General features: G+C 48.5%; 11 protein-coding genes, 2 non-coding genes and 1 pseudogene across 15 annotated transcripts; 9 read left to right on the top strand and 5 right to left on the bottom strand.

Moving 5' to 3' along the window:
• Positions 1–16,383, bottom strand: part of LOC142594705 (uncharacterized) — a 22,009-nt pseudogene extending 5,626 nt beyond the window's left edge.
• Positions 2,271–8,703, top strand: LOC142594696 (E3 ubiquitin-protein ligase PHF7-like). The gene is made up of 12 exons (XM_075720091.1): positions 2,271–2,409; positions 2,590–2,684; positions 2,789–2,890; positions 3,160–3,284; positions 3,381–3,543; positions 3,630–3,736; positions 3,851–3,967; positions 4,221–4,339; positions 6,739–6,855; positions 7,708–7,799; positions 7,941–8,024; positions 8,443–8,703. Exons 1-12 carry the CDS (start codon positions 2,271–2,273, stop codon positions 8,701–8,703), a joined length of 1,521 nt encoding a protein of 506 aa, XP_075576206.1.
• A 1,234-nt stretch (positions 16,384–17,617) lies between the features above and the next one.
• Positions 17,618–24,025, top strand: LOC142594704 (E3 ubiquitin-protein ligase PHF7-like). The gene is made up of 11 exons (XM_075720109.1): positions 17,618–17,756; positions 17,937–18,031; positions 18,136–18,237; positions 18,507–18,631; positions 18,728–18,890; positions 18,977–19,083; positions 19,198–19,314; positions 19,568–19,686; positions 22,078–22,109; positions 23,266–23,349; positions 23,831–24,025. Exons 1-11 carry the CDS (start codon positions 17,618–17,620, stop codon positions 24,023–24,025), a joined length of 1,278 nt encoding a protein of 425 aa, XP_075576224.1.
• Positions 24,026–32,939: 8,914 nt separating this feature from the next.
• On the top strand, positions 32,940–35,331 carry LOC142594703 (E3 ubiquitin-protein ligase PHF7-like). Its single transcript, XM_075720108.1, has 9 exons — positions 32,940–33,078; positions 33,259–33,353; positions 33,458–33,559; positions 33,829–33,953; positions 34,050–34,212; positions 34,299–34,405; positions 34,520–34,636; positions 34,890–35,008; positions 35,192–35,331. The coding sequence occupies exons 1-9, from the start codon at positions 32,940–32,942 to the stop codon at positions 35,329–35,331; spliced, it is 1,107 nt and encodes a 368-aa protein (XP_075576223.1).
• A 198-nt stretch (positions 35,332–35,529) lies between these two features.
• Positions 35,530–36,300, bottom strand: LOC142594722 (C-C motif chemokine 3-like). Its single transcript, XM_075720158.1, has 3 exons — positions 36,228–36,300; positions 35,799–35,907; positions 35,530–35,623 (listed from the first exon to the last, which is right to left on the bottom strand). Exons 1-3 carry the CDS (start codon positions 36,298–36,300, stop codon positions 35,530–35,532), a joined length of 276 nt encoding a protein of 91 aa, XP_075576273.1.
• Positions 36,301–50,570: 14,270 nt separating this feature from the next.
• LOC104033942 (merlin) lies at positions 50,571–69,882 on the bottom strand. Its single transcript, XM_075719477.1, has 18 exons — positions 69,851–69,882; positions 68,343–68,460; positions 66,430–66,555; positions 65,943–66,065; positions 62,156–62,239; positions 61,445–61,513; positions 61,142–61,224; positions 59,792–59,867; positions 59,215–59,352; positions 57,362–57,436; positions 56,483–56,596; positions 55,918–56,040; positions 55,110–55,327; positions 54,125–54,227; positions 53,266–53,393; positions 52,515–52,665; positions 51,633–51,842; positions 50,571–50,606 (listed from the first exon to the last, which is right to left on the bottom strand). Exons 1-18 carry the CDS (start codon positions 69,856–69,858, stop codon positions 50,571–50,573), a joined length of 1,983 nt encoding a protein of 660 aa, XP_075575592.1. The 5' UTR covers positions 69,859–69,882.
• A 5,117-nt stretch (positions 69,883–74,999) lies between these two features.
• Positions 75,000–80,480, top strand: MRPS17 (mitochondrial ribosomal protein S17). The gene is made up of 3 exons (XM_009486750.2): positions 75,000–75,115; positions 76,206–76,352; positions 77,668–80,480. Exons 2-3 carry the CDS (start codon positions 76,230–76,232, stop codon positions 77,956–77,958), a joined length of 414 nt encoding a protein of 137 aa, XP_009485025.1. The 5' UTR covers positions 75,000–75,115; positions 76,206–76,229; the 3' UTR covers positions 77,959–80,480.
• A 230-nt stretch (positions 80,481–80,710) lies between these two features.
• NIPSNAP2 (nipsnap homolog 2) lies at positions 80,711–95,756 on the top strand. Its single transcript, XM_075719650.1, has 10 exons — positions 80,711–80,796; positions 85,187–85,326; positions 85,405–85,450; positions 88,307–88,401; positions 90,369–90,439; positions 90,847–90,987; positions 91,407–91,438; positions 92,722–92,816; positions 93,663–93,746; positions 94,553–95,756. Exons 1-10 carry the CDS (start codon positions 80,711–80,713, stop codon positions 94,615–94,617), a joined length of 855 nt encoding a protein of 284 aa, XP_075575765.1. The 3' UTR covers positions 94,618–95,756.
• Positions 95,757–99,736: 3,980 nt separating this feature from the next.
• On the bottom strand, positions 99,737–104,927 carry PSPH (phosphoserine phosphatase). The gene is made up of 5 exons (XM_009491092.2): positions 104,645–104,927; positions 103,826–103,960; positions 102,071–102,216; positions 101,156–101,304; positions 99,737–99,844 (listed from the first exon to the last, which is right to left on the bottom strand). The coding sequence occupies exons 1-5, from the start codon at positions 104,863–104,865 to the stop codon at positions 99,737–99,739; spliced, it is 759 nt and encodes a 252-aa protein (XP_009489367.1). The 5' UTR covers positions 104,866–104,927.
• Positions 104,928–115,180: 10,253 nt separating this feature from the next.
• Positions 115,181–122,949, top strand: CCT6A (chaperonin containing TCP1 subunit 6A). Its single transcript, XM_075719504.1, has 14 exons — positions 115,181–115,314; positions 115,583–115,646; positions 117,165–117,299; positions 117,929–118,102; positions 118,266–118,369; positions 119,079–119,189; positions 119,751–119,910; positions 120,171–120,253; positions 120,657–120,753; positions 121,166–121,313; positions 121,637–121,770; positions 121,881–121,983; positions 122,308–122,380; positions 122,565–122,949. The coding sequence occupies exons 1-14, from the start codon at positions 115,181–115,183 to the stop codon at positions 122,635–122,637; spliced, it is 1,593 nt and encodes a 530-aa protein (XP_075575619.1). The 3' UTR covers positions 122,638–122,949.
• Positions 117,665–117,796, top strand: LOC142594770 (small nucleolar RNA SNORA22). Its single transcript, XR_012831577.1, has one exon. It is a non-coding gene; the product is annotated as a small nucleolar RNA SNORA22 (small nucleolar RNA).
• On the top strand, positions 118,797–118,932 carry LOC142594768 (small nucleolar RNA SNORA15). Its single transcript, XR_012831575.1, has one exon. It is a non-coding gene; the product is annotated as a small nucleolar RNA SNORA15 (small nucleolar RNA).
• A 1,412-nt stretch (positions 122,950–124,361) lies between the features above and the next one.
• On the top strand, positions 124,362–129,052 carry SUMF2 (sulfatase modifying factor 2). 2 transcript variants are annotated; one of them, XM_009482811.2, is made up of 8 exons: positions 124,362–124,524; positions 125,457–125,571; positions 126,180–126,224; positions 126,441–126,591; positions 127,134–127,189; positions 127,642–127,726; positions 128,269–128,434; positions 128,767–129,052. In XM_009482811.2, exons 1-8 carry the CDS (start codon positions 124,388–124,390, stop codon positions 128,870–128,872), a joined length of 861 nt encoding a protein of 286 aa, XP_009481086.1. In that variant the 5' UTR covers positions 124,362–124,387; the 3' UTR covers positions 128,873–129,052. The 2 variants fall into 2 exon arrangements, with proteins under 2 accessions (XP_009481086.1, XP_075575799.1); XM_075719684.1 differs by having other exon boundaries at positions 124,362–124,525; positions 125,449–125,571.
• A 787-nt stretch (positions 129,053–129,839) lies between these two features.
• On the bottom strand, positions 129,840–134,869 carry PHKG1 (phosphorylase kinase catalytic subunit gamma 1). 2 transcript variants are annotated; one of them, XM_009482809.2, is made up of 9 exons: positions 134,692–134,869; positions 134,206–134,381; positions 133,819–133,873; positions 133,125–133,190; positions 132,739–132,902; positions 132,055–132,145; positions 130,951–131,104; positions 130,739–130,864; positions 129,840–130,125 (listed from the first exon to the last, which is right to left on the bottom strand). In XM_009482809.2, exons 1-9 carry the CDS (start codon positions 134,772–134,774, stop codon positions 129,874–129,876), a joined length of 1,167 nt encoding a protein of 388 aa, XP_009481084.1. In that variant the 5' UTR covers positions 134,775–134,869; the 3' UTR covers positions 129,840–129,873. The 2 variants fall into 2 exon arrangements, with proteins under 2 accessions (XP_009481084.1, XP_009481085.1); XM_009482810.2 differs by having other exon boundaries at positions 133,819–133,868; positions 134,228–134,381.
• Between the last annotated feature and the right edge of the window lie 1,447 nt (positions 134,870–136,316).

Raw genomic sequence — 136,316 nt, 5'->3', positions numbered from 1 at the left:
CCTTTCGTTGTGAAAGTATTTACAGAAACAGTTCTTATTGTCTTTCACGGCAGTGGCCAGATGAAGTTCTAGCTGGGCTTCGGCCCTTCTAATTTGCTCCCTCCATAACCTCACGATATCCTTGTAGTCCTCCTGCGTCACCTGCCCCTTCTTGCAAAGGTCACGAACTCTCTTTTTTCCCCTGAGTTCCAGGCAAAGCTCTCTGTTCAGCCAGGCTGGCCGTCTTCCCCGCCGGCCCGTCTTTCGGCCCACGGGGACGGCCTGCTCCTGCGCCTTTAAGATTTCCTTCTTGAAGAACGTCCAGCCCTCCTGGACTCCTTTGCCCTTCAGGACTGCCTCCCAAGGGACCCTGTCAACCAGGCCCCTAAGCAGGCCAAAGTCTGCCCTGCGGAAGTCCAAGGCGGCAGTTCCGCTAACGCCCCTCCTTACTTCTCTGAGAATCAAAAACTCTATCCTTTTGTGATCGCTGTGCCCAAGACGGCCTCCAACCATCCCATCACCCACCAGTCCTTCTCTGTTTGCAAACAGCAGCTCTAGCGGGGTGCCTTCCCTAGTGGGCTGTGTCAGGAAGTTCTCTTCCGCACGCTCCAGGAACCTCCTAGATCGTTTCCTCTCTGCTGTTTCGCATTTCCAGCAGGCATCTGGCGGAGTTGAAGTCCCCCATGAGAACAAGGGCTAGCGATGGTGAGGCTTCTCCCAGCTGCTCATAGACTACTTCATCTGTCTCTTCATCCTGGTTGCTCTATAACAGGCTCCCGCCATGATACCTGCCTTGTTGGCCTTTCCCCGGACTCTTACCCATAAGGGCTCGACCCTTTCATCACCGTCGGTCAAGCTCTAGACAGTCAAAACACTCCCTAACATACAGGGCTACCCCACCGCCTCTCCTTCCTTGCCCATCCCTTCTGAAGAGTTTATAGGCGTCCATTGCAGCACTCCAGCGGCGCGAGTCATCCCGCCGCATTTCCGCGATTGCAACTACATCATAGTTTTCCAGCTGCGCAAAGGCTTCCACCTCCTCCTGTTTGTCGCCCATGCTGCGTGCATTGGTGGAGGTGCACTTTGGTCGGGCTATTGATCCGCCGCCACCTTTTTTGCGGGGGAAGCCCTAATTCCTATGTGACTGTTCTCAGGCGCTTCTGTGCATTCTAACACATCAACAACCCTTGCGTCTTTGGTGCCGTGTGGCTCTCCGTCCCATCCCCTACCTCCACTGAGGTGGCTAGGGTGCTGTGCGCATCAGTACAGGGACATTTCAGATGCGCTCCAGTGTACTCGGTGTACCCAGTCTTTCCGTGAGCCCTGCTCGCTCCTGTGCAAAGATCCTTTTCCCCCTTTGCGACAGGTGTAGCCCATGTGTCGCTAGCAGGCCTGGTGTCGTGTAGACCGACCCAGGATGAAAAAAGCCAAAACGTTGCCGGTGACAGCAGTCTCAGAGCCAGTTATTGCTCTGCTGGGTCTTCCTGTTTCTCCCCTCGTCGTTCGTTCCCTGCAACTGGAGGGGTAGAGGAGAACACTGCTTGCGCTCCTGATCCCTTCGCCAGTCGTCCCAAGGCCCTGAAGTCTCTCTTGCTTGCCCTTGGACGACTTCTTGCAACGTCATCGCTGCCTACGTGAAAAAGCAATAACGGATAATAATCCGAGGGCTGTACCACGGTGCCAACAGGAGGGTCAGGGCCAGTGCGGAGGCTCTTGCCCTGCAGCAGCGCTCAGGCGTGTCGGCAAAGCCACGTGCGAAGTTCCAACTTGTATTAGCGAGGACCTGCAGGTTTCTGGGACAGGGGCTGGGAAGGCAGTTGGGCGTCAGGGTGTCCCGCGAGGATCCTGGCCTCTTCTTCCTCAGCCAAAGCGCCAGGAGCCGGGGCGCTGTGCGAGGGTCCCTGCGCCGGGGGGCTGGAGTCTGGGCCAGCTGCAACGGGGGGCACTGCAAGGGGCAGGGAGATGGTGAGCACAAACAAGCCCATGCCACACTCCCTCCCTCCCTCCCCCGATCACAGCCCTGTGCCTGTGCCCAGGTCCCAGATGCAGGGAAGGAGATGACTGGGCGTGGGGACATTTGTGACCCGGCTTCACGCATGCGGGACCGTGTTTGTGACCGTACGTGCGTGCGGAGCCCGTGTCACAAACCCCCCGGGCTGGATAAACACCCCCGCGCAACCGCCCCCAGCTCAGTGGCGCGTTGGCCACGGACGCTAGAGGATCAGGACGGTCTTTGACCGCACCGACGTCCCGACGCCCAGCCGTCTCCTTCGCTGCAGCCACTGGCGGAGATGGAGCCGAGGTCCCGGCGCCGCAAAAGGCCCCAGCCCCCCGCTGCCCACTGTCCCGCAGAGCTGCAGGGGGAGCAGGCGGGACCCTCCAGTGCACCTCCCCTGCCCATAAGAAAGGGTCAGGTCCCCGAGGAGGAAGGTGAGCGCAGAGCATCCCCACGGGCACCTGCCAGAGGGGATTTTGGCTGGCGCCCGGCTGTGTGTGCAGAGATCCCGTGCTCTGGGAAGCTGCTCCGGCCTGCCCCCAGCCCCGCTCCCGGCGTTAGCCCTGCCGGAACCCTGGCGCGGTGCTGGGGGTGACGGTGCCATCGTCCTCCAGCACTGTGCGGGCTGTGCCAGCGGGCAGACTGTGACGCCGAGGTCGTTGGGGAGCTGTGCCGTCAGGACGGACTGTGTGTCCACGAGAACTGCCTGGTGAGTCCCCGGGGCTCAAAAATTCCCGGTCCCTGACAACCACCGGTCCCCAGCCCCGCACCGCCGGCAGCCCCTGGCACGTGCCCTCTTATCCCCTCTTGCAGTACCACGCCAGCGGGCTGAGCCAGAGAGGGGCCGATGAAGAGGGCTTCTTCGGCTTCCTCCTCCCCGACATCCGGCAGGAGCTGGCGCGGGTGTCGCAGAAGGTGAGGCCGGGGGGCACGCGTCCCCACCGCGGTCCCCACGCCCCGTGCCCGGTGCTGCACAGGTCAGCAACCCTCCACATCCTCCTTCATCCACAAAGGCCCATTGCTGCGGAAACTGGGGATGTGGAGAAGGTAGGTGTCTTTCTGAGTGGCCCGGTGTCACCGGCCAGGCGGCCCACCAAAACGTGGCGGGGCTGTGCTGGGCGAGGGCGAACCGGGCTCCCCGGGAACACGCGGCGCTGACGCCGAGCGTCTCCGTGCCCCCCCAGAGGTGCTGCATCTGCCGGCTGCGGGGCGCCTCGGTCACCTGCCGGGGCCGGCGCTGCCCCCGAATATTCCACTTCCCCTGCGGTAGCGAGCGAGGGTGCATCTCCCAATTCTTCGGGGAGTTCAAGTGAGTGTAGCCGCCCTGCGGGGCAAGCTCCGGGTCCAGGGCCAGGTGCAGGGCGGAGGAGCGGGCCGAGGCTGAGCTGTCACCTCCGTCCCGCAGGTCATTCTGCTGGAGGCACCGGCCGGTGCAGCGGGTGCGGGCGGTGCAGCAGGACCAGACGGCCTGCCTCATCTGCCAGGAGGTAGTGGCACGGCGGCCATGCTATGACACCTTGGTCTGTCCTACCTGCACCAGTGCCTGGTTCCACCGCCGCTGCATCCAGGTAGGCGTCGTTGCCCCCGGCCCCCTGATGTGGCCCCCCTGCCGCCACCGCTGATGCTGATGCCGTTGATGCCATCCGTGCCCCAGGGCCAGGCGCTGCGCTCCGCCCTGCACCATTTCCGATGCCCGCTGTGCCAGGACGTAAATGCCTTCCAAGAGGAGATGTTTCGCCTGGGCATCAAAATCCCTGACAGGTCGGTGCCCTCCACCCTGCCTCCCTCCCCCTCTGAGACGCTCCATGCAGTGTCCTCCTGCCTCGCGGGGTGTCCCCCACGCCCCCGGGGCTGAGCGCTGCCCGGCTCCCGCAGGGACGCTGCCTGGGAGGAGGAGGAGGGGGCCTTTGCGGACCATTATCGGCGGCACAGCTGCTGCGACGCCAGGCAGTGCCTGTGCCCGGCGGGACGGGAGGAGGCAGAGGTGAACGGGTAAGCGCGGGTGGCTGCGGTGCCCAGAGTCCCAGCGAGGAGACGATGCCTTTGTGTCCTCCTTTGGGCAGGGCCGGAGGCGCCCTGAGATGCCGAGGCGGGCATGGCGCAGGGTGCGTGCGTGCGGGCAGCTGAGCCGCGGCTGCCTGTGGCGGGGGGGAGCGGGGCGGAGGTGGGCTCAGCAGAGCGCCCGGGCTGGGCACCCGCAGCTCGGGGGGGCCTTTGGTGGCAGTGGGTGCCGTTGCTCCCGCAGGCCCTGGAGACTGGTGCTCTGCAGCTCCTGTGGCTCCCGCGGGACCCACCAGCGCTGCTCCGCTGTGCGGGAAGATGCCGAGTCCTGGGAGTGTGGCGACTGCAGCCACACGGGCACAGGTGAGGGGTGCAGCTGTGGGGACAGGGGCCCCGGGGCCACGTGGCCACCACAGCTGTGCGAGAGGTGGGGACAGGCGCGGCGCTGCGGTGCGGTGCGGTGCGGTGCGGTGCAGGGAGGGAGGGAGGGAGGGAGTGTGGCGTGGGCTTGTTGCGCTCATCCTCTGCCTGCCCCTTGCAGAGCCCCCCGTTGCAGGCGACGCAGGCTCCAGCCCCCCGGCGCAGGGGCAGTCTCCCAGCGCCCCAGCTCCTGGCAGTTCCGCTGCGGAAGAAGAGGCCAGGATGCTCGCAGGACCCCCCGGCACCCAACGGCCCTCCTAGCCCCTGTCCAACAAACCTGCCGATCCTCCCTAATAAAAGCGTACTTCTGTATTTCCCCTTTTCTTAGCAGAAAATATTCAGTTTAACTCCAACAAGTTAAATCGGCAAAGTTAAAATTCAGCAAAGCCTTTGACGCCGTCTCCCATAGCATTCTCCTTAGGAAGCTGGCAGTTCATGGCTTGGACGGGCATACTCTTCCTTGGGTAAAAAAGTGGTTGGGTGGCCGAGCCCAGAGAGTTGTGGTGAATGGAGTCAAGTCCAGTTGGCGGCCAGTCAGGAGCGCTGTTCCCCAGGGCTCTGTTTTGGGGCCACTCTTGTTTAAGATCTTTATCAACGATCTGACTGAGGGGATTGAGAGTGCCCTCAGGAACTTTGCAGATGACACCAAACTGGGTGGGAGTGTCGATCTGCTCGAGGGTGGGATGGCCCTGCACAGGGACCTGGACAGGCTGAACCCATGGGCCGAGGCCAACTGCTTGAGGTTTAACAAGGCCAAGTGCCGGCTCCTGCACTTGGCTCGCAACAACCCCACGCAATGCTGCGGCCTTGGGCAAGAGCGGCTGGAAAGCTGCCTGGCCAAAAAGGACCTGAGGGTGTTGGTTGACAGCCGGCTGAACATGAGCCAGCAGCGTGCCCAGGTGGCCAAGAAGGCCAACAGCATCCTGGCTTGGATCAGGAATAGCGTGGCCAGCAGGAGCAGGGAGGTGATTGTGCCCCTGTACTCGGCACTGGTGAGGCCGCACCTGGAATACTGTGTCCAGGTTTAGGCCTCTCAATACAAGAAAGACATCGAGGTGCTGGAACGTGTCCAGACAAGGGCAACGAAGCTGGGGAAGGGTCTGGAGCACAGGCCTTGTGAGGAGCGGCTGAGGGAACCGGGGTTGTTTAGCCTGGAGAAGAGGAGGCTGAGGGGAGGGAGACCTTATCGCTCTCTGCAGCTACCTGACAGGAGGGTGTAGTGAGGTGGGCGTTGGTCTCTTCTCCCAAGTAGTTAGCGATAGGACGAGAGGAAATGGGCTCAAGCTGCGCCAGGGGAGGTTTAGGTTGGGTATTAGGAGACATTTCTTCACGGAAAGGCTAGTCAAGCGTTGGAACAGGCTGCCCAGAGAGGTGGGGGAGACACCATCCCTGGAAGTGTTCAAAAAACGGGTAGATGTGGCACTCTGGGACACGGTTTAGCGGGCATGGTGGTGTTGGCTTGATGATTGGACTGATGATCTCAGAGGTCCTTTCCCATCTTAATCATAGAATCATAGAATCGTTTAGGTTGGAAAAGACCTTTAACATCATCCAGTCCAACCATTAACCTACACTACCAAGTCCACACTAAACCAATCAAGGGTAGGCTAGACTACACCATGTCCGTCCTCTCCCCTGCCGCCGCCCCCTCCACACTACTCTACGTCCCTCGACGCGTTTAATAAAACACCCTCCTCCGACCTGCAGCTCGAGTGAGCCAAGGGGAATCCAGTGGGAGAAAATACGGGTCGCATCAGGGCTCGGCATCCCCGCGGGTCACAGGAAGAGTCCTGGAAGCCCCTGGGAGGGCAGGGAAACACAGAGTACTGAGGCTGAACGCCTTATCTCCCCCCCAGCATGAAGCAGCCCCTGCCTGGGCGTGGCGTTTAAGGATGCTGGGCTGGGCGCGCTGTCTGCAGCCCCCCCCCGACACAGTGATGCTGCTGGGGCTGTTGCAGAGCAAATGCCTGCCTGGAGCTTGCTTCACGGCTGCCTGCTTGCCATTGCCATTGGGGGCTCTGGCTACAGAGCTTCGTGCCCCAGCCCGGCTCACGGCCCCTTGGGGTCCTTGCAGCGGCGGCAGGGTCCGTGTCATGGGGGTTTGCGCTCCGGACGGTCCCTGCCAGGCAACCAAATGGAATCTCAAAGTCGCAGCCCCGTGGCAGGCACTTCCCCTGCTGCCGTTTCCTTGCCTTCTCCAGCTCAGCAAAAACTGGGCGACCCCAACATCATTTCCTTGGTGCGATGCAGTCATTTTCCTTCCCTGAAACCCTGCGCCCACCCAGCAGCCGGGGAGAAAAGGAGGGCAGCGCCACAGGGGCCCAGCACCGTGCAGAGGAGAGCCCCATCCCTGTCAGCGGGGACCCCTCGCGGCTGTGGGGAGGGCTGGGAGCAGGAGACCACCACCAATGCTGGGACTCAGCCTTGGGGCCAGGGGTCTCCTGGGGGGCCACCGCCAGGCAATAGGACACAAGGGGAGGGACGGGAGATGGCAAATCCCTGCGGAACCCCAAGCCTCTGCTGGAGCCTGGGGGCTCACCAGGGCAGGCTGGCTGCCTCTCTGCCCTCACAGAGGGCATCCCCACTGCCTGCTGCTTCAGCTACCAGCAACACCCCATCCTGCAGGGCCTCATCACCTCCACCTGCATCACCAGCTGCACCCAGGCAGGGGTGATGGGAGCACCCACTGCTGCATGGGGCTCAGGCTGCAAGGGCCACGGCAGTGCCCCAAGGGTGGCCCGGGATGGGGGCCGGGGACACCCAGGGTGCTGCTGCCAAGAAACAGCACAGGCCCCCCGCTGCCCAGACATCATACAAATCAATACAAATCATCATACATCAATACAAATGATTCTATTTATTTACATTACACTAACTATTTTCTGCTAAGAAAACAGAAAATACAAAAATAAACTTTTATTGGGGAGCAGCAGCAGGTTTGGAGGGGCTAGGAGGGCGGTTGGGTGCCAGAGTGTCCTGCGAGCATCCTAGCCTCTTCTTCTGCAGCACAACTGCCAGGAGCTGGGGCCCTGGGAGCCTGGAATCTCTGGCCTCTCCCCCATCCCGCTCCCAGCATTACCCCACTGGCATCCCAGCACGGTGCTGGGGGTGACGGTGCCACTGTCCTCCAGCCTTGTGCAGGCTGTGACAGCAGCAGCTGGGTCTCCAGCATGGGCTCTGAATCCATGAGAGCTGCCTAGACAGGCCCCGGGCCTCGACACTGCCCGGTCCCCGACAAGCCCACTCCCCAGCCCTGCACCGCTGGCAGACCCGGGCACACCTCCTTTCCCCCTCTTGCATTATCCTGCCAGCGGGCTGGGCCAGAGAGGGGCTGATGAAAAGGGCTTCTACAGCTTCTTCCCCCCCCAACACCCTGCGGGAGATGGAACAGGTGGCACAGAAGGTGAGGCTGGCGCGCACGCGTGCCCACCCCGGTCCCAGTGCCCCGGCTGGGGCAGAGCTGTTGCCTCCCTCCCGCAGGGCAGCTCCTGCTGCTGCAAGCACCGGCCGCTGCAGCGCGACCAGGCCCCTGCCTCACCTCCAGGAAGTGGTTGTGGGGCAGCCCTGCTACAACACCCTGGTCTGCCCCGCCTGTGTCAGCGCCTGGCTTCACCACCACTGCATCCAGGTAGGCGGCATTGCCCCCAGCCCCTCACATCACCACCCCTTTGCCCAGCTCCAGGGGCGGGGGGGGGAAGGGGCAGGGCAAGTGGGACACTCCCCACCATGCATGCTGAGGCCAGCTCTGACCCAGGGCCGGGTCCTGCACTCTGCCCTGCACCATTTCTGCTGCCAGCTCTGCCAGGATGCAGACACCTTCAAGGAGAAGATCTTTCACCTGGGCATCAAAATCCCCAACATGTCCGCACATCCCCCGGTCTGTGCTCCGCAGCCGGGGCACCGTGCAACGGTCCCTGTGCCAGGGGCTGGAGTCTGCGTCGCCTGCAACCGGGGGCTTGTGCAAAGGGCAGGCAGAGGAGCTCGGTTCACCCTCGCCCAGCACAGCCCCGCCACATTTCAGCGGGCCGCCTCGCCTGTGACACCAGGCCACTCAGAAAGCCACCTGCCTTCTTCACATCCACAAGTTCATCCAAAAAGGCCTATTTCTGCAGAACAACAACATCGACAACAAGAGGGGAGAGGGCAGCTGCTCGCAGACGGCTGACAGAGCATCCCCAGCGGTCAGCGATGCACAGCTCAGCAACACGAGGCACGGGGAACACAGCGACGACACGTTTGCACCGGCCTCACCTTCTGGGCTACCTGCTCTGGTTCCTGATGCGTTAGCAGGGACGAGGAAGCCATAGAAGCCCTTCTCATCAGCCACTCTCTGACTCAGCCTGCTGGCGTGCTACTGCAACAGGGGGAAAAGAGGGCATGTGCCACGGCCTGCCGCAGCTGCGGGGCTCACGACAGGGGGGGCGTCACAGAACGCCGGGGTGTCACGGACCGGGGACTCACCAGGCTGCTCTCAGGGATTCAGAGCCCATCCTGGTGGCACAGCTGCCCAGGCACCTCGCGGGCACAGCCGGCACGCTGCCGGGCGACAGCACCAACGGCACCTCCTTCACCGCACTGGGCTGCCGCTGGGGGTGACACCAGGAGCGGCACGGGGCAGAGGCCGGAGCACCCGCTCACAGTGCGGGCGCCTCTGCTGCACAGCCGGGCACCAGCCAAAATCTCCTCCGGACAGGGGGCTAGACTCTGGGCCAGCTACAACCGGCGGCACTGCAAAGGGCAGGCACAACATGAGCGCAACAAGCCCATGCCACAAGCCCTCCCGCCCGCCCTCCCCGCACCACAGCCCTGTGCCTGTCCCCACCTCCCACGTGGCCCTGGGGCCCCTGTCCCAACAGATGCACCCCTCACCCGTCACCATGTCGCCGCACTCGCCACACTCCCGGCAACTCGGCATCTTCCCCCACGGTGCAGCAGCGCTGCTGGGTCCCGCGGGAGCCCACGCAGGAGCCACACAGCACCAGTCTCCAGGGCCTGCAGGAGCAACGGCACCCACTGACACCAAAGGCCCCCCCGAGCTGTGGGTGCCCAGCCCGGGCGCTCTGCTGAGCCCACCTCCGCCCCGCTACCCCCCATCACAGGCGGCTGCGGCTCAGCTGCCCGCACGCACGCACCCTGCGCCATGCCCGCCTCGGCATCTCAGGGCGCCTCCGGCCCTGCCCAAAGGAGGACACAAAGGCATCGTCTCCTTGCTGGGACTCTGGGCACCGCAGCCACCCACGCTCACCCCAGCACCTCCACCTCCTCCCGTCCCGCCGGGCACAGGCACTGCCTGGCGTCGCAGTAGCTGTGCCACCAATAATGGTCCGCAAAAGCCCCCTCCTCCTCCCAGGCAGCGTCCCTGCAGGAGCCGGGCAGCGCTCAGCCCCGGGGGTGTGGGGGACACCCCACCAGGCAGGAGGACACTGCATGGAGCATCTCAGAGGGGGAGGGAGGCAGGGTGGAGGACACTGACCTGTCAGGGATTTTCACGCCCAGGTAAAACATCTCCTCCCGGAGTGCAACTACGTCCTGGCACGGCAGGCAGCCAAAGTGGTGCACGGCAGAGCACAGCGCCTGGCCCTGGGGCACAGATGGCATCAATGGCATCAGCAGTGGCCATCACATCAGGGGCTGCGGACGATGACACCTACCTGGAGGCAGCGGTGCTGGGAGCAGGCGTCATAGCAGGGCCACCCCACCACTACCTCCTGGCAGATGAGGCAGGCCGGCTAGTCCTGCTGCACCGCCCGCACCCGCTGCACCGGACGGTGCCTCCAGCAGAATGACCTGCGGGACGGAGGTGACAGCTCAGCCTCAGCCCGCTCCTCCGCCCTGCACCTGGCCCTGCAAGGCGGCTACACTCACTTCAACTCCACGAAGAACAGGGAGACGCAGCCTCGCTCGCTGCCACGGGGAAAGAGAAGACTCGGGGGCAGCACCGACCCCAGCCTGTGACCCGGACGCCACGCCGCCGGCAGATGCAGCACCTCTGGGGGGCACAGAGGCACACGGCGTCAGCGCCACATGCTGCTGAGGAGCTCGGTTCACCCTTGCCCAGCACAGCCCCGCCACGTTTCGGCGGGCCGCCTCGCCCATGACACCAGGCCACTCAGAAAGCCACCTACCTTCTTCACATCCACAAGTTCCACAGAAATAGGCCTTTTTGGATGAACAACAACGTCGTCGACAAGAAGAGAGAGGGCAGTTGCTTGCGGACAGCTGACAGAGCACCCCCAGCGGTCAGCGATGCACAGCTCAGCAACAGAGCCACGGGGAACACAGCGACGACACGTTTGCACCGGCCTCACCTTCTGGGCTACCTGCTCTGGTTCCTGATGCGTTAGCAGGGACGAGGAAGCCATAGAAGCCCTTCTCATCAGCCACTCTCTGCCTTAGCCTGCTGGCGTGCTACTGCAAGAGGGGAAAAGAGGGCATGTGCCACGGCCTGCCGCAGCTGCGGGGCTCACGACAGGGGGGGCGTCACAGAACGCCGGGGTGTCACGGACCGGGGACTCACCAGGCTGCTCTCAGGGATTCAGAGCCCATCCTGGTGGCACAGCTGCCCAGGCACCTCGCGGGCACAGCCGGCACGCTGCCGGGCGACAGCACCAACGGCACCTCCTTCACCGCACTGGGCTGCCGCTGGGGGTGACACCAGGAGCGGCACGGGGCAGAGGCCGGAGCACCCGCTCACAGTGCGGGCGCCTCTGCTGCACAGCCGGGCACCAGCCAAAATCTCCTCCGGACAGGGGGCTAGACTCTGGGCCAGCTACAACCGGCGGCACTGCAAAGGGCAGGCACAACATGAGCGCAACAAGCCCATGCCACAAGCCCTCCCGCCCTCCCTCCCTCCCCGCACCACAGCCCCGCGCCTGTCCCCACCTCCCACGTGGCCCTGGGGCCCCTGTCCCAACAGATGCACCCCTCACCCGTCACCATGTCGCCGCACTCGCCACACTCCCGGCACTCGGCATCTTCCCTCACGGCGCAGCAGCGCTGCCGGGTCCCGCGGGAGCCCACGCAGGAGCCACACAGCACCAGTCTCCAGGGCCTGCGGGAGCAACGGCACCCACTGACACCAAAGGCCCCCCCGAGCTGTGGGTGCCCAGCCCGGGCGCTCTGCTGAGCCCACCTCCGCCCCGCTCCCCCCCGCCACAGGCAGCCGCGGCTCAGCTGCCCGCACGCACGCACCCTGCGCCATGCCCGCCTCGCCATGCCAGGGAATCACGCAGGGAATCTTCCAAACACCCTGAAGCTCATCAAGGCGCGCGCGCGCGCGCGCACGCACGCGCACACACACACTCTCAAGGGGGAAATCTCTCTCGCGCGGGCACCCAGAACATCTGATCACTCACCCGGGCCAGGAGCGAGGCCTCACTCAGGGACGCAGCCACAAGAAAGCACCCACCAAAAGGAGGGCAGGGCACGCACTCCCAACCCACGGGCACAGCTCCCACTCACCCACACCCTCCTCACCACACCACACCCCACCCCACGACACGCCAAGGCCGCCTCCGCCCGCCCCCCTTTTATACCCCGGCTGGCAGCTGGGCGCTGGCCGGCACTCGGCGTGTTCCAGAAGCTTCTCTCCGCCGAGGCACCTCATTGGCTGCGGGCCCTGTCTCTTCACCGAGGGGTCCGGCTGCTCCTGCTCCCCCTGCCGAGGGCTGGGCGGGCCTGGCGGCGGGGCGAGCGGTGGCTGCGGGGTGGTGGGCGCTGGGCGAGGGCTGCACCTGCCGGCAGGCCCGGCAGCGCAGCAGAGGCGCGACAATGAGGCGCCAGGAGCCGGCCATGGCCACGAGAAAAGGCGCGACCTTCGCCGGGGCCGGGCCTGGGCCTGGGCCTGTCAGAGGGGGGTCCCGATCGGCCCCCCCGGAGCTGGGCGACGGGGTGATGGCGGGGGGGGCACGTCGGGGGCCGGGGGCGACGCCGCCCGCCTGGCTGCCGCGGCGGTGGAAGCAGGCGCTGGCGCAGGCGGGGCGGGGCGGGGCAGGGCAGGGCAGGGCAGGGAGTCGCGGCAGGGCCGCCCCGCCACCGCCTCCTGGAGATGAGGCGGGGGCCTGGTCCCGCCGCCGCGGCCGGTGCTTGCGGCAGCAGGAGCTGCCCTGCGGGACGGGGGCGGCAGCTCCGGCCCAGCCCTGCTCCGCCGCGGCCCCGGGGGGCGGCTGCGCTCACTCGAACTGCCCGAAGAGCGGGGAGACGCAGCCTCGCTCGCTCGCTCGCTGCCGCAGGGGAAGGGGAAGATTCGGGGGCAGCGCCGGCCCCGGGCGGTGACCGAGGCGCCCCGCAGCCGGCAGATGCAGCACCTCGGGGGGGGGCACGGAGGCGCACGGCGCCAGCGCCGCGTGTTCCCGGGGAGCCCGGTTCGCCCTCGCCCGGCGCAGCGCCGCCACGTTTCGTCGGGCCGCCTGGCCGGAGACGCTGGCCCGCTGAGAAAGACGCCTGCCCTCTCCACATCCCCAGTTTCCGCAGCAATGGGCCTTTGTGGATGCAGGAAGAAGCCCTCCTCCAGATCGTTGATAAAGCTATTAAACAGATCTGGCCCCAATAGTGGGCCCTGGGGCACACCACTTGTGGCCGGCCGCCAACTGGATTGAACTCCATTCACCACGACTCTTTGGGCCCGCCCATCCAGCCAGTTTTCCGCCGTGCAAAGAGTATCGTAGAGTCATAGAATCGCAGAACGCTTTGGGTTGGAAGGGGCCTTTAGAGACCATCTAGCCCAACCCCCCTGCGGTGAGCAGGGACATCTTTAACCGGATCAGGGTGCTCAGAGCCCCATCCAACCTGACCTTGAATGTGTCTAGGGATGGGGCCTCCACCACCTACCTCTCTGGGCAACCTGTTCCAGTGCCTCACCACCCTCACTGTAGGAAAGTCCTTCCTTATATCCAGTCGTCGTGGTTTAGCCCCAGCCAGCAACTAAGCACCATGCAGCCGCTGCTCGCTCACTCCCCCTACCCCGATGGGATGGGGGAGAGAATGGGAGGAGTAAGAGTGAGAAACACTCCTGGGTTGAGATAAGAACAGTTTAATAATTGAAATAAAGTAAAATAGTAATGATAACAATATAATAATGATGATGATAACAACAACAACAACAACAATGATAATAATAATATACAAAGCAAGGGATGCACAATGCAATTGCTCACCACCCGCTGACCTAGATAATACCCAGCCAGTTCCCGAGCAGCGATCGCTGCTCCCCGGCCAACCCCCCCCCAGTTTATATACTGCGCGTGACGTCATACGGTATGGAATAGCCCTTTGGTCAGTTTGGATCAACTATTCTGGCTGTGCCCCCTCCCAGTTTCTTGTGCACCTGGCAGAGCATGGGAAGCTGAAAAGTCCTTGACTAGCATAAGCAGTACTTAGCAATAACTAAAACACCAGTGTGTTATCAACATTCTTCTCCTACTAAATCCAAAACACAGCGCTATGCCTGCTACTAGGAAGAAAAATTAACTCTATTCCAGCTGAAACCAGGACACCGGTCTAAATCTATCCTCCTTTAGTTTAAAACCATTACTCCTTGTCATGTCACAACAGGCCTTGCTAAAAAGGTTGTCCCCATCCTTCCTACAGGCCCCCTTTAAGTAGTGAAAGGCCGCAGTAAGGTCTCCCCGCAGCCTTCTCTTCTCCAGGCTGAACGACCCCAGCTCCCTAAGCCTGTCCTCATAGGAGAGGAGAGGTGCTCCAGCCCTCGCATCGTTTTTGTGGCCCTCCTCTGGACCCGCTCCAACGGTTCCATGTCCTTGTGGCGCTGAGGGCTCCAGAGCTGGACGCGGTACTCCAGGTGAGGTGCCACCAGAGCAGAGCAGAGCAGAGCAGAGGGGCAGAATCCCCTCCCTCGACCTGCTGGCCACGCTTCTGTTGATGCAGCCCAGGATACGGTTGGCCGCCTGGGCTGCAAGCGCACACTGTTGGCTCGTGTCCTGCTTTTCATCCACCAGTACCCCCAAGTCCTTCTCCGCAGGGCTGCTCTCAGTCCCTTCATCCCCCAGCCTGCACCGATGTCGGGGGTTGCCCCGTCCCAGGCGCAGGACCTTGCCCTTGGCCTTGTTGAACCTCACGAGGTTCACACAGGCCCACCTCTCCAGCTTGTCCGGGTCCCTTTGGATGACGTCTCGTCCTTCTGGCGTGTCAACCGCGCCACTCAGCTTGGTGTCGTCTGCAAACTTGCTGAGGGTGCGCTCGATCCCACTGTCCGTGTCATTGATGAAGATATTAAAGAGTAGGCCCGTCCAAGCCACGAGCAGCCAGTTTCTCCAGGAGAACGCTGTGGGAAACGGTGTCAAAGGCTCTGCTAAAGTCCAGGTAGACAACATCCACAGCCTTTCCCTCATCCACTGAGCGGGTCACCTTGTCACAGAAGGAGATCAGGTTAGTCAAGCAGGACCTGCCTTTCATAAACCCATGCTGACTGGGCCCGATCACCTCGTTGTCCCGGTCGTGCCGCGTGATGGCACTCAAGATGAGCTGCTCCGTAACCTACGCCGGCACCGAGGTCAGGCTGGCAGGCCCGTAGTTCCCCGGACCCTCCCTCCGGCCCTTCTTGTAGACAGGCGTCACATTTGCTAACCTCCAGTCAACCGAGACCTTCCCGGTTACCAGGACTGCTGGCTGATAAAGGATGGAAGGTGGCTCGGTGGGCACTTCTGCCAGCTCCCTCAGTACCCTCGCGGGTGGATCCCAGCCGGCCCCATGCACGTCCGTGTGTCTAAGTGCTGTAGCGGGTCACCAACCCTTTCCCCTTGGATTAAGGGGGCTTCATTCTGCTCCCCGTCCCTGTCTTCCAGCTCAGGGGGCTGGGTACCCGCGAGAACAACTGGTCTTACTGTTAAAGACTGAGGCAGAGAAGGCGTTAAGTACCTCAGCCTTTTCCTCATCCTTTTTTAACTATGTTTCCCCCTGCATCCAGGAAAGGAGGGAGAGTCTCCTTAGGCCTCCTTTCGTTGTGAAAGTATTTACAGAAACAGTTCTTATTGTCTTTCACGGCAGTGGCCAGATGAAGTTCTAGCTGGGCTTCGGCCCTTCTAATTTGCTCCCTCCATAACCTCACGATATCCTTGTAGTCCTCCTGCGTCACCTGCCCCTTCTTGCAAAGGTCACGAACTCTCTTTTTTCCCCTGAGTTCCAGGCAAAGCTCTCTGTTCAGCCAGGCTGGCCGTCTTCCCCGCCGGCCCGTCTTTTGGCCCACGGGGACGGCCTGCTCCTGCGCCTTTAAGATTTCCTTCTTGAAGAACGTCCAGCCCTCCTGGACTCCTTTGCCCTTCAGGACTGCCTCCCAAGGGACCCTGTCAACCAGGCCCCTAAGCAGGCCAAAGTCTGCCCTGCGGAAGTCCAAGGCGGCAGTTCCGCTAACGCCCCTCCTTACTTCTCTGAGAATCAAAAACTCTATCCTTTTGTGATCGCTGTGCCCAAGACGGCCTCCAACCATCCCATCACCCACCAGTCCTTCTCTGTTTGCAAACAGCAGCTCTAGCGGGGTGCCTTCCCTAGTGGGCTGTGTCAGGAAGTTCTCTTCCGCACGCTCCAGGAACCTCCTAGATCGTTTCCTCTCTGCTGTTTCGCATTTCCAGCAGGCATCTGGCGGAGTTGAAGTCCCCCATGAGAACAAGGGCTAGCGATGGTGAGGCTTCTCCCAGCTGCTCATAGACTACTTCATCTGTCTCTTCATCCTGGTTGCTCTATAACAGGCTCCCGCCATGATACCTGCCTTGTTGGCCTTTCCCCGGACTCTTACCCATAAGGGCTCGACCCTTTCATCACCGTCGGTCAAGCTCTAGACAGTCAAAACACTCCCTAACATACAGGGCTACCCCACCGCCTCTCCTTCCTTGCCCATCCCTTCTGAAGAGTTTATAGGCGTCCATTGCAGCACTCCAGCGGCGCGAGTCATCCCGCCGCATTTCCGCGATTGCAACTACATCATAGTTTTCCAGCTGCGCAAAGGCTTCCACCTCCTCCTGTTTGTCGCCCATGCTGCGTGCATTGGTGGAGGTGCACTTTGGTCGGGCTATTGATCCGCCGCCACCTTTTTTGCGGGGGAAGCCCTAATTCCTATGTGACTGTTCTCAGGCGCTTCCGTGCATTCTAACACATCAACAACCCTTGCGTCTTTGGTGCCGTGTGGCTCTCCGTCCCATCCCCTACCTCCACTGAGGTGGCTAGGGTGCTGTGCGCATCAGTACAGGGACATTTCAGATGCGCTCCAGTGTACTCGGTGTACCCAGTCTTTCCGTGAGCCCTGCTCGCTCCTGTGCAAAGATCCTTTTCCCCCTTTGCGACAGGTGTAGCCCATGTGTCGCTAGCAGGCCTGGTGTCGTGTAGACCGACCCAGGATGAAAAAAGCCAAAACGTTGCCGGTGACAGCAGTCTCAGAGCCAGTTATTGCTCTGCTGGGTCTTCCTGTTTCTCCCCTCGTCGTTCGTTCCCTGCAACTGGAGGGGTAGAGGAGAACACTGCTTGCGCTCCTGATCCCTTCGCCAGTCGTCCCAAGGCCCTGAAGTCTCTCTTGCTTGCCCTTGGACGACTTCTTGCAACGTCATCGCTGCCTACGTGAAAAAGCAATAACGGATAATAATCCGAGGGCTGTACCACGGTGCCAACAGGAGGGTCAGGGCCAGTGCGGAGGCTCTTGCCCTGCAGCAGCGCTCAGGCGTGTCGGCAAAGCCACGTGCGAAGTTCCAACTTGTATTAGCGAGGACCTGCAGGTTTCTGGGACAGGGGCTGGGAAGGCAGTTGGGCGTCAGGGTGTCCCGCGAGGATCCTGGCCTCTTCTTCCTCAGCCAAAGCGCCAGGAGCCGGGGCGCTGTGCGAGGGTCCCTGCGCCGGGGGGCTGGAGTCTGGGCCAGCTGCAACGGGGGGCACTGCAAGGGGCAGGGAGATGGTGAGCACAAACAAGCCCATGCCACACTCCCTCCCTCCCTCCCCCGATCACAGCCCTGTGCCTGTGCCCAGGTCCCAGATGCAGGGAAGGAGATGACTGGGCGTGGGGACATTTGTGACCCGGCTTCACGCATGCGGGACCGTGTTTGTGACCGTACGTGCGTGCGGAGCCCGTGTCACAAACCCCCCGGGCTGGATAAACACCCCCGCGCAACCGCCCCCAGCTCAGTGGCGCGTTGGCCACGGACGCTAGAGGATCAGGACGGTCTTTGACCGCACCGACGTCCCGACGCCCAGCCGTCTCCTTCGCTGCAGCCACTGGCGGAGATGGAGCCGAGGTCCCGGCGCCGCAAAAGGCCCCAGCCCCCCGCTGCCCACTGTCCCGCAGAGCTGCAGGGGGAGCAGGCGGGACCCTCCAGTGCACCTCCCCTGCCCATAAGAAAGGGTCAGGTCCCCGAGGAGGAAGGTGAGCGCAGAGCATCCCCACGGGCACCTGCCAGAGGGGATTTTGGCTGGCGCCCGGCTGTGTGTGCAGAGATCCCGTGCTCTGGGAAGCTGCTCCGGCCTGCCCCCAGCCCCGCTCCCGGCGTTAGCCCTGCCGGAACCCTGGCGCGGTGCTGGGGGTGACGGTGCCATCGTCCTCCAGCACTGTGCGGGCTGTGCCAGCGGGCAGACTGTGACGCCGAGGTCGTTGGGGAGCTGTGCCGTCAGGACGGACTGTGTGTCCACGAGAACTGCCTGGTGAGTCCCCGGGGCTCAAAAATTCCCGGTCCCTGACAACCACCGGTCCCCAGCCCCGCACCGCCGGCAGCCCCTGGCACGTGCCCTCTTATCCCCTCTTGCAGTACCACGCCAGCGGGCTGAGCCAGAGAGGGGCCGATGAAGAGGGCTTCTTCGGCTTCCTCCTCCCCGACATCCGGCAGGAGCTGGCGCGGGTGTCGCAGAAGGTGAGGCCGGGGGGCACGCGTCCCCACCGCGGTCCCCACGCCCCGTGCCCGGTGCTGCACAGGTCAGCAACCCTCCACATCCTCCTTCATCCACAAAGGCCCATTGCTGCGGAAACTGGGGATGTGGAGAAGGTAGGTGTCTTTCTGAGTGGCCCGGTGTCACCGGCCAGGCGGCCCACCAAAACGTGGCGGGGCTGTGCTGGGCGAGGGCGAACCGGGCTCCCCGGGAACACGCGGCGCTGACGCCGAGCGTCTCCGTGCCCCCCCAGAGGTGCTGCATCTGCCGGCTGCGGGGCGCCTCGGTCACCTGCCGGGGCCGGCGCTGCCCCCGAATATTCCACTTCCCCTGCGGTAGCGAGCGAGGGTGCATCTCCCAATTCTTCGGGGAGTTCAAGTGAGTGTAGCCGCCCTGCGGGGCAAGCTCCGGGTCCAGGGCCAGGTGCAGGGCGGAGGAGCGGGCCGAGGCTGAGCTGTCACCTCCGTCCCGCAGGTCCTTCTGCTGGAGGCACCGGCCGGTGCAGCGGGTGCGGGCGGTGCAGCAGGACCAGACGGCCTGCCTCATCTGCCAGGAGGTAGTGGCACGGCGGCCATGCTATGACACCTTGGTCTGTCCTACCTGCACCAGTGCCTGGTTCCACCGCCGCTGCATCCAGGTAGGCGTCGTTGCCCCCGGCCCCCTGATGTGGCCCCCCTGCCGCCACCGCTGATGCTGATGCCGTTGATGCCATCCGTGCCCCAGGGCCAGGCGCTGCGCTCCGCCCTGCACCATTTCCGATGCCCGCTGTGCCAGGACGTAAATGCCTTCCAAGAGGAGATGTTTCGCCTGGGCATCAAAATCCCTGACAGGTCGGTGCCCTCCACCCTGCCTCCCTCCCCCTCTGAGACGCTCCATGCAGTGTCCTCCTGCCTCGCGGGGTGTCCCCCACGCCCCCGGGGCTGAGCGCTGCCCGGCTCCCGCAGGGACGCTGCCTGGGAGGAGGAGGAGGGGGCCTTTGCGGACCATTATCGGCGGCACAGCTGCTGCGACGCCAGGCAGTGCCTGTGCCCGGCGGGACGGGAGGAGGCAGAGGTGAACGGGTAAGCGCGGGTGGCTGCGGTGCCCAGAGTCCCAGCGAGGAGACGATGCCTTTGTGTCCTCCTTTGGGCAGGGCCGGAGGCGCCCTGAGATGCCGAGGCGGGCATGGCGCAGGGTGCGTGCGTGCGGGCAGCTGAGCCGCGGCTGCCTGTGGCGGGGGGGAGCGGGGCGGAGGTGGGCTCAGCAGAGCGCCCGGGCTGGGCACCCGCAGCTCGGGGGGGCCTTTGGTGGCAGTGGGTGCCGTTGCTCCCGCAGGCCCTGGAGACTGGTGCTCTGCAGCTCCTGTGGCTCCCGCGGGACCCACCAGCGCTGCTCCGCTGTGCGGGAAGATGCCGAGTCCTGGGAGTGTGGCGACTGCAGCCACACGGGCACAGGTGAGGGGTGCAGCTGTGGGGACAGGGGCCCCGGGGCCACGTGGCCACCACAGCTGTGCGAGAGGTGGGGACAGGCGCGGCGCTGCGGTGCGGTGCGGTGCGGTGCAGGGAGGGAGGGAGGGAGGGAGTGTGGCGTGGGCTTGTTGCGCTCATCCTCTGCCTGCCCCTTGCAGAGCCCCCCGTTGCAGGCGACGCAGGCTCCAGCCCCCCGGCGCAGGGGCAGTCTCCCAGCGCCCCAGCTCCTGGCAGTTCCGCTGCGGAAGAAGAGGCCAGGATGCTCGCAGGACCCCCCGGCACCCAACGGCCCTCCTAGCCCCTGTCCAACAAACCTGCCGATCCTCCCTAATAAAAGCGTACTTCTGTATTTCCCCTTTTCTTAGCAGAAAATATTCAGTTTAACTCCAACAAGTTAAATCGGCAAAGTTAAAATTCAGCAAAGCCTTTGACGCCGTCTCCCATAGCATTCTCCTTAGGAAGCTGGCAGTTCATGGCTTGGACGGGCATACTCTTCCTTGGGTAAAAAAGTGGTTGGGTGGCCGAGCCCAGAGAGTTGTGGTGAATGGAGTCAAGTCCAGTTGGCGGCCAGTCAGGAGCGCTGTTCCCCAGGGCTCTGTTTTGGGGCCACTCTTGTTTAAGATCTTTATCAACGATCTGACTGAGGGGATTGAGAGTGCCCTCAGGAACTTTGCAGATGACACCAAACTGGGTGGGAGTGTCGATCTGCTCGAGGGTGGGATGGCCCTGCACAGGGACCTGGACAGGCTGAACCCATGGGCCGAGGCCAACTGCTTGAGGTTTAACAAGGCCAAGTGCCGGCTCCTGCACTTGGCTCGCAACAACCCCACGCAATGCTGCGGCCTTGGGCAAGAGCGGCTGGAAAGCTGCCTGGCCAAAAAGGACCTGAGGGTGTTGGTTGACAGCCGGCTGAACATGAGCCAGCAGCGTGCCCAGGTGGCCAAGAAGGCCAACAGCATCCTGGCTTGGATCAGGAATAGCGTGGCCAGCAGGAGCAGGGAGGTGATTGTGCCCCTGTACTCGGCACTGGTGAGGCCGCACCTGGAATACTGTGTCCAGGTTTAGGCCTCTCAATACAAGAAAGACATCGAGGTGCTGGAACGTGTCCAGACAAGGGCAACGAAGCTGGGGAAGGGTCTGGAGCACAGGCCTTGTGAGGAGCGGCTGAGGGAACCGGGGTTGTTTAGCCTGGAGAAGAGGAGGCTGAGGGGAGGGAGACCTTATCGCTCTCTGCAGCTACCTGACAGGAGGGTGTAGTGAGGTGGGCGTTGGTCTCTTCTCCCAAGTAGTTAGCGATAGGACGAGAGGAAATGGGCTCAAGCTGCGCCAGGGGAGGTTTAGGTTGGGTATTAGGAGACATTTCTTCACGGAAAGGCTAGTCAAGCGTTGGAACAGGCTGCCCAGAGAGGTGGGGGAGACACCATCCCTGGAAGTGTTCAAAAAACGGGTAGATGTGGCACTCTGGGACACGGTTTAGCGGGCATGGTGGTGTTGGCTTGATGATTGGACTGATGATCTCAGAGGTCCTTTCCCATCTTAATCATAGAATCATAGAATCGTTTAGGTTGGAAAAGACCTTTAACATCATCCAGTCCAACCATTAACCTACACTACCAAGTCCACACTAAACCAATCAAGGGTAGGCTAGACTACACCATGTCCGTCCTCTCCCCTGCCGCCGCCCCCTCCACACTACTCTACGTCCCTCGACGCGTTTAATAAAACACCCTCCTCCGACCTGCAGCTCGAGTGAGCCAAGGGGAATCCAGTGGGAGAAAATACGGGTCGCATCAGGGCTCGGCATCCCCGCGGGTCGCAGGAAGAGTCCTGGAAGCCCCTGGGAGGGCAGGGAAACACAGAGTACTGAGGCTGAACGCCTTATCTCCCCCCCAGCATGAAGCAGCCCCTGCCTGGGCGTGGCGTTTAAGGATGCTGGGCTGGGCGCGCTGTCTGCAGCCCCCCCCGACACAGTGATGCTGCTGGGGCTGTTGCAGAGCAAATGCCTGCCTGGAGCTTGCTTCACGGCTGCCTGCTTGCCATTGCCATTGGGGCTCTGGCTACAGAGCTTCGTGCCCCAGCCCGGCTCACGGCCCCTTGGGGTCCTTGCAGCGGCGGCAGGGTCCGTGTCATGGGGGTTTGCGCTCCGGACGGTCCCTGCCAGGCAACCAAATGGAATCTCAAAGTCGCAGCCCCGTGGCAGGCACTTCCCCTGCTGCCGTTTCCTTGCCTTCTCCAGCTCAGCAAAACTGGGCGACCCCAACATCATTTCCTTGGCGCGATGCAGTCATTTTCCTTCCCTGAAACCCTGCGCCTACCCAGCAGCCGGGGAGAAAAGGAGGGCAGCGCCACAGGGGCCCAGCACCGTGCAGAGGAGAGCCCCATCCCTGTCAGCAGGGACCCTCGCGGCTGTGGGGAGGGCTGGGAGCAGGAGACCACCACCAATGCTGGGACTCAGCCTTGGGGCCAGGGGTCTCCTGGGGGGCCACCGCCAGGCAATAGGACACAAGGGGAGGGACGGGAGATGGCAAATCCCTGCGGAACCCCAAGCCTCTGCTGGAGCCTGGGGGCTCACCAGGGCAGGCTGGCTGCCTCTCTGCCCTCACAGAGGGCATCCCCACTGCCTGCTGCTTCAGCTACCAGCAACACCCCATCCTGCAGGGCCTCATCACCTCCACCTGCATCACCAGCTGCACCCAGGCAGGGGTGATGGGAGCACCCACTGCTGCATGGGGCTCAGGCTGCAAGGGCCACGGCAGTGCCCCAAGGGTGGCCGGGATGGGGGGCGGGGACACCCAGGGTGCTGCTGCCAAGAAACAGCACAGGCCCCCCGCTGCCCAGACATCATACAAATCAATACAAATCATCATACATCAATACAAATGATTCTATTTATTTACATTACACTAACTATTTTCTGCTAAGAAAACAGAAAATACAAAAATAAACTTTTATTGGGGAGCAGCAGCAGGTTTGGTGGACAGGGGCTAGGAGGGCGGTTGGGTGCCAGAGTGTCCTGCGAGCATCCTGGCCTCTTCTTCTGCAGCACAACTGCCAGGAGCTGGGGCCCTGGGAGCCTGGAATCTCTGGCCTCTCCCCCATCCCGCTCCCAGCATTACCCCACTGGCATCCCAGCACAGTGCTGGGGGTGACGGTGCCACTGTCCTCCAGCCTTGTGCAGGCTGTGACAGCAGCAGCTGGGTCTCCAGCATGGGCTCTGAATCCATGAGAGCTGCCTAGACAGGCCCCGGTCCCCGACAAGCCCACTCCCCAGCCCTGCACCGCTGGCAGACCCGGGCACACCTCCTTTCCCCCTCTTGCATTATCCTGCCAGCGGGCTGGGCCAGAGAGGGGCTGATGAAAAGGGCTTCTACAGCTTCTTCCCCCCCCAACACCCTGCGGGAGATGGAACAGGTGGCACAGAAGGTGAGGCTGGTGCGCACGCGTGCCCACCCCGGTCCCAGTGCCCCGGCTGGGGCAGAGCTGTCGCCTCCCTCACACAGGGCAGCTCCTGCTGCTGCAAGCACCGGCCGCTGCAGCGCGACCAGGCCCCCGCCTCACCTCCAGGAAGTGGTTGTGGGGCAGCCCTGCTACAACACCCTGGTCTGCCCCGCCTGTGTCAGCGCCTGGCTTCACCACCACTGCATCCAGGTAGGCGGCATTGCCCCCAGCCCCTCACATCACCACCCCTTTGCCCAGCTCCAGGGGCAGGGGGGGAAGGGGCAGGGCAAGTGGGACACTCCCCACCATGCATGCTGAGGCCAGCTCTGACCCAGGGCCGGGTCCTGCACTCTGCCCTGCACCATTTCTGCTGCCAGCTCTGCCAGGATGCAGACACCTTCAAGGAGAAGATCTTTCACCTGGGCATCAAAATCCCCAACATGTCCGCACATCCCCCGGTCTGTGCTCCGCAGCCGGGGCACCGTGCAACGGTCCCTGTACCAGGGGCTGGAGTCTGCGTCGCCTGCAACCGGGGGCTTGTGCAAAGGGCAGGCAGAGGAGCTCGGTTCACCCTTGCCCAGCACAGCCCCGCCACATTTCAGCGGGCCGCCTCGCCTGTGACACCAGGCCACTCAAAGCCACCTGCCTTCTTCACATCCACAAGTTCATCCAAAAAGGCCTATTTCTGCAGAACAACAACATCGACAACAAGAGGGGAGAGGGCAGCTGCTCGCAGACGGCTGACAGAGCATCCCCAGCGGTCAGCGATGCACAGCTCAGCAACACGAGGCACGGGGAACACAGCGACGACACGTTTGCACCGGCCTCACCTTCTGGGCTACCTGCTCTGGTTCCTGATGCGTTAGCAGGGACGAGGAAGCCATAGAAGCCCTTCTCATCAGCCACTCTCTGACTCAGCCTGCTGGCGTGCTACTGCAACAGGGGGAAAAGAGGGCATGTGCCACGGCCTGCCGCAGCTGCGGGGCTCACGACAGGGGGGGCGTCACAGAACGCCGGGGTGTCACGGACCGGGGACTCACCAGGCTGCTCTCAGGGATTCAGAGCCCATCCTGGTGGCACAGCTGCCCAGGCACCTCGCGGGCACAGCCGGCACGCTGCCGGGCGACAGCACCAACGGCACCTCCTTCACCGCACTGGGCTGCCGCTGGGGGTGACACCAGGAGCGGCACGGGGCAGAGGCCGGAGCACCCGCTCACAGTGCGGGCGCCTCTGCTGCACAGCCGGGCACCAGCCAAAATCTCCTCCGGACAGGGGGCTAGACTCTGGGCCAGCTACAACCGGCGGCACTGCAAAGGGCAGGCACAACATGAGCGCAACAAGCCCATGCCACAAGCCCTCCCGCCCGCCCTCCCCGCACCACAGCCCTGTGCCTGTCCCCACCTCCCACGTGGCCCTGGGGCCCCTGTCCCAACAGATGCACCCCTCACCCGTCACCATGTCGCCGCACTCGCCACACTCCCGGCAACTCGGCATCTTCCCCCACGGTGCAGCAGCGCTGCTGGGTCCCGCGGGAGCCCACGCAGGAGCCACACAGCACCAGTCTCCAGGGCCTGCAGGAGCAACGGCACCCACTGACACCAAAGGCCCCCCCGAGCTGTGGGTGCCCAGCCCGGGCGCTCTGCTGAGCCCACCTCCGCCCCGCTACCCCCCATCACAGGCGGCTGCGGCTCAGCTGCCCGCACGCACGCACCCTGCGCCATGCCCGCCTCGGCATCTCAGGGCGCCTCCGGCCCTGCCCAAAGGAGGACACAAAGGCATCGTCTCCTTGCTGGGACTCTGGGCACCGCAGCCACCCACGCTCACCCCAGCACCTCCACCTCCTCCCGTCCCGCCGGGCACAGGCACTGCCTGGCGTCGCAGTAGCTGTGCCACCAATAATGGTCCGCAAAAGCCCCCTCCTCCTCCCAGGCAGCGTCCCTGCAGGAGCCGGGCAGCGCTCAGCCCCGGGGGTGTGGGGGACACCCCACCAGGCAGGAGGACACTGCATGGAGCATCTCAGAGGGGGAGGGAGGCAGGGTGGAGGACACTGACCTGTCAGGGATTTTCACGCCCAGGTAAAACATCTCCTCCCGGAGTGCAACTACGTCCTGGCACGGCAGGCAGCCAAAGTGGTGCACGGCAGAGCACAGCGCCTGGCCCTGGGGCACAGATGGCATCAATGGCATCAGCAGTGGCCATCACATCAGGGGCTGCGGACGATGACACCTACCTGGAGGCAGCGGTGCTGGGAGCAGGCGTCATAGCAGGGCCACCCCACCACTACCTCCTGGCAGATGAGGCAGGCCGGCTAGTCCTGCTGCACCGCCCGCACCCGCTGCACCGGACGGTGCCTCCAGCAGAATGACCTGCGGGACGGAGGTGACAGCTCAGCCTCAGCCCGCTCCTCCGCCCTGCACCTGGCCCTGCAAGGCGGCTACACTCACTTCAACTCCACGAAGAACAGGGAGACGCAGCCTCGCTCGCTGCCACGGGGAAAGAGAAGACTCGGGGGCAGCACCGACCCCAGCCTGTGACCCGGACGCCACGCCGCCGGCAGATGCAGCACCTCTGGGGGGCACAGAGGCACACGGCGTCAGCGCCACATGCTGCTGAGGAGCTCGGTTCACCCTTGCCCAGCACAGCCCCGCCACGTTTCGGCGGGCCGCCTCGCCCATGACACCAGGCCACTCAGAAAGCCACCTACCTTCTTCACATCCACAAGTTCCACAGAAATAGGCCTTTTTGGATGAACAACAACGTCGTCGACAAGAAGAGAGAGGGCAGTTGCTTGCGGACAGCTGACAGAGCACCCCCAGCGGTCAGCGATGCACAGCTCAGCAACAGAGCCACGGGGAACACAGCGACGACACGTTTGCACCGGCCTCACCTTCTGGGCTACCTGCTCTGGTTCCTGATGCGTTAGCAGGGACGAGGAAGCCATAGAAGCCCTTCTCATCAGCCACTCTCTGCCTTAGCCTGCTGGCGTGCTACTGCAAGAGGGGAAAAGAGGGCATGTGCCACGGCCTGCCGCAGCTGCGGGGCTCACGACAGGGGGGGCGTCACAGAACGCCGGGGTGTCACGGACCGGGGACTCACCAGGCTGCTCTCAGGGATTCAGAGCCCATCCTGGTGGCACAGCTGCCCAGGCACCTCGCGGGCACAGCCGGCACGCTGCCGGGCGACAGCACCAACGGCACCTCCTTCACCGCACTGGGCTGCCGCTGGGGGTGACACCAGGAGCGGCACGGGGCAGAGGCCGGAGCACCCGCTCACAGTGCGGGCGCCTCTGCTGCACAGCCGGGCACCAGCCAAAATCTCCTCCGGACAGGGGGCTAGACTCTGGGCCAGCTACAACCGGCGGCACTGCAAAGGGCAGGCACAACATGAGCGCAACAAGCCCATGCCACAAGCCCTCCCGCCCTCCCTCCCTCCCCGCACCACAGCCCCGCGCCTGTCCCCACCTCCCACGTGGCCCTGGGGCCCCTGTCCCAACAGATGCACCCCTCACCCGTCACCATGTCGCCGCACTCGCCACACTCCCGGCACTCGGCATCTTCCCTCACGGCGCAGCAGCGCTGCCGGGTCCCGCGGGAGCCCACGCAGGAGCCACACAGCACCAGTCTCCAGGGCCTGCGGGAGCAACGGCACCCACTGACACCAAAGGCCCCCCCGAGCTGTGGGTGCCCAGCCCGGGCGCTCTGCTGAGCCCACCTCCGCCCCGCTCCCCCCCGCCACAGGCAGCCGCGGCTCAGCTGCCCGCACGCACGCACCCTGCGCCATGCCCGCCTCGCCATGCCAGGGAATCACGCAGGGAATCTTCCAAACACCCTGAAGCTCATCAAGGCGCGCGCGCGCGCGCGCACGCACGCGCACACACACACTCTCAAGGGGGAAATCTCTCTCGCGCGGGCACCCAGAACATCTGATCACTCACCCGGGCCAGGAGCGAGGCCTCACTCAGGGACGCAGCCACAAGAAAGCACCCACCAAAAGGAGGGCAGGGCACGCACTCCCAACCCACGGGCACAGCTCCCACTCACCCACACCCTCCTCACCACACCACACCCCACCCCACGACACGCCAAGGCCGCCTCCGCCCGCCCCCCTTTTATACCCCGGCTGGCAGCTGGGCGCTGGCCGGCACTCGGCGTGTTCCAGAAGCTTCTCTCCGCCGAGGCACCTCATTGGCTGCGGGCCCTGTCTCTTCACCGAGGGGTCCGGCTGCTCCTGCTCCCCCTGCCGAGGGCTGGGCGGGCCTGGCGGCGGGGCGAGCGGTGGCTGCGGGGTGGTGGGCGCTGGGCGAGGGCTGCACCTGCCGGCAGGCCCGGCAGCGCAGCAGAGGCGCGACAATGAGGCGCCAGGAGCCGGCCATGGCCACGAGAAAAGGCGCGACCTTCGCCGGGGCCGGGCCTGGGCCTGGGCCTGTCAGAGGGGGGTCCCGATCGGCCCCCCCGGAGCTGGGCGACGGGGTGATGGCGGGGGGGGCACGTCGGGGGCCGGGGGCGACGCCGCCCGCCTGGCTGCCGCGGCGGTGGAAGCAGGCGCTGGCGCAGGCGGGGCGGGGCGGGGCAGGGCAGGGCAGGGCAGGGAGTCGCGGCAGGGCCGCCCCGCCACCGCCTCCTGGAGATGAGGCGGGGGCCTGGTCCCGCCGCCGCGGCCGGTGCTTGCGGCAGCAGGAGCTGCCCTGCGGGACGGGGGCGGCAGCTCCGGCCCAGCCCTGCTCCGCCGCGGCCCCGGGGGGCGGCTGCGCTCACTCGAACTGCCCGAAGAGCGGGGAGACGCAGCCTCGCTCGCTCGCTCGCTGCCGCAGGGGAAGGGGAAGATTCGGGGGCAGCGCCGGCCCCGGGCGGTGACCGAGGCGCCCCGCAGCCGGCAGATGCAGCACCTCGGGGGGGGGCACGGAGGCGCACGGCGCCAGCGCCGCGTGTTCCCGGGGAGCCCGGTTCGCCCTCGCCCGGCGCAGCGCCGCCACGTTTCGTCGGGCCGCCTGGCCGGAGACGCTGGCCCGCTGAGAAAGACGCCTGCCCTCTCCACATCCCCAGTTTCCGCAGCAATGGGCCTTTGTGGATGCAGGAAGAAGCCCTCCTCCAGATCGTTGATAAAGCTATTAAACAGATCTGGCCCCAATAGTGGGCCCTGGGGCACACCACTTGTGGCCGGCCGCCAACTGGATTGAACTCCATTCACCACGACTCTTTGGGCCCGCCCATCCAGCCAGTTTTCCGCCGTGCAAAGAGTATCGTAGAGTCATAGAATCGCAGAACGCTTTGGGTTGGAAGGGGCCTTTAGAGACCATCTAGCCCAACCCCCCTGCGGTGAGCAGGGACATCTTTAACCGGATCAGGGTGCTCAGAGCCCCATCCAACCTGACCTTGAATGTGTCTAGGGATGGGGCCTCCACCACCTACCTCTCTGGGCAACCTGTTCCAGTGCCTCACCACCCTCACTGTAGGAAAGTCCTTCCTTATATCCAGTCGTCGTGGTTTAGCCCCAGCCAGCAACTAAGCACCATGCAGCCGCTGCTCGCTCACTCCCCCTACCCCGATGGGATGGGGGAGAGAATGGGAGGAGTAAGAGTGAGAAACACTCCTGGGTTGAGATAAGAACAGTTTAATAATTGAAATAAAGTAAAATAGTAATGATAACAATATAATAATGATGATGATAACAACAACAACAACAACAATGATAATAATAATATACAAAGCAAGGGATGCACAATGCAATTGCTCACCACCCGCTGACCTAGATAATACCCAGCCAGTTCCCGAGCAGCGATCGCTGCTCCCCGGCCAACCCCCCCCCAGTTTATATACTGCGCGTGACGTCATACGGTATGGAATAGCCCTTTGGTCAGTTTGGATCAACTATTCTGGCTGTGCCCCCTCCCAGTTTCTTGTGCACCTGGCAGAGCATGGGAAGCTGAAAAGTCCTTGACTAGCATAAGCAGTACTTAGCAATAACTAAAACACCAGTGTGTTATCAACATTCTTCTCCTACTAAATCCAAAACACAGCGCTATGCCTGCTACTAGGAAGAAAAATTAACTCTATTCCAGCTGAAACCAGGACACCGGTCTAAATCTATCCTCCTTTAGTTTAAAACCATTACTCCTTGTCATGTCACAACAGGCCTTGCTAAAAAGGTTGTCCCCATCCTTCCTACAGGCCCCCTTTAAGTAGTGAAAGGCCGCAGTAAGGTCTCCCCGCAGCCTTCTCTTCTCCAGGCTGAACGACCCCAGCTCCCTAAGCCTGTCCTCATAGGAGAGGAGAGGTGCTCCAGCCCTCGCATCGTTTTTGTGGCCCTCCTCTGGACCCGCTCCAACGGTTCCATGTCCTTGTGGCGCTGAGGGCTCCAGAGCTGGACGCGGTACTCCAGGTGAGGTGCCACCAGAGCAGAGCAGAGCAGAGCAGAGGGGCAGAATCCCCTCCCTCGACCTGCTGGCCACGCTTCTGTTGATGCAGCCCAGGATACGGTTGGCCGCCTGGGCTGCAAGCGCACACTGTTGGCTCGTGTCCTGCTTTTCATCCACCAGTACCCCCAAGTCCTTCTCCGCAGGGCTGCTCTCAGTCCCTTCATCCCCCAGCCTGCACCGATGTCGGGGGTTGCCCCGTCCCAGGCGCAGGACCTTGCCCTTGGCCTTGTTGAACCTCACGAGGTTCACACAGGCCCACCTCTCCAGCTTGTCCGGGTCCCTTTGGATGACGTCTCGTCCTTCTGGCGTGTCAACCGCGCCACTCAGCTTGGTGTCGTCTGCAAACTTGCTGAGGGTGCGCTCGATCCCACTGTCCGTGTCATTGATGAAGATATTAAAGAGTAGGCCCGTCCAAGCCACGAGCAGCCAGTTTCTCCAGGAGAACGCTGTGGGAAACGGTGTCAAAGGCTCTGCTAAAGTCCAGGTAGACAACATCCACAGCCTTTCCCTCATCCACTGAGCGGGTCACCTTGTCACAGAAGGAGATCAGGTTAGTCAAGCAGGACCTGCCTTTCATAAACCCATGCTGACTGGGCCCGATCACCTCGTTGTCCCGGTCGTGCCGCGTGATGGCACTCAAGATGAGCTGCTCCGTAACCTACGCCGGCACCGAGGTCAGGCTGGCAGGCCCGTAGTTCCCCGGACCCTCCCTCCGGCCCTTCTTGTAGACAGGCGTCACATTTGCTAACCTCCAGTCAACCGAGACCTTCCCGGTTACCAGGACTGCTGGCTGATAAAGGATGGAAGGTGGCTCGGTGGGCACTTCTGCCAGCTCCCTCAGTACCCTCGCGGGTGGATCCCAGCCGGCCCCATGCACGTCCGTGTGTCTAAGTGCTGTAGCGGGTCACCAACCCTTTCCCCTTGGATTAAGGGGGCTTCATTCTGCTCCCCGTCCCTGTCTTCCAGCTCAGGGGGCTGGGTACCCGCGAGAACAACTGGTCTTACTGTTAAAGACTGAGGCAGAGAAGGCGTTAAGTACCTCAGCCTTTTCCTCATCCTTTTTTAACTATGTTTCCCCCTGCATCCAGGAAAGGAGGGAGAGTCTCCTTAGGCCTCCTTTCGTTGTGAAAGTATTTACAGAAACAGTTCTTATTGTCTTTCACGGCAGTGGCCAGATGAAGTTCTAGCTGGGCTTCGGCCCTTCTAATTTGCTCCCTCCATAACCTCACGATATCCTTGTAGTCCTCCTGCGTCACCTGCCCCTTCTTGCAAAGGTCACGAACTCTCTTTTTTCCCCTGAGTTCCAGGCAAAGCTCTCTGTTCAGCCAGGCTGGCCGTCTTCCCCGCCGGCCCGTCTTTTGGCCCACGGGGACGGCCTGCTCCTGCGCCTTTAAGATTTCCTTCTTGAAGAACGTCCAGCCCTCCTGGACTCCTTTGCCCTTCAGGACTGCCTCCCAAGGGACCCTGTCAACCAGGCCCCTAAGCAGGCCAAAGTCTGCCCTGCGGAAGTCCAAGGCGGCAGTTCCGCTAACGCCCCTCCTTACTTCTCTGAGAATCAAAAACTCTATCCTTTTGTGATCGCTGTGCCCAAGACGGCCTCCAACCATCCCATCACCCACCAGTCCTTCTCTGTTTGCAAACAGCAGCTCTAGCGGGGTGCCTTCCCTAGTGGGCTGTGTCAGGAAGTTCTCTTCCGCACGCTCCAGGAACCTCCTAGATCGTTTCCTCTCTGCTGTTTCGCATTTCCAGCAGGCATCTGGCGGAGTTGAAGTCCCCCATGAGAACAAGGGCTAGCGATGGTGAGGCTTCTCCCAGCTGCTCATAGACTACTTCATCTGTCTCTTCATCCTGGTTGCTCTATAACAGGCTCCCGCCATGATACCTGCCTTGTTGGCCTTTCCCCGGACTCTTACCCATAAGGGCTCGACCCTTTCATCACCGTCGGTCAAGCTCTAGACAGTCAAAACACTCCCTAACATACAGGGCTACCCCACCGCCTCTCCTTCCTTGCCCATCCCTTCTGAAGAGTTTATAGGCGTCCATTGCAGCACTCCAGCGGCGCGAGTCATCCCGCCGCATTTCCGCGATTGCAACTACATCATAGTTTTCCAGCTGCGCAAAGGCTTCCACCTCCTCCTGTTTGTCGCCCATGCTGCGTGCATTGGTGGAGGTGCACTTTGGTCGGGCTATTGATCCGCCGCCACCTTTTTTGCGGGGGAAGCCCTAATTCCTATGTGACTGTTCTCAGGCGCTTCCGTGCATTCTAACACATCAACAACCCTTGCGTCTTTGGTGCCGTGTGGCTCTCCGTCCCATCCCCTACCTCCACTGAGGTGGCTAGGGTGCTGTGCGCATCAGTACAGGGACATTTCAGATGCGCTCCAGTGTACTCGGTGTACCCAGTCTTTCCGTGAGCCCTGCTCGCTCCTGTGCAAAGATCCTTTTCCCCCTTTGCGACAGGTGTAGCCCATGTGTCGCTAGCAGGCCTGGTGTCGTGTAGACCGACCCAGGATGAAAAAAGCCAAAACGTTGCCGGTGACAGCAGTCTCAGAGCCAGTTATTGCTCTGCTGGGTCTTCCTGTTTCTCCCCTCGTCGTTCGTTCCCTGCAACTGGAGGGGTAGAGGAGAACACTGCTTGCGCTCCTGATCCCTTCGCCAGTCGTCCCAAGGCCCTGAAGTCTCTCTTGCTTGCCCTTGGACGACTTCTTGCAACGTCATCGCTGCCTACGTGAAAAAGCAATAACGGATAATAATCCGAGGGCTGTACCACGGTGCCAACAGGAGGGTCAGGGCCAGTGCGGAGGCTCTTGCCCTGCAGCAGCGCTCAGGCGTGTCGGCAAAGCCACGTGCGAAGTTCCAACTTGTATTAGCGAGGACCTGCAGGTTTCTGGGACAGGGGCTGGGAAGGCAGTTGGGCGTCAGGGTGTCCCGCGAGGATCCTGGCCTCTTCTTCCTCAGCCAAAGCGCCAGGAGCCGGGGCGCTGTGCGAGGGTCCCTGCGCCGGGGGGCTGGAGTCTGGGCCAGCTGCAACGGGGGGCACTGCAAGGGGCAGGGAGATGGTGAGCACAAACAAGCCCATGCCACACTCCCTCCCTCCCTCCCCCGATCACAGCCCTGTGCCTGTGCCCAGGTCCCAGATGCAGGGAAGGAGATGACTGGGCGTGGGGACATTTGTGACCCGGCTTCACGCATGCGGGACCGTGTTTGTGACCGTACGTGCGTGCGGAGCCCGTGTCACAAACCCCCCGGGCTGGATAAACACCCCCGCGCAACCGCCCCCAGCTCAGTGGCGCGTTGGCCACGGACGCTAGAGGATCAGGACGGTCTTTGACCGCACCGACGTCCCGACGCCCAGCCGTCTCCTTCGCTGCAGCCACTGGCGGAGATGGAGCCGAGGTCCCGGCGCCGCAAAAGGCCCCAGCCCCCCGCTGCCCACTGTCCCGCAGAGCTGCAGGGGGAGCAGGCGGGACCCTCCAGTGCACCTCCCCTGCCCATAAGAAAGGGTCAGGTCCCCGAGGAGGAAGGTGAGCGCAGAGCATCCCCACGGGCACCTGCCAGAGGGGATTTTGGCTGGCGCCCGGCTGTGTGTGCAGAGATCCCGTGCTCTGGGAAGCTGCTCCGGCCTGCCCCCAGCCCCGCTCCCGGCGTTAGCCCTGCCGGAACCCTGGCGCGGTGCTGGGGGTGACGGTGCCATCGTCCTCCAGCACTGTGCGGGCTGTGCCAGCGGGCAGACTGTGACGCCGAGGTCGTTGGGGAGCTGTGCCGTCAGGACGGACTGTGTGTCCACGAGAACTGCCTGGTGAGTCCCCGGGGCTCAAAAATTCCCGGTCCCTGACAACCACCGGTCCCCAGCCCCGCACCGCCGGCAGCCCCTGGCACGTGCCCTCTTATCCCCTCTTGCAGTACCACGCCAGCGGGCTGAGCCAGAGAGGGGCCGATGAAGAGGGCTTCTTCGGCTTCCTCCTCCCCGACATCCGGCAGGAGCTGGCGCGGGTGTCGCAGAAGGTGAGGCCGGGGGGCACGCGTCCCCACCGCGGTCCCCACGCCCCGTGCCCGGTGCTGCACAGGTCAGCAACCCTCCACATCCTCCTTCATCCACAAAGGCCCATTGCTGCGGAAACTGGGGATGTGGAGAAGGTAGGTGTCTTTCTGAGTGGCCCGGTGTCACCGGCCAGGCGGCCCACCAAAACGTGGCGGGGCTGTGCTGGGCGAGGGCGAACCGGGCTCCCCGGGAACACGCGGCGCTGACGCCGAGCGTCTCCGTGCCCCCCCAGAGGTGCTGCATCTGCCGGCTGCGGGGCGCCTCGGTCACCTGCCGGGGCCGGCGCTGCCCCCGAATATTCCACTTCCCCTGCGGCAGCGAGCGAGGGTGCATCTCCCAATTCTTCGGGGAGTTCAAGTGAGTGTAGCCGCCCTGCGGGGCAAGCTCCGGGTCCAGGGCCAGGTGCAGGGCGGAGGAGCGGGCCGAGGCTGAGCTGTCACCTCCGTCCCGCAGGTCCTTCTGCTGGAGGCACCGGCCGGTGCAGCGGGTGCGGGCGGTGCAGCAGGACCAGACGGCCTGCCTCATCTGCCAGGAGGTAGTGGCACGGCGGCCATGCTATGACACCTTGGTCTGTCCTACCTGCACCAGTGCCTGGTTCCACCGCCGCTGCATCCAGGTAGGCGTCGTTGCCCCCGGCCCCCTGATGTGGCCCCCCTGCCGCCACCGCTGATGCTGATGCCGTTGATGCCATCCGTGCCCCAGGGCCAGGCGCTGCGCTCCGCCCTGCACCATTTCCGATGCCCGCTGTGCCAGGACGTAAATGCCTTCCAAGAGGAGATGTTTCGCCTGGGCATCAAAATCCCTGACAGGTCGGTGCCCTCCACCCTGCCTCCCTCCCCCTCTGAGACGCTCCATGCAGTGTCCTCCTGCCTCGCGGGGTGTCCCCCACACCCCCGGGGCTGAGCGCTGCCCGGCTCCCGCAGGGACGCTGCCTGGGAGGAGGAGGAGGGGGCCTTTGCGGACCATTATCGGCGGCACAGCTGCTGCGACGCCAGGCAGTGCCTGTGCCCGGCGGGACGGGAGGAGGCAGAGGTGAACGGGTAAGCGCGGGTGGCTGCGGTGCCCAGAGTCCCAGCGAGGAGACGATGCCTTTGTGTCCTCCTTTGGGCAGGGCCGGAGGCGCCCTGAGATGCCGAGGCGGGCATGGCGCAGGGTGCGTGCGTGCGGGCAGCTGAGCCGCGGCTGCCTGTGGCGGGGGGGAGCGGGGCGGAGGTGGGCTCAGCAGAGCGCCCGGGCTGGGCACCCGCAGCTCGGGGGGGCCTTTGGTGGCAGTGGGTGCCGTTGCTCCCGCAGGCCCTGGAGACTGGTGCTGTGTGGCTCCTGTGGCTCCCGCGGGACCCACCAGCGCTGCTCCGCTGTGCGGGAAGATGCCGAGTCCTGGGAGTGTGGCGACTGCAGCCACACGGGCACAGGTGAGGGGTGCAGCTGTGGGGACAGGGGCCCCGGGGCCATGTGGCCACCACAGCTGTGCGAGAGGTGGGGACAGGCGCGGCTCTGCGGTGCGGTGCGGTGCGGTGCGGTGCGGTGCAGGGAGGGAGGGAGGGAGGGAGTGTGGCATGGGCTTGTTGCGCTCATCCTCTGCCTGCCCCTTGCAGAGCCCCCCGTTGCAGGCGACGCAGGCTCCAGCCCCCCGGCGCAGGGGCAGTCTCCCAGCGCCCCAGCTCCTGGCAGTTCCGCTGCGGAAGAAGAGGCCAGGATGCTCGCAGGACCCCCCGGCACCCAACTGCCCTCCTAGCCCATGTCCAACAAACCTGCCAATCTCCGTAATAAAAGTTTATTTTTGTATTTTCCCTTTTCTTAGCAAAAAATACTTAGTTTAACTTAAATAAATTAAATATAATAATTTTCCCCCTTGAAGAAGGCTGGAGTTCAAGTACGCTCTTGCGTGCCTGGGCGTAGCACTGGGGCCATCGCAGGTGGTAGCAGGGAAGGGTCAGTTCTTCAGGGTCTGGAAGTGCTTCAGGTGCGCCTGCACCCAGGGCGCCTGGGGGTCCGCGCACAGCTCCTTCTTTTTCTTGGTGACCAGGCTGCCAGGAAAAAACCCGTGTTGGGTCGCTTGGCCAGGGCAGCGGCGTGCCTTCGCTGGTTCTCGCCAGCAGCACCCTGGGTGTCCCTGGCCATGTCCCCGTTCCCCTCCCGGCCACCCTCGGGGCACTGCCCCGGCCATCGCACCCCAAGCCCCCTGCAGCAGTTGGTACTCACATCACCCCCGGCTGGGTGCAGCTGCTGCTGGTGATGTAGACAGAGGTGATGAGGCCCCGCGGGACGGGGCGTTGCTGGTAGCTGAAGCAGCAGGCAGTGGGGACGCTGTCTGTGAGGGCAGAGAGACAGACAGCCCTGGTGAGACCCCAGGCTACAGTACAGGATCTGGCCCCACCGGCGCTTGGGGTTCCCCAAAGTTTTGCCATCTCCCATCCCTCCCCTTGTGTCATATTCTCTGGCGATGGCCCCCCAGGAGACCCCTGGCCCCAAGGCTGAGTCCCAGCATTGGCAGTGGTCTCCTGCTCCCAGCCCTCCCCACAGCCATGAGGGTCCCCGCTGACGGGGATGGGGCTCTCCCGCTGCCCCCACAGCTCCCGTGGAGCGGTGGCACACCCAGCCCCGGGGAGGACGCAGCGATGCCGGACTCACCGAGATGGGCCTCAGACAGGGAGCAGGTGGCCACGAGGAGGAGAGCGAGCAGGGCGGCTGCAGAGAACTTCATGGTGCTGCGGGGGCCGAGGGATCTGCAAGCAGGGCTGGAGCTGGGGGGGCTGCAGGGCTCTCCTCTGCACGATGCTCAGCCCCTGTGGCGCTGCCCTCCTTTTATCCCCAGCTTCTGGGTGGGCGCAGGGTTTCAAGGAAGGAAAATGACTGCATCACACCAAGGAAATTATGTCAGGATTGCCCATTTTTGCTGAGCTGGAGAAGGCAAGGAAACCACAGAAGGGGAAGCGCCTGCCACGGGGCTGCGACTTTCAGATTCCATTTGGTTGCCTGGCAGGGACCGTCCAGAGCCCAAACCCCCACGACACGGACCCTGCCGCTGCTGCAAGGACCCCAAGGGGCCGTGAGCCGGGCTGGGGCACAAAGCTCTGTGGCCAGAGCCCCAATGGCAATGGCAAGCAGGCAGCCGTGAAGCAAGCTCCAGGCAGGCATTTGCTCTGCAACAGCCCCAGCAGCATCACTGTGTCGGGGGGGCTGCAGACAGACCGCCCAGCCCAGCCCAGCTCAGGTGCCGTGGCATGGACACCCCCAGCCACTGCCACTGTTGCTGGCAGAAAGCCACTGCCAGGCGTCAAATCCCAGCTTATCCCCAGTTTTGCCACAAATAACACTTCTCACCCGGCTCCACTGGTCACAGCAGGGATACAGATTTATCTCAGTAACGATGCACTGCACATACACTCATCTCCACTGATAGCACTGATTCTTGGTTGGACATGTAAGAAACAAAAGATCATGTAGGAACACAGTTGTGTTGAGCTAGAATTCACTGGGGATCTCAGAGTTTTCCCTTTTTGCTAGTAATATGGTCAAAAGCAGTATTGTCAGGCTGGAAAGGTTGCAGCGCTATGGAGGACTATATGACCTGGAGGGACTTGACTCTGTTGCCCTGCTCCAGGGCTGGAGCAGTGAGCTCAGGCTGCAGCCTGGCCTGCCACCCTCCCTGTCCCCAGGGTGAACAGAAGATTTACACCTCTCTAAGGATTTTAGTTTTGGGGGCAGCCTGCAGTCTCTTGACAGTCAAGTTGTTGCAATTACTGCTTGCTCACTTCTTCCCAAGGAGGATAATTTCATCCAATTTAACGTCTCTCTACTGAATTAGGCCCCAAAAACCAAATACATCTGTGTCAGGAGACAGATAGGGCATTAAGCTTGAGGGACGAGAGGACTCTGCTGGTGCCCACTGAGATCAGCTCACTGCAGCCTTGCAAATGAAACCTCGAGGAGATCGTAGCATGACTGAAAAGCAGCAGCATTTGCAATCCCAGAGGGTAATTCCCAAATGCCCCCACTGATGCACACCCAGAATGAAAGAGCTGCCAAACCTGATACTTCCTCCTTTTTTTTTTCTTTTTCTGGCCTTGCCCCGATGGTGCCCCATGGTGCCACAAAAGGTTTGCTGCCCGGCTGCCCAGCTACCATGCAAACCCTCAGCCTCCCACTGCCTTGCTTGGGCATGACTAATTCCTGCTGCCCTGATTCAAGGGAAAAGTCTAACCCACTGAGATGCTGAGTAATGGCTGTGCCGGTCCTCCCATCCCCATCACGTGGAAGGGGCAATGCTCCCCATTCACACGCAGGGATAAACCCCATGGTGGCTGCAATGGCCTTTTGCCCAGAAAACCTTCTCCTGCCAACAGGTCCCTGTCTGAAGGATGCATCCCGCCGAGCTAGCACTTGTTGGACAGAAGGTGTAGGATTAGGAGCAAAGGTCATGATTGTTTCTTTTAGAAAAGATAGGACAGAGCTGAGAACGGGTGTAAATCATCTCACTGGAGACTTCAGGAGGAGCTAGGCAGCCCTGATCTGTCCTCAGGGCAGTCACAGGAACAGAAACCTCTCCAGCTCCCTTCTCCAACTGCCTGTTTCAGCTATTTCCGTTTAAGCCGCTCTGTGCCTGGGGCTACAAATAAATAAATCCTTTGTAATTAATGGTGATCTGGGGCATTTGAGATGGGCTTGGAGGAGAGGTAGTACCTGTTGTAAATGTTCCTGCTTGTCAAATGTCACTAGATACACAAAAGCAGAAGGAAAAGCCTCAATTCCTCAGAGGACTGAAGATCTGCATGAGTTTTTCTGTTAACACCATTGCACAGTCACTAAGAGGTTACTTTTAACCTCAAAGCGGTCTCTGTGTGCAGAGGAACCCCAAGTTCAGGGGTCAGCCAGCATAAGCCTTTTGCTTTTATGAACCTCTCTGCCTGTAAACCCCCACGTCTCCCACAAAGACCTGCCCCAGACCTCTGCCCTCCAACCACCCCATTCTGGCATCTCTCCTGCCCTCCCCAGAGCCCACTTTGCTTTGTTTAACAAGGAGAAGCGTGAGGGAGGACATCAGCATGCAACAGGCTGTTATAATGAAGGCAACCAGCAAATTGCTCTCTGGGTCAACTGTAGAAACAAGATGCTGAGCTACCTGAACCCCAGGGTGGGATGCTTCTGGGGAGAGCAGCCCCGAGCCAGGGCTGAGCTGGGCTTGGGCAGGAGAACCGAGTCACGGGGCCCACAGCCAGGGATAAGCAATGGCAGTGGGCAACGCTAGCTTGGTGAGAGCCCCTTTGCCTGCCCAAGCAGAGAGAAAAGGGGTGGAATAGGCAAGAGAATAGCAACGGGAAACAACAAATGCCAGGATGGTGGCAAGGAATATCCCACACCCAGCAAATATTAGAAACTGAGATCATTGCTATGACAAGTAGAAGCGTGATGATCTGTGGGCATTGGCTTTAGCAGTTACCAGAGGAAAGTTTGTCATCCTGTAGGAACCACAGAAAATCTCACAATTGCAAAGATTATTTCTGATGGAAATGGCGAAAATATTTCCTCTTTGCTGCAGAAGTGGTTGGCCAAGCTTTCAGTTCTCCATTTAGATGAGAGCCGGATGGGACTTCTTACTGGATGCTGATGAAATACTTTCCATTCTAACTGGAATCGAGGATATTTCAACGAATTGCACAAAACTGCAGCTCGGCAAAAGTAGATCGTTTGTGTTTAAGTGTGTTTAAGGAATTAAATATAAGGAACTGATGTAAAGGGAGAGTGAAGAAATGACTTATGGTTTTATGTCTCCTGCCATGGAGACCTCTGTAAGCAGATGACTTTCTAATCCAACAGAGAAACACAAGAGAAATTCAAGGGGAGGGACACGCACACACAGAGGAGACCAGAAAACCAAGCTTTACAAATAGAAATTTGAAAAACAAAAGACAGTAAAAGCCCGTTAGTTAGGAAGAGGAGCAAGTTGCCAGAGATGCCACCTCTTTTGGGCTTGTCTTTGCATAAACAAGAGGTTACGATCAAGTACTCAACACAATCAAAACTTAGTGCACACAGGTGAGAAAAGGGAAAAGAGAACAAATAAGCAAGGAAGAGGTAGGTAAGGCAGGTGTAGTCAAACAAAAAAGCCCAAAGATTCCCCCAACTTCCTCCCCAGCCAGGCTGTGGCTATCTCTGAATCATTGGTCATTAGCAGGACAAACTCACATGGAGTGGGAGAGGTACCAGAAAGCCAGTGATGAGCAAACATGACACTAGTCTTGCATTATCAGATGCTTTTGGCACTGCCTTGCATGTGTGTCCTTAAGAAAAAAAAGGAATTAAAGTCTAAAAAACACATTACCCCCAGGGGCTGTGAGCAGGTTAAAAGAGCAGAGGGATCATCTTTACTGACCTGATGGCAGGCAGCTGGCAAGGCAGAGGGGACAAGTTGAGGCATGGTGACATGTGAAGAGCTGCACTGAGATAGCAGCCAGAAACAGCAAGGACAGTGTGCGGTCAGAGTAGACCCCCAGATTTGCTCAGTATTGGGGTGACTGCTGCTGGTGAGGAACTTGCCCCTTAGGACCTTGCATTTCAAGAAATAAGTGATAGGAGAAGAGCAAGAAAAGAGCAGCAAGAGAGTCCCATGTCCAGACAGGGCAGCCAGCCAATGTCATGGATTCATTTAGACTAGAAGAGAAGACGAGGGATGATCTCAGTCATTGTAAGAGGACAGCATTGCTTCTGGTCCCCAAGCCTGCTAAGGAAAGCTGAGATACAACTACCTCAGTCTGCAGCTGACTTTAGGAAAGCCTCCCCAATTCTGCAGAGAGCTTACCCTGAGGACAAACCCCTGCTAGCTGGCAGAAGCAGGCTGTATTTCTGACCGAGTCAGGGCAGAGGGATGCTGTCTGCACCTCTTTCAGGAGAGGCTGCCAGACACGTGGGGCTCTGCGCTTCACAGCACTAAAGGGATCACATCAGCCCTTCTGCCTTCACCATGCTAAGACAGAAGGAAACCACAAGCAGAAAGAAATTAAAGAAACTGCCAACACCACAATCCCATCCAAGGGTAAAGAAAACCACACAGCATTATGCAACATCCATCTGGGAAGCGACACTCATCATTGATAAAAATTATGCAAAGGAGTCCCGTGGCTAGAGGTTAGAAGGAAAACACAGATCAGCCGTCAGTCTCACCCTGCAGTGAGCTGTCGCTGACCCTTGCGTATATTGTTTAATGAGAGTAATTCAGCATTCGAAGTGGAATTCCTAAACCAGTCCTCACTGATACCTTTTTAATTCAAATTCCTGAATCTCCCTTCCCCCTCAGAGGATCCTGTGCTATGCCCTGCACAAAGACTCACAACCCAGGACAGGGATTTTTCTATGGTCCTGGATCAAAGATAGACCTCTTCTCCTCCCAGCTTGACGTACTTCTACACTGACTGAAAGGAGAGTGGTAAGAGCAAAAATAATCTCTCCCCAGGCAGGCTGCAGCACACCCCTGTGTGCGCACATTACAGAACAACACCAGGGCATTTGTAAGGTCCAGCAAAAGGAGGGTAATTTGAACACTGCGGGCAGATACGCCTGACACCCTCTGGCCACGCAGCACAGCTCCACCAAACCACAGGGACACTCTGAGCTGGTTACCCTCAGGTCTATGTCTGAGAGCTTAGAAACCACCCCAGGAGATATATTTCACCCAGAGAGGGCTGCAGCCTCAGCTTCTCTCACCCTCTCTCCCAATCTCCCCATATTGACCCAAGTCCCCAGCCTCAAGCACCCCCTGCTCCTTAAGGCAAGCAGATACATTTCTTTAAACAAAACCAGGGAAGAGAAATGCTGTGTGAGCAGAGCAAGCATTTACATGAGAAAGAAGTACCCTGCTTCACCTAAATGTAAATACATCCCTCTGTATGTAGCATGATTCAGAGCACAAGGCACAGCGGAACACCCAGGTTAGCTCACTTGCCAGCCCACGTGTTACCTCAAGTGTGTTTATTTTGTTCATTTAGATAGAATAAAAATAATACAGGACAAATTAGTAACTAAGAAAGAGGTTATAGTTTAAGGATAGAAACTAACACATGAGAATTGCAGTATGCATTATATTCAAGGCAAGAGATAATGAAACAATACATGCCTTGCTAACAACTATACCCGCAAAGAAGAACTTCAAGGATGGAAACATCCTGCTACAAGGAAGGTTGTGAAGATAACACGAATGCCACAAACATGAAGTCAGCAGAAGTCACAGTAACTAGGGGAAAGGTAAAGACAGCAGGGGGAGATTGCGACCACCAACTCAACTGGAGACTAAAAGGACTACCCCCCCACTCTCCTTGAGCATGTGCAATAAATTAAAATCACACTGGAGCTTTAAATTGAAGCAAGGAAAATATAGACTAATGAGAGGCTAGTTACTAATAAGAGTTTAGAAAATGAATATGTATAATCAAATTGTATAAGTGCTGTATCTGCCTGACTGAGCAGTGTGCTTGGTTTGTGGAAATATTCCACCTTGCACCCTGCGCAGAATAAAGCAATGTCTCCTCTCTAAACATACTTTACGTGTTTTGGGAGTTATTTTGTAATACAGGTAACACACATGCACCTTCTTGCCACACTGCAAACCCAGCTTCACTCTGCCCTAGCTCCCCCAAACAGCACCCACAGCCGCCTCCTCTGCACAGTGCTTACCCCCACCCCAGGCCCCCATCCTGCTACTTGTCTCCTGTGCCTCATGATTTGCACCTGCAGCTCCGTCCCCCACCCCTGTGCTGAAGTGGAGAAAAAACCCTGGGGCTAATTCTCACGGACTCTGGTCTCCCAGATGTGCTGACCTACAACTCTTCTGTGCAATTTGGCAGAGCCAGTGGCTCTCTGCTACTGCCTCTGCAGACATCTGTGCCTGCTCATGTGAATACATCGTTGGGACTTTAAAAAGAAGTTGTCTGACTGCAAGAAGTGATTTCAGTTTTGAGTTTGCAGACACCAGCTATCATTACCTCCTGCACCCAGACGGCAGATTGCATAAGCCCCATTTCCATGAAAACAGGCTAAAAATAAAATATATCTAAACTTTACATAGCTGAGGTTATCTCATAGCAATTGCTTCTGTCTTCTCCACTTTTTGCCCTTGTTGAGACATTCTGGCAGAGACTTCCACATGTTCATTATGCCTTGTGTCAAAATATTTCTCTCTAGTGCATGGTTTCTCTCTTTAAATGGTTTTAACCACATAGATGTCCCTTTCTTCTTCTGCATGAAAGGGCAAATAATCAATATTGAATGTTCATTTTTAATCTCCCTTCATCTATTTGCCCCACTCTTTTCAATCTTTCATCTCCAAGTCGCTAAACGCTTTCATCACTTGGCTCAAAGTCTTCTGTGTCAGCTCTATCCATCTCTGAGTCAAAATGATCAGAGCTGAACGTGGCATTCGGAGATCATGCTGCTGTTTTCTACAACAACATTATGGCATTTGGAGAATTAGTTTCTGTCCCATCCTTCATGCACTCCAATATTCTGCTTAATCCTTGGACTTGCAGCACCAGAGATCAACTCTAGAAAATAAGGAGATGTTAAGTCTCATTTTCTAAAGAAAATGGCATTTAGGGGACCTGAATGTCATTGAAGAGGAATGGAACAGAGACTTCTAAGTCACATGGGCCAAATACTCAGGACCCAAATACCTTTAAAATCTGGCCATAAACTCAAAAATGTTACCACAGGCCTTTTTCTTCCCCAAGTAGCTGTAGTTCATTTGACCTTAGAAACAGAAATTAGTATTTCAAATGACTCCTGAGTGAATGTCATTTGCTAGCATGTTGCTCCATCAGCTAACTCTGTTAGACCCCAGTCTTCTCCAATGCTGATTAATGTAAATAATCTTGTATTTTGCAGACATACGCCTCCCACTGAACTCCCCTCTCCAGATCCTCAGGCATCATACAAGATACAACATATTCGCAGTATATCACGCAGTATTGGTCCTGACACACACCAGCACTAACCTAATAGCTTCCTTTTATAAGTTTACAGATATTTGCAACAAAGGGAATGCAGTAGATCTCACTTGTCTGGGCTTCAGTAAGACATTTGAAATGGTGCCACAGAGTAAATTGTTAGCTAAGCTAGAGAAGAGGTGACTAGCATATGAAATGTAAAGTGGGTAAAGACCTGCCTGAATGGGGCATGGTAATTGCTTCAGCTGAAAGGGGATGTGTTAGACTGACGGGGGTTTACCAGTACAGTTCCTTGAGTTTCTGCCTCAAAAATTATTCTACTTAACATTTGCATTAATGATCTTGGCACAAAAAGCAGAAGAATGCAAATGAAATTTGCTGATGAGGCAAAATGAGATGCTATCATCAATCTAGAAGAGGCCAGGGTATCACACAGAAAGATTACAATGACCTTGAGGACTGGAGTAATGGAGAAGGGATTTGATTCAGCAGTGCAGACTGTACAATCATGCTGTTGGGGACAAGGGGTAACAGTAGCATCTGTTGCAGTTTGGGAGGCTGTCAGCTGGAAATGTCTGGGGCAGGGAAAGACCCATGCTACAAATCACAAGACTATGACAAGACCCTGGTGTTATACAACACGAGAAGAGTCAAATACAAAGAGCTTGGGCTGAGGGGTTAGGAAAATGAGGGACTAATCTGTGTGAATGCATCAGAGTCAACACCAGGGGTGGAAAAGAGGCATAGCAGACCTTGCTGGTATAAGGACATATGGCTAGAAGGTGGCTGGGAATATAAATCAATGGGAAATTAGATTTCCACATGAAAGTAATAAGTTTCTCATGCAGGTTTCTGACCCAAGCAGGGCAGATAAAAACCAAGCACCACTCAGATGGGTATCAGTCCTACTGTGCAACCAGCATGCTTGAGAAGCCAGCCATATTAGAGGTGTGATCTTCCTTCTGAATTTGAACTGGTTTGTCTTTACAAGGGCCTATTCACAGAGGCATTTTAGAGTCCTATTTTAAAAGGTGTCACTAGCCGCATTGTTGTTTTGGAATCAAATGTTCTACAAGGCTGTACAAACGCTGTCAGCCCCAGCAGACGGTAGCTACCTGCTCTCTTATTCCCAGGACAAATGCTAGATTCACTTGTTTCCCTCCAGGACTGTGTTACCTGGAAATAAAGCTCCCGAAACCAAAAATGGTTTTGAAAGGAGATATTGCTTTATTCTGCGCAGGGTGCAAGGTGGAAGAATTCCACAAATCAACCACACCAAGTTCGGATTCTATTCCCTTATTTATACATTGAATATACAATCTCCACACCTTTCTAATACATAATCATTAACTTGTCTTCGTACACTCATCTTCATTGGTTAACAGTTTACTCGCATAGTCTTTAAACCTATAGTGTCTTTTTAATTCACTGCGCTTGTGCAGGAGGAGTGTGGGGGGTACTTGCTTCAGTCCTTAATCGGGTTGGTGGTTGTGATCTCCCGCTGCCCGAATTACCTCTTACCCAGTTCCTCCTATTATGTGCGTGCCCCTTTTGTTCTGCCATCCCCTTATCTTTGAAGGTCAGCAACCAGCTGCTTAGCCATCTTCCCTTCCTTCTTACATTTTATCAATGTAGCAAAATATGCATTACTTCACTGCTACTCAAGGACTATATTTCATTAGTACAACAAGATCTACTACTTAAAGGCATAGGACCATATTTCATTAGTATAACAAAACCTACTACCAAAATCTACTACTTAAAGGCAACAACTGCAGGTGGTTTCAATGGTTGTGGTTTTTTGGTATGTGATTAATTGCTTCACTGTGAAACCTCTCTGGCCTGCTCAGCTCAGCCATGCAGTCTGGAATCACTGAATAATAGCACTTCTTACAAATTGCCCCTGAGTATCCTTTTTGGACACTCCCATCTCTAACAGCTCCTCTTTCTCTGCCCTGAAGGAGCAAGGCTGAGGCAGAGTCTCTTGTAATGCAGACACCCTCACGTCCTGACCACTTGCTGCTTCGTTCCCCAGGAGTGAATTCAGTTTTGCAGTTGCAACCTTTTACTCTTCACATGCTGTGTATTTACACATCTGAGCTTGCTGTCCTTGCTGCCACATCCTCAGGAACAGAGTCACCTTCACTGCAGTACCTAAGCACACCAAATCTCCTTTGGGATCATCAGGGGTTTCTATTTCTCTCTTTTCAGTTTCCTCTGCATACTTGGCTCTGATCATCTCCTGCAAGTCCCTCAGAGGTTCCTGGGCTGCCTCACTGCTGAGTCAAAAGATTTTTATAACACTATTTTAAATTTTCAAGCTTTTTCTATTGACTTCCTGTTTCTCTGGAATCTCCCTTTTGAATTTACTGGCACAACACTATTTCTGGGGTCAGCTTGTATCCTTTTCCTCTTGCTGCTTTCGACCACAGGATGTAGGACTGAATCACGCTGTAGGCAGGATTATTTAATGGTCCCTCCAGGTCTCTCCCTTCTATCCCCCCCAGACTGTTGAACCCTAGCACCCACAGCATCCCCCCACTCCCATGGCCCAGCCACAAAGCTGTCTCTTGGGACAGGCTCTTCCACTTTTCAGCTGAAGGGGACTGATTTTTCCTTCTGTGAATTCCCCAGTGAGAGCACAGAGGTTTTGTGGCCCAGCAGGTAACAAGCTATCACATCTTGGCTTTGCTTTTAGGACCAAGCCTGGAGTAATGGCAACCATTAGCCCTTTCCTATCCTTTTAAGAGACAGCTCCTTCCTGCAGAGTCCACACCCTAACCCTGCTGGGTGTAATTCAGCATGACAAAGCCTTCTCCTCCCAGGAGAGGTATTGCTGGTGATTCAAAGTGCTCTTTGGTGTGAAAACTATGTTCTACCCCAGTCTAGATGCCTCAACGCAGTCCCAGGGGTAGGCTCCCCTGTGTGCCCAGAGCCCCTCAAAAAAGCTGACCCTGCTACCCTTAAAATGCCTTGCAGGAAGATGGAAAGGAGTCCAAAAAGTGCAGAGAACCAGAAATAACAATGCATAGCTGAGTCTTGCATCTGGGCCTGTCTTTTGCCCATAGAGCTGTGTGAAAACAGTTTGACCTGTGATTTTTGCCACCAAGGACTCATCACAGCTGTCCCCATGCCAGGACTGTATCCCCAACATACTCCCCATCACCAAGAGCAGCAGGCTGGGAGGACACGTGAAAATGGCAAATCAAGGGTGCTAGCCTAGTGCCCCATACACCCTCCTGAGGTTTGAGCGCAAGTGCCAGGTATGCTCTGGGAAGGACACAAGAAATTGGCAGCTGCTTCCAGCAACAGAGAACAAATATCCTGGGCACAAGAGGTAACAGCAGACCTTGCTGGCTCAGAGCGCACGAGGCTAGAGAGAAGTGAGGTAGCAACACAGTGAAATGCAGGAATGACAACCTATTTGCAAGGAAGAAGAGGAAGCAGCCTGCTTGTGCGTAATTCTGCAACAGCAATCCATGAAGGCAGGATGTAAACTCATCATGCTGCTGGTGACTGGACTCCTTAACAGCAGCAGTGCAGGGAGGAAAAGGTCAAGAGCAGATGACTCAGGGGTCAGCCACATGCACTGTGATGCCCACCTTCCAGGGCCAGGTTAACCCTGGATCCAGGCTAGGTGAATATGAACTGGCTGGTCTTTAAGAGACAGGTCCCTGCAGAGGACTTGCTGTCTCTAAGGTCTAAATGACATTTGCTCACTCCCACAGCTCACATCAGGAGCACCCTGCTGAGCAAGAATCCAGAGTTTCCCATCTAAGGTTTTTATGAGGGCAGGGAGAGCCCCCCTCCTTGGGGTTAGAGCAAGTGGGTTTCCAGAGAGAAACAGAAAATAGGGCTGGGGAGAGTCATCAACTTCCACACAGAAGGTCAGCACACACTGTGTCACTCCAGGTACAGACTTCCTTGCTCTCCAGGTGATCTACTAGCACTTTCTTGCTGCTGCAATATTTTTTCTTCCATTTTTTTGCTGTAATTTGAGACCAGAACATCCTGTCTTATCCAGCATGAAAACAAAAGGATGAATTTGTTCTTTCCTCCTTGCAGTGACCCTTGCAGACTGTTGTCAGGCCTCTCCCACCCTCTTTAACCGCACACCACAATTCTTCCACACACTGCAAGTTTAACAAGCCTATGCTTGTTTCAGATACATTAATGAAAATATCACATAGCCACATAGCAGTCATGGATGAAATCCCCTCAAAAGGTCATTTTCACAGTCTGATGATGACAATCATGTGTCAGAACTATTACAGGATTTTTTTTGTAATATGGGGAGCTAGCTCATACCCATAGGACTAAGCTGTTTGTGCAATAATCACTTCTCAGAGTACAGTACATGCACATTTTGAATTCCCTTCAAAAATTATATCAGGTTAAACTCCAGGAAAAGAATACAAGAAAGTTGAGGCTAGTGTGGGAACATACAAATTGGGAGATATTCCCAAGGAGCAATGCAGGGTTTCCAAGCCAGGTCTTTCTGAGCTGTTGTAGGGCAAGTCTAAGCTGTGCGGCAGAGCAGCATTGCAGCACCATCTGCTGCCTGCAGGTCCACAGGTCTTCACCATTGTCAGCTGTACTTTGGGCCTCGAATGCTCAAAGATGATAACAGCATCATCAGATAAATACCTTGCTCTTTAGGGTGATAAATCTTGCAATTACCAATTAGAACAAGATATCTGTGTTCTCTTCCCTGCTTTGGGAGAAACCAGGGCTCATGCTTCTCATACTTTCTTTGACTGAAAGACAATCTCACATCCTCCTCAACACATCTGTAGCTGCCTGTTTTAAGAAGTGGTCAATACTGCAAATGAGTATGAGCATCAGAAGCACCAACATACAAAGTTTAATCACTGAAAATATTTATTTAGGTTTTAAGCAAACTAATGCCTGAGTGGCACTTCTCTTCACAGTGCCCTCCCAGCAACAGCCCTAGTACATCTGACTTCATCTGTGGTCATGCAAGCATTTCTCCAGCAGATCCCAGCTCCTCTTGTCCCATCTAATCTTTCAAACACCCATACAAGGTATGCAGGAACATGGTGCTGCACATGAACAATGCACAGCAAGAATACCTGTGAGCCAGCAGGCTGAGAACAGCTTGTGCAAATAAGCTTCATTTTTAAGCTGGCAGCAGTGTGACCCTGTCCTTTTCTTCATTGTGATACACAGGACCAAGTCCAAAGAAATCAATCAATCATGCATGTGGAGCAGTTCTCTTCCTCTATGCCCTATACCACGATGCAATTCAGACACAACAGCAAAAGGAAGCCCCAGCACATGTGGCAGAATGAGGGTACAAGCTTAGTTATCTGTGGCAAGACACACACACACAAAAAAAGAGGAAACAGGAAAAGAAGAACCAGGGAAATCCCAGCACTCCTCCCTACCCCCAAATCCGAGAATGCCATGTTCAGAGTTGTTTTGTACTGTTTTCCTCTAGAACCATTTCCTATCTCACCACTGTCCAACACCACCTACCCAACCTTGGGACCTTGACAGCATCTGCCTCTTCAGTCTGACACCTCTGACAGCTTCTCCATCTCACACACAAGGCTTTTCCCAGACAGATCAGAAACGATGCATGTAATAGCCAGTAGTCTGCAAACATCTCTTCACAGCTCTGTCTGATATGAGAATTAACACATGCACACACACCCCCCTGCCAGCCGAAGGCAGCAACTACTCTCAAGGCTGAGAGGACAACAGGACACCACTGCAGATCACTGTTACATGCATCATGCCATGTAACTGTCAGGACTGGTAAAAGTCTGAGAACAGAGCTGGCTACAGATTTTATCCCCCACTGCGCTCTCAGTCTCTTGCAGAGGTGTACAGAGGAGGTTTGCATGTTTGTTCTTAGAACTTGCCTTGTTAATGTTGTTGTAATACTGACACAACATTCAGTTCAAAGCTGTTACTATCAAGTGGAAATTGAAGCTTTTTATTGAATGTATTTTTTTTAATTTTAGCTTTTAGAACAAGATATTTAACAACATTAACATTCAATTTTACATCACATCACACGCTCAACTGTGCTACTGCTTTAGCTACAGCTGCATATTGTCTGCTTCCCCAGAAGTCCTCAGACTGAAGTTTTATGGTGAAACACACAAAAATCAGAAAATGTAAGTAGGTTTTACTAATGAGGCAGACATTGTGCTGCATGCACCTCTCCATCAGAAGCAAGTCCAACTTTAGCAGACGCCAATAGCATCTTTTGTCTTTGTCTAATTTGGAAGCTGTGTTACACAGAACTGGGAAACAAGTTAATGTATGCAAAGTTTGCTGCAGTGGCAAAAGCAACAGAAAGTGCTTGATGTAGTGAGAAACTGGGAAGAGAGCAGAAGCTTTGCATTCCAGACAAAGGATTCCCCCAGGAATAAGAGGTATTTGAGGATGTCCACTTCTACATCTGGAATTAAAAGCTGGGATTTCTCACAGAGAAATGCAAATCAATTAAGCAAACCAAGAAATGTTTGGGGAGGAAAAGGAAAACATTTGGCAGGCAAACACTAAAATGTTGAGCAGCTCTGTGGGAGTCATGTCCCATGGACCAAACCAAAAACATAATTAGTCTATTGTGTAGGTAAACACCAAGCTCATACAATTTTTTTCTCATCCCAAACATCTCCTGGGCACTTACTGCCTAGCATCCTTTCTACAAAAGTAGAGTACCATACTGATAAGTCAGTGTGTAAAAAACACCTGGGGGAGGAAGGTTTAGTGAAATATAAAGTGTTTCTTCAAAAGTGCATAAGTAGTAAACAACAATCCTCTGGGTTTGTATGTTTACCATTGTACCCAAAGACACTAGCCATTTTACACTGGCAGTTTTAGTGCTCCCAGCTTGTTACCTGCTTGGAAGTTGAATGGCACCGCTCTAACTATAGTACCATGTCTCTTATGCCGATGCCTGTCAGCAGACAGAGCTGCGCAAGTGTCCTTGTATAGGTGCATTTTGCAGCAGCCAAAAAGATGGCCACCAGGTTCTACCAGTCTGGTAAGGAAATGAGAGGCTTCAAATGTAGATCACGTCCGAGTCATGCTGCTGAACCTACAGGTAAATCAAATAGGAAAAATTAGTTCCACCCTGAACTCCTACTTAAAACAAAGTAACTCCCTTTGGTCCAGTTCTTCCTTTACCTCCAACTCTAGAGCCTTTGCAAGATACCCTGCAATACATTTTTCTCCCTTCTTGAAACAAGCATATTTGCCTCACCCCTGCTAGTTGAATTAGATTAGTCTTAAAAGCTGCTTCTGTTACTTGCATTAGAAGAGCTGCTTCCTCATCTGTTGCCACACTCAGCTGTGTCCCTTCTAGATCTAAGCACACAATCCTGAAGATTCGGGTCTTGAATGTTATCTACTAGAGCCTCTAACTGATCCTAAAACCCCTCAGTTTTGTTCAAATAAAAGAGCAGCAAACACATCAAGCTTTCTTTGTTCCCAATACTTTGCACAATTAGCATTGCCTAGAGAAAGCCAATCTCCTTCCCACTGTTCAAGACCGCATGCCCTTACAGTTCTTCTTGAATGCATACTAGATTCTCCATTCTAGTGAAATAAAGCAGGTTGTTTTTTCATAAGACCCAGCTCATTAGCTCTTCAGACTCTTTGACAGGGATCACATTAGAAGAGAACTGAACTGTTGGAAGTCTAGGCATTTACTGGTATCTTACTTCCTGCCCGTTAAAACCAGAAGACAGGCACAGTATGTTTTAAGCTCTCTATACCTGGGAGCACATTCTTATTTCCAAGCCTGGCTGATACAAATAAAATTTAACACAGATCCTCCTACTGCATACAGGCATCTGTTTCATTTACCAAGGCTTACAGCTTTGCATTCCAGCTTAGATCATAAGTGAAAAAAAAAAAAAAACCCAGGTGGCCTCAAGTTATAAACAGTCCCGAATGGTGCACCAATGCAGGGTCTCCAAACTCATGCAACAGCCATGCATTGACTCATCATTTGAGAGGCTGTGACAGAGCTGGACAAAACAGGCCCCTAAAGCCAGCCATTCTTTAACTCTGAGCTCTACTTTTAGTCAACATTTGTGTATTTACTTACAAATCTGATTACCTTTATAATCTGTTTTCTGGTTCCTGTGCCCACACTGTTGGCAACCAAGGAATTTGCTTGAAAAGATGACTTTTCCACTGGCACTGTGTGTTGAATTTTGTTGGTACAAGGCCAGCTACTTGTAGTATTTAACGAGTAAGCAGGGAAAGGTCTTTGAAGATTTATATCCAATGAATCTCCAGTTTCGAAGGTTTTCATCCATGATGGGGTCTTTAAAAGAATACATGGAAATTTAATGCCTTCTCTATATCACTCATTAAGCCAAAAAGAACATCAGATGCATAGTCAGAAAATAAAGGCCATCTTCCCTCATAATTTTTCCAAGCCTCCCTTCTCTAAAACTGTTGCCTTGGAGCCATTTTTGCTACATGTGGAATAACCTGGAAAGACAAAGCCAGCCCTGTTCTTGCACTGGTTCAGGAAGAGGCTGGAGTGTTTATATAAATAACAAGAAACTTACAACAAAAATCTGGGTTTAGTTCCTCACTGCCTTAAAAAAAAATACACCAAGACTTTCATGACTTTTAGCAACCACAAAGCATGTGAATGAGAGTGTGATGCAAACTATGAGAAACCACGTTTAAATGTGTTAAGTTACAATTTAGCTTGCTCCAAGACCTTAAACCTTTACTGTGATTTCATAACCTGTAAAATAAGATGATTGTTTTTTGCTTATGGTACAGGTATCCCACCCAGGAAAAACTTTGTAGATTTTGTTTTGACATGAATTTTCTTGTCTGTGTTCACACTTTTAGTATTTTACTATCAACGGTACTAAGGCACATGCCTTGAACTGAAATACAGCAGCTACCTTTGGCACACCTACACTATTCTGTTTTATGGTTCATGCTGAAAAAAGTGGCAGGTATTTAGGGTACATACATTTCCTAAGGAGCGATCCAAGGATCCCAGTACTTCATTCCAATGAGAGTAAAGCCCAGACTGTTTTTCTTCTAGTTTCAAAGCATGAATTTCAGACTTCAGTTCTTTCAGTCTATCTTCAAATTTTCTGCTCTTTTCTAAGTAGTCTAGCCTGTAGTCCACACATTGGAGACAAAAAGCTTTTTGGCATGACATAGCTCAAGAACGGGGGTGGGGGGGTGGAAGGAGGAGAGAGGAAGCTCTTTGTTTTGGTTTTTTCATAGGCAAAATGAAGTCTGGCACATGTCAGCCTGACTCCCCTGGCCCAGTCAGACGGGGGTTCACCCTTCAGCATTCACACATTTACTAATTTTTTACCAAGCATTTCCTCCCAGACCAAGAGAGGAAAAGCCTCTCGATGTCTTAGATCAAAGCAATACCATACTTCAACACTAGAGGGAAACTTCTGTCCTCTAACATGCTGTTACTCCAGCAAAGTACCTTGCCCCTGACATAATGCTCTTCAAGACAGAAGGGTTCTGGGCTTGTCATAGCTTGATGCCACCACAACACTCTTCCTCTGTGTAAATAGCTAGTCTTACACAGACATAATCCACACCAGCTCAGTAAAAGGCCTCCAGCCCTATGTACAAGCAGGAGGCCATCCTGAGTAGTTACATGGATGAACTGTGATTCCCAGATATTTTTTTTTTCTTTCTGTACTTTCCATTATTAACATTCACATTTATTTACACCATAAGAACACTGATACCTCTCTCTCTCTATCTCAAAGGATAGTCTCTTGAGGTCAATGTCCTTCAAATCCAGCTTTATGGATCCTTTGTCAAAGTTGGTATCTCTGGTGTCAGTTGGCAAGTACTGTGGGTAATTGACCATGTGCTGAAAGAGGTAACAAGCACTGTCAGTAAGATCTGATTGTTTGATTTTGGGTTTATCTCCCCAGCTTCTGCAAGAATGCCACGCTGAACCGTTTCATAAGTTACACATGGATTCTGAGACACACAGATGCTACTGCAGCCCTTCCCCTCTACCTGAGTGGCCCCAGATGAACTGCTGAAGTCCGCAACCCACAGATCCAAGGGCAGAGTAGTATCCTGGATGCAATGTTTCTATCTATTTTAGCAGAGAATGGAAATCCATTCTCAACAAGACTAGAGCAGAAGAGGGAGTTGGGGCACAAAGCCTTAGTGCTGCCTTCTTGCTGGCAACAGCTTCATCTACTTTGCCTAAAGACACTCATGAGCAATTCATACGCCAGGACAACACAGCTGGCTCAGTACAAGCACCTCCACAAAGCATTGCCAACTAAAATGGCACAGAATCAGTATTAGGCATGAATGCAGGCAAGACAATCTCTGCTCCCTAAGTCCCAACTCCAGTCCTGTTTTTTACTTTTGTCTTGCCTTTCTTGTCATCCTGACTCACTGTCCTGAACAAATACAGCTTCCATGCTAGCTACACTGTGTTTAAGCACCAGTGGGTCCTATAGGTGTTTGTCCCCCAGCTGGATGCAGACATGCCACTACTCAGCTTGATGAGGACTATAAAAATGCAGTCAACATCTGACTATCTCTGAAGATGAAGTGGTGCCTAGTAGAGCAGAAACTTACAGGACAATTAAGCCTGGTTATGTCTAAGAGTTTCTGTTTCGCTTTCCGTTCAGCCTCTCTGGCTTCATGCAGATCTTGTTTCAGATGCTCTGCTTCCTTGGCTCTGTAAGACAAATATCCTGATGTGAATGGTTGATGATTTCCAGTATAGAGCAACACATGGATTTCAGAGCTATGCACTCACTAGCTTCCAGAGAACAAGATCCATTGCTGTGATTCCTTTACCTGAAGACACTTGTGGTAGGATGGTCACACGGAGAACTAACTGGACACAGCATGACACATGCTTTCAAAGACAATCCTGCACAAACTGGCTGAATTAACATGTTTTTCCTACTCCTAAGTTCCATGGGCTCAGTTATGACCTGCTGATACAGATTCTCCATGAGGTGGGGAGAGGTGCAACCTATCTGCTCTTTATTTTGGCAAGCTTTTTGGCAGTATCCTACAACAAGCAGAAGGCCCTTAAGAGCAAGGTTAAATATCCTCTGTCAAGACTGGTCTGCTCTGCATCTTCAGGCAGCACAGTGTTATGGCATATCCAAACACCTATAGAGCGGTTTATATTCCACACAAGTTTACCTGGTTTACACTTCGCAAAGATCTGAAAGGGATACAAGAGACCATCACTTGGTACGAATAGAAACAGCCTCATAACTCACAGGGTACACAGATTGGTAAATTTAGATAGCTAGGTAGCCAGTGCTCTTTTGATAATGCTAAACAGAAAATGCTTCTGCATTCTGGATCTTTAATACTAAACATCTCTAAAGCCTTGCATCTGATCCTCTGTAAATTTCTTGACCTGCATCACAACCACTGGTACCAGGCGGAACAAGCAAGATGCAAGAAGGCTTAGTCACTCTGCAGTGTTGCTTTGGGAACAATCCCTCCTCCCTCACGGGCTTAGCTCTGAGAAAAGCAGCACTCTCTCCACCCAGTCATCCCAGTAGGGACCACATGACCCCACTCAAGCAAATCTAACCTCCAGTCAGACTCCTTCACCAGCTTCACTGCTATCAGCTCTGCCTCCCGCATCTTTTGCTCCATCAGGCGTTTCTCCTCCTTGGTTTTCAGAGCCGTGATCTCCAGCCTCTGTCGCTCTTGCTCAGCTTCTGCAGCATTCTGGGCCAGCAATTTTGCCTCTTCCTCTGCAATCTGAGCTTTCTCAGCCAGCAACTCTGCTGCTTCTTGGGATCGAAGCTAAGAGGAAACATTTTTAATTAGTTACCCTGTCTAGCATCTACAAAATCACCCCTGCAGACAGTCAGGAAGACGACATCTTCTCCCAAAAGATCAAGTGATAAAAATACTATTCCATAAAATAAAATGTATCATAAATATAACTGTAGGGTCTGGTGTTCCTTCTCTGCTCCAGAATTGCCTAACTTCCTTCCTGCCCCTCACCTCTACAAAGCAAGGAGACACATTTGCTTAGAGTTGGACAAAGACATCAACCAAAAATTGAAGTTGACCCCTTCAGGTGCCAGTGTACCATGCCCCTTTCTCCCAATCTCAGCTCCAAGGTTGCTTCCTTTCTTCCCTCTTTTCCTGAAGAAAGCACTGTGAACCAAATACAGGGAGCAAATGGCTCACAGCAAATGGAGGTTATGGCAAATTAGAGTTTTCTCAGGTATTTCAGCATGCCCTCTCCACCAGTGGTCAGAAACTGTCCAGCCTTATCTGAGCCATAATTCCTGGTGTCTCACAGGAGCCATAAGAAAGAAAAGAAATGCTTCCAAACCAAGAGAGCCCATCAAGCACAAGAATATTCAGACTAATGTGCTACTCACTAGGGCCTCGTTGGCCTGCCTGGCTTCATCTTCCAGCTGGAAAAGACGCCTTTCCAGCTCTTCTTTGGCTCGCTCAGCTTCTTCTCGGAGTTGCTTCTCCCTGGCCAGCCTTTGATTCTCCATCTGGAAATAGAATGGGCAATACCACGTTTGTGGGTTTGCAGCAGAATCTCATCTGGGCCTGAGGCAGCACAGCAAATTAATCTAACGAAGAATGGACTGCTCTCTAGCTGGTGGATGGATATTCACCAGAGATGCAATGCTGAAGCTGCTTGCACTTTGCAGCACTGAACTCCTCTAACGGGTAATACTGGTTATTTCAGGCTGCTGGGAGAGCACTTGGATTGATCTATTATGTACCCCAAATCTTTGCAATCACCTATTCAGTTTCACAAACACCACTTACATCCTCAGATGCTGCATACACACTAGAGGTGTTCCCACATTCAATCCTGCTGCCCTTTCTCACCTCCCACAAACATATTGATGCAATGCATGGACAGCAAGGGCACCAGCTGGAATAATAATCAGTGTTTTCAACAGTAGAGAAGCAGAAAGAATCTACCTTTTTTCTAGCTTTTTCTTCCCTGGCTTGTGCTTTCATTTGCTGGATCTCTATTGAGTCCACTTTTCTTCTCCTCATAAACAGGTCGTGGTTTCCAATGCACAACTGCAAAATCTGGATAAGAAAAGCAAAGCAAATGCAATTTTGATGTGCTTGTGTCCCAGCCAGAGGGACAAAGATGACAGAAGCTGACAATTCTGACTTCAGCACAAGTGCTGGCAGTTGCTTCCCTTCCAAGAAAATCAGCACCCAAGGCAGGCTCATACCCAGGTATATAACAGTTTAGAGAAGTTCATAACAGGATGAGGGGTTCCTTCTGTCCTTCATCCCCCTCTGGTTCCATTTTCCTGAATAAGAACAGGCAATAGATCTAGGCCAAGAGTACACAAGATATAGCTGTGGGAACGGTCACCTGTGATGGCCCCTCCACAAGCTCAGCGAGAAGTGACCCAGCCCCTGTGGTTGTGTTAGGAAGCAATCAGTGATGATACAATTAGCCAGTTGATTAGGTCCCTTCCTTGTTGCTTCTCCCAGCAAATGAGAGGCAGTAGCTGATTAAGAACCCACAGCAGCCAGATAGGCAGATGCTGCAGTGGCTTTGCATCCTTCCATACATTACATCCTCACCTTCCAGCATCTGGATTTTCCCTTTGTGATTTGGGCCTTCTTTCACATCTTGCTTTCCACCCATCATCTCCCCTTCCCAGAGAGGACAAACATATGCACTCTGACTTCCCAGACAGAACAATGCTCAGGAAAACACATGCAGAAACTCAATGCTCCCTGGCTTCTCCATAGGTTTTACAAACAATATTTCTCACTCAGATATCAGTCAGTATTACCAGGCTCAGTTTTAAAGAAGGAAAGCAGGGCACTTACCAATTTGTTCACTTTGAGTTGAGAGGAAAAGAACTTGAAGACTTCTGCTTTTTTGTCAAGAGGTTTAATAGTTAACTATATAAGCAAAAGGAAAAAAAAGGAAACAAAGTGAGAAGGAGGAAAAACAAAGCTGAAACTATTAATACTAATGCAAACTTTAGCCCATCTCCACTTCTCTCCAGGGAAGCAGTGATTTATGCCACAAATGTGGGGAGTGTGATGTAAACACATTTTGCTCAAAAGAATCAGAACCAGGGCTGCTGTTATACAGGTTCCTCATCTGCTCCCCTAGCAGGCTGTTAGAAGATAAAGCCTCCCATAGACCCACCCCAGTGCCAGTTTGGATGGTGGTTTTCATAATAATACCACCTATGCATTGCAAACTATACTAAGAACACTGGAAGAAACACTGGTTATCAGGAAAACAGAATACATTACTAATCCCTGGAAGTAGTCATATTCTTAAAGTCAGGGAGATGTCAAACACCACTCTGAATACCAATCATCACAGGTGTAAACAAAAATGTATCAAGGGCCTGAAGGACTTGTTCTTCTGACCATCAGATAACAGTCCTGGAGCTCCTGCTTTCTCACGTTTTCAGTCATCTCCTAAGTTGTTTCCAGAGGACATGAAGAGCTTTCATGCTGCCAGGTCAGTACACACAGTCTCCCTTCATATGTTGTGCTTGGTTTGGCTGCATAACAAAATACAGCTCCATTCTTTACGATCCTGTTTTCTGCGATTCATGGGTTAGCTAGCACTATTCCTATAATTCATTTGCAATGCAATGGATAATTTCAGGCCATCTGAGTCACCAAGTTCATAATGTCCTACGGCTCATTTCACCCCACAGGTAACAACTGGTTGAATGTGTTGCCTTGTGAAGAGCAGGGCTGTGAATGTGTTGCTGAATATAGTGCAGCTTTAATATAGGGCTGCCCAATTTCCCAACAATAGGGAGTTAAAACAGTTTATTCACAGACCAGAAGAGTTTAATGTCATGCAAGGACCAAAAACTTTTGAGGCAGAACTCCTGCAGGCTGCCCTGCCTGATTTAATGTATGCACATCTAATGTATGCACATCTAACTCTGGACAGCAAATCTCATCTTCAATTTTTTTCAAAAGGCTCACAGAAAATGGAACAGGCTGTGCTGTCCTTTAGCTGACAAATTCCAGGTATTCTACTACCAATGTAGTTTTTCTGGTTTTGTTTTTCTGATTATAGCCTTCCATGTAGCCATATGATTTGTAATGAGACTAAATTTCACTCACTCCCCACTGATACTTTCTACAAGTAAAAGATGGGCCCTGAAATCACAGTAAAATTGCAATGGTAGGGTTGTGCTGATGACTGAAATCATGCACTGATGAACTGGCAGAACTCAGGCAGAAAAACATGTACATCTCCCTGCATGTCTCCCCTTGCCAGTGTGCTTCAAACCTCATCTACAAGGACCGCTTCTGCATACGAAAGTGGCATTAAGTCTTTACAGATCATTTAATTCCTGCTGAGATAACTGAAGCAGCTAGTCATGGTGGCATTCATAATATCTATCTTTTTCAGATATCAACATGGTTGTTTTGCAAAGGACAAGCAGCAGGGAAGGAACCAGAACAGTGGGCTCCACAAGTTTGGAGAGCTCAGAGCAGCCTCTGGCTCCTAGGGGAACTGAGGTTATGCAGCACATCTGAAAGGCAGGTCTGTTATTTTTAGTTTTGTAACAAAGCTCCGTAGGATTTTCCCCTTCTCCCCCAAATTATTTAAACAGAGACAGCTTTCAGCCTGTTCCAAGAATCCCAGTCCACACCCATGCCCATATAAAAAGAATAATATATCAAAGCCATCATACCTCTTTCTCACTATAGGAAATGTTTCTGATAGCACTCCACTCAAACGACTTATTTGGAGAGAACCTGTTGTTAATGCTGTAGATATGAATACCTTTGGCATCAACTCCAAGTAAGAGATCTGTATGGTTTTTATTTTGCTAAAAAACAATAGATATCGGTAAAAGCCATTTATGGTGACATTAAACAACCACAGACAAGAGCCACGCTTATTCTAATACATTGATATTTATCCATATTTTTAGGAAATTGACATTTCCACAAAATATTATGAATATTGTCACTGCTAGCTAATAAACTGTCCTCTAGGTTGACTACAACAGCTCAAACTTTTAGTGTATTTCCCCTTCTTCCTATTACATACCCAGAGCTACTCAAGACCTTTGTCAGATCTTAACTGTTTTATTCACCTACTCATTTAGCATGCAAGTCAACCAAGTCAGGACAATCAGTACACAGCCCATCATCAGCAGAGAAAAGCAGAAGCCCGGAGTCCCAGTTCCAAACTCCCTGGAGGATTTTAAAAGGACAGTACCATCACCTACAAGCAATTGAAAATTGCTAAAATAAAGCACTTACAGCAATTGGAAAATAATTGACACCATACATTTCCAAGTCTTGGGCAATTTTCAGGTAGTTCATCTCAGCTTCATCCCTAAAGAATAAGACCATGATTATACTTGGAGATTCCTTTCCAGCCTTTCTGTCCTAGCTAACTCTACATTTCCCACTTCGAAAAGAACAGGCAATCTGGTTCTTTGTACTTTCTTTAATTTTGCCATCTTAGTTTCAACAATAGAAAAAGGGTAATAAAAACAGCATCTCTACAAAATAAAGACAGCAAAGCTGTACCTATTTTGAATCATATATAGTGCAATCTTTATTAAAATTCAAGTCCAGTCTTATCCTTGTGTTAGTTTTGCCACTCCATCATTATTACATCTTGGAGACCTATCCTACCATTGTTTTCCATGACATGAGGATATTTTCTTCAGGAAATGAGTTCATGGAGAAAGGAGTCCTGAACAAATTCTAAACAGAGCTTTGGGCAGAGGCCAAAGAAGGGTGAGAATTTCTCCACCCACCATTCTTCTCTCTTCAAGGTGAGACATCAATAAGTCTTGAGGAAAATACTCAGTAAAAATAGTGCTAAGAAGCATCTAGAACAGCCAAAGACAAACTGAACCAAAATATTAGGAAAGGCTGCCTCTGGGTGCCAACAGCTCCTACTTCTTGTTTAATTGAATTTCCAGGCACACTGAATGTGTTAGAAGTAGCTGAATGTCCACATGGACTAGCACCAAAACTCAGTCCTGGAACTATGAATTATGTATTCATATCTACAGCATTAACAGTCTTCACTGTTTTCATTCCTCGCTAAGTAGGCTGACACACTTTTGAGCCATGATTTTCACAAGGTATAAAATATATCAGATTCATTCTTTTATTCTAGGGGGAGACTGGCATGCTATGGCCCCAGAGAAGCAGCTGCCGCATAGGGTGGACACACCAACAACTCCAGGTAGCTAATGGCCTTAAATGAAAAGACTGATCTCTCAGGGCTAATTACAAATTTAACACAGCTCAAACTTTCTGCAGGAACTTCTCTCTGCTGGCATACATGGTCTCTGATGAGACAGGACTCATTATTTTAGATACATTAGGTCATGAAACTCTGGAAGAGCCCTCCAATTCTCTGTCCACTTCAAAGCAAGTCCAGTTTACAAGCACTTGGAGTCCTACACAAGACGCTTTTTACCCCAGATGAGCACGTGTTTTTATCCTTAGTTATAAATTAACCTATTTACATCACATCTTGGAAACCACTATTTCTTTGCTCACTCTACAAAAGCCAAATTTCACTGAAGAGAGCAAATAACCAGTTACTGAAATGTATGGGATTTCCAAAGAATGAAATTATTTCAGTACCTGGCGATACCCCTGTGCTCAGCATACCAAGCAGTAATCTTTTCTTCCCACATCTCTGCTGTCAGCTGATACTGCCTGAGGACCTACAGAGAAAGGAAAGAGTTTTGTTTCCTTTCAAGATACAAATACATGTGCTGCCTCTCCCAAGCAATGTGAATGCAGCAACGCAGTTCACAGCTTGGTCATTTTGCCAAGTTCAGGGCAAATGCAGTCAGTCTCTAATGCTCTGGTTAATCCCACAGCAGTATCTGTGCTGCAAAGAGTAGATTCAAAGATCTGGTTTCACACAGAATAAAGACTTACCCTTTTGGGTAAAAGTTCATCATGGGCTAGAAAGCCTGGCTCATGAAAATTTGGGTCGTAGTCACCATACTGTCCCAAGAAAAGAAAAGATACTTCAGTTTGTTAGATGCAGAAAGCTGAAGAACTTGTTGCTTGCATAGTTTGATGTGATCACTTGAGACAGATTTTGGTTTGGTTCTCCTGTATACAGGGTAACACATAATAAACACGCTCCCTTCATCTGAACCGTCCATAGATGTTACTTCTAGCCTTCGTGCTATGCATATGGCTCCAGTACAGCCACTAAGGTGGCCTATAACCTTAGACTTCGATCCTAGCCTGCAGCTCTCAGTAACTGCAGATATGAAGGAACCTCCCATGACTTCACACCCTTCTCTGAGCTACAGACTACATTCAGGAGTGTAAGCTCCCCTACTCCTATAGTCTACTGCATATAGGCAGGGCTGCTGCAGAGGGCCAGCCCTGCTAAGAATTTGTGTTTGCCTCCTGCCATTGTATAAGGTTGGCTCTTGGTGGCATGAACTATGTTCTGAGAGATTTTAAAAAACATCATGTCCTTCTATGCTTATTTTTCTAGCTGAGCCCATACCTCCCAGGATGACCTACTTCTTTAACAGCAAATTTTAATACTGCTGTGTTTTACATACCACCATATATATGTGTTTAAAAAGAAAAAAATCCAATAAAAAAAAAGCACTTCTATTCACAAACCTTGGCCTGAACAGCATAAGAAGCCAGTAAAACTGTTGCTTCTGGAGAACAATAGATTTCCTCATCCAGTATTTGTTTCTTAACCTAAATCAAGAGAAAAAGGGAGTGGGTTAAAGAAGCTCAAAGTCAGGACTTATGCCAGGCTTAAAATGAAACTAGACATGCCTGGACTATAACTTGGCACCAAACATCACCATTATGAGTTAATAACAGCAACAATAAAATGGCATTCAGAAACACAGGAAGCCTTTACTTAGCATTACATTTAATAAAAAACCCACTCCACACCCAACTTTTGAAAGTTAAAGTGTCTTAATTCTAAGTTCATAGAAATGCCAGTGAGCTGTCTCCACACATTTATATAAGGAATCCTGAAAAAGAATGTGTTATAAAACAAATTTTATTGCCTGCACTTCATTCCTTTTAAGAATTCTTCTTTTTCTTCCTGCTTTGGAAAAGTTAGACTTACAACATGTAAAACAAAATTTTTCACTGGAAGCGACCTCTGGAGGTCATCTAGTCAAAGCAGGTCCAACTAGACCAGATTGCTCAGGGCTGTCCAGCTGACTAATATTGCCAAGGACAGAGACATACTGAAAACCATAATGGTATGCTCTCAAGATTTCCAGAATGACAGAATAAAGGAGACCCCACAAAGGGAAGCTGACTAATAGAGCACTTAGTTACAGTGGTCAAAGCACAACAAAAAAACAGGGGCTTAAAAATAAAAGCCCAGCATAAATGGTAAAGAGTCTTTTAACATTCTTTTCATTTTAATAATCTATGGTGGTACCAAGATCAGAGGTGTAATAGTTTATAAGATGTTGCTTGTTTTTGAATCAGTCGGGTAATTTTTACTTGAAAACCTAAAGAGGGAAGAGGAAATTAATCTTCACAAATCCTCCTCTCAGGTGTAATGTATTTAGCCTACTAACAAGAACAAGACAAGAAAATTTTGCATCACGCACAGTCTTAAACCTTTCCAGAACAAAAAATTACTTGAGATAGCACTGAGCTATCTTTACAAATACACTTTGGCACTGTAGGTACTGTGAACTGCAATGAATGAGTTTTTCTTTTAAATTTAGTCTCCAGTGAGCACAATATATGAATCTAAGTTATAGTACAGGGAAAATTCTTTCTAAACTGTTAAAATGGAAAGAATGAAAAGACTGAAAAGACTTTTCTTCCAAATTGGAAAGCTCCAGCTTTCGTACTCCATGGTGCAAATCATACATTTCAGAATTCAGAACAACTTAAGATAAATCCCCTGTAAGTGTCTGGTTTTTTTTTTTTCCCCAATCAGTTCTCACAAGGGCATTTTGTTATACTTCTTTATGAAGGAGCAAATTACCTAACCTTTAAACAGACAACATTTAGTCCTTTACATTTATTCACATATTTTGCAAAAAGCTTTTATGCCACATTAATTTGTAAAGGTCTGAATAGTCAGTAGAGCTGAAATCTGTAGGCATCCAGATGTCTGTACATGTTTTTCCTATTAGCATCCAGGTGTGATCCTAAGTTCTAATAGTCAGGAAACTTTGCAAGTTCAAATTTGTTTCAGTCTTGTTTCTCTACTTTGGAATGAGAAGAATTTGCTAATTGCATATCTGCTAGTCAAGGCAGGTTCAAGGAGAAAAGAAAAAAGTGAAAAAAATCAGGATTAAAAGACTAGGAAAAGAGTTCTGCCCCTCTCATTCCTTTCCAAAATTAGCTTAAGAAACAAATTGCCAAGTGGTTAAGGGTTGGTTCTGGATGAAGTTCTAGTTAGTATATTAACCCTTGGAACAATAGCATTTTCCTATTACTTCATTAATACATCCTCCTCAGGGAACAAGTGTATTTACTGTGTTTATTTACAGATGCAGACTGAATTTATTCCATACACCCAATCTACTTGCACAAACACATACTCCTGAAAGCTACCAGAATAAAGCAACACACCAGAAGGCTGTAACTTGCAGAGGACTCCACAGCAACTCAGGAGAGAAGCTGGATGTCACAGACATTGGAAGAAACAGCTGACCAACAAGTCACCATCCAAAACTCAAAGCTTGTATACCTATTGCTACAGCTATGGCCTGTTGCTGCAGCTGTGGAGCCACAGCATGGCTTTTCCTGGTTGATGCATCTTTATTTTGATAACAAAGCACTGTACTCCAAGAATTTGCTCCTTCATCTACTTTTTTTAATCGATCCAAGAGAACCCAAACAATTTATGGGACAAAAGAAAACCAAGTGGCAAATACGAAAGCTGCTTCTGCAAAGCTACTAGCATCAATGCATGTGTGGGGTTAACTTTATTACTTTTACTGACTTCCATCTCATGGAAATTTGTAAGAACCACCACAGTGTACAGACCAAGCTGTGTTCACACAGCTCTTGAGCACAGTACTGCTGTCCTGCAGCTCCTCAGTAGCTGCCCCTATGGCAGAGCTGAAATGGGTTCTGTTATCTGTAATGAAGATTTGCCAGGGCTGGAGATTTATTCTGCTAACATGAGTAGCAGGCACCCAGTTCAGTGGGGTAGGGAAGACAACTCAAACTGGCTAATTTGTCTGGCAGAAGTAAGTGTGTGCAAGTCTGGATGTTTCAGAAGAATATCAACACCATACCAAGGGAACAGCACTTCTCATCCAGGGCCTATCAGACAATAATCATATGCCTCCAGACTTTTGTTTTTAAAAAGATCACACATTGTGGTGAATCTTCTGTGTGAGTTGTAGCTGTGTACGCTGCTCCACTCCTTTGGAAACTTGCTAGATGAACAAACCTGTATTTCAGAATGGCTATCAAATTCTATGATTTTTTTTCCCTACAATCCAAAATGAAGATTTAAGGAGGACAGGTTAGAGAGTTCTTGTTTTCTAGTGATTGTGCCTTCTACAGTCATACACAACAAGATCTCCCAGTAACCACCTGGTCTATTTTTAGGAACTTGCACATTTTAGTTTCAGGGATAGGCTGTAGTCACAGGTCTTGTTCCATCTGCAGCTGATATGGGCGAAAAAGCTTACTGTCCCCAACTGCTTATCAGCATTCCTTCCCTCTTCTCCACCTCCACAACTGCCACCATAATTGCTTGTGTAGTCACTCCCCCATGCAGTACGTACATCTAATAACAGGTCTCTTCTAATTCTGGTCATTTTGAAAGAACTAGGTTAGGGAATGGTTACACAAGAGGTTACACCAGCAGGTCTAAGACGGCAGTGACAAGCAGCTGCTGAGACTCTCTTCATCCAACTTAGCTGCAGCCAGAGCAGACCAGATGACACAGTCCTCAAGATAATTTCTGAAGCTGATAAAAACAATGGCTTCACTTCTCAGCACTGACCAGTTAGGGCAAAAGCCTCACAGTTCTTCAAGCAGTGCCAGCCTTACATGGATTTTATTTTTTAAACACATACTATAGGAGCAAACCAAGTCTGGAATATTCAGATGTGGAATTATCACCCATACTGCTACATGTAAAAGTTATTTTACATGAAACTACAGGTCTCAGCAATTTAACTCTCATTCCTAGCACAAACAGTAAGCAAAGCCATCAAGAGAACAAAAACCTGCAGAAGGCAAACAACATTAAGCTTACCAGTAGACAAAACTACAGCAGTCAGGAGAGATGTTTGTATTTCATAAAAATGATATCTTTACAGAGATAGAGATACTAATACAGCTGAAGCCAGCAGAATCATTCTGAGACTAAGAGCTGCCAACAAGATCAAAGACAAAACAAAAGGACTGGGGTAAATACAGAAGTAATTAATGGGTAAAAATTGTTCCTGACCTGAAGGAAGAATAAATGCTGGGTGATTTCCTGTAATAGTTCTTCTTCTACCTTCTCTGGGTAGAATTTAGCCAAAAAATGAAAGCTAATGGGATCTTCTTTGGGGATTTCTTGATCTAAAACCTGTTTAAAGGTAAAATAAAATCAGCGGCAAAAATAGTGTCTCAAAATAATATTCCACAGGAAAATCAGAAAGCAATCAATAATCCACTTATAGCAGCCTTTCTATATTTTAGAAGGAAGGGCAATGCTGAGCTTTAATCTAATAGCAATCGGTGCATATAGTGGTGATCGGTGTGTGCTATTTCAGGCCAAATGTGATAGAAGCAATCAGACCAAATAACACAACAAACATTAGTCTTAAAAAAATTATACCATCTGAAATCATGAGTTGTCATGTAACACACTCCTTTAGCTCCTGTGCTAGAAAAAATAAATCTTTTTAAGTAGAAAATTGCCACACTTTTTGTTTGCTTGTTTCCTTTACCTTTTTGTCCATCTTTAACCAGGTGCACATTCCTTTTATTGTGTACTGCAAGCCAAAAAACCAAGTCTCCCTTAAACCAAGTGCTCGGCACACCAGATCAAACAAGTCCTTTCCCTTCCACTTCATCTAAAAGAAAAAAACAAATTAAGAAAACCAGGTATGTCTTGAATGAATTCGCTACATTTTAGTCAAGCAAACTGTGCTACCATTTGCCTTTCTCCTACAAACTCTTCTTTCACCTTTAGCTTCTCAATGAAATATGCCCACTGCTGTCTACAGCAGAGGTGCAATAGTTAAAATGCTCTACCTCCTCTTCCCCTCCTCCAGAGAAGGATTCACAGAGCAGCTGTAGTCATTTAACCACAGCATCATGCACTTTATGAGCACAGGGAATGAGGATACTATTGATTTCCTAGGATATGGCAAGACTTTATTAATATTTGTAAAAATCTTATTCAATAGTTTATACAAGTTGGAGAGACTGAGAGAAAGCCAGGGGAAATCAAAAGGAGTGTCAGGGCACAGCACAGAAATGCCAAACAATCAAAGCAAATACATCTTTCAAACCTCAGCTATTTCAGTGGCACCAAGCCAAGCCTTTATGCTACTCTGATTTAAATTAACAGGAGCCTGTCTTCTAGAGTAATTTACTACCCTGGCTCCATAGAGAACAGAAACTTTGATGAAAGGTCCTGAAATTCACACACCTATATCATCTCATTTTTTCACTGAAAAATGCAGCACATCTGTTTCTTCTGTTTGGCAACATGTTAAAAAGATTATTTTGTCTAATTGCATGGGTCAGCCACTAAAACTTAATGGCAAACAAAAGAACTTTTGGGCAATATTTGGATGAAAAGTAGGAAATCATCCCAGCAGAAGAGCAATATTTGGGGAGAAGGGAGAGATAGCAAAGGAAGGAATACATCAAGCAGGATTTGATAACAAGGACTCTGATCTCTAAATCAAATTTTCTAAATCCTTTATTTTCACAGCTCTGCCTGCAAGTATTCTAGATCAGTAAGTCACAGAAGCGCACTGCTTGTGACTAATCTATTCTGTCTCTGAGGGACCTTGTAAATAAAATACTAAATGCCCCACAAGTCAGTCAAGTCTCTCATTAGAATTGCCAGTCCCACTGGACCTCAGTTTTCTAACTCATCTTCTCAAATTAACTGTATGTCTTTCTTTGCTTTTGCTGGATGATTAGGAATTAATCAGGCACAGTTCTGTCTCCTCAATAGCGCAGCCCAATTAATTTAGCAATTGATCACTTGTTGTATTTGTTTTCTTCCATATTTTTCTGCAGTCATGATTTCTCTATCCAATTTACTAGATAGCCATAACTAATGGAAAAAAGCTAGCTTTTTCATTTGATCATTTTTCTCTTCTGCCCAGAGATGTAAGCCAGACATTGTAGCTAAAGAAATAAACTGGAGTTAACTAATGGCAAATCATGTTTGAAGAGAATGTCTCAGATCAACTGAGCACAAAAGTACCATTTTATAAATTATTTTATAAGCAACATCTTAGGAACAGCTCTGACCAGGCTTCTTTATCCAAGCCGGCAGTATCCTAAAGAGCCGTATCACTTAAAAAAAAAGAATTTTGTGGAGAAGTAGGTATACTTACAAACAAGCCCTGCATCATGTGCTGGAATGCTTATGAAGAAAGCAGGCCTACTGCTAATTTAGCAGTGTCAGTCAAATGGATTTCATGGAAACAGCTTTGAATTCTGAACAGTCAGAGTTGTTTAACAGAAGAATGCATCTGAGCATAAGTAGTCCATTGTTTACAAAAATAGATCAGTTTTAAGACTATCTATGAACTGATAATCTGAACTTTTCAAATTTATGTCTTGCTAATACAGAGGTCAGTCTCCATCTTTCTAGCATTCTGCTAAGGACTCTCACCTCACAGCTGAACTCCATTTCAGCATCCACTGTTATAATTTTGACTTTAAAAGTCTTTGGTTGTTTCTTCTTCAGGCCTCGGATGGACATATTTTTTAGTTTATGAGGATAGCCACACCTGAAATAAAACACGCATTACGTTTAGGGCTGAAAATTCAGTAACATTCTCTTGGCTAGATTCCAAAGTATGATGAGTTCAAACTTGCAGAACAAAGTCACCTTTAAATATGCATTTTTGTGTCCAAGCCTATAAGAAAGGATGTTGAAACAAAACATGTAGTTTGCTCCTTAAAAACCAATTGCTCCAAAATGTCATTCCCATCTTTCCTCTCAGACTTTGGCAAGCACTGGGTTCCTACAGTACTAGAAAGAACTTCATTCAGATCTTATATTGCAAGATCCAGGGTCCTGCCTCTCACTATGGCTGAGGACATCTAGGGAACCTCCAATCCAGCCCTTGTACTCCATACAATCACCCACATCCATGCAATTCAGCAGTCTCTTGCAACAAAACTCTGCAATGGATGAACGTTTAGAGTTTCATAAAAGTAATACCTGGTTTTTGAATAATGCCAACAGAAATATGACACTCCTAATCCCTTTTATATATCCAAGCAAAATTCTCTTTCTCAGTAAAGGTCTCTACGGTATGTACCAACACCAAATGCATCAGTGGAGGCTTCACTTGTAAAACACAGTAGAGAGCTACCCAATGCAGCAAAACCTTATGATATCAAATCCAACTCAATTCTTTTCCATCAGTTATGGCTCCTTGAGCAACTAACCTATTGAGTTTCTTTACAAGATTATCTTAACTCCCTGAAATGATACAAATGCCAAGAATATATACAGTGATTTTACTAAGCTGAATTTACCCTGTTCTCTTGGGCATACTAACTCACAATGATGAAAGCTATTTAGAACAGAAATTTTTCCAGTGGAGTTCTTGTAAAGTGAAATTAAATTAATTTTGCAGAAGCCTACAGAAAATTCCTTCACAAATCTTCTATTCTAACTGCAATTGACTGCATACAGTCAAGAAAACTGATGAGACATGCTATTTCCACAGCCATGAAATCAGCCTGTGAAGTTTGCTTCTTGTTTTTACTTTATAAAATTAACAGCTCAGACTTACACAACCTAGTTAGTATCTGTGAACTATATAGGTCAAGAAGAGACTGAGGCATTCTTGGTTTCCTACAATATAAGACTATTACAGTGTGGCAGACTTCCAATCTCTCCTTAAGGAATTCCAAAATAAAGTCCTAGTTTAAACTGAAAAGTTCCATTGGTCTGTACGTTCCAGGATTTTACAAAATATCTTGTCCCCTTCTTTGCTTCCGCCAAGCTCTAAATTGGCTTGCAAATGTACTGATTATTTTCCACTTACTTTGTATGTGCCCCTCATCCAAAAATTTCAAGTAGCTAAATAGGAGATAAAATGTATATGGAAGTTTTTGTTTTCAAATTGTAGGGAAGTTGAGGTACAGAACAGATGAGTTAGTTACCAAATCATATGGACATCAGTGGCAGAGTTGAGAACAAGTACTTGAGACAACTCAGAGTGGGGAAGAAAAGCTCAGGAGAAAATTCATCTTTCTGACACGATTGAGACTACTTGAGGAGTCCTCTCCCTCCAGTTGGCTCTGGTGAAGCTTCTGCTGAAGTCTTGTTCAGTTTGGGGCAACACACTTCAGGAAAGATAATAGGCTAACTGGAGATAATCCGAAGGAGACATCCAAGGGCTAGAAAATAACCTGTGGTAAAATGAAGGTACTGGTTAGTACAGAGAGGGGACAAGTGTGGTGAGACATTATAATGTCTGCTTGTCATGACCACAATGGTTAGGACAAGGAATAATGGGCTTAACTAAGTCACAGACAGGTTGCACCCTGAGAAAAATTCACTAACAATAGGATTATGTTGCTGGAAAAGCGTAGGAATTTTGATCTTTCTGAACTATCCAAAACAGTGTGACAGTATCTGCTCCCATCTCAAGACTGGAGAAAACTACCTGCCCTCAAAGCACCCTTCCCAAGCTGGTCCTTCTGCCACCAGTCCTAGGAGAGGCCAGTTCACACTACTGAGAATCCGTGCAAGCCAGGGTACTTCACAGATAGACATATCCAGAGCCCAAAACCCATCTCCCCCAGGGTACTCCCTTGTCCTCAGGGAATATTTTTTTCAGAGGAGTGAAAAGCACATCTTGCCACAGAGTGCATTTCCTCTATAATTTAGGCAACACCTCAGTGCACACTACTAAGCAGAGCTCAGGTCCTTTCTATTTAGCATAGAAAAGTGATTTCAATTAAGGGGAAAGGAATATTTAAAAAACAAAAAACAACCGTAGTAGTATGGTGTAATGTGACCACAGTAATATTGACAAAGAGCATCACGTAAAGGCATCCAAACCAGCAGTAATTATTCCAGTAATTTTTTGATCTCTAATCTGCAAGCTGCAACACAGCTAACAGCAAAATTATATTTTAACCTCTTACATTCCAAAGGTCTTTCCTGTCCAGTTTTCTTCAAAACCAGAGACTTACTGTAAATAATTGTACCATTGGATATAGCAGTTAAAGCATGAGAACTACAAACTACTATACAATACTGGAAGCAACCCCTTTTTCTATTAGTTCTAGAAGAAACACCAATGGCTGAAGACAAAGGAGAAAAAAGCTTCATAATTAATTTTTAATATGTAACTTGAAACAGCCAATTGAATTAAACAGGAACATGGAATTAGGGCCAGTACAGAACATTCTCAAAGAGTTTCATATGGAAAACGCTGAACAGATAAAATTGAACAGCTTCAGAAGAACGTACTAATTTTCTCAAAAAATGACAAAAACACCAGAGCCCTTCATTTTGACTTTGAAGTTCCTTCTTTTTTCTTGTATAACCAGGTTGAAATGACAATATAATTTGTTCAACATTTCCAATAGCATTTTTTTTCCCAGAATTTTTATTCCATGGAAAAGTACATTCTGACTCACAGTGAAAAGGCATTTTTGAATATCAAATTTTCCCAAGAAATGTAAACTGCATTTTAATCAATAGCACTGGTAAAGAAATAGAAAAGGTTTTCACACTGAATAGCTTAAATGAATGTCAGATACTGACAACATAAGCAAAAGCACTTAACAGTCAAGTTTTTAGAAAAATAACTTTTTCAAATAAGAAATTGCTGAATAAGGCAATCTGGGCTTGCAATCTTTTGTTTAAATGCAAAAGCAATCCACTCTCTAGATCCCTGGTACTAACACCATTTAACTGTGAATCATGTGCAACACATTTCAAGATAGAGTTTCTGTCACTGAGCTCCAGTGATTTATTTCTGCAGTTGCCACAGGTATCTAGGCTCAAGACCCAGAAACAGCAAAATGCAATAGATCAGAGCATGTCATAACCTTACCAAATAACATGTTAATCCAAAATAGGGCGGGGTGGTGAAAGATTCCTGTCCAGGCGGAATCTGGGAGCAGACTGTTCAGAAGCTGTGAATGTCCACAGCTTCTCCCGCACCTTATGAAAACCAACAGAAAGATGATAAAAGCTTTGCTTGATGAGGGGAACAGAAATGCAGTGATGAGGAATATAATTTGCAGGAACTAAACAGTCCTAACTCTGCCTTTTACTGTGTTCATGTCCAAGACGAAAGAACTGATATCCACCAGCTCTGACTGGATTAGTCTTCTCCCTTCTTGACAATGAGAAACTAGTGCCTGAGCAAAACGTGGGGTGCAAGGGAAACTGGGAACAGCAGGCAATAGCAAGAAGAACTGGCAAGGCGACTCTTCCAAGGACTGATGCTTATCTATATCACAGCACTAGATGGGCAGCCCTGTCACACCACTGCACTGCACACTTTATCGAGATGGGAAATAACCCACACATCAGATACCACTTACAGTATTAACTGAAAAGTACAAAGAGAAAGCATTCCCCCCCAAAGCTCAGTAAATCCACCAGAATTCAGTACATTAGAGACAGACACAGAGAAATACCTCAACGAACAAGCTGTAATTAACCTTCCAAGAGTGAGAGTACAATTTACTTTCAGTTTAGCATTTCCAAGGTGAATGGATGGTTTGCAGGGCTCTCCACAGGATATAAAGTTTTCCCTTCACATGGCACTTGCTCTCAGTGGCAACTGTGCATGAGCTATTACCATCCAATCACACTTTGGTCAGCCACACTCAAGTGAAAAAGCATCTGTTTTCACACACACAAAAAGCCAGCAGCACTTTTTAAGCAGAGACCTCCTTAGTCTCAGGTGCAGACAGGCTAGGAATGAATGGCAATTGTGACACCCCTCTCATACCCCCAAAAGCAGTCTGCCATTAAGGATCAACACATGCACAGGGGCAGCAACTGTACCGTCTGCTAGCAAAGGCCTTACACAAGCTGGAAATATAAAACCCTTGGGAGTGCAGCATGGTTTAAAGCAGCAAGGTTTGGGAATTACTTTAAGAGCCACCAATAGAAGACACTTGAAGCATCAACTGCAAAAGTACATCAACACAGATACTACTACAATTTAAGTGTCTCCTGTCGTTGCTGAAATATTTACTGCAACTCTTAATCACAGGTTCCCCTGACCCAGTATGTTTCTCCCAGCTCCTGAATTTCTACACTTAAGCTCAGAAATTAATGCAAGCAATTTGAATGCAGACAATACAGGAAAGCATTGTGGGCTTTTTACAGTTGTTGACTCACACTTCTGCCTGTGCTCCCTGCCCTGTCCAAGTAACAATTTAAGCAAAGAATTCACTGTTTTAAAATGGGTCAGCAATATAAAGGTTTTTCTTACCTCTCAATCTGAAGAGAAGTTACCTAAAGTCACCAGTTGGAATCAAGACTTACCTCACAGATCATTTTCTGAAAAAGATAAGAAGAAAAAAACCCTCTTTTTAATCCAAAATTTAATCCAAAATTCCATATTTTTCAGCAGACATCAATATCCAGCCCTCACAAGTTCTGCCACTGAAAATAAAATCCAGGAACAACTTTGTACTTGATCCCCTTTCCTTTGTTTCCTATGAACTGCAGCATGTTAGCGCCCTCTGAAAAATCAAAGAATTGCTTTCCCAGGTGATATGAAAGGCTCTTAACCATTTCCTGCCTGTGCCAGCAAGACTCCTCCCAACTTCTCTCCACTGTAATTCAAGCAGTAAGGCACTAAAATAAGAGAGGCCCATGAATCTTGGCTTAGGTATCTGTAAGAACGGATAATGAACTTCCACATAACTCCTTTGATAGCATTTGATAAAACTATTTCAACAGCGTCTCCAGCCACACAAAGAATAGCCTGTTCTCACCATACCCAGCCACCTTAAAAAGGGAAGCTGCAGTGTTGTCCTGTTAAGTAAATACAATTCCCTACCTGCTCTCTTCCTGTGATGAGAGATGATGGGACAATAATGCCTAAAAGAACAAGCCTGAAAAGTGGGCAGCAGCCAAAATACTTGCCAGTCGAGAAAAATAAGTGAACGTATTTAAATAAAAAAAGGATGGTCTCAGCCTAAAGTCACAGAAACAGAGACCACAAGCTCCATGAGCTGCCAGGAGCACACTACCGCAAACGTAATGGCAAAGTCAATACTTTTTTTTTTTTTTCCATTATTGAGTTTGTAAGGTTTGGGTTTTTTTCAACCCTCCATTTTAGATATAGAGTTACAGAAACTGAGTTTCTACCAGAGTATGGATAAGCAAGGACAACAGGCCAGCTCTCACTTCATACATGTTACAATTGTTCCACATTTACATGGAAAACCTTTAAGATTTGGTCCATTTATGTAACTTAACAGCAGGTGGAAAAAGCACAAAACTACTTCCTGTGCAAACAGACCTCAGTGCCATGCAACCACAAAAAGAGAATGTGCTGACAGTCAGCTTCATCCCAGAATTGAGTGCAAAATGGCACCTCAGCTCTCATACCTCTGCCTCCTCGCCTCCTTCCAGCACCTCCAGACCAAGGCCTGCTACAGATTGTGTCCAGCCCCACAGAATATTGCTGCTTAATGTGACACCCAGATCAGTTATACCAAAAATCAGGCTGGATTCAGCCATATGAGCCCACAGGTAGGGCAGGTTTCCCTACAGACAGGGCATCCTTCAGGAAACAGAGCCCATGCCCAGCACCCACTCCCCAAACTCCCCTGGCTGCTAGCCCAGACAGGGCCCCCCCCCTCAGCCTAGTAGAGGAAGAAAACCTCAATCCCATCTGCTTTAGCCTCTTACTACGCGCTGAGGCAGCCTCAGAGGCAGCATAGAGAGACCACATTCATTCTACAGCCCCTCACCCGCCTCTGAAGGGGCGACAGTGGCTGCCTGCGCCTTTAAATCCTCCCCAGGAGGCTCCTCCCTTCCCCGCCGCTGGCCCCGCCCCGCTGCCGCGCGGCTCTTCCGGCTTCGGCTCCGCCCCTTCCGGCTCCGTTTCTTTAAGGCCCCTGAGGCGCGGCGGCGGTGAGAGGGGCTGAGGGGTGGCGGTGGTGCCTGGGCGTGGGGTATTCCCTGGGCTGGAGCTGGTTTCTGGGAGGTGGCTGAGGCGCTGACCTGAGGCCCGGCGTCGGCGGGACGGGGCCTCCCCCCAGCCCTGCTGGTAGGGAGGCGGCTGGGGCTGGGCCTGGTGCAGAGGGCTGTGGAGACCCGGTGGGGCGGGGGAAAGGCTCCAGATCTGTTGAACTTCCTCTTTTATCCTCTTCTTCCCTGTGAGATACGCCTAGCCTAGATGTCTGGCTCCTGTATTCCTGGTCGCTCCCTTGTGCTTTGTGGGTGTTGCTTATTTTGTACATAATTGCTATTCCCCGGCCTGCAACCACTGCATGGTTGTTGGTGGTTAGCCCTGTTTTGCAGGAGGGCCTCTCACACTGACTCACTCCTCCAGGCCTGTGGGTCACACGGCTGTGCCAAGGATTCTAAAAGCAACCCTGAACACTGCTGCTTGAAACATTTCATCCTATGGCTGTGTCCCTGTATCCCTAAACTTTTCTTTTGATGTGTTGCAACATCAAAGCAAGTGTGGTTTACTGTTACAAAATGGATAGATGAAGAATTCAACAGGTGTCAGTTGTGCTTAACAGTACATAGCTGGGTGGGAGAGAAAAAGGTCATTGGACTTCATCAGTTTTAGTATTGGTTCAAGTTTTGCAATGTTTAGCTCTCTATTTTGCCCATGACTCTTGCAAGGATGGTATAGAAAGCTCTCCCTATTTAAACAAAACAAATAGGCTAATGGAGTGTAATTACTTACAGGAAAGAGCTAACTGAAAAGTGATTACACTTACTGTAGGTCAGACAACTCTGATATGTCATTTATGCTTTGAGAAGCTTATTACCTTTCTTAGATTTCATCAGCTCAGCTAATAATGAGATACACAGAAGCAAATTACTTTCTGACCAGAAGTTATAGGCTGCTCCCTGTTTGGCTTAACTCTGGTCATATACAGACCTGATTAACTAGTCCAGCAAAAACAGCTGCTGGCATGAGAGTTAAATTCATAATAACTTCTACAGCTACACATTCCCATATTGTGTTGTGACAACTAGTATGATTCAAAGGAATTTTGTGGGCCTTGTGGGATAAGGTCTCATCCTCACACTATTATGTCCATTTTTACTGCCATCCTGAAGTAACTTTCCCTGGTAATGGGGACATGTTCATATCCTTCCTTATATTGTAAAACAAGGCTGAGGTAGTGTAATATATGGAGTTTTTAACTGCTTGCATCTACCCTGTTTTTCCAACAAAATGACCTAATTAAGCTGTTTAGTCTGAAATGGAAATCATTATTTTGGTATTGATCAGAAACTGGTTATGTTTTTTTTGTTAAAATAACATATCTGCTTGCTTGTTGCCAGGCACTGGATGACCATAACTAAACAATGTCTGTACCACGTGGAGCTGTCCATGCAAAATGGATAGTAGGGAAAGTAATAGGAACCAAAATGCAGAAAACTGCCAAAGTGAGAGTGACAAGGCTTGTGCTAGATCCTTATTTACTAAAGGTAAAAGCTGATTGACAACTTATCTTGCATGGTAGTTTTTGTACTGTGTGGAGGAATGTTTTATTGATTTGACTCTTAGAATTTTTGATAGCTCTTTATGATACAAACTCCTTAAGGAACTTGCATAATGATTTGGCTGTGGGAGTGACTGCAAAGGATGAAAAGCAGTGTGTTGTGAGGATACTTCCATACAGATTGTCTGCTAAATTTATTTCTTTGAAGTGCTTTGCTAATGCACTTCATTTGATCTCATTTGAGAAGGTAGGTTTTTGTTGTTTTACACTTAGATTTAATTTTTCATGTTGACTTGGAGTATGCTTTGTTTTGGAAACTTGACATTATATTAGTCACTTTTAGAACAAATTTTGTAGTTTTTCTGTATGCATAGTTGTAAACATACTTAGTATTTGAATCTGTACTGTCATGTGCTATGCAAGGTTTGTATTTATCACTTCTTGTCAATGCATTTCAAACAGGGAAGTTAAAATTAGTATTTTCTCCATTTTTAGATAGGGAAACCATGGTACATGTAGGTGGAATAACCTGCCTTTGGTGACCAGACAGTTAAGGATACAGTCAGGTTTAGATAGTGGGTCTTGCGGATCCCAGTCCAATACTTTATCCAGTAGAAGAATCTGTTAACTTTTTTCTTAAAAGAAAGATTCTGAATTCTGCCATTCTGATTAAGTAGTGAATTTTATATGAAAAAAATGAACAAGAAAACTCTCAAATGACAAATTTCAAAATACTGATTTCAGGGCTGATGAACGTTAGACACATTAGGAAGAATAAGAATTAATATCAGATCTTGAAGTGTGAACTGCACGGGAAAGTCATTCAGCTTGGAAGAGCCAAGGCAGCTGTCTTGCTGAAGCAGTGTTGATGTGAAGCATCCTAAGGAGAGGAAAGGCTAATGTAGCAGAACTAGAGAGCAGAGAGGCCAGTGGAAAGTGGTGATGCTAGGAAAGGGAATCTATGTTAAGTGAAGAGCCTGTTATTTTTACCCGTATCCATGTGTTTACTATGAACAGCTTTTTGTACTTAGCTTTTTCTTCCTGATCTTTTCTGCAGGCTCAGTTGGCAGTAACATCCTGACCAGAGATTGTCAGGGAAGGGTACTGCTGTACTTTCTTTGGAAAAACAGTAGAGTGCGCAGTTGCATTTCTCTTCATGATCCAAACTGAATCTTATTTAAAAAAATACATAAGACTTTACTTCTCTTTTGTGAAATTTAGTTTGTTTTATATTAACTATATATTTGCCAATTGCTTAATTTTTAAATCTAATGCCAAGATTTCCTTTTTTCCTTCTACAGTTCTTTAACAAACGAAAAACCTATTTTGCCCATGATCCACTGCAGCAGTGTGTTGTTGGAGACATTGTTCTTCTGAAAGCTTTGCCTGAGCGGAGGAGCAAACATGTGAAACACGAACTGGCTGAAATTGTTTTCAAGGTTGGAAATGTCATAGATCCAATAACAGGAAAGCCCTGTGCGGGAACCAGATTCCTTGAAAATCTGTCAGATTCGGAAAATCTGACAGAGGCAGATACTACCTACCTAAGTGAAAAACTTCAGGAACTTAAAGTTTGTTCAACAGACAAATAGTGGGGAAGATGTTTAAACAGAGGGCTTTTCAGCTTGTCTCTGTCAGGGATGTTTGGGGCCCTGCTGTTGTATGTCAAATGTTTCAGTGAAATCTGTAGTAAAAATAAATAGTAAACATAGTTGTTTATAAGAACAGGTGTTACAGATTGATAGGCACCTCAAATCTTTAAATGCAAATACAGAGAAAATGTGAGTTTAGTGTTAATGCTTCATTTTGTTGCATGTAGTTTTGCCCCAAGCCTTGGCAGTTTCAAAAGCCAGCTGCTCACTTGGAATGACTCTTCTGTATTGAGAAAGACAAGAATGTAACTGTATAATGTTTAAGTTTGGTGGGAGGGTCATTAGATTATTTGATTGTTCTGTAATTCAGACAGTCTTTTGTGGTTTGTAGGATTACTTAAGATAATGCTATTAAACCTTTTGAAAGGAAGTGTAGAATTTTAAATCCAGCTACCCGCATGCGTCCTTATTTCCTCTTAGTGTTGTTCATACCACATTGCAGTATCTTCTAACTTCCAAAATCTCTAACAAAAACACAGCCACTTGCCTTTATAATGGCAGCAAGGTGAGAATAAAAACTTTGGGTAGCTTAACATGGTTGCCTTTGTAACCTGTTGAAAGGAAGCAGTTCTGGGAGAGATGGATCTCTTTGAACTGCCAGGAGGAAATAGAAGCTGATAAGAATACAAAGCCAAAAAAGTAAAAGTAAGGATGGTTACACTTGGTCTCATCAGAAAAGCTAATTAAAACAACACATTTTGGGACAGATACCAGTACTAATTTTTTGCATACTTTAATATGAAACTAGAAGGCCATAGCAGTTAATGATTAAAGATCACTTTATCCTGCTACAGCTCTGGGGATCTTGTGTCCTGTCTTCCAGGACATAAAGCAAACTAAGAGTGTGTAGCTGTTACAGCAGCCTTCTGTTGCTGACTTTTCGTTCCAATCTAAAGGAGCATATGCCTCAAAACCCACCATTTGTGGGGACAGCATTCCATGTCCCTGTATGGAAGGGAGAGTGGTATATTAAAGCAATGGGAAATCCTTTTTGAAGTGTCTGCCTATGTTACTGGTCTTTGTTTAAGATTGAAAACTAACCAAGGTGTATCTGAACGGAGTTCCTCTGACCTAAAATATCTTACTTTAAGAAACTGAGCCAGCTTACACTAGTAAGCTGTCAGTTGTGTTCTCTTGTTCTGTTGTCAGTGGTGTAAATCACTTGCCCTTTAACTTCCTTCACCTGCACAAAATCAGTTTCAGCTGTCTGCAAACTGCTAACAGAGTGCAGTTGAACTCAGCAAAATTATTTGGGCCAGGAAGAATGAGAAACTTAAATTTTCTTCAGTTCTTCAAACAAAAAAAATACTGCTCTTGTCCTCAATTGCTGTCCTGCATGTCAGACCAATAAGCTGGGATGTCAAGACACCTTGATTCAAATGTGTCTGGGTAAATCAATGATGTGAACATGATCTCTGACTTTGAGGAAGTGTCTTAAACATATGGCTGTAGGTTATTCTTGTTGATATGTTTGTTGAAGTGGTTTAGGTTTATGTAAAGTACTTAGTAACTGTAGCTGGCTGATTAAGGTCTTCATCGAAGTGGAAGGAAGCCTGGGCTCTGACTCCGGCTTGAGTGAATGTAAAATGTGAAACTTCATCCCTAGCAGAGATTGAGAGAAATCAGACCCAGGCTAGAACATGGCCCTGGGCTGTAGGAAATACGCTTAAGTTGTATCCAAGCAAGCAGTAAAGGAACTTGACCCTCAGTACTTGGGATATGAGTATTCTGATAAGTAGACATATAATGTTTATAAGAAATAGAAAAGGCTTCCTGTTTGGTTAATGACTTGCATCTACATCTAATTGGGAGGTAAATATTCTTTCCCTATATTTCCTGTGATTTTTCTTGAGTAGCTGTGAAAATGTCATATTTTTTCTAAGATTGATTCATCACAGAAGGTTGTCAGGTGTTTTTTTTTGGTTTACAGGTAGGGTCTTGGAGGGTTGCTCGAGAACTCAACATGCGATCAGGTCAAAATGTGATTAAATGTACGTAGTCTGAAGTGTAACTTGTTTTAAAAAGACTGATGGCAATTGTAAGTTAAACTGGTTTTTAAAGAGACGCCACAAACATTGTACTTTACTGATGTTAAAGCACATTGCATGTGCTAGCCTCTGACTTACTCTCACAGAGCGCTGATATAAAAATCATAAAATGGAAATGGAAACTGCACAGTGACATGGTATAGACTTTATATGTGTTATGTAGAAAGACAAGGTTTGCTCATCAACTTGTTTTGTGTTTATCGACTAGTTGCTTTTAGAACTGCCCTTTAACTATTAGCATATGACAAGTTTATTCTTAATTTAAAGTTATTTAAGGATTTGATGCTAGCACACACCATCAGTTTAGCCAAATATTACTGTAGCTGCAACAGTGTGAAGAGAACACTTCAACTCTGGGTGGGTGAAAAATTTTATTTGGGGAATAAGAAACAAGTTTTTGCACATGATTCAAAACATGCGTGGGCTCGCTCCTAGTGTTTTTTCAGGCGAGACCTTAAACCAGGGCTGGGGTCACCCCAAAAGCTGAGCGGGCGGGGAGGGGGTCCCGGCCTGGAGCAGTCCGCGCATGCGCACCCGCGGCGCCCACCGCCCCGCCCCCCCGGCGGCCGTGCGCCCCTCGCGTCCGGCGGCGGCGCTGCAGCGCTCAGCCCCCCCCGGCCCAGGAGGGAGGCGGCCGGAGCAAGATGGCGGCGCGAGTGCTGCTGCGGCGGAGCCTGGCGGGAGCCAGCGCCGTGCCGCGTCTCCCGCCCGGCGGCGGCCTGGCCCTCAGGTGAGCCCTGAGGGGGTGAGGCGGGCGGGAGAGGGCCGCCGAGGGAGGCTGGAGACGGAGCCGACGCCACCGGCGCCTCCCCTCGCACCGCCGCGTAGACCCCCCCCCCCCCGCCTTTCCTGACTGGAAATGGCGCCCCGCTCGCCGGGGCAGCTGACGGGCAGGGCCCGCGGCCCTCCCGTGGGGCGGGGAGTGCGACTCGCTCGGGGTGTCCTTCAAGGTCATGGGCCCCAAGGCCAGCCCCTTCACCTCCCTCCCCCAAGTCCGCCCCTGGGTGGGGATGATGGCCGCGCCGCTGACCCGCTGCGCCGCACCCCTGCCATGCCCCGCCGGGGACGGGGTGCCCGCCAGCCCCTGCCGCCTGTCCCCCGGGCTCGGGCTGCGCGGACACCCCACCCCTGCAGGCAACAGGGTGCACCGGCAGCCCGCGGCCACGTATCGCCGGTGCACAACCACCCTGCACACATGTATTCCTGGTGTTGGGGTATACGGATGCTCTGCACCCAGATATCCCTCCAGGATCAGGGTGTACAGCTATTCAGCATCCCAACTCCACCAAGCAACAGGGTGCGTGGCCACCCTGCATCTCATGTCCTCCGGTGTTGGGGTGCATGGCTGCACACACACCACCACCCCTTGGTGTCAAGATGCACAGCTGTTCCATGCTCAAGGTGCCAGGTTGCACCCCTACCCAACACCCATGTTTTCCCTAGGGTCAGGGTGCACAACTGCACACACCAGTGTCTTCTGCCTTCATGATGCACAGCTACACATGGCCCCCAGCATGTGTGTGCACCCCTTGGGTGTCAGGGCGCATGTATTCATATTTCCTGTGGGAGCTGGGATGTGTGTGCACATGCATACAACCCCCAGGTGTCAGGGCACATGCACCAACACATCCATGAAGTTCTGGAGTGCAGACGTTTGCATGCCCATGTCTGATGTGTGAAGGGTCGGACACATGCACACCTCTTGGGTGGCAAGGGTGCACACACACATACACAGCTCTCAGGTCACAGATGTGCACATGTGTTGGGTATACGAAGCAGACACATATGCTCCCTGGGTGTTGGAGACGCAGAAGCACCCGAGCTGGGATACATCTACACGCATTTTTTCCTCCCTTTGAAACAGGGAAAGCTGCTGTCTCAAGCCTCAGAATGGGCAGCAGCCCCTGTGCAAGACTAAAGCCATCACTGCAGCAGCTGTTTAAAACAGGAACAGGGAGAGTTGTGAGGAGTGTATGTTGTGAGACTTTAAGTGCATGTTTTGGGGGTTTTTCTTAGTTTCAAATAAACTTTGTTTAGACCGGATCAAAAACTGTCAATTATACACAAGTTGTTTTTCTTTCTCTCCCAGGCAGACATGGGTTACTACAAAATCTAAGTATTTGACCTGGTATCTCCCACCCAGTTTATATTTTGTGCTAAAACAAAAGCTAAGCGGGGTAGAAGTGTTTCCATGATCATTTTTAATCTAAGCAAGCTGTTCAGTGTTAGCCTTTTGTGTCCACAGCCCAATCTTTGTGGCAAGAAAGCTAAGCCGATGGTTAACATTTGTATGATAAGAGCTTGCTGGCAAAGTCAAGCAGTGCCTTAAAAGATTGCATGAAAACTCTCTTCAATCAGTATTGTTCCCAGAAAATAAAAAATTGTGAAGTGTGATGGTAATTCCATATAGTGTATCTGTGTTCATTCTATGTGTATATTCACGTTTTTGTTAGTGGTATTTGTGTTTTGGAACAATTTGGATCCAATATCTATTTTACTTGGAACACGTATTATAATATTGTGGGCATAATGTTAAGAAGTTAGTTAAAAGTAGATCTTTTAGATGATGGATTAGTTTTGAAGTAATTTGTGGTTAATACTCACAACTGGCAGTCCAAAGACATGAATTTAGTCCCTACTCTTCCAGAGCTAATCTTGGGTACATATTGCCCACACAAGTGGGCACAGTAATCAGTTCAGGACTTGTTGATTTGTGGGTGTCTAGAATGACACCAGTAGTGTAGGACTTCTCTAAGGATATGGATTTTTTAATAAGGCCAAATAAGGCCATAGCATCTCCGATTTGGTGCCCTATCTATTTTAATAAACTTCAGCTGTTACCATTCTTTATTATAAGTTTATATTTAGATGGATAGTCATGATTTGTTAGTCATTGTTCATGAGGAACTTTACAATTGCTGGGTAAAAGATTTTACAGAAATGTGAAGTATTACTCATTTCATTGTATTGAAAATAAAATATACCTCCAGTTTTAGGTACAGTTTAACATTCAAGTCATGAGAATCTCCTAATAGCAAAGTAATTTGCTTTTCAGTATTATCCCTGTAACGCCAGCTTACTCTTGCTGCTGATAAAGCTGGTTCACAAAAAAAGCAACGTGATTATTTGTCTCTTTCACCTTCAAAGTTTGTTGCAAACAATGATCCTCACAGAAGAGTGTTCTAAATATTAGTTTGCTAATTCCATTCAATAAAGGGGAGGAAAGGGCAATAGTTAGGATCTGAGTTGCAAAAATGAGCACTGCAGGACTAGGATTGAGTTCTGTCTCCTAGAGCCCTGTTTGCTGTCCAGTAAGCATTTGTGCTTACTTTAAGGGAGCTTTTTAAAACAACTTGGGTTTATTAGGTGGGGTTTACCCCCTATCATCTGGGACAGCTTGTGTTCCTGTGGTACCTGAGGTAGATGTGACAACACGACTGCAGTCACCTGTGCCTTGCCTACTCCAGCTGAGATCAGAGATAGGTCTACTCCAGGCAGCTGCGTACCCTCTATTCTAGCAACAGCCTTACTGTGGAATGCCCTTTTTAAATGCATGTACTCAGGAACAGGTGATTAGCTTTCAGCACAGTAATATGTTTGCGTGTTTGCCTAGGGCCAAAGAAGGCACCTTTTCAATAAATACATCAATAAGGTATTTACCAATTACTTCTTAACATTGAAGGTTATCTCAGCTGCAGTTTTGCTTCTGGTTTTTACTGTTTCTCTGCTATGAAATACTTTTCCTTTCCTCCATTCTGCTTCCACAGGGTGAACCAGTTCATTATGTTACTTTCAGACATTGGGACTAAAACACTGATTGTTGAAAAACACTGCTAGTGTGAACTACTTTTGTGTAACACAGACAGGCATGTTCATGAAGAGATTTTTCCTGGAGGAAGTTAAGATTTTCTTTCACTTTTTTTTTTTTTTTCCCTGGAATGATTGTCACAAACTTTTGATATTGGGAAGACAGCTTTATAGCTGAAGACTGATAGCTTCTTCTGGATCTCCTAGTCAGTAATTAAGGGTGAAAAGTTGATTTCTGAGGCAGGAAAAGGTTTAAATTTCCAGCTGTAGTGCCACATTTTTAGTATGTCAGAGAAATATTTTAGTATTTCAGCAGAAACCCCATATCAAAAAGAGACAAATGGAAGGAAGTGCTTCTTAGGAGAAAGAAAAAACATTTGAGCTTGGGGTCCCCTGTCATACATTGTAGAGAATTGGTTAAATACACTGGCTTTCTTGTCCTTCTGCACAATTTTTGGTGGTTGAGGGGTCTTCTGTCAGTTGGAAAAGAGAAGAATAATTCCTTTAACACATTGTTTAAAAAGAACACAGTTATCAATTATAAAGTTTTGTGTACTCTGTGGTGTAAAGGGAAGTGGTATTATTTTGGAAGTGTACTTGCAGAAGCTGCATAAAGGTTAGATTAAAAAAGACAGTGAAATTCTTCTGTTTCAAAGAAAGGGAAATTGTAAATGTTGTACAAAGAATGTGGATCTGTACCCCTACATAGTACAGTTGCCAGAATTTGGAACGGGAATATTTGCAGGATATTTGTTTCCTGCCACTCGTAATTTTTTCCCAAATTAGACTTTCATTATATTTTTTCTCTTGAAAGATGCGCTATTTAACTTTTCCTTTTTTAGAGCTATATTTAAGCAACGTAGGAACATATGGCAGTTACTTTCCTACTTACACTGTACAAATTTTTCCTTATGCACATTGTCTTTTTGCTCTTTTTCCACTCTTGTCTGTGTACATCAGGACAGACCCAGCCTTCTTGAGCAAAGATACTTGGTTAAAAAGAAGATAAATAGGCAGCAAAATCAGCCATCCACCCATTCCCTGCCATGTGCACAAAGAATAAAAGTGGATAGTGTATGATTAGCTGTTTGGCTCTGTAGTGAAATGGTTTGTGAGAGGGTAAATCTTAGTGTGGAAAGAACTGCCTTTACCTTGCTAGGAAGTGGCTCAATGGAAAGTTTTAGTAACAGATGGGTATGTAACTGTGTGTTATGATACTGTTTGCATTAAACTTGATTGTGCCTATCTTCTGTGCATTGTGGGCATTTTCAAGACACGCTCAGTGACAGTGTAATGTACTTGTTAATATGTAGGGGGCTGGTATCTTCAGCTAGCAGACCTCGTGAAGAAAGTTGGTTAAAATCGCTATTTGTTCGCAAAGTCGATCCAAGGAAAGACGCTCACTCCAACCTTCTAGCCAAAAGAGAGACCAGCAGTCTGTATAAACTACAGAGTGAGTGATATTTTTATATTTCACATTACCATTTCTTTATTCTGTTCCTGCATTTCTCATGTAATGTTGTTGTTTCAGTTCACAATGTAAAACCAGAATGTCTAGACGCCTACAACAAGCTTTGGTAAGTCTGCGTATTATGTTTTCACATTTTAGACACGTTGATTTGATCACAAGCTGTTCTGAAACTTGGCAAATATCATAATTATTTAGAGGGGAGGTAGAAAAATTCTGCTTTTACTTTCAGGGTATGGTGTTAAATAGATCATATTCTTGGAGAGAGATGGCAAAAGATACGTTACTCAGTTCACCCCCTGCCTTCCCTCTTGAAGGTGTCATTTTCCTAAGCTGCCATTTGGGATGATGCCTTTTGTGAAAACATTGGTGACATTTGTTGGAACAGCTCTCCCCCTTCCCTTAATTGACTTACAATTGCTGGTCCATGCGGGTAGATCCTAGTATGCTAGCATGTCCCACTCCAGCTGCCATGTAGGAATGTGTTGAGGGTGGTTATTGTCTGCATACAGGAAGGAAAGGGAGAGATCACCGGTAAGTAAAACTACATGCCAGTATTAAATTGAAGTATAAGTTTGAGGAGATTTTAAAAACCCAGGAGTTGACTTTTTCTCAGCTCATCTATATCCTTCTACAAAAGTATTGCTACTGAGACCTACTCTTAAAGAGCTATGCAACTCCTTGGATAAGATCTTTGCATGGGGGTGATATCCTCCAAAGGGAGCAGTACTGTTACGGGTTTTCCAGAAAGTTACAGCTCTATAAAATGTATGAATTAGTAACATTTTAAATTTACTCCTTTAAGGACAAAATTGCAGAAATATTAGTCCTGTTCTGCCTACATAATCACTCCTCTGGAGCCAGAACAACTGCCTTTTCAAGAACTGTATGTTTAAATTTGGAAATGTAGTGAGCCTCACATGTTTTGAAACAGCAGTGCTTTCTCATGGACAGTGATCATCTTGTCAGTTAAACAAGACATTCTTAGCATAATAATGCCCTACTGCAACCAATTTTTTAAGTGTGATGTATTGGTGAGAACACCAGCTGGGCTGGAGGGTGGGGAAGAAGTTCACAACTCCCAGTTTATGTCCTCAACTGTGTTATTGGTTGGCTGTGCAGCCATGAGTAGGTCATCCAACATCTCTGTGCCTACATGTGTCCAGCTTTGAAATGGGGCCAGATAACCCAAAACTGTTTTCCTTGCTATACAAACATAGAAGTCCACTAGAATAACATTCAATCATAAGGTATTTTTAGCTTTTTTGTTTAAAAAAATAAATCCACAGAGAAGCACAATTGGCATTCAACCAGCTTTCTGTTTAAAAGCTTAATATAAACATACAGGACAGGGAACCAGTTCTCCACATTATCTCATGAGCTACTTAAATGTTGAGTGAAAGCAGAGGCTTTTATTTTCAAGGAAAGAGACAATAGCAAAGAAAGAAACTGCTGACAGCAATCACATTAATTATGTGTGGTTAGATCTATTCTTTCCAAACCAAAGCAAATTTAAGTATTCCAGGGAAGGAGAAAACTTAAGAATGGAGTAATAAAAACCAGTAAGCCTCTCTGAACTTCCCTCCTTCCTCTCCCTAAATTAAAGATGAACAGGTTAATTCCTTATTCTGTATGAAATCAGAATAAGGATTGGTCATCATGTATTAATAAAGACATAATGTAATGAAGACAATTACGAGAGTACTTCATGAATCACTGTGGTTAAGGACCCCTTCTGAAGAATTAGGAGCAGTTATTTTTAAAAAAGGAAAAAGATGGTGTTCATAAGGTATTCCGTGAGTGTTTTTTTCCTGTAATTTGCAACAAAATATATTTTAGGGTTATTGTAATAATTTAACATTCCCATTTAAAGCTGCCTTTCTAGGATTTCATTATGCTTTGCAAAAACGAACTGATGGTGAAACATCCTTGAAAACATCTTTGGAGAGTCATTCTGTCATATTATTTACACCGTGTATTGAGAAATCTTGAGGTACAAATTGGTAATGAGATTTGCTCAGGGTTGTCTAGAAAGTCAGTGGCAGAATCAAGAGGAAAACTCATCTAATGACTCCCAGCCCAAGATCAGCTTACTTCCTATTATTTGATACCATGCAGAGACTCATTGCCTCTGAGCCAAACTGAGTAAGAGGGGTAATTATTCAGGGAAAAATATTAAAAGGTAAAGTTCAACCAGACTAACTGACTTATTCATCAAAGTACAGTGCAATGAGAGCTGTCTTAACTGAGCCAGCAATTGATAAAACTTAATTTACTAATGCTAATGTAGGCCGCTTTTAAAGTTTTTAAAAATATTAGAAATACTGGAAATAGTCAAACAGAAATTTTGTGTTAGAGGTATTTTTAAGGCCTTTAATGGGTATGCTTTAATGGGTAAGTTGCCTCAAACTAAGACCACTTTCTGAAATGGTAGAAAGCAATAAGCCTGCATACTGTGAAGTACAGTCATCATTTGATCTAGCAAAATACTCGTTTTTATTCTTTCAGCTCAGCAGAATTAATAGCATTGTAATTGGTACAGAAGACTGTCCTTTCCTCTTGTTGTGTATTCTGCCTCCCTTGGTAAAGAAAAGCTTTTCCTAAAGCAAATCACCCGTGTAGTTAGGCTGCATTTTCTCTAAGTGAGACATCCTAATAATTACTTTTCTAATGTGTTGGATAACCCTTTAGGTGACAGACATAGTTTATTGCATCGAAAGAATTCTACCATGCTGAGTATTTGTCATACAGTCTAAGAAATGGTAACACTTACCTTAATTTTTCATAGTGGTGCAGCTATCTTTCCCCTGTATAGCAGATTTTTGTATTTCAGCTTTCTCTTCTGAAAAGTAGAGCTTGTGAATTTTCATACCATAATGATAAACGTGTGGTGATTTGTTATACATATCAACTGTAGCCTCCCTGAAGGAAATGCAACATAGTGTCTGTATTCCTTGTTTTCAAGTCAAGAGGTGCTGCCAAAGATTCATGAAGAAAAACACTACCCATGTGCACTGGTGGGGACTTGGAACACGTGGTACGGAGAGCAAGATCAGGCTGGTAGGAGATAGAAGTACAACAGAATGTAAAACCATACAAGTGAAACGTGTGCTTGGCAGGTTTCTTCTCTTTAAATGATCTCTGTTGATAGTAAACCTTTAGCAATGTATATGCAGCGAGGGTGTGTGTGCATCAATTATCAGTAGTCATTAACATTTACAGTGCTTGCTTTTTGTCTTGTTGAGTTTGACAGTAAAGCATTAATTCCTAAAATTTGTCCTATTGTTAATACACTTTCATATTTTCCAGGTGGTAGAAAGTTTCCAGGTTTTGGGAAATGCTTGTAAAATGTGGTCCTGAAATGTTTTGCGGGCACAGATCATGTTCCTGAATATTTAGGGTAAAGGCAAAGGCTTACAAAGGCAGAGTTTATCTTGCATTGGCCAGTATAAAAGCTTTACTCAGACTTTCATACTGTAATTGCTGTATGATAATGAAATGCAAATCATTCATGCCATCTGAAAAAGTGATTGCATTGTAAACTCAACAATGAGCTAGGCTTTTACTGGAAGAAAGTGAAAATATTTCTGTTCATGTTCATATAAGGATACTGCCTAACTATGCAGATTGAAAATATATTGGAACTGGAAATTACTGAAGAGCTGCTACAGAGGTAACTATGAAGAGTATAGTGTAGGGAAAAAACCTGAAAAATTTCCTAGGCTCTGGGAAATTGAAGGAATGGGAAGCCACAAATACAAAGTGGTGTACTGATATTTGTTATGTAGCTCCATTGTTAGAGTCATGCTAGTATCAATGTCATTGCTTCGTTACTGACAAATATACTCATGTACACATTCATTTTTCCTGCATTCACAGCATATTGCAATATTGACACTGAACAAATGCAAAGAAATAACAGTAGATAAACCAAACGTCTGAGAAACAATTCTAAAAGTTGAAAGGAAATTGGGGAAAGAAGACAACTGAAATGAGAATATCTTAGCTGAGTCTCATTCGTTGCTTTTGTAACGTATTAACACAGACTGTATGTGTAATTGCATCCATAGCCTGCCTTGAAAATGTTATTGCAACAGTTCTAGCAGTGTATTAAAGCAGATTATGGGTTTTTGACTTGTTCAGTACTTGTGCCCAGGCTGTGTTAATGTTAGGTGGATATATCAGATTTGCCCTGGGGATAAAACAGCAGAAGCAGGCACACTGGATGAATCTGCTATCACAGTGAAGTGCCTTACATTAGTCTCCAGTGCACTCTCCTAAGCAGGTCTGCTTTAGAGGAGAGAAAATAGCTTTTGTGACTCTTTGAAGTGAAATATTGTTGCCTTGCTATATTAAGTGCTTGTAAACAAATCTTGTTCTGATTTATTAAAGGGATTTTTTATGATTTATTAAAGAGAGAATGCTTTGAACAAACTCAGATGTAGATACCTGTTCTGAAATTGTTTTTATGGGGAAAACCCTAGCAAATGTAACAATTCTAGCATGTTCACATATCTTCTGCTTTTTAAAATGTAATGTTTACCTCAAAAATAACATTTGTATCATTTTTCATGTCCTACAGAAAGTGTGTTGCTCTTTGTGCTTGAGTAATTTATTGAACTAAAAAGTCTACCCCGCTATTGCTTTTGGATAAAATTGGTGTAAAACATATTTTTGAAATTAGTTCATCCTCTTAAATTGAATCTCAGTTTCAGCTACAGTCATGTAAAGTCATCACATCTTAGTAGCACGGCAACAAAAAGTCCTTTCAGAAATTTCCCTGTTATCTTTAGAGTAGGTTGCAAAATTTTCCAAAAGAACTTTTCAAAAAGCAGATGATTCTATTATTCTTAAAATGTTCCAAAGTGTAGTGCTTTCTTTAATGAAAATCTATTTTTAAAGCTGTTTCCTGATTTCTATTTTTGTATAATTCTGTAGTCTGAAGAGCATTTTATACTGTGATATTCCATAAGATTTAGCACTGGTCTGTGACATCCCTGAGAAAGCTTCCTTTTTTTCTGTTTCAGTTCATCTGTGGAGATACGAGGGAGGCTATCCAGCTCTCAATGAGGTCATGAGTAAACTCCGTCAAAATAAGGTAAAATGCATTGATTTTATTAGAATTTGGTATTTTACTCAGAAGAGAACAAAGAATAGTCAGAATAAAAAACTGCACATTTGGATACCTGCTTTTACTTCAATGTCTCATCTTCCTGTACAAATTTAGAAACGTCTTTGGAAAAGGGTTTATTCTCATATTCAGAAATACTGAGGTTTAATACCTGAATACTTTATAAAACACTTACACTTAGTGCTGTGTAAACATGCCACTTGAAATTTTCAAATAGGCTAGGGGAAATTAGATGCCTTTACAATTTAAAGGATTTCAGTGTCCCCAAAACCCAAGATAGCATTAAAAAAAAAAATCTAAGCCACTGTATGGTATACTGCTTTTTGTTGTTGAAGCATAATATGCAGTTTGACACCGATCACATTGTTTTTTAGGAATTCACAGAGTTTCGCAAAGAAAGAGGTAACATGCTTCTCTCGCGCAAGAACCAGTTACTGTTGGAGTTTAGTTTCTGGAATGAACCTGTTCCCAGAGAGGGGCCTAATATTTATGAACTGAGATCCTATCAACTTAGAGTAAGTTTAAATTTTTATTTTTTAAGCTCTATCCTGTCATAAAATGTTCAAAGCATGTTTATGCAATGTAGATGGAAAACAGACCTCATCTTAAAAATCTGATTCTTATCAAAGCTGATGTCTGAGTCATTGTTGCTCTCAAAGTGTGGGGTACAAAACGAAGGCAGGCTCCAACAAGATACTAATATCTGCAGGGCTGAAACCCCTGTATTTTCATTTGAAGAAAACCTCAGGCGAATGACTAAGAAGTAATATAGTAAGTAAACAGAGTAATTACACATTATTATAATACGGTTATCACTTGAAGAAAGTGATTTTATTAATGCATAGTGTTTTCCATACATAAATGTTGCGAAAACTGTCCAAGTATTCTAACTTTCTTTAAACTACAGTTTTAACAGTCTGTTTTGTTTTTGTAGCCTGGAACAATGATTGAGTGGGGAAATTACTGGTAAGTGTTGCTTTAGCACTTGTGTTCTCCTATTTGAGAGATGTATGTTTAAAAATCATGAAGTGGAGGTGGCAGAATGGTACCAAAGCATTTTAGTCACCCAGTTAATGGCCTGCTTATGTACATATGCAACTTGTAAGATAGTTCTTTGACCCTTAATTTATCCTTTGAGGAGAGAAAGAGGAATTCTGTGTGCAAACAACATTTTAGGCTCTGTGGTTTGGCTTTCCTTCACATAACCCTTTTAGTTTGCTGTAATATAGCAGAAACCGTTTATTTGCAGCAGAAAGCACTGCTTGGTGAAGGGTGGCAGTTAACTCCTTGAGACTGTGTTGATCTTTCACAACTTCTACAAGACCACTAGAAGCTGACTTACTTTTAGTTTAAATGGGCTAAATCTTGGCTCTTTTAATCTTTAAAAGTCAAGTTGCTTCTTGAAAAGCTATTGCGCAGCACCTTTGTGTATTAATATATAGGTTAAAAGCATTTGAGACAGTCTTCTGTTGGGTGTATACTTCTGATTTTGTCTTATTTAAATCAGTGTAAGTTTCTTTCAATTTGCATTCACTGTCCTTGCAGTTCTAATGGTTGATAGTTAAACAATTTGGAGTATTTTCAATTATTTTGACAAAGGTGAGGACTTGGATTTTTAGATGTGTCATTGTCATTGATAGAATTTATTTAATTACAGTAATTTGAGTAAAGTAAACTGAATTTAGAATTTTTATAAAATAGGCATACCTATAGCGGTAGCCTGTCTAGTTTAGAAGATGCAACAGATATACAGTTAAGAGAAATACTGATCATATTTATGCAACAAATCATGGAGTGTTGCATAGGACAGCTGCATAGCAAATGTCTATGTGAATAAAAAAGTTGTATTCCGCTACCACAAAGTCTGTGATAAATGAGTGTGGCAAAGACGATACGCCTGAAACTCAAGGATTTATTTTTAGAACCTGCTATAAAAATGGCCTGCCACTTTACACTGTTCCAGCAATTATCTTTATACTGAACCTGACATTGAAGAATGATTAATGCAGAGTCTAGTGAAACTGTAGGCCTCCAATTTTAACTCATTCTAACAAGATACATAGGTATACTTTAATTACTTAGTGCTGAAAAACGATGTATTGCAGATTTTTTTCATATTTCTAATTGCTGAAGTGTACTGCAAATGCTATTTAATATTTTGGCTTCCTTTCAACTCTGTTTTCCTTTCAATTATCACTTATTTCCTGCCCAGATCTGCTGGTTTTAATGGCTGCTTTGCTCTTCTGTAGGGCTCGTGCAATTCGTTTCCGACAGGATAATAATGAAGCAGTTGGAGGATTTTTCTCACAAATTGGACAGCTGTATATGGTTCATCACCTTTGGGGTAAATTTGTGTTCTCTGCTTTTTTCTCACTGAATCAGCCCCTAACAGACTGTTGACTTTGCCCAGGAGACAAGGTTTTTACAAAAGGCAAAGGAATGTCTTAAAAGGGTTTTGGGTTGTTTTTTGTTTTACATCAACAATGTTGATTTTCTTAATTTTTGTGTAGGTAACTTTATTCTTCAAACAAGCAAGCAGAAGTGAACATTTCATGTTTTGTTCTGTTTCCGTCAGTTTCTCATGGCTCTTTCTTATTAGGGACTGCTTGTTTGCTTTCAGCAATACAAGCATGACAAGCCATGTCCTGCCATCTCTTTTCTCCATCCCCATTCATGCTGAAGTCAGGTTTTTACAGTTTAGTTTCAAGCATTGTATATAGCACACCTACAAAAAGGAGATTCAAGCATTTATTTACATCAGGTGTTCTGGCTTTCTCTGTGTGTCAGTCTCCACAAATGCTTAGCTGCTTTTCACATGTTAGGATTTTTTTCAACTTGAAGAAACTCATTGTCTAATACTTATTTTAGAAAATATGCAGTATTATCTTCATATCGCAACAATTCAGAATATTATATTCCAGCATTAGAAATCTGACACCACTCATGTAGAACTGTACTCTGTCGCATTATCTGTCTTACCTGTGTCTAAGACATTCTCTCTTCCCCAGTTCCTTCTGCTTGTGTTCGTTTGGGAGCTTTTTCTTTTTGTGGAGAAGAACTTCTGACTTTTTTCCTTCCCAGTGTTTGCAGCCTCCTAATTATGCACTAGAATACTTTTAAGGGAGCTGTTCATGTGCAGAAGGAAAAGGAGTTACTTCTAAGCTTTGTGCTTGTTGTTTTCCCCCACCAGCTTACAAAGATCTCCAAACCAGAGAAGATATAAGGAATGCTGCATGGCATAAACCTGGCTGGGATGAACTAGTCTATTACACAGGTAACCTATTAACTTCGTTGGAATGCTGGAAGTAGACTTTTGTGCATCCCATCATTTTTGTTCTTCAGTACATTGCACAACGATAAAAGTTTTGCATCTCTGGTGTGTGTGTGTCTGTATCGTTTTTTGTACTGTAAGGGAAAGGAGGGACATTTCACTAAGCTGTAAAGTGACTTTTGCAACTGATTGTACAAACTTGGAAAAGTTGCCTAATTGCTAAAAAATTGCTACCTTAATAGTAAATTTTTATACAAGTACCTCTCCTGTAGAAGAACAGATTTGTGTAAATGCTTAAGTTTGTGTTCAAAAGTTTAGGGAACCAATAGTGAAATTTATCTTTATATTAAATTGTTACCTCTAATATTTCGTGAAATACAGGAGCCTTGTTAAGTGCGTTCCTTTGAAAAGGGAATTTAGACTTTGGAACTAGTCTAGGAGCTAGGAGCTAGGAGATCTTTGAGATCAAAGATAGCTTTCATACCAAAACTCACAAAAGTATGCTAAGCATGTCAGATTTTGGTTCCATAGGGTACATTTCAAAGGAAGTATACCGGCAAAATGTAAGATAACTTTCATTGTGGTGAAAAGGAATAGATGTTTGTCTTCAAAGGAGCAGACATTATATTAAAAGATCACTTGTTCTCAAAACTACTATGCTTCAGTTACAGGAATGTTGGTGGTTACTGATGACTTGGCATGCACTAGCTAGGAGAGTAATTTGAAGACAATAATATCTGTTCAAACTGAGTGTGCAGAACTGCTAATGATCTGTTAGTGAAATTAAACCCTGTCTCAATTTTTTTCAGTGCCCCTTATTCAGGAAATGGAGTCCAGAATCATGATACCATTGAAGATTTCTCCGCTTCAGTAAAGTCACTGATTTACTTGTGCCTACATAGATAAAGTGACAAGTATTTGTCTTAAGTTAATTTATGGTATACATTGTATATCATAGTCTGAAATATAAAAGTACTGTATTGAGCTTATAAAAGAGACCTCTTTTCTTCAGAATCTAATGTCTCTTAGGATTGTACCAGGAAAAAAAGAAATACAGGACTGTAATTAAAAGGTTGGTTAATTGAAAACAAGTACAAAGACATATATGAGTTCCTCTGTGAGACAGCTCCTCAGGTTAAGTATGGCATACAGTGTTTAATATTTTCTGCTACATAGACAATGCCCAGTGTTCAGTAACAGCAACAGAATGGAGCGTTACAGTTGCTCTGGCCTTTGTGTAGCATTATAGTGACTGCAGATGTTAAAAACAAATACGGGAGTTCTGACATTAGAAGCTCTGAAGCCCTCAGGCAGCTCTGAAATACACCTAGCTGTTTTAGCAGGCCCGAAATCAGTAAGTAGCTCTAAATTTACAAATAGGCAGTCATTACTTGAGGATAATACTGTTTGTCAGGTGATAGCTTATGGACAGAGAATAGGGCATTCTGTTTTGCAAGGACTCTGAAGCCTGTTGAAACTAATCGCACATTTGTGTAGATATCTACACCTGAAATTAATTTTGTGAAGTATGACTTACAGTTTTCAAAGAGAGACTGACAAGACGTGGTTGCCTGAACATTCTGCAGGGAATCGAGTTCGGTTAAATACATTTATCTCCACAAATAACTTGGAAGTCTAGGAAAAGGGGTTTAATTTAATAAGCAATCATGACTTCAGACATATGCTTGGTCAGGTGTTTCACTAACTGTACAGTAGGTACTTACGAATTGATGTGTGAAACTGGCGCATGCTGAGTCAATAGGATTGGCATAAAGCGGTGTACCATTATGTCCAGTTCTATTTTGGTTTCACTTTTAGACTAGAATATATCAACACTTTTGGTGTCTGCAGTGATGTGAACATCCTGTAAGTGAAAATATTCTCTCTTTAAAGTGGCTACAAGAATCAGTGTAACATACAGAAAGTACAAATCAGTTACTGAATGTCCAGTTTGTACATTTCAATGAGTTTTCAGGAAGAACATATCAGTCAATAAAATCCTTTTAATTTTCACATTTTACTGGCACCTTATATGTATTGCACCACCTGTGTTTTCTCTCATCCTGCAGTGTTTACTGTGGAAAATTTGAATAATTCTTCGATTTTCTTTCCATGTGAAATACACTGCACTCTTGCGTTGGCTTGAATTTCATCTTGAACAAAGTCAATATTTGATCTGATTCTTGTCTGTTTGCTTATTTTCTTCCTGTTGTCAACCAATTATGGGATTTTACTGAGTAAAATTCTGTACTATATTAGCTTAAAGTTCTCAGCTTGGCTTACTCAGTGGGTCAAGTACATCACTTCAGCTGTTCCTTCTTGTAAATCAGTCACGAGCAGTACTATCATCTGGGGCTGTCATTTTTCCAGACTTTTGGGACTACTGTTTAGCTGCAAAAGTTAAAAAGTATGACAATATCAGCTTCCAGTCCTTGTTATTTCTCCCAGTATGCTCCCATATTTCTTGCTCCTAGGGAATTTTCCTTGTAACTTACCGCTCATAACCAGCAATCTCAGTCAGAGACAAAAGGCGAAAAACATTTTTGGAGTTACAGGGTTTTGTGGGTTGTGATGTAATCTGTGTTTCTTACCTTCAGCTGGGGCACTAGGAATTAAATTCAGTCAGGCAGAGCTCCTTTTGTTTAAGGACCATGAAGTTTTGCATGAATAAGAAGTCTAAGGAATAACTGCGTGTTCTGTGGAGTGACATCATATGGCACAAGTCTCTTCAGTCTTTATACACTACCTAGGATCTGAATTCCCACTAGTGGTATTCTAATGTATTATGGATGTGCCTTCTGTCATTCTGAGCTTCAAACTCGTGCTCTGGCTGTTCCTGTTATTTTAGTTACAGATAACTATGTAAACTCACCGAACATAACAGTAGTGTTACACCAATCTTTTCTTGCTTCCCTTTGCCTGAGCCCTTTCTGAAGTTGGTTTCCCCCTGTTGTGAACACTGTTGTGATTTTCCCTCTTAATCTCATGGCCAAGTCTGCCTTCTTCCTTTGACTAGCAATACTTCGGCATTTCTTAGAGCAGAATTTGTAGAATTCAGGACTGAAGTCACTTTCCAGTGGTTGGAAAGTGGGGAGCAATGCCTGGAAGGGTCTCTGGTAATTACCAGTTCTTGTTCCACTGTAATGAAGACACAATTAAAACTCCAGTTTAGTTGTCCTGTAGTCTTCCTAGAAGAGAGTGCAAACTGTTAAGTCCCCTCATGCAAATTGAATATATAACTTAAAGCAATTCTGCCTCACTGAATAATCACATTAAAATAAAAGGCTTTATATGAAGCGGTGTGCCTCCCCATGCTCTTAGTCAGGAGACCCACCTGAAGACCAGATGTTACTTGCCTGATGTGTGCTACTCTCCAGACTTTGCTCTACTGTGGTGGGATATGTTCAGGTAAATCGGTAGCTTGGTTGTAACATTGAAACTTCCCTCACACTGCTTGTTACCCTCCTGTTTTTTTCCAGTATTTTACAGACAAAAGAGCTTAGCCACTCACTAAGCTAAGTAATCCTTTTGGTACCTCCTGGAGTAGAGGTCAGGCTTGATATTTGCCCAGTGGAAGGGGGGTGGTATTTTTTTTTTCAAACCAGTCAGACCTAAAGAGCTCTTGTGAAATCATTGGCACAATGCCGTGTTTCCATAGCACTCAGACTGGCAGAAGATACTGTTGTGAATGTTAACATCTCTGTGGCACAGAGGCTCCTGCACAGTCTTCTGACTGTGGCATTAGTGAAATTACATATACTTAAAGTGAAGCATGTCACAGTGTTTGTAGGATCAGCGCCTGTAGCTATAGCTGATTAGCTGGATGTTAGATTTTTTTTTAGTGGCCTTTTAATTCAATAGAAAACTGCAGCAAATAGAAACACTTCTTCATAACTGTAGAATTGTGGAGGAACACACTGAATGACAGCAGAAAGAGTTTATACTTGTTCTACTCATGCAGTCTTGACTAAACAAAAGCATGATTGTACATGAGCTGCCCTTGGAACTGGCTGAGATTTTTCTCAGGAAGAATTTAAAAGAGATCATGTTTAATACTCCCAGAACAGTTCTGGTGAGCAGCCTGCCAACTATCATCTGTCTTGGCTTTTGTGAATTTTTTTAAACTCTGTATACGGATACTCAGTATAGCTGTTTATATGTCTGTCTTTCTCTAAAAAGCCATCAGAAGTTTGTTTCTGTGTTTGTTTTCTTTTCAACCTTCTACTTCTCTAGTATTCAAATGCTGTTGTAACTTCAAACAATTATTGCCTCAGGTTTTTTTCCAAAAACATTAGATGGCATCACTGAGAGCTGCCAGTCATCATTCTCTGGGGCTTTGTTAGTGCCTCTTTCCCCTACATCCTTTCTGATGATGTCGCAGAATGGACAGAACCAGTATTTGTTTTAATTGTTGGTGATGCTTAAACAACTGGACAGGAGCTCTCTCACTGCACCTTGATTTAATCTTATTAAACTAAGGAAATCTAGTGCAAGTTGTGAAAACCTGTGATTATTTTGTGGAGAAAGTGTGAGATTTTGTAAAAGTAGGCACATCACTTGTTTCTTTTCCCATCTGTGAAGTATGTGGTGGGATGGAGGAGAATTAGCACACTCAGCCTAATCTTCAGTTTCCAGAAAAATACTGGGAGTATTTGTAAGCACCCAGAAGATAAGAGCCTGCATAGATTTTTTTCCCAGCACAAATCGTGTCATAACTAGTCCTCTTTCTCCTGTGATGGTACTACATGGATGGAAGTGGAAGATGTGACATACATTTTAACATTAGTAAAGCTTTTCTCATTATCAGAGGTGAGATTCTTACAAGTCAGGGAAATAAAAGTACCATGATGTTTCAGCAAAGCTGGTTAAAAAGACGAGTTGTCAGGAACTTGCTGATAAAAAGGCAGCATTTGTCAAGTGTGTTCTGTATAAGGACCCTCTTGGATCAGACACTGCAGCCACAAAAGACAAATCCTTAAGAAACTAGGATTCGTGAGCTGAAGCTCAGAGAAGTACTAACTTAGAACAGGTTAGACTTACTTCTAGTACAAAGAGTTTAAGGGTCCACACTTGAGGCAGAGGAAGAGACTAGGTAAGTTTCACAGTATTTTCTTAACGAGTAGACCTTTTTTTTTTAAAGGTTGATGAATTAGCTTCCATCCAATTACAAGTTGATGGGGGGATTGTTAAATAAATAAAACAGTTAACAGTGTGACCATTTTACAAAGTCACCATTCTGGAGTTGAGTTTAAAGTATTTTAATGAGGTATGGGAACCACTATATCACTTGCCTTAAAATATGCTTCTTGACCACTGATGAATATTGCATATATCTCAGATTTGCATGCATCTCATGTCTTTCAGACTACAGGTTAAGTAACAGTGATGTTAGCTGTTAACATTAACAGGTGACATCTCAGGTTCTGTAGCCATATTTTAATGAAATCAGAGATACTTAGTAATGTTTCCTACCTGTCTGTTTCACCTAGTTTAACCTAGTTCTGAGATTCTTTGGAATGGAAAGTACTTAACCATACTGTTTACCTTTTAGACTATATTATTGTTATTTGTTATTATTCTTGATTAGACAAACTTCTTGTTTGTGGCCCCCTTCTTCTTTTGCCACCCAAAATAAGTAGAGATATTAGCTTCAATGATTCTGAAACAATAGATACACAACACTGACCAGGGGAAAATCCATTAAGGTATTTTTAACTTATTGATAATTTCCTACCTTTGGTCTTCACTTGAGTGAATAATCAGCTGACTTCTTCCACCTTGAAAAAAATGTTTAAAAAACCGTACCATTTTCATTACAAATATTTGAGTAGAATGGTGCCATTTGCAACACGAGTTTCAGGCCAGAGAGGAAGGTACCCAACACCCAGAATCATTAAAAAATCCAGAACACAACTTTGCAAACAAATATATGTTTAATTGCGTTGTATAATGGATTTATAGTTGTTAAATATATTATTTTACTGTATAATTTATCATTCTTCCAGTTCCTTTAGCAATTCGTCAAAGTGAGTAATGTACCATTTAGCTTTCTCCTTCACTTGCTTTCTGATTACATTTCCTCCAAAACCAATGAAGCAGTCCTGGCAAAACAGAAAGAATGGGTACATATATTATTGCAGTCCCATGTAAGGAATGGAGCTTCTCAGCAATTAAGTTTGTTCTTAAGATTGGATTTTGAAATTATGGTATTTCTCCCTGCCTCTTCCCCTATTTTACTTTGCATGTTCATTTTTCAAATTTATTAACAAGAGTTAACATTTAATTTTGCACCACTTTGGTTATTAGAGTTTTGTTCCAATAGGAAAGTTGTGTCCCAGTGCCTCATAACTTCAAGATTGTTCAGATCTGAGATTTTACTGAAAATCTGATGTAAATGTGATGCAACATAAGGCCTTACTATTCAAGAATGAGTCAACATTCAAACATGCATGCAGCATCTCACAATTATGCCTATACTGTTTATCTTAACTCTGTTTACCTCATTTGATAGATACCAAAAGTAAACATTAACCATGTCTTCAATCATTAACCAGGAACAATCATCATTTCTACATCTTAGAAAACCATCTGCAGTGAAAGTGCAGTGTTCAAAATTTCCACTGCTGCTTTTTTGCCTTTAGGTAGGCAAATACTAAGCTGCTTTGGTCATACACATATTTAACAGTAAGGGACCAGCTGTCATAACTCAGATCAGCAGTAGCTCTCAGAGTTTGTTCCTGTGCATTTCCATGCACTGGGATATCTGTCCCTCAGCATTGGCAAAGAAGGGTACTTTTATGTAGAGAAAGGTGCTAAAGGGGAGACAGAATTAAGATCTCTCCTCTGTGAAATGACCATTTATAAAAATTGTCTTTCTATTCATGTTTTTATTACTTCACCCTGTCAGGGCTGGTATCTTCAAAGGTATCATCACTGTACAGTGAGATGAACCCTCTTGCTAGGCCAATATCAGGTAAACGTGCACCAGATCTGTGCCAGACCTTCATGGTCTGGCACCATTAATCAGTGTTTAGAACCAGGATCTTGGTAAGGTAAGACCTCTGCACAGAAGGAAGCACTTACTGTGGGGACATAGAGGGGAAAGGCAGATGTGATAATATCAGCTTGATTTGAGACAAGATGCTAGACTGTTGCACAGTCCTGCTGGATCCAGCCAGCAGCCTAGCTTAGAGGATGACACCCTTACTGAGATTGTCTGAACTGAGAGAAATCAACCATTGCATGATGCGGGCTTTCTAGAGGAAAACTACCTACACGGATCTCTTTTAGGCTGTGGGAAGTGCTAAAGATCTTCCCTGAAGTCCTATAAAGAATTCAAACTGCACCTTTTTTTTTTGTCCCCAAAGGCTTTGCTCAAAAGGAATCTAGAATTCCAGTTCCTTAATACTTACAGCAGGGGGACAGGCTTCCATGTCTGTAGCTCCATCTCCAATCATAACTACTTTCTGAAAGTGGAACTGTTCCTTCAGCTGAGTAATAACCTTTCCTTTCCCCCCTGATTCAGCTGTTGGTTGTGTTTCATCAAATCCTGCATATTCCCCTAGAACACAGTGGAAGGACAAGTTAGACACATTGCATAAGAAAGATACATGCCTATGGTCTTTACTTCAGAAAACAGCTAATTACATGCAGCCCTGTAAGCCTCACAATATCAGCATCCCAAAAAAAAGTAATTAGAAGCTAAGCATAAAAACTAGGATTTTACCCAAGTCTTCAGTGGGGATATTTTCAAAGAGCTGAAATGCTAAGACAAAAGTACAATCACTATGTATGGGTAGTGTTACAAATCCATTTCCAGTCACTCTGGTCCAGTCATTCTGGTGTAAACATTCCAAAAAGCAGAATCCGGTATGATGTATAGACAGTGTGTGAAACACTGAGTAAGAGACAACCTCACTAACTACAGTTCTGCTTGATTACGCTAGCTTAAAGTCCAGAGCAGCTCTGCTAAAGTACATCGGTCTTCGTACATACCTCAAAGTCACTGAAAGTGGTTTGCCTCTGAAAGCTGGTAAGTGTAGTAAACTCTTTAAACTTGAAGGAGCAAGAGAAAATTAAACTCTGCTGTCCACAGCTGTAACATGCTTTACCTTTGGCACAGCTTGCACTACAGCTCTATTTCATATGTCCGGAAAATGACCTGAACTCCTATTTTTGGTAAGGTCTTGCAATTTTCCTGTTTGGAGCTAGCTGGATTGGTAACAAGGTCATGTAGACTGGACATTATCTGTAGCCCAATATCTGACAGTTTGAACCTAAAAAGTGGCATTAATGAGCAGAGAAAAGAGACACTAAGGGAATCTCACCATTAAAGTAAAACTTCAGCCTGTTGGCAAAGACGTTTGCTGTTGGAATGTTCAGCTGCGAGGCCACGTGCTCCACGATGCTCTGAAACCCCCCAGAGACCAAGAAGACCTGGACCCCTCGCTGATGAAGCCTGCTTACCAGCTCCCTGAGAAGAAAGAGCAGTCACCAAGCATGAGTGCCTGGCAGCATTTAGGGATAACAGGAAAGTTAAAATGCAACTTTCCTAAATAAGGCTGCCTATACTTTGTGTTACTCGGTTTAGTTAGGATGTGTACTGCTTTCCAGCTCCATCCATCTCTGCTGCCCAAAGCTTTTCCTTCTTTCCCTTGCAAGTTTGTGCATGCACCTTGCTTGAAAAGAGCTGAACAAAACCATCATGTCAGAGACAAACAGGTATTTCGTTGCTCAGAAACAAGTACTCCCTAGAAATGTTTTCTTTACACTTTCATACTGCTCATATTAGTTCCCTTGAACAAATGAGAGCAGATCCAGTTCAGATCTTTTTTCTGAAGTGCAGTAAAACAACAGCAAGAAAATGAATCTATAATGCAGAAAAAAGTAGGGAATGTGAGGGGACATAAAGCCACTGCACCAAAATGCAAAAGTGGGCTGAAAAGTGTGCAAAGTGCAAACATTTTCTAACTCAAGAGTTGGTTCCCCAGAGGCTGGACATCAATGCCATCTTTAGAAGAGGGCACCAGCTACAGAAAAGTACTCAAAAAAAAAAAAAAAGTAGTTTTTGGACCCAGTTAATGTCAACAGGGCTTGAAGGCAGTTAAAAGTTTTACGGGATTTGGCTCTGGAAGCAGGAAGATCAGCAGGCAGCAACGCTGAGTGGTAGAAGTGGTAGCAGTAACAGCAGAAATGCAAAGTGGAGGCTTAAAGCAGGCTGCATAGAAAAGGAGGAAGAAAGGGAAGGAATGAAAAGGAAAATCACGTGATTCTAAATAAGGAAACAATGTTCTCTTTGTAGTTACATCTAGCTATGCCTTCTACAGAAAAAGCTGAGCATGTGCTTCATTTCAAGGAGAAAATACAAGCATAATATCATCTAAAACTACTGTACATGCTAAAAATACTTTAGACTTGGAGCCATGGCCAGATTTTGTAGTAAAGAAATTCTTTTCAGTGGTTTGAAACAATTTGAATAGGGGGGAAAAAAAAAATCCTTCTCAGTTTAAATAGTTAATATTTATCCCAAACCCAAAGATGAATGAATACACATATATATATGCATTTCCCCTTAATGATTTTTTAATACTCTTTTAGGGACTTCAGTACAGAATGGGTAGCTGTGAACACTAGATCCCCTAAGCTGAGTCCAGGGGTGTGACTGCACACAGACTTCTAAGAGAGAGGTAATATAATTGCAGAATAGACCGTGTCAGTACTTCATAGTGGGTATTAAATCTCCCAGTTCCATCACCCATCAAAAAAACAGATGTGATTGAACAGATTATTTTCCATGCCTGTTTAATCTTCGAGCCAGAGTTTGAGCTTGCCAGCCAAAACACCAATTAACACCTAAGACTCTTTACATGGATGCTTAGCCACTTGACGTGGACTCAGGCCATTATAAGGGCATTATAAGCTCCTCATATAAGCTTTGTACACAAACAACATGGAAATGGAGTAGGAAGGCAATCTAAACCAGCTCTATGGTCTTACAGCCTCACTAATGTCACAGAATTTTGTTGATTTACGCCATCTGCTTTTGGAAGACTTTTTCATTAGATCATTTGAAATCCGCTTACCTTATTCCTGGTGTTAGCTGAGGTGGGTTGTCAGATATTAATTTCTGCACTTGCTCATAGGAGGGACGTATGAGACCTAGCCGTGCCGTTAAAGCTGCTTTGAATGTCACAGTGCCACCCATAGCTCTGCGGGTCCTAAATTGTCATCCAAAGAAAACACATCAGTGACACTTAACAAGTTGAGGCTTCTCCTGAGAACAGTTAGTTAAAGAATGACGAGGAACAAGGTAAGAGTCCATAGGTTCTAGGATAAACCATATCTATGTTGTAAAGGAGAAACACTGAAAAGATTGGTAGCAACCACTGGTAGAAGATCTTCACAGTTCGGAGCTCTTGTGAGAACCAGTGAGGCAAAGGAAAACTGCTGTGAGTGCACCAGAGCCACGGGGACCAGTATTCCTAAACTGCAGCTCCGGTGCTGTTCTCTGAAATTAACAGAACTTTTCCTATAAGCTTCAATGGAAACAACATCAGCCTCAGAGAAGTGTTAAGAGAGTTGCCCCCTCTCCTCAATTTCATAATAAGATTTGCTAGTGCTTAGCCAAGTTTAATGATGAGGGTTGACCTTAGTCTATCGAAGAAATTTACATTAGAGAATTTATGTCAGTATAGTTTTGTTGAGTGGCCTCACAAGTCCAAAAGAAGTTACTTCATTATGCATTAATTCCACTTACTATTCCTAAAATCCTATTTAAACTGTAATAATCTCCTATGACAGAGTTGAATTAATCCCTATTGTAAATTCATTGTCACAGATTAACCTTATCCATGCTTATTTTTTACTACTATTCCTATGAAGTAAACAGCAAATATACATACATCTCTGCGACGGCATCTCCGACTCCACAGAACTTTGCAAGCTCATCAATGCCTTCTTCCCTGATGACTGTACTGTCCACATCAAAGCATACTGCATCAGCATTGCGGAAGATTTCTTTCAGCTCCAAGAGGGATGCCATCCTTTTAGGAACCTTCTTACTGTGAGGGGACAAGATAAAGTCTTTCTCTGAGTGACAGTACTGCACTCTGTCTTGAGCCATTGGTGCAACTGATCTGGTTCTTGCAAGTAAGGACGAGCACAGCCTGGTAGCCAGCTTTTATCAAAAAGTGCGAGCGGTGGTGGAGGTCTGGCTCGGTTGCTGATTTGCTCTCTCCCGTTGCTGCCTCCTGATGTTCAATTTACGTTACAGGTGGGCCGTGGAGCTCTGATTAGTTGCTGATTTGCTCTCTACAGGCTCAGCCCATTGATGTTCACATGGGGTTCAAGGTTGTAATACTTGGCATTTGCTGAACCATCAGAGTGCCAACTGCTGTGTGGGACTTGCAATTCTCTGTCTCATCTTGCCCTCATCACTCAAACGAATCTTGATTTCTCATTAGACCCAGTCTAGTGTGTCAAATCAGTTGCTCCGGGAGATAGTAAAAGACACCCAGCCCTTAAGGATATGCTTGATCACAGTAGATATAACTATCTTAAACCTATCAGTGAGTGGTTGTCCCTAAATCATGAAGGTTTAGATCCTTTTCTATGTCCTGATTAATACAAACTAAATATTATCATCTGTGAATGCACAGAAGATTTGGGCACTAGCTGGGAATTAGTCTTTTATAAAACCCAATAAAGTCTTGGGCTTTGGGAACTTCACTCAACACGTTAAGATATCACAACATCATGACACAACGTTTCCATTACAATGCCTGACAAAAGTTTATTTTCTTCCCTTTTATATCTGTCCACTTAAAAGTGCTGTTGAGCACTACTTCTGCAGATCAGAAGCACAAGGTGTAATCAGGTATTTTCTTACTCTACCCTACTCACCTTGTGCTTCACCCTTTCATAAGGGAATTCAGTGTGGACTTCACTATTTACCAATCTACATTTAAACACAAATACAGCTTTCCATCTATCTCACTTCCCAGATTTTTGTAAAAGCTTTTGTTTGGTTGTCTCTTCTAATCTAGACTTCTCTCAGGACGTCTTGTGTAATGGGTCTGGGTAGCAGGTTCTCTCATTTTCTGGGATAAGAGAAATAATATAATCAAACAGCATGTTACATACCTTCATCATGTTATATACCTTTATCTTTTGTTTTCCTCTCACTAAGCTATTTATTTTTCTCCTATATATCGTGAATTTTGATGGTGAGAGGTCTTACACATGCAAGTTCCTACAAAACATTTGTTTTTTGCCCTTTTTGGACAAACTTTGCATCCCCAGATACAAAAGACATCCGGTGAAGATGGCAAGATGATGGCTATGTACCTTGCTGTGGAAAAGTGCAGAAGCTGATGAATACCGGCGTAGCTCACTGCCAGGCAGGAGTCATCCAGGGATCACACGTGGTAAGCACCAGTGCTGTTTGCTGAGGTGACTTCTGTGTGCTCACTGAGATCACAGCTGAACAGTTAATTGTCAGAGCAGGAACAGGAACCTTTGGTTTTATTCCCACAACTAGTAACCATATGGTGAATATTGGGATACAAAAGGCTTTGTGAAAAATTACCATAATCACTGAAAAAATGTATAGAACACACACACTCATCTTTTATCTATTCATGTGTATAGAATAAAAGAGAATACTACAGTCCTTCATTGAAAGGTAAAAGTCTGTATAAATGAAGCCACCAAACCTAGGGGGTGAAACCTGTTGTGAACAGCTAAGAACCATATTTGTAAGAGATAATCTCTGTTTAACATGTAGATATGAAATGGCAAGAAACAGAGAGAGCAAGTCATGTTAAAGGCAAAGCTATCCAAAGGCAGCCATGAAACAGTACTGTTTGAGAGGGTCATTCTAGCTATTCTTGAGTTTTTTGGTGTGCACACACTACTATAGTAACCAAAGTGGGTCATGGCATTTGCACTAGGCCAAGAAGGTGACACAGTAGCTTCCTCAGTGCTCATCTGCATCGCAGGTGTGAGTGAGAATGAGAGAGTGGGTATCACCCAGCCCATACTTCCCTCCTGTGCGTTCGGTTTTAGCGTGGGAAGGTAGGACAGAGCCTGGGCTCAACTTCCCCAGTGTGCCAGAAAGCAAAGGTGAGTGGGTACACACTGAAGAGCAGATATTCCGGAAAAGGGCTTTTACAAACCCCACCTCAGGGAATGGCAGAAACAAGGACTGAACCATAGTTTGACAGGTCTCTGCTCTTGGTGCATCAGAGCCATTCCGTGTGCGGACATATCATAAAATTCTGGTCTAGCCTTTAGAAGCATCACTAAAGAATTATTTGCTGCAGACAGCATGTGGGTTTTTTTTATATTTTTCTATAAAGACTGCACTGTACATATAAGAAATACAGCCATATGCCATCAGCATGGCACATAAGAGGAAACCTCTCTCTGAAGTGGCCTGGGACACAAAAACTTCCCTCTGACAGAGACTGGTTCTGAGCTAAGACTTGGCAGTGGGTGGACAGGTGACACGTGAATTCCACGTTTACTTTGCGTTAGCCTTGACTTGACATTGGCTCTACAGTGCTGTGTTTGTATTTTCAGTGGAAGATTTTGATTTTCTGAACAGGAGGGATTTGATGTTAGAGCAGGCCTTGACAGCCATTTGCTGGATGTATTGTGCAGTGGAATTAAAAAAAAAAAGCCATCCACTAACATTTTTTAAATGGCAGGGTGATAATTTTTTCCAGCCTACTGGAAATTCTATATAAAGTCCACCAAAAATTCAGCCATGGGTTTGGTGCCAATTTTAAAGATTTGCTCTACTGGACAAACTTGTTGCATCACTGTGGCATGACATTTGCGTCACGGTGTTCCAACACTGATTCCTTATTACACAAAGTCATCACATTGCCTCATGCTAACCTGAGGCTGCACTGCAACATTACCACATTATGATGCAATGTCACTGTGTGGGGACACCATACTGTGATGTGATTTCTTGGTGAGAACCTGAAATCTATTTCTGGATACATGTCTTCAAAATTTTAATCTCTCTGAGAAAAATGTTATTGCTGGAAACACACATTGGGAGCAGGAAGGAAGAGACATTAACTTTTCCTTCTCTCTGGTATCCGCATTTCCCATACTCCTTTCCCTTCTGGATGCTCCTTACAATGATGAGACCACCGCCGCAGTGGACTTTGCACTTCGATGGACAAACAGACAAGTTAGAGGAAAAATTATGGATACCAGTTGTGGAGCCATGGTTGGAATTAACCCTGTCCTCTCTTCCATGCAATAACTCTTTCAAGAGAGTTTCAAGCTGTGGTTTATAGTGCCTAAAAATGTCAAGTTGGAAGGGAAGAATTGTGTTTTGAAATGCAGAAGCCATCAGTAGTTCCTGACCTCCCTTGGCCTGTGACCTGCTAAAATTTTTCCGCTTTCTGCTATAGCTGGGCACTGAGTCCTGGAAAACACAGACCTGGTTTTGGCTAATGTATCACCACACATGTTGGAGAACTTGTGATGAACTGTAAAGTAGGGAAGCTCATACAGGAGCAAAGAGGAGAACCTATGAAGGAAGCTTCAGCTATTTCAGGGAGTCTTGCTGGTGGGAAAAGCAAATTTTACGAGTTAAAGGTGGTTCACTTGGAGTGAAATAAGGTTCTTCTGCCCTTGTTGGCAGAGCTTCAGGGGTCACCATCAGCTCCAGAGGCTGGCAAATGCCATTCCAAATGGTAAAATGCCAATTTCAGTAACTTGTGAAATTTTTTTCCCAGCCCTAAATGTAGATAAGAGCATAAGGCAAGGCTATTAGTGATTGAGTAATGGGCAACAGGAGTGGGAGAAAATACAAGCAGGAAAGGTTCTGCTCCTTCCCTCGTGTTCAAAATTGTCACTGGGCCATCTTGGCATGTCATCCACCAGGAACCTGCCTAGAATTCACCTGTGGGTAAGCACGCATAGGAGATAAGGACAGACACAGTAGCTTGTCCTCAGGTAGGTGCCACTTGGAAGCATGAGCAAAAAGAAATGAAGCTGTGTAAAACCTTTCTATGGACAAATCTCTAACAGCTGTAGTAAGGGAAGAGCAGTTTTTTATTCCAGAGTGGTACAGGCCTCTGCAGTTGGAAGAGATTAATTACTCTGAAATACAGGGTATCTGATTGCTTAAATGCATCAATGTTTTAATGAGGTGGTAAGAAAAAAGAAATTCCCACAAATAATGGTTCCATCTCCATATAAAAAAACATGGGTAGAAAATCTCCGATCTTTCTGCCATTGAATTTCAGATAGGTAATCTATTCCTATCAAAAAACATTTCATCAGGTCTGATAATAAAATATTGTGGGGAAAAGCTGAAAAGAAGAAAAATGGGGAAGAGAAGAAACAATGGGCAAAGAAGTGACTACAGAAGACATAAGAAAAGAGTGACAGAGGGAGGGAGGTAGAGTGAAGCTTGAGATAAAGATGGAGAAAAAGGAAATCACAAGGGAGAAGTGGAATTCCCATGAGATCTCCTTGCCTCTGGACTATGAAGTACTTCAGTAGGCAATTTGGAAAAAACCCTGGCATTTCCACAAGAAATCGTTCTGTTTCGTAACAGAGAGGGTGAAGCCACAGAAGCAAGCACAGGAATTATGTAAGACCACATGTCAAAGGAAAACAACTGAAATCTTTTCTGTTTGCTGACCCTTCAAAGAAGGGCACTTGCCACACTGTGAAAAACTGAAACATCTGCAGTATCTGCTACATACAATGGAAAAGGAACAAGTAAATGGTACTCAGAACTCTAGGTGTTCTGGGGCTGTTATATTTTGATGAGATCTTGACGAGATCTCAGAATCCTCATTGTGACTAGACTTCCCTTGTTACCATATTTCAGCTTTCAGAAGTGCTGTCGTGCTGCTACTTTGCATTATGTTCACATTTATTGCTGTGAAAAAATGAAGATTAAGTTGATCTTAATGAAATATTACCTACAATATCTTTTTAAACAGATCACTTGGGAATATCCTAGTTTGCAAACAGTTTCTGGTGTTTCTGATTCACTTTTCCATTTAACAAGGTGAGAGCGAGCACTTCACTGAGATACACTCTGATATACATTCCCACAGCAGAATAACATTGCATTGAACATGCAGTGAGATTAACAGAAATGCAACCACATTAAACTGTTTCTGTTGCATTAAAGGGAAACTGCTGCTTAGAGTAAGGGATTTGAAGAAAATAGTTCTTGAAACTTTTCTCAGGACCTGTTCCCACTACAGGAGTGGTGCTGCTTCTAAGAATGTTCACAGGAGTGTTTCCACAAACTGTGGAAACACGATGTTAAGTTTAAACAAACCACTTAATCCTCATTGTTTCTAGTCCTACGTCTGTAAAATGGGAATAATATAGTGATACAGCTTTTCTATGCTGAGGTTTAACTCTCAATATTGGCAATGTTTTGAAAGCTTTAGAGGAAAGGGGATACATTTAAGCAGATCAGTTGTATTTAAGCAAATTGTGACTGTTGTTTATATCCCTGCAAGTACTACTTTTTAATCAACCCATCCATAATTGTGAGTTTCTGTGGTTTTCAGTGTGAGAATAGAAAGATTCAGTCCTTAACCTCACTAAGCTTGCTTCACACTTCTGGTTTTCTGTTCAGTTTTTAAAGGTAGTAATACAAACCTGTACGCAAGTCAAGAGATTGTTTGCAGCTATACACTAATATCTGAAAAGCAGAGCCTAACAGTGGATTTATTTAAGCACCTTTAAAAAAGTAGTTGAAAAGGAGTAGAAGGAACCTGATGGATGTTGACATACACCTCCCAGCTCTCCAATCCCCTCTGGCCTGTCCTGACAAAATGATGATGCTTCCCCCCTGCATGATTGCATCATTCATTCATGCCACTGTTATAAAACGGGCACCACACTGCTGCTGCATCTTGCAGGGCAGCACAGTCACAGCCCCAGCAGAAGATACTCTTCATTTTCTATGCTAGAAAAATATGGTAAGTGTTATGGATCTGATACACCAAACGCCAACCCCTTCCAAACTGAGAGAAAAAAACATTCCCAGTGACTTACAGTATTGTACTGGCCGTGGCTGTTGCTGCTGCTGCAAACCTCTTGGCTGCACAAGAAAAGAAGGGATCAGCTGAGACCTTCAGTCACATAAATACAACGGCACGGGCTGATCTGGAAGAAAGCTGCATTTTGTAAATCACTCTTTTATAATCTGCTGAGTAAGCCAGCCTGGATTTTTTTTTTAAATGGTTGCACACATGTAACCAGAGAAGTCCAGCTGTTCGCTGACAGGCGTAGGGAAGAGAGGTGTAACCTTGCCTACGTCGGGGGAGGAGCCGCTCGGGCCCAGTTTGGGGCGCTCCCAGCTTGGGTAGGCACAGCTTGGCAGGGAGCAGACCCTGCACAAGATGATGGGGAGCTTGCTCGCCCGTCAGCCGGCCTGTGCCACAGGCGTGGAGAACAAGACGGGTCTTGGCAAACTCACCTCGCTCCACGCAGAGCGCCAGCGCGGGAGGGCGAGGGACGAGAGCCGAGGTGGGGCTCTGGCAAGCAGCGGTTGGGAGTTTCTCTTGGCGTGAAATCAGAGGCAAGGCAGGGACACTGTTTTCTTTCACTGTGGATGAGATGAAAGGTTTTGTGAGCTAAGATTGCAGTATTGTATTTTGGCTTAAGCTGTTACTTGGCGCATCAGTGTGCAATGTTATGCACGAAAAAAAAAACAAATCAAAAGCTTTGATGGCAAAATTAAAACTTCTGCTTATGAGAAGGCTCTGTTTTGTCTCCCCAAATACAATGTTGTCAAAAGCAACAGAAAAATTGCAAAACCTGTCTGTGCTCGTGTTTTGGCATCCCACAGAAGAGCTTCCGTCAGACATGTCTGTGGTTCAAGGTCAAGAAAGCTAGATTTAGCAGATTTAGCTTCTTTCATTTGCTTGTGATAGGAGTCTTATAACTGCTGCCCGTCTTGCAAGACTGTTCTGCACCACTGGATGCACCAGTCGCATTCTATGTATGATCTCTTTTGCCATTCTGGCAGTATTACCCTTCAAAATCACATACATTCATTAAAATCAATAGCCTTGTGTGCCTCTCCTCCCATGTCTTCCTTTATGTTTTTTCAGAAGTTCTCAGTACATGACCATTTCTCAACATGAGCATCTATCAGTAACTTCTTGTGTCAGGAAAAGCTGGTACCAAGCCCCTTTGCTGCAAAACTGGTGACACGGTTCACTGTTCAGTCTGTTTTGTTAGTTTTATCGTGGCAGGACAGTATGTTTTTAAAACAGATTTAGAAATCATTTCTGTGAATGAGGTTAAATGAAAACAGATCTTGGTAGAGATGAAAGAAAACTGCTTTTACTGAGAATCTCGGAAGTTTTTTTTGCCAAGATAAACAGTGGATGAATGACTAAGAGAATTGCTGCTGAATATTTCATGGAGGATATTCCCTTTATTTGGCTTAGTTTAACAGACACATTGGTTGTAATTCAGTTAAATATTTTGATTCTAATCTGGTGTAATTTGTTGTAAATCCATTGATTTCAAAGGACAATTTAGGCCTAGTAAGCATCTGCCCTGTATTTTTACTATGCATTAAAAACAAATATGCGAAACAGTTCAACAACTACAGCTAGGACTGAAAAATGTAGAAAAGCTTGTCCTGATGTCTGAAAAATGCCACAAAATGGGTATTTAATGTGAAAATGCTAATGAGAAATGTTACTATACCATAAAATAACTATCCTCAGACATGTGATCCAGGAAAGAAACACAGAGAGCTCTGTCTGGAAGCTGTAAAAGGATGTTGAGGAGTGAAAGGCACAGCTCACATGGATGTGTGGCTATCGACACAAGCACAGCAGCCAACTCTTGTATGCAACTACAAAACCTCTCCATTTGTACAAAAAGTGGAGGCCACCTACACGAAGGACTAGAATATCTTTCAAAATGGCTTTTCTCCCCCCCCCCCCCCAAAAAAAATCTAAAATTCAAACTAAATTTTTCCAGAACAACTGCTTTATTTTCTCACAGTAATAATTCCCCTCACAAACCTGAACCTGCTTGGGGAATGGCCATATCACTGTCAGCAGCCAGCCCCAGATGTTGCAGGTGTTTAGGACAGGTAATTCCTGCCTTTCCACGGGACATCACCCACAGGGGTCACAGAACAGCAGCAAAGAAAACATAAAATACAGCATGCCCGCTGGTATGCATATAGGTTTGACAAGGCTGCCCTCTGCTGAGAACAGCCCCAAGGGAGGATCAAGGCAAAAAACTTACAAACTAGAGAAGCAAGAATAGCAAAATATTTGTGTATGACCTGTTGGCTAGAGAATCCAGAGCAGAGCTGGGGATTCAGGTGCTTTAACTGAGCATTGCATCTAGGCACCTCAAATATTAGCACTGCAGCCTCTCAGGGCTGGGTTGGCGTGTTTTGTTTTGTTATGGTTTCAGCAGGTCAGTAGCATCCCAACAGAAGTGAAGACTAAACATTAACAGAGTTCCAGAGCCAATTATGAAGTGCCAAGTGTAATTTCCTGCATTTTGCATTGTTTCATGTTTATTTCTAACGATTACAGTAACAGAACAGAAAGCCCAGCCACTATACTAAAGAATCAGCATTAAAATATTTCACTAGACATATGCACTGCTCAGCTAAAAAAAAGGGCTCCAAACTTGTGTTGTATTATGTTCAAACACCAACTCCATCTAAAATGTTTAAAAACCAGAAACCCAAGCATATTAGCAGCTGTCCCCTCCAGACCTGCCAAGTCAGGCTTGACAGGCCATGCATGGCAGTCCTCCTGCACAGCATGGCGTTTTGCCCGGAAACCTGAGATCCTCACCCAAAGCAGCAGAGCAGATTTCCAGCAGGTGCCATAGCCTACTGCCAAAACTGGTGAGGCTGGTGAGTCTGCCCTGACACTTGACATTCACTGACTGTTTCAGTCAAGCTCCCCCAAAACAAAAACACTTGTGCAACAAAATTGTACCCAACAGCAGGCTTAGACTTTACTACTGGAGGTGGCGTGATAACATGAACAGCCCACTGCATTGCTGCTCAGCTCAGCGCCGCTACAGTGGGTAGCCAAAGCCCAGCATCCAGGGCTGCATCCAGGGCTCCCTGCTGCAAAGAGTGGAATGGAGTGGGGGAGATTTACTCTGTGCCATCCTCACGCCTGGTAGATGAGCGTTGGGGGAGGCTGTCTCTCTTCTCTGTACCAAATACTGATGAAATCCTGGCCTCGGGGCCAATTGTCCCCGTTTGCTGGGGGTTAGCACCCTCTGGAGCACATGGGCTGCCGAACACCAAAAATGGCTCAGCCTGGATCTCCTTGGCACACCTCTGCAGCCATGGGCCATGACTGTTCTGGGGGCGGGCACCTTCCTTAGGAAATACTTGAAATAACAAGAGGGTTGTGTCACACCTGATACTGCCAGTTGCTTGGAAGTAACAAATGGGTGTTTGGGGGTACACGCCTGGATGGGGCAGTGTGGGAGCCAAACTTGGTGCAATCTGTGCCCACAGTGTGTATAAGGACTTCTGGCAGGAGCTCTCTTTTCAAGCTCCTCTCAAGGGAAACTTCAGTTGTTCTCCATTGCAGAGCCCAAAGACAGTAAGATGCAAACATTGTGCAGCCTCAAAGACTGGGCCTGGACAGGCCACGTAGGCCAAACGCTTCCAGCACCCATCAAGGTTGCCTTAACAGTATTTCTCTTTTTCTTCCACAGGGCTCATGGGAAACCTTTGTGCGGCCTTGGGAGAGCTCGTCCCCCATGCTTAGAAAGCCTTGGGAAGGGTTCAGGCCCAGGAAAGGCCTGGGCGCATGGGGCTGCGCTGCGGTGGCTGTGCAGGCCCCGGCGGCCCACGCAGCAGCTTCTCTATTAAGAGAAGAGGAGTTTTGATTAACCTCAACTCTGAATTTTTACCAAGAACCATCTTGATTATTAATCCTGTCCGCTTAACTATTAATTCTATCGATCTAATGTTAAATCACCAGGTTTATTTATTCTCACGGTTCTGTGAACCTGCCGGGGAGGTCGTCTGTCACGTGGATTAACGACCGAGCGACCCTGCTCGTTCAAAGGCCTCGTTCACACACGCACCGCCTGACCGCCGGCCTCACCGGCCGCTCCCCCCGGGGCCGCGCTCTCCGCCCGGGGCCGCGCTCTCCGCCCGCCGCCGCGTCCGCTCCCACACGGGCCAGCGCCTTCCAACGGCGCCTCAGCGGCGGGCGGGAGCGGGCCGGCGGAGCGACAGGCGCCGCAGCCAATGGGGACGCGACCGGCGCGCCGCCGGGCCAATGGGCGGACGCGCGCCTCGGAGTGTTCTAGAAGGGGCGGGCGGGGAGGCGCGGCCTGCTCCGTCCCCGCCCCTCGGCGCGGCGCTCGGCTCGTCCCGCCCGGCGCGGCCTGGCCCAGCGCGGAGCGGAGCGGCGGCCATGGCGGTGAAGGCCCTGAACCCCAAGGCAGAGGTGGCCCGTGCCCAGGCCGCGCTGGCGGTGAACATCAGCGCGGCCCGCGGGCTCCAGGACGTGCTGAGGACCAACCTGGGCCCCAAGGGCACCATGAAGATGTGAGGGAGCTTCCCGGGGCGGGCGGGCGGGCCGGCTTCTCAGCCCGAGGGGCCCTTATGGCCTGAGGGGAAGCGTGAGGAGGGAGGCGGGGGGAGGCTCGTGTGAGGCCGGGACGCCGTTCCTGCCGCCGCCATGCAGCGGGGAACAAAGGCGGAGGCCGCCCGGCCGGGTGGGGCGGAATGAATGGAGAGGGAGCGCTGCGGGCCTTCGGCCGGGCACGTGTGGCGGGGCCGGGCGGGCTGCTCACCCGCCGCGTGTCGCCCGCAGGCTGGTGTCGGGGGCTGGAGACATCAAGCTGACCAAAGATGGCAACGTGCTGCTGCAGGAAATGGTGAGCTGGTTCGTGCCCGCGGGGGTCGGGAGCCGGGGGGGGACTTAGGGAGGCAGGGGCCTGCTCGTATTCCCTTAGAGTGCCTGTGGCTGAGGGGGGACCGCCTCCCCTCCTGCCCCCGGCCTGCATTTCTCTGGTGTTTAGCCCTGTGCATTGAGGGGGAAAATGTCCCTTGGTAATGTAAATAAGTGCAGCCCGGTAGATGTTGAATAAAGTTTGCGTGCTAATTTGGCAATTAAAAAGGAAATATAAACTGTTTAAATAATAATATTGGCATTTTTGTCGCCTTCTGCTTTGCTTATGGAAAGCATACTTCTGTTGTACTTGAGCAGGCCTAAGACGGCAGAGTTCTTCATGGGCATGGAAAGTTTAAATCTGGATGATGGATGCAGCTCGTATCGCTTTCCCTTCGAGTCTGGGGTTGTATCACAGCTTTCCCCCGGCGGGTGTGGAGGTTACACGAGGGGTGGTGTTGCTGCACGGGGTCTTAGGTGCTGGGGGCCGGTGGCATGGCTGGACCCACTGTGGGTCCTGGCGCTGTCGGGCTGCAGCGTGCCCCCATCCCCGGGTGGGCACAGCCTGTGTGTGGAGTATTTCACTCCACTGGCTGGCTGTTGTAATTCAGCATGAAGTATTGAAGTTAATACATACGGTGATCTGGCAAACGGGAGAAACTCATTACATCGGTTCCTTCACACTGGAGGTAGTGCTTTAAAAAAAAAAAAAAAAAAAGTTATTTTACCACCACAGCTAAACAACAGTATAAATGGTGCCATGGGATTTTATCTCACTCTAGTACAATTACCAAGCACCAGCCTCTTTCACCAACCTGGATACTGTTCTATAGGTTCATAGGCTTCAATCTATGTTAAAATACTCTTCAGGCACCCATTGGAGATGCTAGGTGATGTGCGTGTTCCTTAATGAAAAGACTGATTTGTGTAAGTAACGTAAGGTTATGTGTGGTGGTTGTGAAGTTTGGCAAGGCAGGAATGATGTTCATAGCTGGAACACCGAATGTACTACTTAGCAGAGGAACTGACAAGCAACAAACTAGTTGAATGCTCTTTGGGGTCATAAGAATGAGTAAAACAAACTGCCAAAGAAACAGCAAACCAGTTAGGGTATATACAGCACTGATCATGCAAAGATTCCTAAATTGGCTCTAAACATGCTGGGTTTAGTGCCAGCAACAGTCTAGTTGTGATGGTGCATCCTTTGCCTAAAGGAGAAAAGGGGTTTGTCAAGTTCTTAATGAGTTGGGGACTCTTAGCACTCAACATTTTTGTGTATAGGTGCATAATCTGAGGGGGGAAGTAGGGTTACATGGATTAACTCAATCAACCTATTGTCAAAGTGATGGTTGTTGATTGGCATTATTTGTTGCAACCTGCTAAACTGACCCGAATCATGACAACATCAAGTAGTCCATAAATATTTTGTTTAGCTGATTTCAGATTGGTTACTTCCTGTACCAGCGTGGTAAGACTTACTGCTCAGCTTCTTATTTTTGTTTAGCAAATACAACACCCCACGGCCTCCTTGATAGCAAAAGTAGCAACAGCGCAAGATGACATCACTGGAGACGGTACCACTTCAAATGTCTTGATCATTGGAGAACTCCTAAAGCAGGCAGATCTCTATATTTCTGAGGTGTGTATGCAGTATTTCTTTTGTAGGTGGACAAGTGAAAAGCTTCATCTGAGACCATGCAACTTGGTTTGTGTTTAATGCTGAATACTTATCAGTCAAACATGAAATTTAATACATTTTTCTGCTTAAAATGAGTACATCACAGAACTTGTAAAATGGGGAGAAGCTGGAGAGGAGGACTTAAGACTTGTTCAAAATCAAAACCACTTATTGTGAATACTATAGCTTTTAATAAGGTTTTGTCTGATACCTGCTGTTACTTCTGTTTTGTGAGAGTTAAATCACTTCTTTTACTTGTATGTTAACAAGGAGATCTTCTCTCATTAGAATTTTGGATATTAGAAGTTACAGAATAGGCATTCATATTGCACAGTGAACACCCAAGTGTGCTTTGTAGTTCCCTTGGTTTCAATCCTGTGCTAGAATAATCTGTACTTTTCCTCTGCATTAGAAGGATTTGCATTCCTTTTATATGTATTCAGAAGGACAGTACATTTTATTGTCTTTGTAGGATGCATATTCCCTATGTTTTGATACCACATGGAATGTTGAAACCATGGGTTCTATTTGTGGAAAAAGTACTATTTTGTCTTCTGTTGTCTAATGATTTCCCTTCTTCCTTGCATTAGGGTTTGCACCCTAGAATAGTAGCAGAAGGATTTGAGATTGCAAAGGAAAAAGCACTTGAAGTTCTGGAGCAGGTCAAAGTAACCAAGGAGATGGACAGGGAGACCCTTATGGATGTTGCCAGAACATCCCTCCGTACTAAAGTTCATACTGAGCTTGCTGACATCCTAACAGAGGTAAGTGTACATGTCTTTCCTGCCTCTTTTTGGGTAAAGAGGTCCAGGTTTTAGAGTGCTGTGATTATTACTTGAGTGAAGGGTGGATGGAAAGATGTGAACTTGCACTTTGGAAGACTAATGGTCGTTTGGGGGCTTTTTTTTCCTCTCCCCTCTATTCCAGGCTGTAGTAGATTCTGTTTTGACAGTCAGAAAACCAGATGAGCCTATTGACCTCCACATGGTAGAGATTATGGAGATGAAGCACAAATCGGAAACTGACACAACGTAAGTAATGAGTATCCTTGAGCTTCAGTTTAATGGTGCCCTGACATTTGACTAGTCTGGGTTTTTGTTTTCTTCTTACGAGAACTTGGGTGTCCTAAAGCTACCACTGGAAAAATTATTAGGGAAGGTGTGAAAGAAAGGCAGAAAGACAGATTTCAGCCATAAATTATCTAGACAGCAGAAGTTCCCCAGTCACTGAACTTGATTCCCTGATAAGAGACTTTTGAACAGCAAAGAGTAACACTGGCTTAGGCTTTTACATAACAATGCTGAATAAATACTTTTTTTCTTAATAATAGTGTCTGTGGCTCGATGATGCTTTACACTTGTGTCTGTTCATTACAAGTACAAAATAGCATTCAATAAGTGGAAACTGGATTGTGGTCATCTAGTTGGATATTCCATAGGCTTTAGATTTACCTCAGTGGCATGGATGAATTCTGCACTAGCTTTACTCAGTAGCTAATGCAGTCAGACACTATGCCAGAAAAAATTCCTTTTTCACACTCTGATTGGTATGCCTTTTATATGAGAAAGGGCATGCCCTTGGAAGTGGGATACATGATCATTGTTTACTCCCAACACAAGTGCACAGGTGGTTCGTGTTTGACCAGTTGCACTGTCAATTCTCTGACTAGTCTGCACTTCCAGGAAGCGTATTTCTTCTGTATGTGTATGTTGACACACAAAATGTGTTTTAATCTTTCAGGCTGATTAGGGGTCTGGTTTTGGATCATGGTGCTCGTCATCCTGACATGAAGAAAAGAGTGGAAGATGCTTATCTTCTTACTTGCAATGTATCTCTAGAATACGAGAAAACGTAAGTACACAGCAACAAGGTGAGGAGCAGAAAGTGCTCCTGTCTTCAAAGACTTTTTTTAAGGTGTGCTTAAATACGAACCAAAAGGACTGCATAGACTCTTTCTTCTAGAGCGAGGCAGGTAGTGTAGAAGGTGGAATGGAAAAGGTGATGCTCCTTCTGCAGTCCTTTTTGGAAAAGGGAAGCTGGTGGGTGAGAAAATGTCTTTGAGAGGCAAAGCTTTGTAGTGGTTTTTATTTTGTTGTTTCATTGAAGAAAGGCTGGAAGGTCCTTCCTTTCTTGGGCATAATTGTAATTGTAGAGCAAACATCTAAATATCCTTCAGAGTTCATTCGGTTTCAGATGTGTGCCTTATTTCTTGCAATGGGAAAGCTCTGAACTAGAGAGCAGGAACAGCTGCATGTTGCATGCTGGTTTGGGGAGGGCGTCTTGTTTGTTTTGATTTCTTTAGACTGTTGCTGAAAGGATTGATTCCTTATGCTTAAGTTTATTTGTACAGCAGAGAGGATAGTTTTCTTACTGCTTTTTTGGGTTTGTGGGGTTTTTTTTCCCCTCCTTCAGAGAGGTGAGCTCTGGATTCTTCTATAAAAGTGCTGAAGAGAGAGAGAAGCTAGTGAAAGCAGAAAGAAAGTTCATTGAAGACAGAGTGAACAAAATCATAGACTTGAAAAGAAGAGTCTGTGGCGATTCAGATAAAGGATTTATTGTGATCAACCAGAAGGTGAGATGAAGGGTATAACTAACTAGAAAAATGAATTCGAAATGCTGGCTTTCTCGGCAGGCTGTGTGCTGTTTTACTCACTTTGTGCAGTTCTTCAGACAGAAAGAGCTAAAATTAGGCTGATGAACTTTTGAATATATGCATACAGTTACTGCGTGAGATCTTTGAGCCCTGAGGAAGAATTTACTTGTTAGTGTCAGACTGAGGGAGGGTGTTTCTAGCTTTTTCTTTATCCTGATGGTCACTTCCTTTGTTTCTAGGGAATTGACCCGTTTTCCTTGGATGCACTGGCAAAAGAAGGAATAGTTGCTTTGCGGAGAGCTAAAAGGAGGAACATGGAAAGGTCAGTTCCTGGGGAGAGGAGGGAGTAAAATAACTTGCTCTTCCAAACTGGAGTCAAGTCTGGCTTGAATCCACCTTCAAAGACTTGCACTAAAAGTCCACCTCAACCTGTCTAGCTTTTACTGGTGTAATTCAGGGTAGTTTGTACAAACCATAGAAATGTTAGTTCAGCACATGGAGTGATGCAGGAATTTGAGCTATCAATATGCTTCAAATGTGGACACCTTAGAGGAGACTTAATTCTAAAAGCTTATTTTTGTGAAGAGCTCTTTCATGAACAGAAGCAAAGTGTTCCAAGCCTAGGAAGTGTGGTGTTCTGCATGCTGAAGTACTATTGTTACATTAGCGACTTCAGATTTTACTTGATATAAAGCAAGTGCTAAGCTGTATGTGTTTCCTCTCAGACTGACCCTTGCATGTGGCGGTACTGCCATGAACTCTGTGGAGGATCTCACTCCTGACTGTCTGGGACATGCAGGGCTTGTCTATGAGTATACACTGGTGAGTATGACTGAGCTTTCAGCTGAGGCCAGGTTGAATATGCCTGTACTAGTCTCATTTGATGGCAGCTTTTCTTTTGTCTTGGTATGTCTATGCATGGATTTTTCTTAAGTGTTTTAAGAGCTACACTGGAGCGTGAATAAAGGCTGGTGGCATTTCACATCTCGGTGTGCGCTTGTATGTGAACATCTACCTGGATATTTGCTCTTGTCATGGTGTGTTTTCCTATTGGTATTTCCACATTATGCTTCTCTCATCTGTAAAATTGAGAAAACAGAAATAAGTTTCTGCTGCTTCTCATCACTTCTTGAAGTGCTGTTAGTGCAGAACTGAATCTGAAAGTGTCCGATTTATTACATGTATACGTTGATTAAGCAAATGTATGGCATGAATACATGAACCTGTTCTACAGGGTGAAGAGAAATACACCTTTATTGAGAAATGTGACAACCCCCGCTCTGTTACCCTGTTGATCAGGGGACCGAACAAGCATACTCTCACACAGATCAAGGATGCAGTAAGAGACGGTCTGCGTGCTGTTAAAAACGCTATTGAGGATGGTAAGTCTCCACTCTGTTTAGTGATGTTAAGGATCTTCTGTTGAAACTCATCTCAAAATCAGTGAATTTTGTATCTGTTTCCTTGGTATCTGATGCAGTCAGACACCAAGCTAAGTGTATTTCAGTGTGAAGTGCTTTTAGTTACAAGGTGTTCTTACACCTCATATTTTACAAGTAGTTGATAACTGTATAAGTACTTACCTGATCAGATACAAGCTGTCTTTTTAAGGATGGGGGAAGAGATCAAACTGCACTAAAAATTAACTGTTTAAATTGGAATAGGTGCTTATTGTGAAGACTCAATATCGAGTTTTCCCTTGCAGGATGTGTGGTTCCAGGAGCAGGTGCACTGGAAGTGGCAGTAGCTAATGCTCTTATTAAGCATAAACCTAACGTAAAAGGAAGAGCCCAGCTTGGAGTTCAAGCTTTTGCTGATGCTCTGCTCATCATTCCTAAGGTATAAGGAATTCCTGAATGAAGTGGCTTTAAAGCATGCTAAGACCCATCACTTTTTCTGCTGGAGGTGTCTCTTAATTAACATGAAATAACGTCTCTGTTCTCTCAAAGGTTCTCGCGCAGAACTCTGGTTATGATCCCCAGGAAACACTGGTGAAGGTTCAGACAGAGCACGCAGAATCAGGGCAACTCACTGGAGTTGATCTGAACACTGGTAAGAACTTTCTAAAATAATGGGATGATGCTCTAGTAAGAAACTGTCGTGGCTCAGGTCCATGAAGAATAAAGTTGGTCTGAATGCAGAAAGCTGTACCTTTTTTCATGAAAAGCTATGCAGAATGCCTTGCAGGTGTCCTGTTGCTGCAGTCAGTCTTGGCATGCTGTAGTACTTAAAATACATTCTGTTTAAGTTTTTTGTGAAGATAAGGCACGCAGTAACACTGTTGGATGCGGCGAGTAATATTAGGTGTTAGACAGCGGGAAGTCTTACTTCGAATTATGTGTACTGGTTATTTAAAGACTTTTACTTCTTTTGTAGGGGAGCCAATGGTAGCTGCAGCAGCTGGAATCTGGGATAATTATAATGTCAAAAAGCAACTGCTTCATTCATGGTAAATGTTAGAGTATTTTCAGTTTAAACAGCAATGGCTGTTTCATCATTGAAATTGATAGTAACGTGGAATCGAGGGGGTCCCACGTGTAGAGGAAGCTGTCCTGAAAGGCAGAAGTGAAGCTGAGTTGTCTTTGAACTACATCAAAACGGATGTTCTAACAATATTTATTTCATATTTCTAGCACGGTGATCGCCAGCAACATCCTCTTGGTGGATGAAATTATGCGAGCTGGAATGTCCTCTCTTAAAGGCTGAGTTGGATCTGCTGTTGTCGACGGTGGTCAGCTCCAGTAGTGCCCCATGGAATGTCTAAGAAATCCACCCAAAGGTGCTCTTTTCTTAGCTGTGGGGGATTTTCCCAGCAATGGAAGTTACTTTGCTGTAACGAGCAGCCCCTCTTTGGTAAACATGGCCACTCAAAGTATTACAACTATTCAAATATTTGGCTCTCAAAATCAGTTATTTATTTTTAATTTCACTGAAGTGTACAACTGAAGTTGCTTTCCTTTTTGCCCAATAAACTGTTAAGTTCTGTGCTTTATGTGTGTCAGTTATTTAAAACTTTACCTTCCTTGAGCCAAGCTCATGCTGATTCTGCTTACAGCCTTTGTGAGCAGTGGTGGGCTACAGCCCTTCATTTGCAGCTTCTGGCTGCCAGCTCTGCGTGCCGATACTGGCATGGCGCTGCGTTCCGCTTTCAGCGGGCTGTGAAAATACCGCTCGAGGCTCTGCTTCTGGAGCGGTGCGAGTTCAGACCTGGAATTTGTTCATCATAAAGCTGGATTAAGCCAATCGCTTCTTTGTTTTGTACTTGCTATGTGCTCCACAATGGCTCAAAGTGTGTGTTGAAAGACCCATTGCACCTTGTCATCAATGCACTACAAGTAGATTGTTAACACCGTTTCTGCTGCATTAGAGTACGTAGTGACATACCAGATGTAGGTAGAACTGCAGCTTTAGATCAAGCTTACTACAAGGAGGTGGTGGGGTTTATGGGAGGGGAACAGGCTTCTGCAAGTGTTAAATGATTTTCCTTAATCCTAGTTGTGCTTTGTTACGTGAACAGACAGGAGTATCCTTCCCTAGTCACAGGTGGCTGACTGAATTACTATTATAGCAACCTTTTTAAAACCAAAACCCCAAAACACCTAAAAAGTTCCTTTTGCACGTGAAGCACAGCTAGGTGCCTCCAGGGTGGAGCTGGTTTTGTTGCTGGCCCCGGTAGCCGGAGGCTTTTCATGTGCGGAGGCAAAACGCTTTCCAGCCTTTACGTGTGATGGCCGCGTTATGAAAGTATGCTTTTTCTTAAAACCAAAAAACTATCTGCTCAATAATCCTAAGAAGACGCGTGTGGGCGAGCGGGCGGCAGTGGAGGCCACGCGTGGAAGCGCGCCTGGCGCGGGCAGGGGCCCGGAAGCACTTCCCCGGGCCCGGAAGCACTTCCCCAGGCCCGGAAGCGCTCCGCCGGTCTGGGTCGAAGCCCCGCGGTTCCGCCGGGGCCGCCGCCTGCCATGGCTGCCGGCGGGGCGGGGCGGGCTCTGCTGGCCTGCTGCTGGCTGCTGGGCAGCAGCCGCGCTCTGCGGGGTGAGTGCGGAGCTGCCGCTCCCCCGGCCGCTCCCCCGGCCGCTCCCCCCGCCGCGGCTCGGTGCGGGGAAGGCCTAGGAACGACTCTGCTTGTCCCGGCCCAGGTGCCCTGCCTTCTAACTGCAGCAAACCGTGAATTTAACGGCGCTGCCTTGCCGATTTCACCGGACTGCAGCCGTTCCTTTCCCAAGGGAGACGCTGATAATGTGACTTTAAAATATTTTAAGCTTGTTATTAAAAAAAAAAAAAAATGCAGACGTACACAAATGCTAATCATAGTCCCTTACTGTATTGCACCCTACTTCCAGTACGTAAAGTGACTTTCTGGTAAATCATGCACGCTCTCCTCTGCGGTCATGTTTAAAAATGAAAGTTCTCCTACTGAATTTCTTCACTTCTAGCATTTGGAAAGGATGAAAGCATGGTGCAGCTGCCGGGGGGGAAGTTTCAGATGGGATCCGGTTCCCGGGAGAAGAGGAATGAAGAGGGGCCCGTCAGGGAGGTGACGGTGAAGCCCTTTGCTATCGACAAATACCCCGTCACGAACAGGGATTTCAGGTAAGAGCCAAGGTTTGGGGCCGCTTGGCTCGCAGGGCCTCAGCAGCTCGGGCAGCCGCGGGCAGGGTGCGGTGCTGGTGCCGGCACTTCTGGGGCTGGGCGGGTCGGAAGGCCAACGCTTGGATGCTCCGGCAGTTTCATTAGAACAAAAAAATGTGTCTGCCCGGGATAAATCACCTCTGCGGGTGCGGGCTGAAGCATCTTACCAGTGTAGCTTGCAAACATGCTTCCTTTTTTTTCCTTTTTCCTTTTTTATCCCTTCTTTTTTTCTTCTTTTTCCTTTTTCTTGTTTTTCCTTTTTCTTGTTTTTCCTTTCTTTCCTTTTTCCTTTCTTTCCTTTTTCCTTTCTTTCCTTTTTTTTTCTTTTTTTTTCTTTTTTTTTTTTTTAAACCTGCTTTTTTGTGTGTGTGTGTGTCTTTTTCTTACTAATAGGGCTGTTCCAGATTTCAGATTCCTATAGCTTCAATTTCCATTTGTAAATACAGGACCACTCCTCTATGTATTTTATAGAAGCCTTTTTACAGACCACTGTTCAGCAGTGTGTGACATTTTTTTGCATTTTGGGGACACTTAACTAACAGCAGCTGTAGGTTTTAGTGGCTTTAAGGGATTTTTGATCTGTGCAACTGTTACATTTTATAGAAGACCAGGGTGTGGGATGAGTTTACCTACATAGGTAACATAAAAACTGTCAGATCTGTGAACAGATAGAAATCAGACTGTTTTATCTGTTAAATCTGTATCAAACCAACTGGAGCTGTGCCCGGGGAGGAGCCGGGACTCTCCGCAGACAGGGTGTCGTGTTTTTTGCCTTGCTCTGGTGTACGTTTTGCCTTGCTCTGAACTTGTTGCATGTGCAGATCGCTGTATTTGGTGGTGCGACTCTTGAAGAACTCTTACCAAGATGCCTGAGCGTGTTGTATTTATGCCAGGGAGTTTGTTAGAGAAAAGAAATACAAAACAGAAGCAGAAGCATTTGGCTGGAGCTTTGTCTTTGAGGATTTCTTATCTGAAGAGCTGAAAAAAAAAGTCACCCAAAAACTGGAGGTAAATCTAAATCCCATGGGGATGAATTTCAGTGATGATGATGGAGATGGTATTTCTGATCGCATCCCTGTCTGAACTCTCTGTTTTAAGTAAAAAAAAAAAAAAACCAGGAGGGGAGACCCTTGCTGGTATTGCTTTTCCGCTGAGTAGCAGCTACCTCTCAGTCCAGAGTCTGGCCATTCTCAGTAGTTTTTCTTTAGTCTTGGGTTGTTTTGCTTTTGAAACTAGCAGCAGGGTCAAGCCTGGCTTGATTTATGGCGCTCCTCTGCTTACATCCTCTCCAAACACTGTCAGACTGGACTGATGAGATGCTCCAGTGAGCTGGGACCAGAGCAAAGTGCTTTTCAAAGTACTTTATTAATCAAACCTTAAAATAGAAAAACTAAACAGCATGGGCTTTTTGATCTATTTTCACTTTTAAAAGCAGACTCCTCTACCCTGTTGGAAAGCACTGTCAAAATGCCCGTGATAACCCAGCTGAGACTGCAGCATTTAACCATTTCCAGACTAACAAGCACTCTTCTTTACACACGCTGCTGTAGGATGGTGTTGGGGGAGCGGGGGGTGTCACCGGTTCAGCTTTAATCTGGTGTCATTTCTCTTCCCAGTCTGCCCCTTGGTGGCTGCCCATCGAAAAGGCTTTTTGGCGACAGGTGAGTAAAAACCTGGTGCAGTGAGTACTCTCCATGCTGGAAGCGTGCCCATGTTAGTGTGTGCTGAACCTTATCGACTGAAAATGGGGGGGGGGGGGAAAATAGCATCTCTGGTTGCTGCATATTCCCTGCCTTGGTCTGTTCTGTCCTTTATTCCCTTTTCAATTGAAAAGTTTATAAAGTCAATTAAAATCTGTTCGATGCAATTCTTCCCAGCCTTCAGGTCCTGGCTCCAGCATAAAGGACAGGCTGGATTACCCAGTGCTACACGTGAGCTGGAACGATGCGCAGGCGTTCTGCGCCTGGAAAGGGAAAAGGCTCCCGGCGGAGGAGGAGTGGGAATTTGCTGCCAGGGGAGGACTGGAGCGTATGTACCGCAAGCTCTGACCTTTTTCCAAACTGAGGCATCGAGTAACATTAGTCCTACCAGATCTAAACCTCCATCCAGGGATGTTTTTGGAGGTTAATCTGGGGGGCTGAACCACCTCTTTTGGCCTGGGAGTCAAATTAGTAATATAGGAAGAAGCAGTGGCTTATCTATGGTCTTAGTGTATTTTCCTAAACAAAGCACTTCTGCCAGCTAAAAATACCATTTCTTGGGTTTGGGGCAAGGAGTGACCCACCTGCCCCCACACATTGATAGTGGCATAAAGCAGCCGCTGGGATCGCTGGGGGGACCGGGGGACTCCCTGGAGCAATCGATGGTTTGTAAATGGGGAGCTGTTGCTGATTCCTGTCCTCGCCTCCTTGGCAGTGTCCGTAGGGATTAGAGGGACTAGCCTCATTCATATAACCCCTGTTGGTGTCCTGAGCTGAGCAGAAAAGGACGGTCATAAAAGCCTTGTTAAAAATAGGCAAATGCAGAGGCTGGAGTGACAGGGGTAATGGGTGTCTCTTCTTCTTTGGCAGAAAGGGTGTATCCCTGGGGAAACAAGTTTCAGCCGAACCGTACCAATCTGTGGCAGGTAAGATCCTAAAAATCATCCCGTTTATGCTGAGCTCTCCTGATGGTGTTTAACTCAACCACAGAGTGTGTGTGGCTGCCTGCGCAGGCTGCGTGGTCCTGGGAAGCAGTGCAGGCTTACCTGCAGGGTACCGAAACTCAGCTCGTGGTAGGTTATCCAAAATACCCTTAGAGGGAGCAGAGTTGGCCCAGCTTCCCTGGGAAACCAGGATTTCAGTGCTACCAAAAATTCATGCACAATCAAAACTTCATACATAAATTTATTTGAAAAGGGGGTTGTCTTGGGAGAACTTCAGATGGTTGATCTCCTCTCTCAGCCAGAAATAGTGCATAGAGTTAATTTGCAACGGAGAGTAATTTCCATTATTTAAGTGTAACACAGTCCTCTGAAGAGCAGGACTTTGTGTTGTCTCCACGGTGGGTCTTTGCTCGGAGTGATCTTTCTTCCCACAGGGCGATTTCCCACGGGTCGACACGGCTGAAGACGGTTATCACGGCGTCTCGCCGGTGGCAGCGTTCCCTCCTCAGAACAACTACGGTATGGAGCAGAAATTCCACCCTGATTTTGGGGATGGCATCTGCTTCCTAATATCCATTCAACGCTAACTATAAAATCCCGTAATTGTAGCAAGGTTTCAGATATGACATAGGATCATGTCAGCATCTTTACAGAGTAACTGAGCCCAGCAAAAGCGTTTATGGTTGTTGCTGAAGTTGGCTGACGTGCACTTCAGTGTGCCAAACCGTCCCCTGCTTTTAATTAGCAGTCAGTTACTTTGCACTTCCAAGTGATTTATCTGAAAATCCCGAGCAAGTTGTTTTGAGGGCAGCAGATGCCATGCCCTCATGCAGGTGGGAAACAATGAGGCACATCTAAATGAGAGATTTGTTGAAGGATGAGTTGGAAACAGGAGCCAGTTCGCAATACCATAAAGAGCTTCTGGTTCCCAGTCTCACCATTAAACCAAGCTCCTGCAGTGATGCTTTGAATGTTGCGCGCCCCTCCCATACACCAAAGTGCTTTTGCAGCCCTTGCAAGCGTGCTCTCAAAATCCTGATGCAAAACCATCCGTGTCTCAGGACTCTACGATCTGCTGGGAAACACCTGGGAGTGGACTGCATCGGAATACCTGACTCCAGGGCTCTCATCGAGGCAGCGCACTCAGAACATGCATGTCCTGAGAGGTGCCTCGTGGATTGACACTGCAGATGGGTCTGCAAATCATAAAGCTCGTGTCACTACCAGGTAGGTCTGGGCAATGCCCAGGCGCTGTTTCGCAGTGATTTCTTCTGGCTTGGTTTTATTTTAAGACATTTGTTTGTTCCTACTCAATTTTTCTGAGAAGCAGTTGGGAAAACATACTACAAATACTGCTAAAAATTCTCCTGCTATAAATATGTTCCTACTTGCTTCTCAAATCATGTGTATTTTCCATCAAGTATTTAGATTAAATGCTTTTCTTGAAGTTATTCAAGGGAAGTGGAAGATGTTTCTAGTCTGTTATAGAGGGTCACATTAAAGGATGTGAGCATTAACTAGGAAGGATCCCTAACTTTGGGTCTCTTTTTCCCCATGAGAATGGGGAACACACCAGACTCAGCCTCTGACAACCTCAGCTTCCGCTGCGCTGCCGACGTCCCGCCCATCACGGCCGAGAAAAGCTGGACCAAACCTGAGCTCTGAAGAGGTCGCTCAGGAAGACCTGAAGGCATTTTCTCCTGTGGAGATGAACAGTAACCCCCAGCAGTCACTTTCATCAAGACAGTTTTAAAAATGAAAAATAAATACTTTCAGCTAAAATTTCTTTCCGTGCTGGGACATCTGGGCATGAGCAGTGACTGGGAACGGCAGGCAGGGCGTTTTGTCTTTAATGTCCTCTTAGTGTAGTAGGTATTACAGCTCTCCTTTCGGCATCCTTTTTAAATAAGCAGAGGGGTGCATGTGTGTGGGACCAGGTCAGAGCTGCTCTGACCTCCAGCTCCAGCCAGAGCAAGCGAACCCTACAGCCTCCCCATGACCGCTGGTACGGGGCTTCCATGAGGGATGGCTGCTGGGGGGAGCGATGGGGGCATGTCCCTGGAAGGGGGACTCATACATCAGTCCCCATCTCCTTCGGGAGTCCCAGCTTCGTACCAGCCTCCGAGCCTTCCCAAAAGTGAAACAAGGCACCTTTATTGACCCTTCAACAGCAGCAAAACCATGTGTGTGCTTGTTCCTGACTGCATAGATGACACAAACCAGTGACCCACTTCTCCCAGGTGTTACAGCCAGCATAAGGGCTACAAACTGGCTGTAGCCAGCGCATAAGCTCTGCCACCAAAGCCCCGAGCACACGGGTGGGTGAGAACACCCCTCTGGGCACTGCTCATCCCTCCTCCACCTGCGACTGCCCCAAAAGGGTCCCACTCCAGGGCTGAACTGAGCCTGCCCCAAGCAGATCTGCTGCTCCGAGCCCATCGGGAGCTGCAGCTGGTTACAGCTCTATTAGAGGCAGCTTCCCCAAATCCATCCGTCACAGTGGGACATACCCCAGGGGCAAATTGCAGCTGTCCGCTGGGTTTGCATTTGCACCTGACCCGAGGCCAGCCATATCTCTAAGAAGAAGTGAAAGAAATCACCGGCTGGTTTTCAAAGATTTTACTTGCCTTAAATCTGAGCAAACTCATCAGCTTATGCAGCAGTGATCAAAACAGCCCTTCCTCGGCTGCCAGGGTCAGCAAAATGGCCTTGCAGGTGTTCTCGAAGAGGGCGGCTCTGTTCTGCGCCTCCCCCTTCTTCACCCAGTGCCGGTAGGTCCTGAAGGCGCAGGCGTCGATCAGCTTGCGGACGGGCTTTAGGGCGTATGGGTCCCGCACCACCAGCTCCCTGGTGACCGACTTGACCAGCCGGTACTGGTAGTAAATACGGACCGATGCCAGGACAGTCAGGCAAATCACCTGCAGCAGAGGAGGAAACAGGCTGGAATTTGTGGCAAGTCCTACAGTGGAACCGGATTAGCCCCAACACATCCCATGTGGCTGCTATCCGTGTGGAGGAGTCAGGAGGGAGCCCGGTTCCTGGCACAGGTATTTAGTCCCACGTGAGCAGTACAGGCTTTTTCCAAGTGTGCCCTTAACGTCAAAACTGTGGGCCAGTCCTAAATGTGTCACCAAATGCCACTTTGGGTACCTTTGAGCTGCCCTAATGGCTGGCTATAGGGAAAGGAAAGGATTCTTTGCATCATTTCATGCACCCATGTGATGTCAGGCTCATCGATTTCCCCTTAGAGGTGATTTTTTTTTTTTATTTGCAGGGGAGGCAGGCTTTTCCCTTTTCTTACTTAATTCTCTTCTGTGAAAAAGCCCTTAGGAAGTACCAGAAAGTAAGCAAAATAGTGCTTAGAGAAGGGTCTCCACCCAGGCTGCTGCATCCTGCCAAAGCCCAGGTCCATCAGCCTCTTGAACTCCCAGTTTCTCCCAGCTTAGCTGGGAAACCCATCCCACTGCTCGGCTCCTTGCAGTTCCCAGGCTCAGGGTCGGGGTACTGAGACACCCCCATACCCAACCTCACCTTGAATTTCCGGAAGGGGCTGAAGTGCCGGACCTCCTCAACGTCGTACTGCTGGAAGAAGGGGTGGGCCAGCGCCTCGCCAGCCGTGTACCGCTGCCGTGGGTCCACCACCAGGAACCGGGAGATCTGCACAAGGGCACCAGATTGACCTGGGGTGTCCCAGGTGTCTGCAACCACCCCCCCCAAAGGTTTTCCCATCCCCAAGCACCTACCAGGTCTTTGACAGTGTCCGAGCGGTCATCCCACTCTGGGGAGCCAAACTGGTAGTCCCCGTTCATGATCATCCGCAGCATCAGCATCTGCTTGCGGTGCCAGAAGGGAGGGGAGCCGGCCAGCAAGGTGTACATGATCACCCCGGTGCTCCACCTGCGGACAGCCCAGCAGAACCCTCCAGCCCTGGGTGGCACCCCAGGGGCACCCGGCCTGATCTGCGCCCCAAGGGTAGCTTGGTGGGCATGTGCTGCACATTCCCACCCTGGAAAACCAGGAGGATGCTGCCCTGTGTGGTGTCTGATGAGGGAGGCTGAGCTCGCTGCCGGGGCTTGTTAGGCCCTGATGGGTAATAAGAAGCAGGGGCTACCTCAGGTTTAAGGTTTTTGAGTTGAGTTGATGGGGAGCTGCTCTCCTAGATGCTGCAGGAGGAAGCTGTGAGTTGGAGGTGTTTGCCTTTCTTGGTTTTTCTTGGTTTTTTTTAGGGGAGGAAGAGGATGTGGGAGGGTGGGACACAGTGGTGCCAGTAAGGCCGGATGCTCGGGAGCCATCTCAGTTCAGGCTGTGGTGTGCAGTGTCCTGGTGTGGGGCTTAATGGAGCTATTTAAACTGAAAAGGGGCTGAAATGCCCTGGTGTGTTTCAAGTGGTTGGTTACAGTTCTGACCACTGCAGACCTGAGCCTGAAGCCACCAGAAATGGTGGCAAAGTCCCTGCAGGGCTCAGACTGGGCTCTGATGGGCTTTCCTGAGCTGGCTGCTCTCTTGGGGGCTGTCTCAGGCTTGTGTCTCACTATGGGGTGCGTTTAAATGTGTGTCTTGGATTCCAGCCCCTGAGTTGATTTTTATGAACAGAAAGTGTTGCCTTCCCCCCTTCCCTGATGGGGCAAAGTGGGGAGACGGGCTCATCCCTAGGCTGTTTCTCCCCAAGCTCTGTGCCACAGCCCCCTGGTCACCAGGACAGCCCCTCACGGCCCCCATGGGCATTTTTTGGTGCATCATTTAATTCCTTCCAAACACTCAGATTGCTTCCCATCTGCACAGCTCTTGCTGTGCGTGTTTTGGGAGCAGCCCGAGGGGCGAGGCAGAAAGGCAGGTGTCTCACTCACATATCGACCTCCTTCCCATAGCCTTGGTGCTCGTCGTCCATGGAGCACTGCAGGATCTCGGGGGCCAGGTAGCCAGGCGTGCCGCAGATCTCTGCAAAGATGGGGTAGAGCATCCCCCTGAGCCACTCAGGAGGGTTTGTGCCATCCCCACCCACCCCTGAGCAGGCAATGAGAGGGTCTGGATCCCAGGTGGGATCTTTGCGGTGATGGCGCTTGTAGGGAGTAACTGCAACTTGTGTGCATCTCACTGTTGACTTTTCTTGGTGGATTTTATCAGCTAAAATGTAAGTGAAGAGAGTGATGGGGATGCCTGTTGTTGGTTATGTGGCTCTTCACAGGGTAGTAGTGGGGAAAAAAAACTAATGTTGGGCAGTAAATGAATGGAGAAATGACAGTCAACCAGAGGGGGGGAAAAAGTAGAAAGAACAGGATGGTTTTCCTCATGGGCAGCAGCTTCTTCATGGCAAGGAATGACGTGTGCAGGCTGTGCCGCAGGCAGAGCCAGGCTCATACATGAGCGGGAGGGCACCCCAAGCCGACAGGCACCAATTTGCACCCACGGCAGTGAGACTGGCCCCAAGGAGACAGTGGGGCTGGAGAGACTCCACCAACTCCCCATGGGCACTGCAGCAATGGGAGGCCACAGGCCAGCGCAGCATTGCTCCCGCTTCGCCATCCTCCTACCTTTGAGCTTCTCATTCTCGCGTAGCTCGCAGGAGAAGCCAAAGTCCGTCAGCTTAATGTTCATGTCATCATCCAGGAGGATGTTCTCTGGCTTCAGGTCCCGGTGGACGATGTTGATGGAGTGGAGGTACTGGATCACTTCCAGCAGTGCGCGCATGATCTTCCTGGGGATGGGTGACAGCACCTCTCCTAGCCCGAAAGCCCATAGGCACCGCACTCCCGGGGATAGGGACAGGGACCACACAGCTCAGCCCCTATGTCTGGGCATAGGGGCACAGCCTGGGGTGCTGTTTTGCCCATGGGTGCCATGCCGGCTACAAGGTCATCCTTCAAACCCACGTTCTGCTTTTGCAACATGATTTTCAGCCATCCGTATCTGGCCTTACCTGGTTTCCTTCTCGCTCAAAGTGACTTTCTCAGTGAGGTAGTCGAAGAGCTCCCCTCTCTTCATCCTGCATGCAGGAGAGAAAACAGAGGCAGGCAGTGGCTGAGCTGCAACAGCAAACCAGCCCTGAGCCCTTGGGGAGGATCAGCCGGGGGTCGCTGCCCCTTAACAGCCCCAGGGCACCCGTTGCACAAAATGACAAGCCAACTTGTTAATAAAAAGGGGTAAAAATGCCTCTATATTGCCACACCACATCAGGCAAGAGGAGGAAAGGCTGTCCCTGGAGAGGGCAGGTTTTGGATGGGACAGGGACAGGGCTCTCCCGGTGCCACCCCCCTCCACTGATGCCAATTGCACTGCTGCAGCGTCAGGAGTTGCAGTGTCATGCGCGCCCTGGTTCCACTGGGCATATAAATAACCCGCAGGGATGCATGACAGCTCCCACCAAAGGTTACGGGGAAACCTGAGCAGCGCTGAGCCGCTGACAGAGGGGAAACACTGCTGGCAGCAAGGCTGCAACGAGCTGGCTGGCAGCAATCGAGGCTTGTTTCTACCTTAAGCAAGAGCCGGTTGTCCCCCTGCTTTGCCCTGTTTGGGCCATAAAAAGCTGGGGCAAGTGTTGGCTGGTGGCCACCTGCAGAGTGGGAATGGGCTTGGGGAGATGGTGCTGGGGTGACGGGCAAGCTGGTACTTACAGGTCAAACACCAAGAAGAAGAATGTGCTGGATTCATAGCTGTCCTTCAGCTGGACTGCAATAAAACATGGGGGGGGTGAGCACAGTGTATAGCATGTTCCTGTCCATTAGCGGACTAAAAATTGCTGATCTAATTGCTAACTGATTTAATGAGGAGCTGATTTGCACTAGTGTTTTGGTTGGGAGACAACCTGGGCAGTGTGGGCACTGCTGGCGTGTGCACAGAGGTAGAGCAAACGATGCTCTAAGCAGGTACCCTGCGTCGTGTTAGGACCATCAGAGATCTGACCCTCCAGGGATTTCACCCCAAAAACCCTTCCTGGGGACAGCCTGAAGAATAAATGAGGCAGAACCCCCCCTTGCCCTGATGCTCAGAGCCTGACTTACTGACGTTGGGGTGGCCCGAGACTTTCCGGAGAATGTCAATCTCTTTAGCGGTGGCTTCTCGCAGTTCCTGCACCTCCTTGGGGGAAATGTTACCTGCCGTGATGTCGATAATCTTCACGGCATACTCCTGCCGGGTGGTTTTGTGAATGCACCGACGGACAACGCTGCTCACCCCCCTGCCAGGGACAACAGACAAGATGGGGGTTTCCATTCCTCCCCATCCAGCCCAACTTCACGGCTGTGCCATCAGCACCTGGGCTGGTTGGTATTTTCATGCACAAGTGGGTCTCGCTCTGTTACCCTGTCTTAGTGGGACAGAAGGTTTTGAGCTGGTGGAAAGTGCTCTTTCATGCTATTTTTAACCCCATGCTGCTATGGGCCCTGTTCATATCAGATTCCCAGGAGACACTGTTCCTATCAGGTACTGGAGCACGTGAAATCACAGTTTGCCAAAAACAAGCTTTACCTGCCAAGAACAAGCTTTACCTGCCCAAAACCTCCTTTGGCTCATATTTTTCATAAAACTCCTTGGATGAGTTCCAGTCCGGTAGGTCTTCTTCCTTGGTCATCTCTGGTTCCTGTCTGGCAGCACTCTGGGCTCGTCTGCTGGCAGAAAGGGGCTGCAAGGAGAAAAGAGCAAGGATGGGTGGTTGCTGCGCCAGGGGCAAGGACCCTTGATCCCTTCCAGAGGAGAAAACTTTGAGGAGGAGGACAATGAACCTGGACCACAGACCAAAGGGGATATTTTGCTGGTTGGAAAAACAAAGCTTTGCCCTCAGGACCCTGTGGAGATCCTGTTGAGGACAACAGGAGAAATCCTGCTGAATCACCCCTAGCCTGGCTGTCCCCGGGGGCAGAAGCAGCCTGGCTGGGGCCAAGGCTTTGGGAAGCACCGCAGCACCTCAAAACCTCATCCCTTCCTGCAGAACACCTGCACCCAGCTCACAGGGCATCATCCCCCAGCTCTTACCATGTGCTAAGGGCTATGCCACACTTCTCTTGGTTCCTCCCACCTGGGAATGCAATTTAATTAGGTTTTTGAGACTCCCACTGGGAGAGCACTGGTAGGGGAGGCAGTGGATGAGCTGCACCTTAAGCTCGCAAAGGCACACGGTAGCAAGGCGATGCTGCCAAAGGTCCCCAGCAGCAGCAGCCTCCAGAAACATCACCCCACGCCAACGCCACCCAAAGACCCCTGCAAAGCACTGAAATCTGCCTTGCCTTTTTTTTTTTTTCTTTCTTCTTCTTTTTCCTGATTATTTTTAAGATTACAAAGTTGTCTGGAACAGTTTGGCTGAGAACAAGGTGGGAAAAAATAGCATTTAAAGTGAAGGGAAAAGGACTAAGGAGCGAAAACGTGTGGCAAGGGTCAGTGAAGCGGCGTGGGGGGCTCGGCGGGTCAGGGTGCAGGTGGGGGACTGGGTGCCTGGGAACAGCCAGCACCGTGGGGTCAGCCGGGGCCAAGCCAACCTGAGGACAGGGGCTGAGCAAGTTTCCTCAGCCACACACGTACAGCTGCCAGCATTCTCCAGAACTCCTGAAAGGCTTTTGTCCCATTTCTTTTTTCCTTTTTTTTTTCTGGTTGGGTTTTTTGGTTGTTTGTTTTTTTTTTTTAATTTGTGCTGCCATCACTGGAGGAGGAGTGGTGTGACAGTATTTTGATAAAGGGAGGGGAAATAACTAATTTTTGCCAGCATTTCCCTTTAAGCCCTGGGAACTGGATGTCCTCAGCTTGTTCCTGCACACAGCATTGCTGAAATTCTGATTGTCCGGGTCCAGCTGCTCTGCAAACGTACACAGAGACCAAGCAGCTAGTGTAGAAAGCAGCTCTTACAAGCTTGGGCAGCAGAATTGTCACTTTAGGGTGACAGCTTGCTGCTGGGGGAGAAAGAGAAAGTAGGTGGGCAGGTGATCCCCAATACTGCTGGTTTTCCTTTGCCCTTCTGTCCAAGGTGGCAATAGCTCTGCCACGATGCTCCCAGGCAGATTTGCATCTCTAAGTACATTTAAATCTTATTATCAAAGCGTATCTGTCCTGACCTGGTTACAAGAACCGATGCTGTGTTTTAGGCGTCTGCCCGCTGCTGCTGGGAGGGATGGCTAATGAGGGC

Source organism: Pelecanus crispus, chromosome 12 (genome assembly GCF_030463565.1).
Source record: "Pelecanus crispus isolate bPelCri1 chromosome 12, bPelCri1.pri, whole genome shotgun sequence".
NCBI classification, from domain to species: domain Eukaryota; kingdom Metazoa; phylum Chordata; class Aves; order Pelecaniformes; family Pelecanidae; genus Pelecanus; species Pelecanus crispus.
The sequence above is the reverse complement of the archived record's forward strand: the minus strand, read 5'-3'. Positions and strand labels throughout refer to the sequence as shown.

Excerpts from the sequence above, each read along its gene's own strand:
- LOC104033942 (XM_075719477.1), bottom strand. Across the intron at positions 57,437-59,214 it reads TTTCCTATAGTGAGAAAGAG|TTAACTATTAAACCTCTTGA; the intron begins GTATGATGGCTT and ends TTGCTTATATAG. Across the intron at positions 51,843-52,514 it reads TGGATCGCTCCTTAGGAAAT|ACCCCATCATGGATGAAAAC; the intron begins GTATGTACCCTA and ends ATTCTTTTAAAG.
- LOC142594696 (XM_075720091.1), top strand. The coding sequence starts at position 2,271 with ATGGAGCCGAGGTCCCGGCGCCGCAAAAGGCCCCAGCCCCCCGCTGCC. Across the intron at positions 2,410-2,589 it reads TCAGGTCCCCGAGGAGGAAG|CACTGTGCGGGCTGTGCCAG; the intron begins GTGAGCGCAGAG and ends ATCGTCCTCCAG. Across the intron at positions 3,737-3,850 it reads GGCATCAAAATCCCTGACAG|GGACGCTGCCTGGGAGGAGG; the intron begins GTCGGTGCCCTC and ends CGGCTCCCGCAG.
- PHKG1 (XM_009482809.2), bottom strand. The coding sequence starts at position 134,774 with ATGACCAAGGAAGAAGACCTACCGGACTGGAACTCATCCAAGGAGTTT. Across the intron at positions 133,191-133,818 it reads TTCTTCTTGGTGTTTGACCT|GATGAAGAGAGGGGAGCTCT; the intron begins GTAAGTACCAGC and ends TCCTGCATGCAG. Across the intron at positions 132,146-132,738 it reads CGAGAATGAGAAGCTCAAAG|AGATCTGCGGCACGCCTGGC; the intron begins GTAGGAGGATGG and ends CCATCTTTGCAG.
- LOC142594703 (XM_075720108.1), top strand. The coding sequence starts at position 32,940 with ATGGAGCCGAGGTCCCGGCGCCGCAAAAGGCCCCAGCCCCCCGCTGCC. Across the intron at positions 33,079-33,258 it reads TCAGGTCCCCGAGGAGGAAG|CACTGTGCGGGCTGTGCCAG; the intron begins GTGAGCGCAGAG and ends ATCGTCCTCCAG. Across the intron at positions 33,560-33,828 it reads TGGCGCGGGTGTCGCAGAAG|AGGTGCTGCATCTGCCGGCT; the intron begins GTGAGGCCGGGG and ends GTGCCCCCCCAG.
- MRPS17 (XM_009486750.2), top strand. The coding sequence starts at position 76,230 with ATGTCTGTACCACGTGGAGCTGTCCATGCAAAATGGATAGTAGGGAAA. Across the intron at positions 76,353-77,667 it reads TAGATCCTTATTTACTAAAG|TTCTTTAACAAACGAAAAAC; the intron begins GTAAAAGCTGAT and ends TTCCTTCTACAG.
- LOC142594722 (XM_075720158.1), bottom strand. The coding sequence starts at position 36,300 with ATGAAGTTCTCTGCAGCCGCCCTGCTCGCTCTCCTCCTCGTGGCCACC. Across the intron at positions 35,908-36,227 it reads CCTGTCTGAGGCCCATCTCG|ACAGCGTCCCCACTGCCTGC; the intron begins GTGAGTCCGGCA and ends CTGCCCTCACAG. Across the intron at positions 35,624-35,798 it reads TGCACCCAGCCGGGGGTGAT|CCTGGTCACCAAGAAAAAGA; the intron begins GTGAGTACCAAC and ends TTTTCCTGGCAG.
- CCT6A (XM_075719504.1), top strand. The coding sequence starts at position 115,181 with ATGGCGGTGAAGGCCCTGAACCCCAAGGCAGAGGTGGCCCGTGCCCAG. Across the intron at positions 119,190-119,750 it reads TCTCTAGAATACGAGAAAAC|AGAGGTGAGCTCTGGATTCT; the intron begins GTAAGTACACAG and ends CCCCTCCTTCAG. Across the intron at positions 120,754-121,165 it reads TTGTCTATGAGTATACACTG|GGTGAAGAGAAATACACCTT; the intron begins GTGAGTATGACT and ends CCTGTTCTACAG.
- SUMF2 (XM_075719684.1), top strand. The coding sequence starts at position 124,388 with ATGGTGCAGCTGCCGGGGGGGAAGTTTCAGATGGGATCCGGTTCCCGG. Across the intron at positions 125,572-126,179 it reads AAGTCACCCAAAAACTGGAG|TCTGCCCCTTGGTGGCTGCC; the intron begins GTAAATCTAAAT and ends TTCTCTTCCCAG. Across the intron at positions 127,727-128,268 it reads CCCTCCTCAGAACAACTACG|GACTCTACGATCTGCTGGGA; the intron begins GTATGGAGCAGA and ends TCCGTGTCTCAG.
- LOC142594704 (XM_075720109.1), top strand. The coding sequence starts at position 17,618 with ATGGAGCCGAGGTCCCGGCGCCGCAAAAGGCCCCAGCCCCCCGCTGCC. Across the intron at positions 17,757-17,936 it reads TCAGGTCCCCGAGGAGGAAG|CACTGTGCGGGCTGTGCCAG; the intron begins GTGAGCGCAGAG and ends ATCGTCCTCCAG. Across the intron at positions 18,032-18,135 it reads GTGTCCACGAGAACTGCCTG|TACCACGCCAGCGGGCTGAG; the intron begins GTGAGTCCCCGG and ends CCCCTCTTGCAG.
- NIPSNAP2 (XM_075719650.1), top strand. The coding sequence starts at position 80,711 with ATGGCGGCGCGAGTGCTGCTGCGGCGGAGCCTGGCGGGAGCCAGCGCC. Across the intron at positions 91,439-92,721 it reads ATTGAGTGGGGAAATTACTG|GGCTCGTGCAATTCGTTTCC; the intron begins GTAAGTGTTGCT and ends GCTCTTCTGTAG. Across the intron at positions 93,747-94,552 it reads TGAACTAGTCTATTACACAG|TGCCCCTTATTCAGGAAATG; the intron begins GTAACCTATTAA and ends AATTTTTTTCAG.
- PSPH (XM_009491092.2), bottom strand. The coding sequence starts at position 104,865 with ATGGCTCAAGACAGAGTGCAGTACTGTCACTCAGAGAAAGACTTTATC. Across the intron at positions 102,217-103,825 it reads CAGCTAACACCAGGAATAAG|GGAGCTGGTAAGCAGGCTTC; the intron begins GTAAGCGGATTT and ends CTTTCTTCTCAG. Across the intron at positions 101,305-102,070 it reads GCTGAAGTTTTACTTTAATG|GGGAATATGCAGGATTTGAT; the intron begins GTGAGATTCCCT and ends ACTGTGTTCTAG.